This window comes from Mytilus californianus, unplaced genomic scaffold, assembly GCF_021869535.1.
Source record: "Mytilus californianus isolate M0D057914Y unplaced genomic scaffold, xbMytCali1.0.p SCAF_10, whole genome shotgun sequence".
Taxonomy (NCBI): Eukaryota; Metazoa; Mollusca; class Bivalvia; order Mytilida; family Mytilidae; genus Mytilus; species Mytilus californianus.
The window spans coordinates 65,351,040-65,489,609 of NW_026262582.1; the positions used below are offsets into that span (position 1 = coordinate 65,351,040).

The 138,570-nt window shown below is 32.7% G+C and overlaps 2 protein-coding genes across 4 annotated transcripts; both read right to left on the reverse strand.

Annotated features, from left to right (window-relative positions):
- Positions 1-79,823: 79,823 nt before the first annotated feature.
- On the reverse strand, positions 79,824-92,924 carry LOC127718962 (ankyrin repeat and KH domain-containing protein 1-like). Of its 2 annotated transcripts, XR_007990067.1 has the most exons (4): positions 91,036-92,924; positions 90,226-90,273; positions 83,532-87,538; positions 79,824-81,786 (listed from the first exon to the last, which is right to left on the reverse strand). XR_007990067.1 is itself a non-coding variant. In XM_052225031.1 (3 exons), the coding sequence occupies exon 3, from the start codon at positions 87,000-87,002 to the stop codon at positions 83,910-83,912; it is 3,093 nt and encodes a 1,030-aa protein (XP_052080991.1). In that variant the 5' UTR covers positions 87,003-87,538; positions 90,226-90,273; positions 91,036-92,924; the 3' UTR covers positions 79,824-83,909. The 2 variants fall into 2 exon arrangements, 1 of the variants encoding a protein (XP_052080991.1); XM_052225031.1 differs by having other exon boundaries at positions 79,824-87,538.
- Positions 92,925-92,949: 25 nt separating this feature from the next.
- On the reverse strand, positions 92,950-96,951 carry LOC127718996 (uncharacterized). 2 transcript variants are annotated; one of them, XM_052225090.1, is made up of 3 exons: positions 96,852-96,951; positions 96,035-96,203; positions 92,950-93,297 (listed from the first exon to the last, which is right to left on the reverse strand). In XM_052225090.1, the coding sequence occupies exons 1-3, from the start codon at positions 96,876-96,878 to the stop codon at positions 93,089-93,091; spliced, it is 405 nt and encodes a 134-aa protein (XP_052081050.1). In that variant the 5' UTR covers positions 96,879-96,951; the 3' UTR covers positions 92,950-93,088. The 2 variants fall into 2 exon arrangements, with proteins under 2 accessions (XP_052081050.1, XP_052081049.1); XM_052225089.1 differs by having other exon boundaries at positions 96,507-96,951.
- Between the last annotated feature and the right edge of the window lie 41,619 nt (positions 96,952-138,570).

Here is a 138,570-nt window from a genome sequence, read left to right on the forward strand (position 1 = left end):
GGTTTACATATACTGTGACTTGTGAGTTGTAATATAATAATAAATCTGTTTGCTGTATAAAAACAAATCCTTATCTGTTTGTTGTAATATACGTGTATTTGTTTGTTGTAATTAGCTTTTTCTAAAATCAACGCTAAATCTGTCGCTGAAATGGACTCACTAAATTACATTCAAATGTTTCATTTGTGTGCCTAATTTTATTACGTTTGAATTCAAATTAACTGATTTCTGTTCTCTTCACTAATGAATTAATTTAAAAACTTACCTTTAACTTTTGTAATTTGTATATACCTTCAATTGGAATCAAACCCGTCCTTGAATTCTGTTATATGTGGATGACATCAAACATCGACGAAACCTCAACTGTTACCTGCCATTTAGATGTCTAACGGACACTCATAGTTTGTACCTTTATATGTTCATGATAGACAATCGTATATAACATAAGTTGGTAGCCGCGAGGTTAAGGTCAATGAGTTATAGGGTCAAGTTAGAAGTAGAGATTTATCGGTTTATGTTCAAATCCCTGTCTTCTCTTAGGTGTCCTTATTCTCTAGTTTTTCCATTCTTTTATTTTGTATGTTTTTGTGGATATTTTTGTAATAATAGTGAGTTTTCCAGCATATTTTTGGATCATATGCTATTTCACGATTTTGAAAAGAAAATAATTACAATCAATTTGTCCATTTTCGTTTTATACATATAGTATGTTTTCATCTGTTTTACTACATATTTTTATAAATGTTTATTCGCAAACCCCTATGTTAGTGAATCGTGATGTCCATAGAATAAGGTTTCTTGCTAGAAATTTCGGTAACATACTTATAATATGAACTTAGAAACAGTAGTATACCGGTGTTCAAAAGTCATTAATCGATTGAGAGAAAACAAATCCGGGTTACAAACTAAAACCGAGGGAAACATATCGACTATCAAAGGAAAACAAAGGAACAACAGGAACACTGAAATGCAACAAAAAACAAACGCCAACATACATAGAAACGAACTATTTGATAACGACTGCCATATTCCTGACTGGATGCAGGACATTTAAAGAAAAATTGGCGGGTTGTTGATCATCACCATACTTTTTTGCTTTTATTTTGGTATATTATTTTTTGTAACTATTGAATACTAAATGCGGCATTACTTTTTTTAGGAAATATATATATGCTATGGTTTACAGTATGATCTGGGCAATTTCTATTTTCCAATTTGGCCTCAAAGCTTTGCGCATCATCTAAATATCAAATGTGAACATATGTACAGCTGCATGCATGAATCTCGATGTGTACACCTGTTGTCAATTTTCTATTCATTTTTGGTATGCAGAAATTTCTGTGCATATCTGTGGACAGTATTGAAAAGTGATATATGTATTTATTTTGTGGTATACGAAGATACAAGTTGTGGACAGCGAGTAAACCTACAACTATATAGAGTGGCACTTTGTTCAACTACGCTGTGAATGAGTTTTGTTACAAGTATCATACAAAAAATAAATATCACTGTACCATGTGTACATGTATTACAGTATAGTATTAACTTCTTTTCTATCTTGATCTCTTTCTAAGAAGTTCCTGCATGGAGTCAGCCTCATATAAAAAGTAACAATTCGGCAAGTTGGTTCCCATTGGAGTGCCAATTGTTTGTTGACAAACATGTTCTCCAAACGTAACAAATGTGTTGTCAATCAAAATTATCAAAACATCAAACATCTTGATAATGTCAGTTTCAGACAATTTTGTGTTTGAATCAGAGTGACTGTATCCCTCCCCAAAAAAAAAACAATAAAAACTTGCAAAATTCAAACTACATCAAACATATAAAACACATTTTACAACATCAAAATATATATATGATGAATGCATTGATTTAATAAAAAGTGCCATTTATATAGTAATTACGTATCATTAATAGATTAATGTGAACAATAGAAAACAGCAGGTGACCAAGTAGAAAATATAGATTTATTATCAAAGTGTAAAAACGTCTTTTATTTTAAGATCTTATGAAATTATAACATTTAATGTCCATTTTGTTATTTCATTCGAAATAACTTAAATGTCCTCTAGAAAAGATAGTTTCACAATAACTTTGAAGACCGGCTGTGAAGGCTGATACAATTGATGTTGAAATTTGTAAATGTACATAACTCTCATCAAATTCGTTTTAACATCAACTGTATATTAATAATAAAGCGCCATTTATATACGTATCATTAATAGATTCAAGTCAAAAATAGAAAACAGAAGGTGACCAAGTATAAAATAAAGATGTATTATTAAAGTGTACAATCGTCTCGTATTTTAAGATCTTATAAACATATAACATTTAATGTCCATTTTGTTATTTCATCCGAAATAACTTAAACGTCAATAATTCCACATTCCACATTCTTTTAAATAATCTCTTTTTTGAACGAACAGGAACACATGGACTAAACAGTCCTTAGGTTTACATCTTATCTAAAAACATCATTAAAATTATTGACTCTACTCATTAAATTAACTCGCTGAAATATTAGAATAGGAACGAGTAACTGTAGGTACCACAACATGATCTGTAATTATAAGGTGTTGAAATCTTATCGTCGTTTAGGGTAAAATACATTTAAAGGAAAACACATACTAGTTTTATTATATATAGCTTACTATACGCTATGGATTTTGATATTTGACTTTATTTTACATAACTATGTCCATTTATCTTTAATAGATAGTTGTCCCATAGGCAATCAGGCCTACTTCAAATTTCGATTGTTTTTGTAATATACTGTTGGCGCGGAAACTGCGTATTATTTCCAAAAAAGTCCAAGAATTCGATGTTGTAACTAACTGTAAGAGATTCCGAATTTACACACCAACCTGATTGTAAATTTTAAACAATTTAGGAAAATAGAAAAGCGCCATTGTTTTACTCTGGTTTTAGATTATAAATCGTAAGATAGAAAACTTTTAACCATCATAACGTCGACAAATTGACCCAAAAAGCTTAATGTATGTTTGCTGCAAAAACTTAGTTATCAAAGTGCCAGTGTGTCATTCGAAAAAATTTGTTGATTGCACGTAATTATCGTCACAAAGGAAATTAAGACGTCTGTTGAATTTTGAACAACGTCGGAGATCAAAATGGACAGTTGTGTTCCATTTTTGCTCGCAAGAAAATGACATAAAATCAATCTTAAAGTATTTTCCGGATCAGTCCTGTATTTCATGTATTTAGTCTGAAATGTTTGACCCAATGCCAGTCAAATATTTGCCAAGTTGAAAAAAGGAACCATTCTAGCGACACATCTGTACATACCTTGACAAAGGAAGTGACTCACCCCCTTCCAGGTGTGGTAACCTGTACAGTAGACATACGTGTATATTCGAGGTCACATCTATATAAAACTGAGTCCCTGTATATATGCCATATAAAAACAAAAATTATATTTATCTATTTGTTTTCGTTTATATTTGTGTGCCTTACATAATTGATTTAAATTACTAAGAGTATATACTCCATATGGAGGTGCTCCTACTTACAGGAGGCTTATACACACAAGAAGAAAACCGAGCGCCATCTGTCGTCATAATGATCGTTAGAATAATACAACGATGACATTTAACGAATCGACATTTAACGAAACTACATGTTTCAAGTTGCAAAACATCAATATACGAATTTCAGCGTGCCTATGGCTTATATTTAAGTGACGTGGTTACAAATGAAGAATGGCAAAATAAGAAATAGCATACAAATGTTAGATTTGATGAATAATAAAGTCCTAAATAAAACATTTCAAAGTTACAAATGTTGAATTTCAAAGTTGCAAATACAGATTTTCAATATACGAATTTTGGAATTACACAGTTAAAAGTGACAAATTGACAATTTACGAATTAAGAATTTTGATACACACAGTTACAAGTGATAAATTGACCATTTACAATTTCAGAATTTTGACCCCGTTGGCTTTCCATAATTTTGAGCAGACCGTTACTACGTCTAAACCTACTATCGATGTCAATATGTTTACTTATGTTGCTTTTGCTCTCTGATGAAGATCAATCCTCAAAAGTAGATTCAGACTCAAAACAATAATAAAATGTTAGTCCACGAGAGTATCATGAACTCCGTAGTCAATTTCGGTACCGACATTCAACTGTTGATGGCCGTACGGTTGCCCATAATTACTTACATCCACTTCGTTTGAACTTTGGTGGATAAATGTAGTTGTCTCAGTGGCAATCACACCACATTTCCTTATTTTTATTATTTAATTTAACATAAATAATCCGTTGATGAATTAAACAAATTATTAAGAAACGTGGGTCCAAACACCCTCAGTCAAAGTTGATATTTGAGGAATTTTTATATTTGTAGGTCCCTTTTGTAGGCTGGTCATCTGTCAGAGCCAAACAGATAAAGGACAGAGAACCAGTCTAGTCCCTTTTTGTCAAATAATTGTTTTGGTTTGATCGTTCATACACTAGAAATTGATACAGTGTTATTTTCATTCACTCCAAAAACGGAAAATAAAACCGAATTGATATCAAGGCATACAAAATGTACAACACAAGTTTCGAGAATTATATTAATAAATTATGTAATTAAAGGTCGAAATTAAACATTTACAAAGGTTAAGAGCATAACTACTAAAATACCCTAATGTGAACAACCAAAATTGTAGGTAATTTCCTAAAACGCATTCTCAGTTGAAGCTGAATTTCATAATTATATGAACTTTACGAAAAATGAGAAGATTTAAGCTTCCCAATTGTGGATTACTATTTCTATGTTGCAACGTTCCAACAACACCTGCATATGGAGTATTATATATCTCCTTGTTGATATGATATTCCAGAGCTTGCATTTCCTATCATGATTTCATTGCTATGGGTTGCTGGTTACAAGGAAACCATTGAACCAAGAGTTCCAAGTGGTGAAGTTGAAATCATCCATTTGAAAATTTCACAGACGCTATCCCTATTTAGTTGACCGTTATGGAATACCTTTCTCACTTATGATGATGGATATGTTCCAATAGTCATGACCACAATACCGTGCGTTTTCCTCGAATGTAAATGTAGCTTATCAAATAAGACTTATCATCGGGGTTTTTTTTGTGCACTGTTGTTTTCTAGAAAATCAAATATAGCAGACAGCAACTGACGGAAACCACTAAATCAAAGAGCTCTAGAGTAGGTTCAATCACATTGAGGATGTTGTGGTGTTAAACATGTTTCTGAGCGCCAACTCCTTCTCTTTAATTTGAGACGCTGGTGTTTCATCATTACATAAATACAAACTATTCACATGAAGTTAAAATCTAATTTCAACCAACATGACCAATAAATTAATAATGTTTTCCCTGTTTGAAATAGGAACCAGTTCACATGAAACATAGTGGATTTAAATGTTGCATAGTAAGTCATGTTTGTACTGTATCTGTATTTCATGTCCTTTGTATATAACCATATTTCACCTAGTTATCACCTAAATTTCAATGTCAACGTTATACAAACGAATGAAATTTAGTTTTCGAAAGGATACAATAATTTCCAGAGATGACCACTTGATTGTCTTGTATCAATACAACAAAAAAGGACTACAATTCAGTCATCAAATCACCTATATCAATCTTTATTTTCGGTCCCTATTTGATCAACTTCATATGTCTTATTTTCATTGGATTATCTTAATTCATTATCAAATCGAGTCGACATTGTCGATATCGACGTTATCTACATTAGGTTTTGTAATTGGTGTCGTCATCGTATCGATATCAATATGCACATTTTACTATATTTGTCGCAGGAAACACAACTCAAACCGTCCAAATCGATTCGATGTTTTCAGCCAAATTTTATACATGACACGTTTCTTCTGGTTAAACTGTTTACGTTGTCTATATCTTAGAGGATTTTTTTTTGGAATTCGTTCTTTTAGATCTTCCCCTGTAAATGTGTAAATTATGTTTTGATGGGATAAAACAAATGTTCATCTTGACAACAAAAATGTATCTAATTCTACATTTGTAGGATGCTTTCAATTACTTTTGATGTTGCTGCATTTACGTATTTCTATTCTTGTGCATTTACGAAAACACTCTATTTTTGTTAATAGCTAAACCATTACGCTGAAATTTCTTATTTCCTATTGTAAGACAGCATGTTTGAAAAGATTTAGTTTGTAAGTTTGGTTGTACCTGTACAAACGGGATAGCACATGTAATGTTTACGGTAATGGATCGTTTAAATAAACCTATTCTAAAAGGTTACCAATTCAACACTGTTCGATCTTTGAATATTGTTTTTTCGGTAAAATGATTTTGTTTTCAATAAATTCAAATTTAACTAAATGTTATTGTTATACACAAATGTACATTCACGGTCCTACAATCTGTCAATGCCCCTTTTTTTTTTTGGCAATGTACAAAATGCTTTTCTCTGACTTTTTTACGACGTTTTTACACTAAATTAATTGGATGTTGGATATGTAATGACTGATAATTTAGTCTTTGATACATAATTTTTAAATAGTTGTTATTGGCTGTGAATCAATTTTTAGTAACTGCGAGTATTCTCAGATCTGTGCTTTGTGTTTTTTGTGTTTTTGTGCTTTGTATCGATCAAATGAGTTAAGCCCTTTTCAACTAGTTTTTATAGATTATTCTTATGGTGTACTGTTACACCACTGTCCCATGCTATAAAGGGAAGGGGTGGTTAGGAGGGGGGGGGGGGGGTGTCGTAAGCAAACATGTTTAATCCCGGGGCCCGCAATATTCTGTATGTGCCCGTTCCAAGTCAGGAGCCTGTTATTTAGTGGATGTCGTTTGTTGCTGAATATCATATTTTCGTTTATTGTTTTGTACACAAATCAGGCCGTTAGTTTTCTCGTTCGAAATGTATTACATGTTTCACTTCGGGGTCTTTTATAGCTTACTATGGGATGCGCATGGATTTTGCTCATTGTTGAAGACTGTACATTCCCTACAGATGTTAAATTCTACGTAATGTGGTATCTGGTGGAGAGTTGTCTCATTGGCAATCATTACACATCTTTTTATTATTTTTTTTCCTTTTCACGTTAATCCAAAAACAGACATTATAGAAAATATCAACTTTAATTTTTCTTTTTTGGTGTTTATCTGTTGAAAATCACGAAAACAAAGATGTCTGCACTCAAATACACAAAATTAAAAACAGGTTAAATGAAGAAATAAAAATAAAAAAATATCAATTTGTGTACATTTTGATAAACTTTCAGTTGATTCTTACTTCACCTAGTAGCTTTGCAAAACAGTCTAAGCATAACGGATGCATAGACCAAACAAAAACCCTATTATCAAACGCGGGGCATAAAATCATGCACCTTAAAGTTTCAACATAAGGTCTCGACTCCCTAAGGCAAAATTGACCTAAGATGGATTTGGCTATTTTTTTAAAGGTTCTTTTCGGTGCTTTTACATCATTGGCTTTGAGCGTTCCTGATGACGGTAAATCAAGAAAAGCGATTCGGACGCATGAAGTTTAGAACGTACTGTTTTCATTCTTTTTAATAGATAAGTAATGTTCAACTGTTTTATATCCCGACTGAGGAAACTTTTTCAGGAATCCAGTTAAAGTTGTCATAAAGAGAGGTATTCCAACTTAAGCATAACCCTAGACTATACTGACATTTTCTTATTACTTACCTCTTTTTTCGAAAAAAAAAAAAAAAAATCTATAAAAAGGTTATGTTTTGCACATATTGGCTTATTTTAAGATCTATTTGGGTCGTAAATGCTCGTCAACTGCGTATTTTATTTGGCCTTTTTACTTTTTTGATTCGAGCGTCATTGATGAGTCTTTTGTAGACGAAACGCGCGTCTGGCGTTTACAATTTCAATCCTGGTATCTATGATGAGTTTTTTTTTCCTAGTGCTAAGTTTTGCAATTTACAGTTTTTCCTTATCTACTATTATATAATAACGTTACAAAACAAGCCAAATAATGCGAGTAAAAATTCTCATTCAAAGACAAAACTAATCGATGTTTCTTTTATCTGCTATAAAAGTTGATGCAAAATAAAATAAAATGGGTAAAAATTTTCATGCAATGATATTAACTCATAAAAAGAGTCGACTGAAGATTTAAGCCATATAAAACTATATTTATAGTTGCATATTCTCGTTATCTGTTATTGTTTTCAAGTAAAAAACATCGTCATTTAAAGCAACAACTCCTATAAGAAAACATTGGACAGACGTTGGATAATTTATACATGTCAGATCTATAGCGTTTCAAAAGATAGTATACAACCTTGAAGTTTTGTGTTTAGTGTTAGGGACATATTGGTTGGCCGGTGGATCAATGGACACATTGTTTACTATACAGCTAAGGGCTGACTGTGGTCATGTTTGAGTACAAGAGTTTTGTTCGTGTTAATGAACGACAACTTACACCAATTGCCCTAATCAGATATGCTTGATCTATAATAGTAGTTTTTAAAATACTAGTTATAGACACAACTTGCGATTAACCCCTGTATTCTATTGACATATCAGGCAAATTTTATCAGTCCGACATTTAGTTTCATTTGTCCGACCAAATGTCAGGCAAATTTTTCTACTTGATCTTCATATCTGTCAATCAAACAATAATTTGGTCTGTCAAACTTTTTCCTTTGACCAGATGTTAGACACAAATTTCAAATTTCGAGAAAACTGCCTACTTATCTATCCAAATAGTTTTTTTTTTCTTCATCATGTTAGCATGTATTTTTTAGACCAAATGACTACACGACATATAGAGGAGAGGGGATGCACAGGTTGGTCTCTAATTCCCCTTTTCTCCCCAAACTATTACTCCCCCCTCCTTACTTCTCGACAAAAATTGGTAAAATAACATTTTCGAGCATATCACCTTCCGTACTCTCAATCCTCCTGACTTCCAGTTCCCTACTCCCTGACCCTCACAACTCTCCTCCCCAGTCATAGGTTCAATTATCCCTGTCCAACCCCTCAGAGGTCAACAAGCAGTCATCGCATAAGAACGATGTCTATGCAATATATCATCTAAGCTAATCCTGTAAGAGGTTTATGAATTGAAAAGAGATAATAACAGACTTGTGATAATATCAATTCTCCAAATAACAAAAAAAAAACCATGACGATATAATATAAATCAACCAAAAATAAGGTTCCTGCCTCGAGATAGCCACATGACCTCCAAACTTATCAAGATGCACAAGGTTGGCTGTTCTGCCATTTTAACCTATAGGTAAAGATGAACCTTAAGATGACACAGAAAATAAGTTTCAACAGAATGTATTATTTTCTTTATAATCAAAAGGTAGTTTTCATTACCGTAAATAAAGAAAAAGACATATAATGTTCAGTATTTTGACATATAATTGGACTTAATATTAAAGCATGTATACAATATTTCAAAAAAAATATACTGCAACTCTTAATTTTTGAAGCTTCAATTTTTCTGTCAGATGTGAATTGTTTTTTCCGAAATTACAGAAGCTTCTAATAAAAATAAAATTTCAATGGCTAAATTATGATTATGAACATTTGGCTTTCATGATTTCGACTTACAATTGAACCCGATTTGTGTTTTTTGTTATATAAAATGTTTATGTGGCTGAATTTTTAGATTATTCTGACCCCTCATGATTCTTTTAACCCTTTTAAATTGTATTCACTAATCTTGACAAAAGGGTCATGTGTGAAAAGACATTCAGCATTTAAGACCATCTATAAAAATTGCATTCATCAAAAAAGCTATATGTATCTAAGAGATTAAAACAACATGATATGTATTTATATAAGTATGATTTAGAATCACAAAGATATATAGCTTTCTCCTAATTCGTTATAGATAATGCATTTTTAAATCTTTTTTTTTCGTATAACATACTGATGGGTATAATAATTGATTTATTGAATGACCGACAGTAGGGACCGGGAAAAAATCCCGAATATATGCATTATCTGATTATTTCAGTTAAAAACATAACCCACATTTCAGTGAGTGCTTGCAGTTTATATATCCAAGAGATCTTGAGATTCTTGATACTAACAAAACTAGAAGGTCTGTCTCATATCATGAGCTCTTCCTTGATCTCTTTCTTGATATTGACTCATATCTATGGCTTCAAACTAATCTCCATGACAAACGTGATGATTTGAATACATGTCTTCGCTGTAACATACCCTCTGTCCTATCGAATAGCGTTTACATATCTTTATCGATATGTTACGCTCATGCATTTTCACGCTAAAAGAACTTCATTATCAGGAGTGTGCTCCTTACTACAAAAATACCCAAACAGAATTATGAAAAGATGGTCTCGTGGAAGCGTGTTCGCCAAGAGTGCGGGAGTTCGGTGGTTTGACACCTGCCTGGGTCACACCAAAGACCCCTTCTTCTTGTGGACTGTTATCATGTGAACTAGCACGTTAAAAGTCCGGCTATGCGTGTCGGTCTAGTATGATGCAGGATTATAATTCATTTTACATAAACACGTCGTCGTCGTGTGAATGCATGTAATTTGCCGCTGGACGTTAAACATCCATCCATCTTCATCATCAAAATTCGTGAGCTTCATGTTTTTTATAGGTCTTAGTTCTTTAGATACCTTTAAAGTCTAATTTTACTGATTTTGTCCTCTATCGAATTGTGACATTTTACTGAGTGTGAATGTACATGTATAACAGAAAATGGTTATCCTGTCGACAAATCCAGTCTCTCACCTGAAGGAGTTCATGCGACTCCCTCATGTTCTGTTTGTTACCTTAATTTGTCTCTTCCTAATCGATTGACGAGTTTTACACATCGTTAACTTCTGTTGACTTAAGTTAATTCATTTACCGTCAAAAAATATCATTTTATGCAGAAAATTGTATACTATTGTACAGACCACTGGGATATGCTTTTCTTATGTGTTTATGTATAATAACGCCATGTAGATTGGTAATAAGGTGAAATCAATTTAACTTTTTTTAAAATAAAAGTTTTAAATCACTGGCCAGTTAACATTAAAACATTACGATTACTGCATGAAGCAAGGAACAAATTAATTGTCATTTGGTCATAAAAAGGGGTGTTATGTTTTAATCTCTTGTTATTTCGGAATATTTTAACCGCAGAGAAACAAATTATTTTTTTAACGAAATTATCTTATTAGAAAATAACGAACTTGCACGAAGAGAGCACACAATCTTATTTACATAAATGATCGTCTCGCTGCGTTGAAGACCCATTGGTGGCCTTGTGCTGTTTTCTGCTCTTTGATCGGGTTGTTGTCTCTTTGACAAATTCCCCGTATCCATTCTCAACTATAATATATTCTCTTACTGATACGAAGTAAAATTACTTTTTATTGACAAATCGCTTCAGGTGGGACGGTAGTATTAACTCTCCGGTAAATAGGTTGCTCTCTTTGCCTTCCCTACTTAGGCCAATATATCTGAACAGCAGCATCTACTGAACATATTTTCCCAGACTAAGGCATGAATCAGGTCGAAAAAAGTATGAAATGATTTTACATACAGTCGAAAACTAATTTTTGACGATTTAAAAAAAGATTGTATTCAGGTATGCTAACAGGCCTAAAAGCACTGGTGGCCTTAGGTTTATAAAGGTAGCACGAAAAGTAAACGGTCATCATACATATTCAAATTTATTTCTGAATATTATAATATTAGTACCTCAGTTAACTGTCTATGTAGGTTCTGGGGCAGTGGTGAACATTTTAAAATGGCTATCATTATCCCTATGGCCCAGTAAATACTACCGTGCCACCTTTACTGGTATATATATATATGATGAACACTAAATTATTAAAGTTTTTTTTCCTTTGACATTTGTAAATATATTAATAAAAAATGTATTTAGAGCAACTAAAAAAAGAACAGCCATTAAATTCCACCCATGAAAGTGAAAATTGCTGTTTCATCAAATGTTGCCTGATCTGTTGGTAATAATGTCGAAATTTACCTAGAAAGTAGAACTTTATCATTTTAATGCAACTTGCAATAGATTTTTTATTATAAATGCTCGATTTAATTTTCGCAGTTTCTGACAAATATGCAATCACTGGAATTTGAGACGCGACATATTTTAGCTCTCAGTACATCCTATAATTTTTTTCCGAAATAAAATATAAAGTATTATTTTATTAGCTATACTATATTTCTTTTTAAAGTAAAAAAGGGGAACATTTTGCATTGAAAAAAGATCGTCTGGAATTGAACTGTCCATAAACGAATGGTTTTCATGAGTGTGTATATAGAGAACATGGAGAAATGCAGGTCTCGGACACAAGAATTCCTTATGCGATATATTAAATTGGCAGCAACAAGGTCAGCAAATTGGATCACATATGATGGGCTATTCAGGCTAAAAATTGAAGAGAACTCAAATTTGCCTTAAAGAAACAACAAAACATACATGGTGAATGTTGGCTATAGCACATCAAAACTCCCCAGTACCAAACTATATGTCTGATATGACTTCAAAGCAATCACCAGATTATAGAGGAAATACACAACACCATGGTCAATTTAATTCAAACTGCATCATCAAACACTTTTAAAGCAAGAACTAGTCAACAAGCACGGGACACTAGTTCAAACAAGACTTGTACATAATTCAATAATTTTACTGACTTTCCGTATTTTCGTCTTTGCAGGTTTAAATATTGTATGCGAAATATGCAGTGGTAGCACAGAAGGACCCAGTGTAATAACTGGGCCATAAAGAAGTGCCAACAAATATGAATCTTTATTCCTTAGAAAATATTCCAGTTAAAATGCAAGTCATGGAAAATTTTCCAGAACTTTATTCACATAAAATGTAGCTCATGAAATTTTATCTGGTTTCAAATAGGGTGTTTGTTTAAAATATATCAGGGATACCAAGGGAATGTTCCAATTTAAAAAGTGCAATACAATAACGAACATTTTAAAGAATCAATTTAATTGAGGAAGTCGGTCGCGTTGGCCCATTCAAATCCACTCTTTTGCAACCCTTCAAGTTTGGGGCTAGTGCCAAAAAAAGATAGTGATTTAAGACTCATTTAACATTTGTCTTATGCAGAGAATGAATTAATTACTGATTGTATTGGTTAAAACCATTGTTCATTTCAGTACAGTGTGCACATATTTGATTAATAGAGACAAAACATTGGCTCGTCTTAGCCAATGCAATGTCACGGCCATTTTTCGTATTTTGCCTATAGCACCGCAGAATTTTGACTTGTTCGGGATAACATTTCAGGATGATTTTTATTTTAATAAAATGTTTCTAATGAAGGCTTCCATAAGTTGTGTCCTTTGTGAAAAATGTTTTACATTGGATAATACAGCAAAAAACATTGGAAAAGATGATTTACCCCCCTATTTAAATGATTGTCTTTTTGTTGAGTCAAGCAAAACATCTGATGTTGGCAATAAGTTGAATGTATTTTAAAAGATATGCTAATCAATAGGAATTCCTTTTCCTAACGACAGCATTTCTATGGCTACTACAGTACTTATTTACTTGGGTATAGAATTTGATACGCAACATTTGATTATGCGGCTTCCTAATGAAAAACTTGTCAAACTCACACAAAAATTCAGGGATTCCTTACACAGTTTGAAAGTTATTCACTGATAGTGCTTAAGTGGATGGAAAAGGAGGGGGTGGGGGTTCCAAAGGTGGCCATGGGATTTATGTTGCTGGTCAGTGGGTGCAGGGTAAATGGGCAAAACATTTGGTTGACACAGGAGTTACCACGGACATGACAATAGTAACAGCACTAATGTGCTAGGAAACATACTTTTTTAACAAAAAAAGTTATTATTCATGTTGATAATCAGGTGGTTGGTTAAATCATAGATATGATAAATAGCAAATCAAATATAGTGATGAATTTAGTGATACAAATGGTTTATTTGATTCTAAAAATAATGCTTCAGTTAAAGCAATTTATATTTCTTCAAAACAAAACAAAATTGCTGATTGCTTTTCTCGTTCTAAGATGGGAACATTCAGCTCATGTACATGTAGCTCCAGAAGCTGACCAGTAGCCAACCAAATTTCCAGCACAAATCTGAAATATTTTAGTTGGGTGGAGGATTATAATCAAGTTTTTAAGAAATACACAAATTCATACAATTTAGCTATGTCTAACCTTTTGATTTCAGAGATTCTTACACATTGAAACAGATCTAGCCATTGCTGGTAAATGATTTGCTCAATTATATTGCATTCTTGTCATTACGGGGTCTCCCAGGTTGTACCAAATCATCTTATATATCCGGAGTTTCATATTATCATAAAATCTAGGGCATACAGGATACCACAAAATTCTTTATCATTGGCAAGGCATTACAGGGAATAAAAAGAATTCAAGGAGGAAAACGCATTAACATTTGAGCACCAATTTCACTGCAATTGTCATCAATTATGATAAGGTGTTGAGAAAAAGTGTGTATGAATCAATATAAAGCTAACTTGTTTTCAACACCATTTTCTGTTGCCTTCTTATGTCTACTTATAGTTGGAGAAATTACGACTGCTAAGAATGGGTCTTTTAATGGTTGTAACTTAAATCTTCTTTATTTAAGAAAAAAGCCCGGAGCTGAGATTAAGGTTGTCAAAAACTAATCAAGGGAAAACCGTTACACTTTTGATACAAGGAAACATAAAGTATTATTGTCCGCTTAAACTCACGAAAGACTACCTAAGTGTAAGGCCTAGCTATAACAATGAACACCTTTTCAAACATTATAAGGGTATGTCTTTTACTAATTCAGTAGTATACTGAAATAGGCCTTAATTTTTCTACATATGAGTAAAGGTCGTTTTAAGTACCATAGTTATATAATTGGGGTGCCACTGATCTGACACGACAGGAGGCCTTGGAGGGTGTAATTATGAAATTGGGTAGATGGAAATCGTTTGATTTTTCTCGCTATATTAGGTTGCAATTTTTCGAGTTATAAAAAGAATTTGTGGAATGTTGAAAGTTTCCTTGTTCATTGGGACCATGTGGAAGCAAAGCGATATGGTAGAACCAATCTTGGACTGGAGTCTAAATAAGTCATCACTTACTGGATTGGTCATTTGGGCTTACTATTTAAAGATTTGGACTCTCTCATCGATGCCAAAAGAAAACTTTAACCTTCTCCTAATTTCTTTTTTATTTACTGTAGAGCTAATGATTTAACTAAATTAAAACTGACAGTGACGGGTTTATTTGAAAATATTAAGGGGGTACCCAACACTTTGATTAAAATAGATTTGGCTCGTTTAATTTTCATAAAACTTTGACTTAATATTTACTTTGACCTATTGGCAAAAATATAAAAAAAAATTAAAAATTTGAACCACACAATTTACAGGAACAATTTCGTTGGATACATAGCAGTTTGACAAACACTAATTTGATCAATGAGAAGCCTGATTTTTCTTTACTAATAGTATGCGAATAAAACGTTAACTCCCTTAGGTGTTTTGTACCCTCTTAAGTGATCAATCCTACGTTACAAGGCTTTATTTAAATTATTTATTAAACTATTGTCTTAAATGCTACAGTGCAGATATTGGCATTTGGCACCTTAAAGCCTGGTTATATCAAAGAGCAGAAGAGTGAATTCAGTCATAAAAAAACTTTGTAATTGAAAAAGAGGGAAAATCCATTTTACATGAGAACATTAAGACCAAGGAAATTTCTGTATACAGAACAGATGGAACAAATGTGTCACAAACGGGCAATCAGGTTTTTCTAAATAGTCTATAGGGGGTATTTTAGATTTTCTGAGAACAACACAAGAACATTTCCATAATGCTTCAATGCCAAGTGAAAATTTTGTGTAGGTGAGAACCCAACTTTGAAAGTCAGATCACTGGTTAGCTGAATTGGTTTCTCATTTGGCGGTCCAGGGAGACTGGTACTGATCTGGGGATTATTTCACACAGCCCTTGCCCCGTGCTTGACAAGTTCTACAATTTGTTGGTTAAGAAAATGTGGTTCGCATTTTTTTTTCTTTTCACTCCCCATGATAGGTGGGGGTGTTAAGACACTGTGTCAACAAGGTAAGCTTTTAGCAATTGCGTAGATAATCAGTGGTTTCCCGGTCGCTTCTACAAAATATTATAAAATACTCTGTAGCAAAACAAACTTCACACAGGAAAACACGTATATATTCTAGTGATTCAAATGTAAATAAAAGTTTGTGCAATAAGATGTATGTATAGTAATACAGTAATATTGTAATGGTTGTAAATGGTATCCACATATTCTAACCAAACGGAAACGACCCAATTGAGTCAATACATACAACATGTAAATAAAAAAGCTTTGTATTTGTGAATCACAAGCAAAGAAAGACAACTCTCGATAATTTTAATCACACTCAGACAATAGTCCAGACAAAGAAGGTAGACTTTAACTAATCAGAGCCAACAAACATTTCTTATTATTTTGTCTGGAGCCTTGTACTGGTATTATTTATATAGGGAGAATAGTGTGTTTTCAGTGATATTAACATCCAGTAGAAAATTACATTTGCAACATTTTCAAGGGAAATTACTCTTATAAGTGTTGATAACAAAATAATTGTTTATGTTTATTAACATCGCCATCTGTTTAACAAAACTCCAAGAGAGTACTGTTTTCCATCCCTTTAGGGAATGGTAACATTATATGATAGTTCTGTTTTTATCTAAACCAAATCCTTATAACGATCCTTATAACGATCGATTCACCAGGAGGCTTTTTTATTTGGTCAACTTATAAAAAGTAGTGTTCCAGCGTTAAACGTGTCCTCACATTTCTAAGTGTATTAAAATTGTTAATAAATTGCTACTTGATTTCCCATTGGGCACATTATTATGCTTTAAGACATGCCATTGTGAATATAGAAATAGAAATAAACAAATACTTTTAAAATTGAGTAACATTCAATCGCCAATAATCATGGACTGACATTGGATATTTTTCACCTCGTATAACCCTAATACAAATGAATCCGGACGTTCACGCGATCGAATCGATAATCAGGACAACATTTGGGATGAACACATCTTCGAGCGCATATCTACAACTTATTTGAGTATATATCAATGTGACAATGTACATGGTAGTTTATCTAATCAATTATGCAGTGGTTGAAAGTTTCAGATTTTTTATAGAACGTTTGATAAAACTGCTAGATGCAAAACGCACAGACATGGTGCAATTTTCTACATTTTATGAGGTAATCAATGTTGAATATTTTTTCTTACATAATCTTTTGCGTAGCAATACTTTAAACAATAATGAATAACTACACGTTAAATTACTACGTGCCTTCACATGTTCCCTTGAACTCAATCACTGTACAATTCTTTGACAAAAATCGTCACAAATCCCTTTCTTTTTAAGGTATTCGAGATGGAATAAGCAACCCTTTGTCTGTGTTTTATTGTATAAGTTTTTATCTGTAAACTTTGTCGAAATAGTAGACCATGAAATTATCAGTCACCCAAAGCCGATATTAAAATGTTTTAACCAGCGGACATCTGACGGAAATTTTTCTATTGAAGACTAGAAATTTCAACGTTATTCCAGATGCAATAAACTGTTAAAAAATATATTTCAGATGAAATAAAGTTTTAAAAATATATAACAGCCAATAAAAATTCAATGACTCTTACTTTTCACAATGTTAGGCTCTTTCAAATACAGATGTTGATCCAAGTTCCCCTAAACGAAAGCGGCCAGGGGAGCTCCTTGAACATTGTTTGCTGAATGCATTAGATGTCAGTCCAACTGGGTTTTTTTATATATAAAAATATGTAAATGTGGTATGATGGCCAATGAGACAACTATCAACCGGAGTTTAAATGTAGTGGTAGTAAAAAAATAAAGTCCATCGTACGGTATCAGCAATCGAGAAAAATCAATACCGTATAGTCAGTTATAAAAGGACACGATAAAAAAATGTGAAACAATTGAAACGAGAAAACTAACGGCCTAATTAATAACTTAACAATGAACGAAAAACAAATATGACATATATATACATTGTACTACAGGCTCCATACTTTGAAAATGCACATAAGGATATACATGTGAGCCCTCAAACCTCTATCTTACATGGGACACTTGTGTAACAGCACGACATAAGAACAAACTATACAAATTAGTTGCAATTGTCCTAACTCAAAATATCGGTGCGAGGCACAACAACATCTAACATAAAACAATACACATAAAATACCGAAATAAGAGTACTTGTAGTTACTGATAGGTATTTCAAATCCAATTACAACTCAAAGATTAATCATGTTCTTCAAGACTAAAGTATCAATAAGTTACTGTATATATCCAACGGATTTAGAGTAAAGTTAAACTTTACTTTCCGCTACATAGAGGATGTTCTCTCACTAAATATTTCAAAACTTGGTGACTATGTTGAACGCATCTATCCCATCGAACTGGAGATAAAGGATACAGTTAAGTCTGCCTCGTATCTTGACTTACATCTAGGAATTGACAATGAGGGTCGGTTGAGAACAGAACTTTACGACAAAAGAGAAGATTTCAGCTTCCCAATTGAGAACTTTCCATTTTATAAGTAGCAACATCCGCGCAGCACCTGCATACGGAATATATATCTCCCACTTGATACGATACTCCAGGGCTTGTATTTCAAATCATGATTTCCTTGATAGAGGGTTGCTGCTCACAAGGAAGTTTTTAAACGAAGAGTTCCAAGTGGTGAAGTTGAAATCATCTTTTCGTAAATTTTACGGACGCCGTCACGAGTTGGTTGACCGTTACGGAGTATCCGTTTCACAGATGATAGCGGATATGTTCCGAATGTCGTGACAACAATCCCGTCCCCTTTTCTCGAATCTGACCTACCGAATTAGACTTATTAACGGGTTTGTACTAACATGTGCAACACGATGGATTCCACATGTGGAGCAGGATCTGCTTACCCTTCCAGAGCACCTGCGATCACCCCCAGTTTCTGGAGGGGTTCGTGTTGCTCAGTCTTTAGTTTTCTATGTTGTGTTTTGTGTACTTATGTTTGTCTGTTTGTCTTTTCCTTTGTAGCCATGGCGTTGTTTATTTTCGACTTATGAGTGTCTCTTTGGTATCTTTCGCTTCTCTTTTACATGGATCATGTCTCAATTTATGGGCTTTTTAAACAACATCACCGTACAAATTAGGATATGATATCTCGTTTTTAATAAGAATTTGACAGCCAATCTTTCTAACCAAATCTTTTTTCATCTATGCAAGAATTTGGGAAAGTCTATTCTCATCTTGTGTTTTTACACCAGTCTTAGTTTAAGCAGATGATTGACATGCAAACATGTTTAACCTAACTGCATAATGTACAGGTGCCCCCAAAGGGTGACTGGGGAATATAAATATGGCCACTTTGGTTTCCCACCGAATGGCAGTAAAACCCTTGCCGAAGTTGGGCGCCCGTTTAGCAGAATGTACGAAGCCACGTCCAGTAAGAATAGGGATGTTAGATCCGATGCCTCGTGTAGAGAGTGCCACGCTCATAGCAAGTTAAAAACCCTTGTAACGACTCTATGAGGAACCGTAGGTAGTCTGTTGCATGGCAAAATGTTTATCCCTATCCAATACACCTTCATTTTATTCAGTGGCAGTCCAAATTTTCCCGACGTAATGCCGGACGGCCTTTTTTACAGGACCTACCTATTGTATGAATTGTTAATTTGTGCTCATCCTGAAGTCATGCATGGAATATTTGCAAGTGGATCTTAAGCAACCAACAACCATTTATTACGTACCGGTGTCATTGACAAAGGAGGGCCAAGAAATTTTTTAGGGCAGTGTCACCAATACGAATTTCAAAACGTTTAACTTTTTATTGATAATTATTACGACATAAAGGTAGCAACAAAGCAAAAATTTGTCTTAGGTTAGGTAGATGATTGATGTTTTACCCAACCGTATTATATACCGGTGACCCATATGGTGACTGGGGAATATAAATATGGTCACTTTGGTCGTTTTCCGATCGGCAGTAGAACCCTCGCCGAAGTTGGGCGTCCGTTTGGCTGTGTTGAGTGTTTAAATTAGCAGCCACGTCCGGTCAGATTTGGGACGTTCACTCCGATGCCTCTTGTAAAGATTGCCATGCTCTCTGCAAGTTAAGAACCATTGCAACAATTCTTTGAGGGGCCCATAGGTGACATTTTGCAAGGCTTAGTTTTCTTTTCCAATGCTAGTCTTCATCCCCTCTTCCCCCTACCACCACCACCATCTCATTTCGAACAGCCCTTATCATAAGACCTACATATTGTATTTATTGTTCACTAATAACGTATATGAATGAAATATTTGACATTGGACGCTAGGAAAACAACAATCAACCATAGTGCACGTGCATCAGTCAATCCATTTAGCTATTCTTTCTTATTTTTTAAGTAAAAAATATATGCAGGAACCTGAGCTTCCTATTTTAATGCTAACATTCTCAATTTGTTGACAATTTTTTAAAAATGGCAAATTTTTGGAGAGTCAAACTTTTTTTTGTTTCTAAATGCTTGTAGTTGCTGACTTTGGTAACATTGAATTTGTATTTCGCCACAAATACAACCACGCTTTATTTTCAAATGATAATTTACTCGAACTAAACAAGTCCGGAAAAATCAAGAAACATTGAGTTTGTCGGGGTTCTTGATATCCATCTCCTAGAGAACAAGGTCCATAACAATGCTAGGTTTTTTAATATTCGTTGGTTCTTCAGATTGATGCTTATTTGTGTTTTTTCATGAAAATAAGAGGGTAAAATACATAAGAAGTCAAAATTTGAATGTAATTCTTAATGGTGGGTATAGATTTTAAAATGTTTATAATAATCAGAACGAATGACAAATCAATTGGATTTTGGCATCAAAGTAACAAAACTGTAATGTTCGGGGAAATTAAGCATAACGTTTATACGGGGAAATTAAGCATAACGTTTATACTTTAAAGATAAAAAAAACTTAATTGAAGGAAGCAAACCAGTTAGTACTGAGAACTATCTCCTAATTTTTGCATCTCCGCATCAAAGAAACATAATTACTAATTAACAATGACAATTATTTGCATGTTCATTGTAAAGCCTTAATGTAAATCTATTGTATTTGTATTGCATGATCCCCTTGAATCCGCCTCTGAGATTCAGGCCAAGAGCCTATACTTCATTTGTTGTTTTTGATAGCTGTCTGAATAAATATGAGAAGATGTGGTATGAGTGCCAATGAGACAAATATGCCATCTAAGTCACAATATGTAAAAGTAAACCATTAAAGGTCAAAATAAGGCCTTCAACACGGAGCCTTCGCTCACACCGAACAGCAAGCTATAAAGGGCCCCAAACTGACTAGTGTAAAACCATTCAAACAAGAAAACCTGTTTTGTTTGTTTTCATTTATTGCGTAGATCACTTGCTTTTATTTGTTTGCTTAGCTCACGTGTGTTTATCCTTTACGGTGTGGGATTTGCTCATTGTTAAAAGTCGTATGGTAAACGTTTAAACAAATGCTATCAAATTGGGAGTCAGACGCGTCTATCCGTATGCCCAGCCAGTGATATTTGTATTTGTCGAGTAATTGTATTTTCCAACCAATTTACACTATCATATAGATAATACTTCTTACATGTACAAAATACCTCTAAGAGTATTTCAACAATACAACGGATATTGTATGTTGCTGTATGCATGTTATGGTTGTAAATTACTTTTTTAAATATGTATATTGGTTAAAATCATATGAAAGCATACTTTAATACATGCAAAATTCATTTGACAAATACACAATTGTCGCAACGAATCGTAGAGTATAACAAAGTGTAATGATAACGAACCGTACCAAATATGAAAACAAACGTTAAAACATGCATTTCTTTGTACCTAGATAACACATAAACCTACGATCTTAATTAGTTTGATAATTTTAAACAACGATATTTTTAAAAATGTATGTTTTAAAAAATACGGGGCACAAAAAACGTAATTTTTTTTATTAATTAAATATAGCAAGCATGCTTTTATCAGTGGCATACTGGTACGTTTTTTTTAATGTTTGTCTATAAAGATATCACATATTAAAAAAAAACTTGCAGTAAGTAATGAGTAGTGCGTCAAAGAATATCTTTGAACAAAATATCCGAAGAATAGATAGTGGACTTTCTTTAAAAGTGTAAATTCTCCTCTATCTGAACTCAGTGGTACACGGTGTGATCGATTCGAATGCGCCAAAGTCCGGATTCATTTGTATCGGGGTTATACGGGGTGTTTTTGTGTATGATAAAGAATTTATGTTTGAGAGTGCATGTACTAAAGAACTAAATTCCTTCTTTATTCTTGACATACTGACCTTTTACTCTTCGGTTGATACGTCAGTGTGGTTTATGTTATTGTATTCGTTAAACATTTTAAGTAGACAAGGTTAAATGTTAACAAATATGAGCAGGACTTAAGCCATGCTAATCTGTGAATTAGTACTATTACTTTCGTATTTATTTGTTTAATGTCATTTAACAATTATCAAGCGATTAATTGATTGATTGGTGTTAAACGCAACTTTCACCACTATAGTGCTATTTCTTGGCGGTTAGTTTTTATTGAGGGAGGGAGTCTGAGTGCCTGCCAAAACAAAAAAACACCAATACAGTTACTCAATACTTACTCCATGATCAAGAAAAATAAGGTTTATTTTTGTTTGCCAATTTCCTTTATTCTATATAATGACTGATCATTGCATACTTTGATGCCATCATTATTTTAATTCTAGTGCAGAGTTCTTCGTAAGCCTTTGTCATTTTCTAAAAATGTAGTATCTATTTTTATAAATCTATCATTATACATAACCATGTATTATCTCAATTTTGAGCGCCGCTAATGGGTATGTAGACGAAACGCACTGTTGACTTACCACATGATAAGCCTGGTATCTTTGAAGCTTTTGTAAAACAACTGGATTGGTGCTACGACTGATGGACATTTCTTCCCCGAGGGTATCATGAAACAAGTAATCTGCTGACATGAAATATCATTCATTTATTCATTTTCTGTAAATTAACAGTTTATAAAATATTGAATTATAACAAACGCTCAGGGTTTTCCACCTCCCCACCCCCTACTCAGGTATGGATTGTGTAAGCGTTTTTTGACAATTTTCGGTTATACGTCTTCAACTTCGTAATACTTGGTATGATTTAATATGCAACTGTTTTGAATTGATCGCTAGTAATGATTGTCGTTACCACAATCCTGTCCTCTTTTCATCGAATGTGACCTACGAACGTAGACTTATCACATAATTTGTACTCACATGAGCAAGTTGACAAGTGCCATATGTGGAACAAGATCTTCGTATCCTTCCAGAGCATCTCCGCACCGTTTGTTTATGGTGGTGTTCGTGTTGTTCCGACGCTTTTTTTTCTAGGTAGTGTTTTTTGTTGTATTTAATATTTTTCCTTTTCATTGGCGGTTTTATTTGGACTTATGAGGTTTGGTGTCTTCCATCTCTCTTCTACAAGTACTTGCAATGATCTTTTTACTGATTGATTAACTCAATTCCAGAAAAGTACATTTAAACTTATTGATAATTCCGTGTTTGTTCTGTACAACATTGATATGCACAGTACATGTTAACTCTTTAATTACATTAATGTGGGAACTAGATAAAAACTAAGGTAATGTTTTCTCTGTTTATGACGCCTTTTCACTAAATCCTTTGGATGTTGGATGTGTACTGATTTATATTTTAGTCTTAGATGCATGATTTTTTTTATTAATTGTTATTGGCTTTGAAATACCTGTCAGTAACTGCGAGTACTCTCAGATCTGTACTTAGTGTATTTTAGTTTTGGGGGTGTATAAGTTCCTGTCCACGTCCACTCTGTGTTTTTGTTAGATATATTTCTAATTGTATCCATCTGATGAGTTAAACCTTTTTCAGCTGATTTTGTCTCACCTACGACGAAAGTCGGGGAAAGCGAGACATAGGTATTGCTTTTCCCGCGAAGGCGACGACAATTGTTCAAATTTCTGCTGTAGTTAGTTTCATAGGAACTACTTGTGATAGATCATAGGTATTTACTATAAAGTTGTATTACTATCAGTACATAGTTATCAAAGGTACCAGGATTATAATTAAATACGCCAGACGCGCGTTTCGTCCACATAAGACTCATCAGTGACGCTCAGATCAAAATAGTTATAAAGCCAAACAAGTACAAAGTTGAAGAGCATTGAATACCCAAAATATCAAAAAGTTGTGCCAAATACGGCTAAGGTAATCTATTCCTGGGATAAGAAAATCCTTTGTTTTTATATCACATTTCAGTTTGACGACTATTTCGAGGCCCAACCCCTTAAGTCATGGTCCAGTGACTTTGAATTAATAAGCAATTTTCAATGTTAAGTTTTCTTCTTAAGATAGTGTGATAGGATCTACTTGTGATAGATCCATGATGCATTGTATCAAGTTGCATTACTATCAGTACATATCAGTTTGACGACTATTTTGAGGCCCTGCGCTCTGGGACATAGTCCAGTGACTTTGAATTAATTTCCAATTTTCAATATTCAGTTTTTCTGCTTAAGTCAGCTTGGTAGGAACTACTTGTGATAGATTATTGATATTTTGTATAAATTTGCATTATTATCAATACATATCAGTTTGACGACTATTTTGAGGCCCTGTCTCCTAGGACATGGACGAGTGACTTTGAATTAATTTTCAACTTTCAATGTTAAGTTTTTCTGCTTAAGTAAGTTTGATAGGAACTACTTACGATTAACAACGATATTTTTCTACAAAGTTACATTATTGGCTATACATTTCAGTTTGTCGATCATTTGCAGGCCCTGCCAGCTAGATCATATATCATTATGTATGTGTCTGTTCCAAGTCAGGAGCCTGTTATTCACTGCTTGTCACTTGTTGCTGTGTAATACTTTTCATTTTCGTTCAATATTTTGTACATGAATTAGGCCGTTAGTTTTCTCATTTGAATTGTTTTACATTTGTCATTTCGGGGTCTCTTATAACTGACTATGCGGTACGTAGCTACATTAATGCCGTTTTTTCCCACTACTTTCGACAAGGGCAGATAACTCCGTTCAATCTCATTAAATATTCATGCGTCGTTGTACCCACGACGCCATGATCGAGAAGAAAAATGTCCAGTACACCATCTTTTGATGAAACAACGTTGCAGCAATCGTTGCCTTAGGATGCGGAATGATCAAAATCAGGGTAATTATCGAAAAATTGTATAAAATAATGGATAAATTATATGATTTAGGCGATTTTCTGTCGAGTATTAAGCCCCGCCTTCTACGAATATTAAGCCAATAAAAAAATACCTGCTTCATTCAGAAGCTTGCATCAACATTTTTCTCGAGCACATGTAATGTGTCGAAAAATGAGGGAATATGGACAGAAATGTAGAATTTTTGTTATTTTAGCTAGAAATTTAGTAAGAATTAACCTCACAACATCACAAGAAATCCACACGGTACGTTTATATGGAGTTAACTGCCAAACTCAGGACTCCACCTGGTGAGATTGTGCCACCACCAGTGTCGAGCATCTATTATTCTCATTTATGCATTATTTCGGTTAAGAAAAAGTTATTTGCATATAGGTATATATGCTATTATTTTCTCATTTGAGTCCTTTGAATGTTGTAGTTGTGTCGCATTTCCTTTACAAGTCGTCAAGTGAAGGAAAAGCTCAAAAGGGTGGAGGGACACATATATTGCAAGATGAGGAAATTATCCCCCTTCAATGGCTTCATGCAGAGAAAGTGGTATATTCAAATCAGATTTGGTGCAGGTATGCAGACCAACATGATACATGTGTGGCCAAGCCTATTCTGCCGTTCATATTATGATAGTTATGCAAAAGAACAAAGGCTTCTCACAAAATCAGATAATACAAGCACCTGTACCAAAGGCAAATCCAGGTCTGGTCGCCCTAATTCCTGTTCGTCCAGGGCCCATTCGCCCTTATCTCTATTTATTTTAGTGTTGTCTTGTTGCATAATGTTTATTATTTGAACAGAGTATGTTAAAGTTTGTTGAAAAATCTACGAAAATTTTTGTATTGCTGCAACCAAATAATAATTTTCCTTTCATTTGTATAGTAGAATGCCGCAATACAATGCATTTTAGCTTTATTGATATTTGTTAACAACTTTAATAATTATAGTCTCTTAATTTATGCAGTCTCGTTAATCGTAATAAGTAAATGAACTTATAAATACTTTTCATGTTTTACAATTGGTACATTATTGTTTTTACTTATTAATTCCAAGCTGACTACTTTATCAAAACAAAATGTTATTTTTATCATTAATCCATTAAAGACCATTATTACAACAATCAGTGAGAATTGTTATTATGAAAAATTAATGATATAAAAAAGCCATCAACTTTTTATTAATATTTCCATGTGTTTTCATGAATTTCGAGATTTTGTACCAAATAAATATCTGAATAAGTGTATAAAACTTTAATACCCTTGATATTAAGATTTGTTGATAAAAGTAGTGAGAACGAACCCAGGGCGAACGGACCCATGCCCAAGGCGAACATGTAATCATGGCGAACGGACCAGTGATACCTTTCTATGTAACTACAGGCATAGTCTAGTTATTAAATTCACAATATTTGAGATACATGTATTTTTACCATGGCTCTGTCCTACAACAAATTTGTAATACTTCATGATTAGTTTAGTTAACATGTTTAACCTGTACGTTGTCCTGAATATTAATGATCTATTTCAGATACATGTATTTTTAACTTTACTACTTTTCTTCAACATATTTATTAACACTACGTGATCAGCTTAGTTAACACCCTGTACCATAGTCCAAGTAATAATAATATTTGAGATACATGTATTTTTTACTTAGATGCTTTCCTTGATAGATTTGTAAACATGTTAAACCTGTACCGTAGCCGTGAATGATAATGATATTTGAGTTGCATTTAATTTTTACGTGGACTTTTTACTACAACAGATTTGTAAACACTACATGGTCAGCTTAGTCAACATGTTGCACCTGTACCGTAGTCCAAGTAATAAGAATAATATTTGAGATACATGATATTTTTATTTGCCCGTTTACGGGACGTATTATGGTATACCGTTGACCGTCTGTCCGTCCGTTCGTCGTCAACATGTCGGACATTAACTCAAAAAAGCTTTAACCAATATGCATGAAACTTTGGTGAATTGTTTATATCTATTGATGTAAGCTCCCTTTACATTTTCATAAATTTCTAATATGACATTGAGAATTAATTGAACTTGTTTATAGTCTGACAACAGATTTACTAAGTATTGCACAACAGCACAGTGTATTGCACAACAGCAAGAAATCTTTAATTGAATATATATTCAATTCATATAACCAATTTCAAGTTCTTTGACTACATTTATTTAGAAACCTATAATATGTCAAATATTTAATACAATCCAAATTCAGACCTGTATAAAGCTTGAATAGTGTGTCCATTTTTGCCCCAACTGTTCAGGATTGGACCTCTGCGGGCGTATCCAGCTGCGCTCAGCGAAGCAGTTTATTACTACGTCCACTGACCAGAAGTTGCATACCAGAAAGGAAGGCACGTGAGAAATATATGTTAAAAATCATATATAAGCTTAATTAACATACATACATGCATGATGTTGACACATCAGCTTTGAGTTTTATACATACATGTATGTAACATGTGTATGCATGTACATTTTGTACATGATATATTTTAAGACGGATCTGGATGACTATAAACATATCAAAATGTCCTAATTATTTAAGCAAGATATTATAGTTTGTCCACCTTTGCTTAGTATATATATATGCATTATGTATAAATTTAGTTTTGTAACATAATGGCTTTTATTGATGTAAACTTGCATTTTAATTCAACATGAATATGATATTTATATTTTTATATAGCTTCATAGAAAATCAGGCGACGGTAACGCATGGCATTACCTGGCCAGTAACTGTTTATGTGCTATGTACATTTAAATTGTAGCACTTCACAGTTACTGGGTAGGTCAAAATATCTCAGCATTTATAAGAAAATGGCAGAAAGTATATGAGGTTTTCATGAAAAGAAAAAAAAATGAAACTGCAATAATGAGCTCCAGGAGTTTACTGAGAATAAGAAGTCCATACTGTCCATTTTCTTGTAAGTATAATCTGGAATTGACTGTTTTACTTATATTATCAACGCTTATTTAAGGCTGTATGAAGTCCTATTATTGCTTATTACCACTTCATTTTAAGCCTGGTGGTTAGTTCTCTCATTGGCAATATGCCAGTCCCGAGATACAGTAGTTAGTTAACATTGAATCTGCCATGTGACTTCAATCACCATGTGACAGAAATATAGGCATCGTCACTTCCAACACATGTTGAGCGAATGGGTAAAAAATGTTTATGCTATACTGCACAAAATATTCGGGAAATTAAAATCTAATTAAATGGTCAGCTCCCTATAGTCGTAAGGGAATTAGATACATACTTACGGAACATAGATTATTTATAAACTGCCCTGCAGTATGATGATCCTGAAATTGCTTCCGACTTTAATAGTGCAGGGATACATGCTCACCTTCTTTCTGATAAATGACGTCATAAGGGCGTGTGTAATTGATGATCTTTTCCGGTTAAAGACATGAATTAAGAAATAGACTATCATACCACATCTCCTCATCTTAAACTCGTACAGAAACTCAGCAACAAAATTGACTGGTACTGTTGAGTCTTGAATTGTAGTTTAATGAGACAATTAAACTGATAATATTTAGAAAATCATTCCTTAATAGACCAGTGTAGATAGAATGTGCAATTTTTGGGACTACAATTAAAGAAGTTGTGTGAGGGAAATGAAACTTTTTCAAGATACCCTTTGATGTCAATGATACAGCATGAACAGTGAATACAAAATTACATGATATTACTAAAATATAAGGGTTCATGATGTATCCTAAGTCTCTTTATGAATTAAAATAAACTGTAATTTAAAAGGACAGAAAAAGCATCAGCTAGACATTAATTTTGAAAAGTTTATATTCTAAGATACCCGGTAATGATCATTTTTGACTTCATGTTATTATTTAAATGCTGTTTGAATAGTGGAAAATGCTTAAAATATAATATGCAGAATAAAATAAGAAATAGCATGTTAACTCTGTCAGTTTTTCTTTTACAAAAGCCAATAGTATATTGCATTTGTATTTCTCAAATGGTAGAAAGCAGGTCACATTGTACATGTACAACTGATCGTTAATGTTCAAGACTAAAAGAAGTTATGTTAGGGGAATGAAATTATTACATGTACCCATTGTTGACAATAATAAATTATGGGCTGTTCTTTAATAGGACAAAACACAATGTATCCTAGGTCGCTCGCGCTGTATGCATTTTAAGTGTAAGGGTAGGAGTCAATAGGACCGTGTTTGCTTAAATTCATTGAAAAAATGCAACATTTTTTGGCAAAAGAACAGGTAATCTTTTATTTCAAAACTAAGAAAAAATATAACATTGATCACCTTTACCAAACATTTATGTTTCAATTAAAATGTAAAAACAGAACTCAATTAAGAAAATTAAACAAAAAACATCATGTACATAGAGACTTCTTGAAACACTTTTCAAAGTATACATGTACAGTTGTGCATTATCCTATTCACTAGGTTTTACTCACAATGATACTATAACGCTGAGTATACATCAGTATCAAGCATCATGCTTATTTGATTTAAAGATAAACAATGATTTAGAAGAGGATTTAATTCATGCTTTGGCATAAATTTGTAACAATATTATTTTATAAATAAATTGTTGAAATTCTTTGAATGCGATCAGACCTTCAGATGAGATTAATTTTATGTAAACATACACATTTAATGTAAGCAAAATTCATTCTGTAAAATTAAGATATTGATTTTGCTGTAACAATTTGACAAATAGAATTACTGTAAATTCAGAAATTAATGCGTTCATTTAAGAGGGTAGTAATGCCCTTTACCGTCAGGCGTCAAACCATCATTTTCGGCTACCGTTAGCATCAAATTGGTTTAAAATGTTACCGTGATTCATCAAAATATCCTTATCGTGATTCGTCAGAGGTCTCAAATAATTATCGTTATCGTTATTTTTGGAAATATTTAATGTAAAATTACCGTTAACGCCATTTGGCTAGATTTTTTATCGTTATTTGTCATGAAGGTACCCCCATTTATACGACCCTCATTTAATATTCTTGCATATCACTGATTACTGGTAAAAATGTGATTGCAAAAATTTTGCGAAGGAAAATCACTGCTGAAATTTTGGAGATTTTTTTATTGCTAACCTGGCACTGTTGCTTTTTAACGCATTGAAAAACATTGCGATATTTTTTTAATTTTTATTGTTTGGAGATGCATTATCACAAGCTGACAACTGGCATGACTGGTATATATATTATACATGTATATCCTGGGTTCAATTTAGTGATTATTTACATGTTCTCTTAAGACTTGAAACTGTTAGCCATTTATAGGACATATCAATTAAAACTTACACAATTTTTGAGTTAAGTTTAAAGATTATAGGTCCTTTTGCAATGAACATGATGAAAAGTCACATATTGACACACTTGATCATACTTGCATTTAACATCATGGCATATAGACTGAAAGATTCTGTAAAAATTGATATATTTTATAGTTTTACTTTCCTTTATTCAAGTGTCCTGCACATAAAAGATAGTTGAAACAAATCGATTTATAACTTAGTCCAACTACAAAAAAGGTTGCTCTACTGGACTTTTCATAACACTAACACTCTTTATTATAGTAAAGGTCCCCTCATATACAAAATGACACATCATGTATATCTGGAAGTACTTATATTCACTCACACAAAGTTTAAAAATTCTTATAAATGTTAAAACATCGGCTTTTATGTTAAAAAGAAAGATTATTGTATCTCTCGTTACGAGCGGAGACAATCCGCGCTTTTCCCGGTACCGATTCTAAATCGCGATCTTCGTTGCGATTTAAAACATCGCCGACAATAGGATTTTCGTTATTTTTTTCTATATTTTGACCTAGCACAACCTTTTAATCTAGAACAAAAGCCACCAACTGAAGAAAATTATTTTTTGCATTTTAATACGACCATGAAACTTGCTGGGGGTTTCTCCAATTTTATCTCTGAGAGTCGTACGAGGTAAACAAAGTTGACAAAATCACGGAATTTGACCATCAGAGATGTAAAATTCATTCCAAATAAACAATTTAAAAAACTATTCTAACCCCCAGCACTTTTTAGCAACCTTGGTAGTTGGTTAACTTACTGTTAAAATTTGACAGAGAATGCTGAGGCGTAAAAGGTTGTGCTCGAGCCAAATACAAACGACAGTTTTAACTCATGAAAACGGCATGTCACGTGACAGAGTTAGGGTCACGGGGTCATATTTTTATGTTAAATTTTGAGATATGGGACGACCTTTCATTATTCCCCATGTACGACCATGAAATATTACCAGTAAAGCCAGGGCTGACAATTCTCTTTCCACCCCCCTTTTTTCGTCATTTTTACCAAATTGCGTCCTTAATGTAGCTGCGTATGGGCTTTGCTCATTGTTGAAGGCCGTACGGTGACCTATAGCTGTTAATTTCTATGTAATGTCTCTTGTGGAGAGTTGTCTTATTGGCAATCTTAACACATCTTCTTATTCTAATAACGAAGTAAATATAATGAATTATATCTGTTTTTTGCATCAGTAATTTAGTTAAGAAAAGATGAGTTTTAACAATGAAATGAAATTTTTATCCTGTCCAAAAATCAGTCCGCATATTTGTAAAATTAATATTTGTTGCCTTTGTTTTAAATACATGTGAGAGCTGAACCACGTAGGATGACATATCAGGCATATGTTTTATTGATTTAATATTCAAATTTGAATTTATTTAAAAAATATATAAGATTACATTTTATGCATGAAAGAAAACCAAGTTTGAAAATAGAGAAATAAGAGCTTACCAAATGAATGCAATGATAACTTTGAGACATTTATCTGTTTTTGTTTATTTTTTATAAATGTAAATTACATGCACACCACTTCGACGGAATATTAGCATCTTGGCATGATCTATTCCTTTGAATTTCATTGAAAAGGGAAATACCTTTTTGACGATAGGTATTCATTCCATGCTGATTGTTGTCAAGATCAAGTAAATGCAAAAGAGTAGAATGTGTGTCAAAATGTGTCGTAAGTCTTCTTGCATTTGTTCTTAAATTTTTAAAATAGCTACAATATTTATTTTTGAACCACGGAGGAACATACATAAACATCATTGGGAGTCTTTCCTCCAATTGGCCAATAAAGGTTGGTCTCACTTTTCCAAATCTTATACCATGATCCCCGAACAGAGCGAGGAATGTGTTGTTTAGTAAGCTGTTTTTGTGTAGTCTTTGTAGTGTCCTTGAAAATAGTTTGTCAATAGTTACAGCACGAGTAAGACTATCATGAGTCATTCTTATATGCATCGACAGTGAGAAAAACGGATTGTCTTTTAAGTTTGAAACCAAATTAAACATTCTTTCGTTGGCGTATTCAGATGACGATTTTCCATTGAAGCAAAAATCAAAAATATGTTTTGTACCCTGCTGATTAGCGTCATGGAAAGGCTGATCATAATAATCTGTTGGTTGGTATTTAAAGCCAGACATGTCCTTTGAGTAAAATGTGCATTTCGCATCCTGTCCATAATGAGTTGTATAGCCAAATTTTGAAAACTGTTTCCAAATAAATGGACATTTATCAACTCCTTCTTTATCGTTAAAGCACGATAAGTGTTCCAAAAAATCCCCAGTCAACAAAGCTGCCATATTTGGTCTAGTATTTAACGCTACTTTGTTATATCCAAGTAGTTCAGTTGCGTCTAATTTTTCCAACAAATACTTTCTAGTCTTGCGTAAGTATCGAACAGAATTAATTCTTGAAGTCGACTCTATCATTATGAGTAACACATTTAGGCGGCTTTCTCGATGATTATCCGTATTCGGTTTATTTTTCCCATATACCACATGTTTTCGTACTTCAGCTGCTTTCTGGTTTGATTTTTTTTTAAAGAATATGGTGTGGAAATTCTTAGCTATAACTTTATTAAAGGAATCAAAACATTGAACTTTTATAAATTCATCTGTGACCCGTACAGATTTATTGAAATTTCCACTGATCTTACCGAGTTTGAACGAATTACTAATGTAATACATGGGTTCATATGAACAATATCCGATTTGGTTTCGGCATTTCGTAAAATTAATATACAGAATGTTGTTGTCAACATATGTTAACAAATTACTATCATTGCATAATGATATTTGTGGATGATAAGGTAAAAAATCTTTTATAGATTGGTCAAACGGATTTACTCTCGGTATTTTACATACCTCTGATTCCACAAGAAAATCGGTTCTTTTGGTGAATTCAGATAGCACTCCAAGATTACAACGTGACACGTATTCTTTTTTCCGAAAAGTGTATTCCTTTTTTGTATTTATTCTTGACGTTGTACCAATTAGGAATGCAATGCACATACATACACTTACACACAAATAAAGAAAATATTTTTTTCGAACTATACGGAACAAACGTTTCATTGTAATGTCCATGGTAGGTTTTGAGAAATATTTATATATATATGTTATTGGTAAAGGCACTAACGAATGGATTTTGTTCAATTTTGCTCTATCGATAATGCTATATATAATCCTGGTCGTCATAAATTCATAAAATCAGTTCGGATCAAAATTATAAGATCAACGTAAAACATAGGTAAATAGCCGGTAGCAATACAAGTGTAATGTATTTATTCTTAACGTTGTACTAATTAGGAATGCAATGCACACACATACACTTACATACAAATTAAGAAAATATTTCTTTCGAACTATACGGAACAAACGAATCATTGTAATGTCCCTGGTAGGGTTTGAGACATATTTATACATATGTGTAAATGGTAAAGGCAATAACGAATGGATTTTGTTCAATTTTGCTATATCAGTAATGCTACATATAATCCTGGTCGTCATAAAATCATGAAATCAGTTCGGATCAAAATTATAAGATCAACGTAAAACATAAGCAGGAAGCAATACAAGTGTAATGTAGCAGGTGGCCTTTTAATAAGGATTAATTATTACGCATTAAATCAATTTAATGTAATTATTACGCATTAAATCAATTTAAAAAATTGAGAATATCATCTGCTAAACAAGAGTTAACTTACAACAATAAAATATATTATGAAAAAAATGATTTAATAAAAACATGAAAAAGCGCCATTTATATACGGTATTCCAGAGCTTGCATTTCCTATCATGATTTCCTTGATATAGGTTGCTTGTTACAAGGAAGTCATTGAACCAAGAGTTCCAAGTGGTGAAGTTGAAATGATTCATTCAGTTGACCGTTGTGTAATACCTTTCTCACTTATGATGATGGATATGCTCCAACAGTGTCGACCACAATACCGTGCGTTTTTCCTCGAATGTGACCTACCGAATTAGAAATATCATCGGGTTTGTTTTGTGCAATGTCGTTTTTCTAGAAAATCAAATAAGGCAGACAGCAACCGACGACAACCACTGAATCAAAGAGCTCTAGAGGAGGTTCAATCACGTTGAGTATTTGGCGGGGTTAAACATGCTTATGAGCGCTAACTCTTTCCCTATAATTTGGGACGCTGGCATCATTACATGAATACAAACTATTCAAATGAAGTTAAAATCTAATTACAACCAATAAATAAATGATGTTGTTCCTGTTTAGAATATAAACCTGTTCAAACTCCATGATGGATTTAATTGTTGCATAGTTAGTCATGTCTGTACTGTGTCTGTAGTGTCTGCTCTTTTATGTTACCATATTTCATCTAGTTATCACTTACATTCCAATGTCAACGTTATACAAACGAATGAAATTTAGTTTTCTAAAGTATACAGTATTTTGGAGAGATGACCACTTGATTGTCTTGTGTAAATACATCTACAAAAAAGGACTATAATTCAGTTATCAAATCACCCTATATCAATCTTTATATTCAGCCCTTTTTTATCAACTTCATATGTCTTAATCTTATTGGATCATCTTAATTCATTATCGAATCGAGTCAACATTTTCGATATTGACGATATCGACATTAGTCATTGTAATTGTAATTAGTGTTGTCATCGTATCGATATCAAGATGCACATTTTACTACATGTGTCGCAGCAAACACACAATCAACCGTCGAAATCGATTCGATGTTGTCAGCCAAATTTTATACCTGACACGCTTCTTCTGGATAAACTGTTTAAGTTGTCCATATCTTAGAGGATTAATTTTTGGAATTCGTTCTTTTAGATCTTCCTCTGTACATTATTATTGGATGGGATAAATCAAGTGTTCACAGTTTATTTACTTTTGACTTTAATTATTTATCCCTTGTAATTTTTTATTTACTGTGTATTTGCATTCAGGTGTCACATGTCAAATTTATTCGTTCATTGTGTGTTAATTTACGTTTTTTGATTGAGATAAGCCTTCTAATTGATATTTTATAGTGTGTTGTTCTATGTTGTGATGTTATACTATTGTTTCAGAAAAGGGAGAAGGTTTGGTACCATTAAAACGTTTAATTCCGCTGCAAATGTTTGCACCTGTCCTAAGTCAGGAATCTGAATACAGTAGTTGTCGTCAGTTCATACGTGTTTCTCGTTTCTCGTTTTTATATAGATTAGACCGTTGGTTTTTCCGTTTGAATGGTTTTACACTAGTATTTTTTTGGGGCCCTTTATAGCTTGCAGTTCGGTGTGAGATAAAGCTCCGTGTTGAAGGCCGTACCTTGACCTATAATGGTTTACTTTTATAAATTGTAACTTGGATGGAGAGTTGTCTCATTGGCCGAATACCACATCTTCCTATATCTATTCATCTTGACAACAAAAAAACGTATCTAATTCTACATTTGTTGACAGCTTTCAATTACTATTTATGTTGTTGCATTCACACATTTCTGTTCATGTGCATCTACGAAATCACTCATTTTTTGTTAATAGATAAACCATTACGCTGAAATTTCATATTTATTATTTCAAGAAAGCATACGTTGGAAAATATTTGGTCAGTATGTTTTGCTGTACCTTTACAAACGGGATAGCATATTTAATGTTTACGGTGATGTTGTTCACCGAACCCGCCCGTAAATTTAGATACGATCCTGGTAAACATATCGATCCTTTAAATAAATCTATTCTAAAAGGTTACCAATTCAACTTTGCTATTAGATCTTTGAATATTGTTTTTATCAGTCTGTCGATACCTTTATTATAGTTTTGTACAAAATGTTTTTCTCTGACTTTTAATGACGTCTTTACACTAAATCAATTGAATGTTGGATGTGTACTGATTGATTATTTATACTTGGATACATCCTTTTTTGTTAGTTGTTATTGGCTTTGAACTTACTTTTAGTTACTACGAGTACTCTCAGATCTGTGTCTATTGTGTGTTTTTTTTTGTTGCTTTGTATCGATCTAATGAGTTACGCCCTTTTCAACTAAATGTTATAGTTTATTCTTATGTTGTACTGTTACACCACTGTCCAAGGAAAGGGGGGTTGCACCAGGAAACATGTTTAACTCGGAGGACCGCAATATTCTGTATATGCCCGTTCCAAGTCAGGAGCCTGTCATTTAGTGGATGTTGTTTGTTGCTGTATATCATATTTTTTTTCGTTTATTGTTTTGTACACAAACCAGGCCGTTAGTTTTCTCGTTTGAATTGTTTAACATGTTTCATTTCGGGGCCTTTTATATCTTACTATGGTATGTGTATGGGTTTTGTTCATTATTGAAGGCCGTAAAGTGACATATAGCTGTTAAATTCTACGTAATGCGTTATCTGATGGATATTTGTCTCATTGTTAATCATACCACATCTTTCTTTTTTTTTGTCTTTTCCAGTTCACGTTAATCCAAAAACCCACATTATAGAAATATATCAACTTTAAGTTTCTTTTTTTTTACAATCATGAAAACAGAGATGTCTGCCCTTAAATAGGATTGAATGAGATTGGGTGGATTTTGTATTAGAATAGTTTAATTTAAGGGAAAAATTTAGACAATGGATCAAAATGTTACTTTAGGATTCCATAATTTGCATAAAAACGAATGGACATGTTTCAAAATATTTTTCGATAACTCGTTCGGCTAGACAAGGCTGTCCAATATCACCTCTTATATACATTCTGCAAGCAGAACCAATGGCACGTACAATACGAGGTAACAAGGAAATTGAAGGGATTCAGATACCTCGTGAGAGGGGGGGGGGGGGGGGGGGGTAAAGTATATAAACTATTATATGCATGTTTGTTAATGGCACTCAACTTTTTAATGAAAATGAGAAATCAGTAGAAAAATCTTTTGATGTCCTAACACTATACGAAAAACCTTAGGCATCTAAAATTAATTTACATTAAACAAAAGGTTTACTTATAGGATCTCTTTAAAGGAAAAAGCTATAATTTAACAAAATTAAATGGATTACAGATAATGTAAAAACCCTTTGAGTATATCACGGTTAAGAAATTGATAATGATGCTATATGGCAAAGCATATAGAAAATATTAAAAACTTTATCCACGTGTGGAAAAGCAGGAAACTTGTATTTAGTGGTAAAACTTTAATAGTAAAATAAATCATACTTCATATGTGCTCTTATGAAATTGAAATGCGGGGAATTCTTAAAAAATATTCAAAAGAAATTAACAAAATTATTTGGAATTTTATATGGGATGCGAAAGTTAACCAAATAGAAAGACAGGTTTGTTGTCTTGATATAACAAAGGGTGGAATGGGAATGATAAGTATCGATTTATTCATTAGAAGTAAAAAAAATAAAGTCTCGTTATCGCATTATTCATGAGCCGTTAGAATGCAGGAAGGCGATTGGCTTCGAAAATTTGATAACAAGTATAATTATTAATTTTTTTTTTATGTATGTGCTCAAACTTTACCGGACTAAATCTTAAAAATATTCCTCTATTTTATCAGAAAATGATCTATACATGGTCCTATTTTCTAAAGATTGGCAATAATTCAAAAACAAAGACAGAGGTACTTTATATGTGAATATTTGGTAATTCAAAACTTTCATTCCAAAATAAGCCATTGTTTTTTCTTGCTTTCTTAAAAGTAACATGACATATATCAAAGATATATGGAATTAAGAAACCAACAAATCTACAGTTGTAGTTCGATATTTGAAAAACTATTGGAGATGGAATAAGCGACCCCTTTTTTGTGTTTTATTGTGTAAATTTTTATTTGTAAACTTTGTCGAAATAGTAGACCATGAAATTATCAGTCATCCAAAGCCAAAATTAAAATGTTTTATTAGCGCACATCTGATGGCAATTTTTCTATTAAAGAGTAGGAATTTCAACGTTATTCCAGATGAAATAAACTGTTAAAAAATATATTCCAGATGAAATAAAGTTTTAAAAAATATATTACAGCCAATAAACCTTCAATAACACTTACTTTTCACAACTTGTGGCTCTTTCAAATGCAGATGTTGGTCAAAGTTCGCCTAAACGAAATCGGCCAGAGGATCTCGTTGAACATTGTTTGCCGAATGCATTAAATGACAGTCCAACTGGTTTTTTTATATATAAAATATGTAAATGTGGTATGAAGGCCAATGAGACAACTATCCACCGGAGTTACAATGAAGTAGTAGTAAGCAATTATAGTAAATCGTACAGCATAAACAATGAGAAAAATCCATACCATATAGTCAGTTATAAAAGGCCCCGATATAAAAAAGTTAAACAATGAAAACGTGAAAACTAACAGCCTAATTTATAACTGAATAATTAACGAAAAACAAATATGACAGACATAACCATTGTACTACAGGCTCCATACCTTTGACACGCACATAAAGAATGCGGCAGGTTTATACATGTGAGTCCTTAACCCTCTATCTAACCTGGACACTTATTATATACTTATATATCCAACGGATTTAGAGTAAAGACGTCATAGAAACGCATATACTTGTGCAATACCAAAGTATAAGTAAACAGTATCGTGAGGATTTACGATCTCATGAGTTCTCATAAGTGTCCAAATATAGTAATATATATTTAGTTATGTTTTGATTTTTCAAAAACAACTTCAATGTTAGTACCGATAAAACAATATTTTAAAGATGTTACTACTGTTAAATTGATAACCTTTCCTTTAAGATTAAGTTTATTCTAAGGATCAAATAGTTTACATGGATCGTGTCTCAATTTACGGGCTATTTAAACATCATCGACGTAAAAATTAAAGAATTCGACAAGAACAGCCAAACTTTCTAACCAAATCTTTTTTCATCTATGCAAGAATACGAGAAAGTCCATTCTCATCTTGCGTTTTTACACCAGACTTAGTTTAAGCAGATGATTGACTTGCAAACATGTTTGACCTAACCACATTATGTACCGATGACCCCAAAGGGTGACTGGGGAATATAAATATAGTCACTTTGGTTTTCCACCGACTGGCAGTAAAACCCTTGCCGAAGCGGGGCGCCTGTTTAGCTGTGCAGACTGTACAAGTACGCAGCCACGTCTAGTCAGAATGGGGATGTTAGATCCGATGCCTCGTGTTGAGAGAGTGCCACGCTCACTGCAAGTTAAGAACACTTGTTACAACTCTATGAGGGGTCCGTGGGTGGCCTGTTGCAAGGCAACATGTTTGTTCCTTTCCAATACACCTTCATTTTATCAAGTGGCAGTCCAAACTTCCCCGACGTAATTCCGGACGGCCTTTTTTACAGGACCTACCTATTGTATGTATTATTAATTTGTGCTCATCCTGAACATGCATGGAATATTTGCAAGTGGACGTTGAGCAACCAACAATCAACTAATACGTACCGGTGTCATTAAAAAAGGGGGGCCATACATTTTTCAGGGCAGTGTCACCAATACGAACTTTTAAAAAGTTTCATATTTTATTGATAGTTATTCAAACATGAAGTTAAGGTAGCAACAAACCAAATGTCTTAGGTTAGGTAGATGATTGATGTTTTACCCAACCGTATTATAAACCGATGACCACAATGGTATGCTCGTATGCCTGTATTGAGTGTCTAAATTAATTAGCAGCCACGTCCGGTCAGATTTGGGACTTTCACGCCCATGCTTCGTAAAGAGAGTGCCATGCCCTCTGCACATTAAGAACCATTGCAACAATTCTTTGAGGGTCCCAAAGGTGGCATTTTGCAAGGCTAAATTTAATTTTCCAATGCCAGTCTTGATCCCCCTCCACCAAGGTGAATAAAAATGATGTTTAGCAGGCGCCAATCTTCATCCTAACCTGAGACAGTAGTGTAACATTACAACATACAAAGACGCACTTAAAAATAGCAATTGAAATGGCTTAACTCGATCAAAAAGACATTTAAACAAAAACAAGTTAACATACACTGAACAAATAATTTTGATCAATGACACAATATAGATATAATATTAAAACGTGGGTGCCTATATAAAATAGACGTTACAGGTAGTGTTAAATAAAACAACGTACACATGTAAATTTAAATATAATAATTTTGTTGTTTGGAGTACGGAAGTAAACATATTTTTACAAAATTAATAAATTTGTTGCTCAGAGTACGAGTTCTTTTTTACATCTCTACATCAAAGGAATCGAATTACTGATTAAAGATGGCAATTAGTTACATGTTCATTGTATAAACATGTCCTTTAACCTTAAGGTAAATTTATTGTATTTGTATTGCATGATCCCCTTGAATCCAGCTCTGAGATTCAGGACAAGAGCCTATAACCCATTGGTTGTCTTTGATTGCTGTCTACCATGTTTTGCTTGTTTTCATTTCTTGCTGTAGTATAGATTAGATCTCTTGTTTTTTTTTTTTTTTTTAATCAGCTGACGTTTTTTTTTTCATCCTATACGGTCTTGGATTTGCTCATAGTTGAATGTCGTACGGTAAACATTTAAAAAATGCTAACAATTTGGCTGTTGGACTCGTCTGTGCGTATGCTCAGCCATTGATATTTGCATTTGTCGAGCAAGTGTATTTTCCTACCAATTTACACTATCATATAGATATTGAAACTTCTTACATGTACAAAATACCTCAAAGAGTACTTCAACAATACAAGGGATATTACATGTTGCTTTATACATGTTATAGTGGTAATTGTTTTTTTTTCTAAACATGTATATTGGTTAAAAATCATAGGAAAGCATACATTAATATCTTCAAAATTCATTTGACAAATACAATATTGTCGCAACGAATCGTACAGTATAAAAAAGTGTAATGATAACGAACCGTACACAATATGAAAATATAGAAACGTTAAGACATGCATTTCTTTGTTTCTGGATTACACATAAACCTACGATCTTAATTAATTTGGTGAAACAATGATATTTTAAAAAATGTATATGTTATAAAATACGAGGCAGGAGAAACTTTTGATTAATTAAAAATAGCAAGCATGCTTTTATCAGTGGCAGGGTCGTACGTTTTTTAATGTTTGCCTATAAAGATATCACATATTTAAAAAAAACCTTGCAGTAAGTAATAAGTAGTACGACAAAGAATATATAAGTCAAAATATCCCAAGAATAAATAATGGACTTTCTTTAAAAGTGTAAATTCTCCAATGTCTGAACTCAGTGGTACACGGTGTGTTCGATTCGAAAGCGTCAACGTCCGGATTCATTTGTATCGGGGTTATACGTGGTGTTTTTGTGTATGATAAAGAACATATGTTTGATAGTACATGTACTAAAGTACATGTACTAAAGTACTAAATTTCTTCTTTATTCTTGACATACTGACCTTTTACTCTTTGGTTGATTCTTCAGTGTGGTTTATTTTATTGTATTCGTTTAACATTTTAAGTAGACAAGGTTAAAATGTTAACAAATATGAGCAGGACTTAAGCCATGTTAATCTGTGAATTAGTACTATCACTTTCGTATTTATTTGTTTAGTGGAATTTTACAATTATCAAGCGATTGATTGATTGATTGGTGTTAAACGCAACTTTCCACACTATTGTGCTATTTCGTGGCGGTTAACTTTTATTGGTGGAGGGAGTCGGAGTGCCCGGATATCAAACGAATAACACTATTACAGCTACTGAATACTTATTGTATGATCAGCAAAAGTGAGGTTTATTTTTTTTTTCACCAATTCCCTTTATTTTATATAATGCCTGATCATTGTAAACATTGATTTCATCATTATTTTAATTCTTGTGCAGAGTTCTTCGTGAGCAGACAGACACGCCGTATTTGTCATTTTCTAAAAATGTAGTATCTATTTGTTTAAATCTATCATTGTACATAACCATGTATTATCTGAATTCGAGCTCCGCTGATGGGTATGTAGACGAAAGGCGCTTCTGACGTACCACATGATAAGCCTGGTATCTTTGATGCACTTTTAAAACCACTGGATCGATGCTACTGCTGGTGGACATTTCTCCCCCGAGGGTATCATCAACCAATTAAGCTGCTGTCATGAAATATCATTCATATACTCATTTTCTGTAAATTAACAGCTTATAAAATGTCGAAATATTCAAAACGCGCAGGTTTGTCTACCTCCCCATTCCCAACTCAGGTATAGATTGTGTAATGGTTTTTGGCAATTTTTGGTTATACGTCTTTAACTTCGTAAAACTTGATCTGACTTGAAATGCAACTGTTTTGAATCGATCTCCACTTATGAGTCTTCTATAGATTGAGCGCGGGTCTTGCGTACAAAATTATAAGCCTTGCATCTTTGATGAGTTTTTACAAACACTGGGGGTTGTCAATGCTAGTGGACGTTTCATTACCAAGAGTATCGCCATCCAAGTATTCAAAGCTTTTTCTCGAATGTGACCTACGAAATTAGACTTATCACCAAATTTGTACTGACATGATCAAGACGACGAGTGCCATATGTGGAGCAAGATCTTCGTATGTATCTTTCAAGAACATCTGAATAAGCAAAACGCCGAGTGCCAAATGTGGAGCAGGATCTTCGTATCTTTCCAGAACATCAAAATGAGCAAGACGACGAGTGTCATATGTGGAGCAGGATCTTCGTATCCTCCCAGAGTATCTGAATGAGCAAGACGACGAGTGCCATATGTGGAGCAGGATCGTCGTGTCCTTCCAGAGCATCGAAAAGAGCAAGACGACGAGTGCCATATTGGGAGCAGGATCTTTGTATCCTTCCAGAACAACTGAATAAGCAAGACAACGAGTGCCATATGTGGAGCAGAATCTTCGTATCCTTCCAGAGCATCTGAATAGGCAAAACGACGAGTGCAATATGTAGAGCAGAATCTTCGTATCCTTCCAGAGCATCTGCATGAGCAAGACGACGAGTGCCATATGTGGAGCAGGATCTTTGTAGCCTTCCCGAGCATCTGAATGCAAGATGACGTGTGCCATATGTGGAGCAGGATCTTTGTAGCCTTCCTGAGCATCTGAATGAGCAAGACGACGAGTGCCATATGTGGAGCAGGATCATTGTAGCCTTCCTGAGCATCTGAATGAGCAAGACGACGAGTGCCATATGTGGAGCAGGATCTTTGTAGCCTTTCTGAGCATCTGAAGGAGCAAGACGACGAGTGCCATATGTGGAGAAGGATCTCCGTATCCTTCCAGAGCATCTGAGCTTGTTTACTGTGGTGTTCGTGTTGCTCCGACTTTTTTTTTCTATGTTGTGTTTTTTTGTTTTTTTGTTTTTTGTTGTATTTAATGTTTTCCTTTTCATTGGCGGTTTGATTTCGACTTATGAGGTTTGGTTTTCTTCCATCTCTCTTTTTCAAGTACTTGCAATCACCCTTTTTTCATATTAATCAAATCAATACCAGAAACAGTACATTTATTAAGAATCCCGTGTTTGTTCTGCACAACATAGATATGCACAGTACATGTAAACTCTTTAAATACATTTATGTGGCAACTGGATATAAACTAAGGTCATGTTTTTCTCTGATTGTTTATGGCGTTTTACACTATATCTATTGGATGTTGGATGCGTACTGATCTATATTTTAGTCTTAGATGCATGATTTTTTTTTAATTCGTTTTTATTGGCTTTGAACTCGCTGTCAGTAACTACGAGTACTCTCAGATATGAACTTAGTGTCTTTTAGTTGTGGGGATGTATAAGTACCCGTCCACGTCCACGTCCACTCTGTGTTTTTGTTAGATGATTTCAATTTGTATCCATCTGAGTTAAGCCTTTTTTAACTGATTTTTATAGTACGGTCTTATGTTGAACTGTTACACTAGGTTAGTAGGAGGGTTGGCGCCTTCAAACTAGTTTAACCCGCCACATTTTGTATGTGCCTGTCCCAAGTCAGGAGCCTGTAATTCAGTGCTTGTCGTTTATTGCTGTGTAACATACTGTAGACCAACTTATTTTTCGTGGATACTTTATTTTGCGTTTAGCCTTTTCTATCCCTTTTCGCGGCGATTTAATTCGCGTTTTTCAAATTTACTCTGAGTAGTTGAATTAGGAACGATCTAATTTTTACATGTTCGCGACGATTTATTTTCGCGTTATTTTTCTGCTCGCGAAAGTCGCGAAAATAAGTTGGTTTACAGTATTTGTTTTTCGTTCATTATTTTGTACATACGTTGGGCCTTAGTTTTCTTGTTTGAATTGTTTTACATTTGTAATTTCGGGGTCATTTATAGCTGACTATACGGTATGGGTTTTGCTCATTGTTGAAAGCCGTACGGTGACCTATAGTTGTTAATTTCTATGTCATTGGTCTCTTGTGAAGAGTTGTCTCATTGGCAATCATACCACATCTCCTTATTTTTATAACGAAGTAAAAAGAATGAATTATATCTGTTTTTTTTTGCTAAAATAATTTTGTAAAGAAAATATGAGTTATAACAATGAAATGAAATTTTTATACTGTCTAGAAATCAATCCAACCATTTGTAAAATTAAGTCTATATGTACTTTTTTTTTTGTATTTATCAAATGAATCCATAACGTTTATTCGGCAAACAAATATTTCATTTATTGATTGTTGATCGAAAATCTTAGCTGCTAATAAACTTTTTGGTTTTGTGCCGGAGTTTATTGATCGTGACCTTGATACACAATTTAAAGATGCTTATTATTGTTCATTGTTTCTTAGTTAAACATACAAAATAAAACCAACTTCTATTTCCTATATTCCTGCATTTCCGTCTGACGAATAATCGTCAACGGCTACGCCCGAGACCAAAAATTTGGAAAGCCAAAAATGTTCATTATTAATGAGTATAAACATTTTATATTAAAAATTGTCTTCAACAAATAACAGAAGAATACATCAATAAAGGTTAACAAGAATCGTAAAAAGACATCGCAAAATACAACAGACCATATCAACCATCAACGCCCGATTCCATTGAAAGGAAAACAAAACATGAATACAAACAAAGAATATCCTTGCTTGATACAGGCGCCACATGTATGTAGGTGATAACGTTATAAGATAGTAAATGGGCTGTTTTACAGATTTTGTTAAAACTTTGTAATTTCATGGTTCTTACATTAAAAATCGTCAACATTACTAATTAACTGCTTTATTTGGTAAATAATAATTTAATGAAAATCTTTAAAATATTTCAATATTTGTATGAAATGTACGTAAAGTCTATCAGAAAGATTGTCGAATTTATCTTTAAAAACTCCGATCCATTAGACTTTTCTTAAAAATCGTTATGCTGTTGTCAAAAAAATTTCAATTTTAATGTTTTAAAATAATGATGGACACCGACTTATTTCTTAGAAAAATAATATTTTATTTTATTTTGCGTTTTGTGGGGAGAGGAATGGTAAGGATGTTTAAGGTGAATAAATATCACAAAACATCGAAATAATCGTATATAACGTCGTCGCTGTGAAAAGTTATAAAACATCGTTTTTCGACTTTTTTCACTTCCAATACAATTACAGATTTGTTAATATACTCCTCCTACTAAAGGTATAGCAACACAACTTCTGACAGAAAATAAAGTAATTTAAAAGTAAATTCTAGATTTTAATCCAAGCTTGTGGTTTATTAATCTTCAATCATGTGTGTATGCAAAAATATTACAGTTATGTTGGTCAAATTTTACACAACCACACTGTTCACAAACTTTTGGCGAATGGGTCAACATTGAAAGTTACAGTTTTAACAATATTTGACAAATATCTAGTTCAAAAATGCATACAACTCACAACATTGACGAAGTATTAACCTGATTATATATCGATTACAATTGATCAGAAACTAATATTTCCCTCGTAAAAATAGAAAACAAAAATAAGAAGAGACACTTTTTTATCTCCAATTTTTTTAGTTTTCTTGTTTAATTAATTCCATATCTTTTCAAACAAGAATGCTGCTAATTTCCGATTTTTTTCTACAAAGATATGAGTCCTCAAAGGTTGACCCCATTAACCTCAATGAAAGTGTTTCAAAACTTTCTATAAGCAGTATATATATATAAAGAAATAGCGTCGGCGGCCATGTGATTATCAAATAAAATTTCAATAGTAACAACATATTTTTTTTTGGGCAAAAATGTATTGATTGGCTTTGGAGACTTGATGATTTTTATGTTCAGTGGTAGTCGTTTGTTGATGTGGTTCATAGGTGTTTCTCGTTTCTCGTTTTATATATAGATTAGACCGTTGGTTTTCCTGTTTGAACGGTTTTACACTAGTCATTTGTGGGGCCCTTTATAGCTTGCTGTTCTGTGTGAGCCAAGGCTCCGTGTTGAAGGCCGTTCTTTGACCTATAATGGTTCACTTTTATAAATTGTGACTTGGATGAGAGATGTCTCATTGGCACTCATACCACATCTTCTTATATCTATTGATGATTTTTAGATTATCTCAAGAGCATTTACTTCAATTTTACCTGCTTTCTCTACAAATTTCAATATATTTATGAAAACAGATTAAAACAATATCAAAAATAGAAGAGATAAATGGAGAATTTCTTTTCTATTCTTAATTTAAGTGTGTATAAGACGTGGTAAGTAAATTTCTTTAAAAATCTAAGACATGGCCCATTTACTATAACTTGACCTTTAACCAGATTTACGTCCACACAAGCTACAAATTATTCGGGAAAGAATATAGTAGAATGGCATAATGTTTTAATATACGGTATGTACTATCAACTACAATCATCTTTATGTTGGCGTCTTTGTCAGACATATGTGTATGTTTGTTAAAATCTTTTAGTCGGAACATACAAGTGGGAGGTTTGGCTAGCTATAAAACCAGGCAAACGCAACATTTCTTGGAGAGGGGGAAATGCCTGTATTAAGTAAGCAATATGAGAGTTGATCACCATTCGTACTGTTGGTTGACATGGTTCGACGTTTTATTTTGTCAGGTTTTATGGACTTCCCCTTTTTGAATTAACCTCGGAGCTAATTTTGCTGATATTTTTTCACTTTGTAGATCATATTTGGCAAATGTCAACACACACAATAAAAATCGTATATCAACATAATGACAACTAGCTATGGTAGCTACAGTTGTTGGTTTACTATTGCCGCATAAGAAGAAGAAGAAACATTCGAAAAACAGCAAAACAGTTCAACAAAGACAATGCTTTGAACAGATTTCAATTGGCATTTTTTATACTCACTGAAACCAATACATATTTCGTGTAATCTACAATTAGTATATTGCAGACTAGCAGAGTTTTCTACGAGTTGAATAATTCGTTCCTGATTTAGGACTTAAATCATAAACAACTACAAGAAAACAGACATAAACGGCACATTATCCAGACATGTTTTAAAATCATTTGGAAATATTAAACGTGATAGCAATAGTAATACCTGTAAGACTAAGTTTGAATATTTAACCGATAGATGCTTACAGTTTTTAGTGTCTTATGGGAGTATTTTCTGCCTCTTTTGTTAATAAAAAGTACGTAATTTGAAGAAATAAGGTTATTAAATCAAAATCATTGACTATTGAACGGATTAGAATTACCGCCGGGTTATTACTTAAATGAGGAACACGACGAGTGCCACTAGTTCATGGTGATTTGCTTACTGTTCCAGAGCACATGGTCGAGTTCGTGTTGCTCAGTCTTTGTTTTTTTTTTTTTTTTTTTGTGTTTATATAATGCTTTGTCTTTTCGTCGTATTCCGTTTTTTTACCATTCCATTGCCAGTTTGTTCTCTACTCAGGATTTTAAATATCCGTTTGTTACCTTTTGCCTTTGTTATAGAGACATGTGAGAGTTGGACCTCGTATAATGACAAATCAGGCGTATGTTTTATGATTTTGAATATATTAAAAAAAAAAAAAAATAATTGATTACATTTCATGCATTAAAGAATCCCACGCTTGTATTTAGAGGAATAGGAGCTAACTAGATAAATGCAATGATTACAATTTTGAGATATTTATCTTTTGTTTTTTTTTTTATAAATGTAAATTACATGCACACCACTTCGACGGAATATTAGCATCTTGGCATGATCTATTCCTTGGAATTTCATTGAAAAGGGAGATCCCTTTTTGACGATAGGTTTTCATTACATGCTGATTATTGTCAAGATCAAGTTGATGCAAAAGAGTAGAATGTGTGTCAAAATGTGTCGTAAGTCTTCGTGCATTTGTTCTTAAATTTTTGAAATAGCTACAATATTTAGTTTTCAACCACGGAGGAACATACATAAACATCATCGGGAGCCTCTCCTCCAATTGGCCAATAAAGGTCGGTCTCACTTTTCCGGATCGTATACCATGATCCCCGAACAGAGCGAGAAATGTGTTGTTAAGAACGCTTATTTTGTGTAGACTTTGTAGTGTCCTTGAAATTAGTTTGTCTATAGTTACAGCACGAGTTAGACTGTCATGAGTCATTCTTATATGCATCGACAATGAGAAAAACGGATTGTCTTTTAAGTTTGACACCAAATTAAACATTCTGTCGTTGACGTATTCAGATGACGATTTTCCATTGAAGCAAAAATCAAAAATATTTTGTGTACCCTGCTGATAAGCGTCATGGAAAGGCTGATCATAATAATCTGTTGGTTTAAATTTGAAGCCAGGCATGCCCTTGGAGTAAAATGTATCCTGTCCATAATGAAATGTATAGCCTAATTTTGAAAACTCTTTCCAAATAAATGGACATTTATCAACTCCTTCTGAATCTTTAAAGCACGATAAGTTTTCTAAAAAATCTCCAGTCAACAAAGTAGCCATATTTGGTCTAGTATTTAAAGCTACTTTGTTATATCCAAGTAGTTCTGTTGCGTCTAATGTTTCCAACAAAAACCTCCGAGTCTTGCGTTAGTATCGAACAGAATTAATTCTTGAAGTCGACTCTATCATCATGAGTAACACATTTAGGCGGCTTTCTCGATGATTATCCGTATTCGGTTTATTTTCCCCATATACCACATGTTTTCGTACGTCAGCTACTTTCTGGTTTGATTTTTTTTTTTAAAGAATACGGTGTGGAAATTCTTAGCTATAACTTTATTAAAGGAATCAAAACATTGAACTTTTATAAATTCATCTGTGACTTTTACATATTTATTGAAATTTCCACTGATCTTACCGAGTTTGAACGAATTACTAATGTAATATATGGGTTTATATGAACAATGTCCGACTTGGTTTCGGCTTTTCGTAAAATTAATATACATAATGTTGTTGTCAATATATGTTAACAAATTACTGTCATTGCATAATGATATTTGTGGATCATATGGTAAAAAATCTTTTATAGATTGGTCAAACGGATTTACTCTCGGTATTTTACATACCTCTGATTCCACAAGAAAATCGGTTCCTTTAGTGAATGCAGATAGCACTTCAAGATTACAACGTGACACGTATTCTTTTTTCCGAAAAGTGTATTCCTTTTTTGTATTTATTCTGAACGTTGTACCAATTAGGAATGCAATGCACATACATACACTTACACACAAATAAAGAAAATATTTCTTTCGAACTATACGAAACAAACGAATCATTGTAATGTCCATGGTAGGTTTTGAGAAATATCTATATATAAATGTTATTGGTAAAGGCACTAACGAATGGATTTTGTTCAATTTTGCTATATCGATAATGCTACATATAATCCTGGTCGTCATAAATTCATGAAATCAGTTCGGATCAAAATTATAAGATCAACGTAAAACATAGGTAAATAGCTGGTAGCAATACAAGTGTAAGGTATTTATTCTTAACGTTGTACTAATTAGGAATGCAATGCACACACATACACTTACATACAAATTAAGAAAATATTACTTTTGAACTATACGGAACAAACGAATCATTGTAATGTCCCTGGTAGGTTTTGAGAAATATCTATATATAAATGTTATTGGTAAAGGCACTAACGAATGGATTTTGTTCAATTTTGCTATATCGATAATGCTACATATAATCCTGGTCGTCATAAAATCATGAAATCAGTTCTGATCAAAATTATAGGATCAACGTAAAACATAAGCAGGTAGCAATACAAGTGTAATGTAGCAGGTGGCCTTTTAATAAGGATTAATTATTACGCATTAAATCAATTTAATGTAATTATTACGCATTAAATCAATTTAAAAAATTGAGAATATCATCTGCTAAACAAGAGTTAACTTACAACAATAAAATATATTATGAAAAAAATGATTTAATTAAAACATGAAAAAGCGCCATTTATATACGGTATTCCAGAGCTTGCATTTCCTATCATGTTTTCCTTGATATAGGTTGCTTGTTACAAGGAAGTCATTGAACCAAGAGTTCCAAGTGGTGAAGTTGAAATGATTCATTCAGTTGACCGTTGTGTAATACCTTTCTCACTTATGATGATGGATATGCTCCAACAGTGTCGACCACAATACCGTGCGTTTTTCCTCAAATGTGACCTATCGAATTAGAATTATCATCGGGTTTGTTTTGTGCAATGTTGTTTTTCTAGAAAATCAAATAAGGCAGACAGCAACCGACGACAACCACTGAATCAAAGAGCTCTAGAGGAGGTTCAATCACGTTGAGGATTTGGCGGGGTTAAACATGCTTATGAGCGCTAACTTTTTCCCTATAATTTGGGACGCTGGCATCATTACATGAATACAAACTATTCAAATGAAGTTAAAATCTAATTACAACCAATAAATAAATGATGTTGTTCCTGTTTAGAATATAAACCTGTTCAAACTCCATGATGGATTTAAATGTTGCATAGTTAGTCATGTTTATACTGTATCTGTAGTGTCTGGTCTTTGTATGTAACCATATTTCATCTAGTTATCACTTACATTCCAATGTCAACGTTATACAAACGAATGAAATTTAGTTTTCGAAAGTATACAGTATTTTGGAGAGATGACCACTTGATTGTCTTGTGTAAATACATCTACAAAAAAAAGGACTACAATTCAGTTATCAAATCACCCTATATCAATCTTCATATTCAGCCCTTTTTTATCAACTTCATATGTCTTAATCTTATTGGATCATCTTAATTCATTATCGAATCGAGTCAACATTTTCGATATTGACGATATCGACATTAGTAATTGTAATTGTAATTAGTGTTGTCATCGTATCGATATCAATCTGCACATTTTACTACATGTGTCGCAGCAAACACACAATCAACCGTCGAAATCGATTCGATGTTGTCAGCCAAATTTTATACCTGACACGCTTCTTCTGGATAAACTGTTTAAGTTGTCCATATCTTAGAGGATTAATTTTTGGAATTCGTTCTTTTAGATCTTCCTCTGTACATTATTATTGGAAGGGATAAATCAAGTGTTCACTGTTTATTTACTTTTGACTTTAATTATTTATCCCTTGTAATTTTTTATTTACTGTGTATTTGCATTCAGGTGTCACAGGTCAAATTTATTCGTTCATTGTGTGTTAATTTACGTTTTTTGATTGAGATAAGCCTTCTAATTGATATTTTATAGTGTGTTGTTCTATGTTGTGATGTTATACTATTGTTTCAGAAAAGGGAGAAGGTTTGGTACCATTAAAACGTTTAATTCCGCTGCAAATGTTTGCACCTGTCCTAAGTCAGGAATCTGAATACAGTAGTTGTCGTCTGTTTATGTAGTTCATACGTGTTTCTCGTTTCTCGTTTTTATATAGATTAGACCGTTGGTTTTTCCGTTTGAATGGTTTTACACTAGTATTTTTTTGGGGCCCTTTATAGCTTGCAGTTCGGTGTGAGATAAAGCTCCGTGTTGAAGGTTGTACCTTGACCTATAATGGTTTACTTTTATAAATTGTAACTTGGATGGAGAGTTGTCTCATTGGCCGAATACCACATCTTCCTATATCTATTCATCTTGACAACAAAAAAACGTATCTAATTCTACATTTGTTGACAGCTTTCAATTACTATTTATGTTGTTGCATTCACACATTTCTGTTCATGTGCATCTACAAAATCACTCAATTTTTGTTAATAGATAAACCATTACGCTGAAATTTCATATTTATTATTTCAATAAAGCATACGTTGGAAAATATTTGGTCAGTATGTTTTGCTGTACCTGTACAAATGGGATAGCATATTTAATGTTTACGGTGATGTTGTTCACCGAACCCGCCCGTAAATTTAGATACGATCCTGGTAAACAAATCGATCCTTTAAATAAACCTATTCTAAAAGGTTACCAATTCAACTTTGCTATTAGATCTTTGAATATTGTTTTTATCAGTCTGTCGATACCTTTATTATAGTTTTGTACAAAATGTTTTTCTCTGACTTCTAATGACGTCTTTACACTAAATCAATTGAATGTTGGATGTGTACTGATTGATTATTTAGTCTTGGATACATCCTTTTTTATTAGTTGTTATTGGCTTTGAACTTACTTTCAGTTACTACGAGTACTCTCAGATCTGTGTCTATTGTGTTTTTTTTTTTGCTTTGTATCGATCTAATGAGTTAAGCCCTTTTCAACTAAATGTTATAGTTTATTCTTATGTTGTACTGTTACACCACTGTCCAAGGAAAGGGGGGTTGCACCAGGAAACATGTTTAACTCGGAGGACCGCAATATTCTGTATATACCCGTTCCAAGTCAGGAGCCTGTCAATTAGTGGATGTTGTTTGTTGCTGTATATCATATTTTTTTTTCGTTTAATGTTTTGTACACAAACCAGGCCGTTAGTTTTCTCGTTTGAAATGATTAACATGTTTCATTTCGGGGCCTTTTATATCTTACTATGGTATGTGTATGGGTTTTGTTCATTATTGAAGGCCGTAAAGTGACATATAGCTGTTAAATTCTACGTAATGCGTTATCTGATGGATATTTGTCTCATTGTTAATCATACCACATCTTTCTTTTTTTTTCTTTTCCAGTTCACGTTAATCCAAAAACACACATTATAGAAATATATCAACTTTAAGTTTCTTTTTTTTTTTACAATCATGAAAAGAGAGATGTCTGCCCTTAAATAGGGTTGAATGAGATTGGGTGGATTTTGTATTAGAATAGTTTAATTTTAGGGAAAAATTTAGACAATGGATCAAAATGTTACTTTATGATTCTATAATTTGCATAGAAACGAATGGACATGTTTCAAAATATTTTTCGATAACTCGTTCGGCTAGACAAGGCTGTCCAATATCACCTCTTATATACATTCTGCAAGCAGAACCAATGGCACGTGCAATACGAGGTAACAAGGAAACTGAAGGGATTCAGATACCTCGTGAAGGGGGGGGGGGGGGGGGGTACAGTATAGAAACTATTTTATGCATGTTTGTTAATGGCACTCAACTTTTTAATGAAAATGAAGAATCAGTAGAAAAATCTTTTGATGTCCTAACACTATACGAAAAAGCTTAGGCATCTAAAATTAATTTACATTAAACAAAAGGTTTACTTATAGGATCTCTTTAAAGGAAAAAGCTATAATTTAACAAAATTAAATGGATTACAGATAATGTAAAAACCCTTGGAGTATATCACGGTTCAGAAATTGATAATGATGCTATATGGCAAAGCAATATAGAAAATATTAAAAACTTTGTCCACGTGTGGAAAAGCAGGAAACTTGTATTTAGTGGTATAACTTTAATAGTAAAATAAATCATATTGCATATGTGCTCTTATGAAATTGAAATGCGGGGAATTCTTAAAAAATATTCAAAAGAAATTAACAAAATTATTTGGAATTTTATATGGGATGGGAAAGTTAACCAAATAGAAAGACAGGTTTGTTGTCTTGATATAACAAAGGGTGGAATGGGAATGATAAGTATCGGTTTATTCATTAGAAGTAAAAAAATAAAGTCTCGTTATCGCATTATTCATGAGCCGTTAGAATGCAGGAATCCGATTGGCTTCGAAAATTTGATAACAAGTATAATTATCAATATTTTTTATGTATGTGCTTTTTTTACCGGACTAAATCTTAAAAATATTCCTCTATTTTATCAGAAAATGATCTATACATGGTCCTATTTTCTAAAGATTGGCAATAATTCAAAAACAAAGACAGAGGTACTTTATATGTGAATATTTGGTAATTCAAAACTTTCATTCCAAAATAAGCCATTGTTTTTTCTTGCTTTCTTATAAGTAACATGACATATATCAAAGATATATGGGATTAAGAAACCAACAAATCTTACAGTTGTAGTTCGATATTTGAAAAACTATTTGAGATGGAATAAGCGACCCCTTTTTTGTGTTTTATTGTGTAAATTTTTATTTGTAAACTTTGTCGAAATAGTAGACCATGAAATTATCAGTCATCCAAAGCCAAAATTAAAATGTTTTAACTAGCGCACATCTGATTTTTCTATTAAAGAGTAGGAATTTCAACGTTATTATCTCGTTGAACATTGTTTGCCGAATGCATTAAATGACAGTCCAACTGGTTTTTTTATATATATATAAAAATATGTAAATGTGGTATGAAGGCCAATGAGACAACTATCCACCGGAGTTACAATGAAGTAGTAGTAAGCTATTATAGTAGATCGTACAGCATAAACAATGAGAAAAATCCATACCATATAGTCAGTTATAAAAGGCCCCGATATAAAAAAGTTAAACAATTAAAACGTGAAAACTAACAGCCTAATTTATAACTAAATAATTAACGAAAAACAAATATGACAGACATAAGCATTGTACTACAGGCTCAATACCTTTGACAGGCACATAAAGAATGCGGCAGGGTTATACATGTGAGTCCTTAACCCTCTATCTAACCTGGACACTTATTATATACTTATATATCCAACGGATTTAGAGTAAAGACGTCATAGAAACGCATATACTTGTGCAATACCAAAGTATAAGTAAACAGTATCGTGAGGATTTACGATCTCATGAGTTCTCATAAGTGTCCATATATAGTAATATATATTTAGTTATGTTTTGATTTTTCAAAAAACAACTTCAATGTTAGTACCGATTAAACCATATTTAAAGATGTTACTACTGTTAAATTGATAACCTTTCCTTTAAGATTAAGTTTATTCTAAGGATCAAATAGTTTACATGGATCGTGTCTCAATTTACGGGCTATTTAAACATCATTGACGTAAAAATTAAAGAATTCGACAAGAACAGCCAAACTTTCTAACCAAATCTTTTTTCATCTATGCAAGAATATGAGAAAGTCTATTCTCATCTTGCGTTTTTACACCAGACTTAGTTTAAGCAGATGATTGACTTGCAAACATGTTTGACCTAACCACATTATGTACCGATGACCCCAAAGGGTGACTGGGGAATATAAATATAGTCACTTTGGTTTTCCACCGACTGGCAGTAAAACCCTTGCCGAAGCGGGGCGCCTGTTTAGCTGTGCAGACTGTACAAGTACGCAGCCACGTCTAGTCAGAATGGAGATGTTAGATCCGATGCCTCGTGTTGAGAGAGTGCCACGCTCACTGCAAGTTAAGAACACTTGTTACAACTCTATGAGGGGTCCGTGGGTGGCATGTAGCAAGGCAACATGTTTGTTCCTTTCCAATACACCTTCATTTTATCAAGTGGCAGTCCAAACTTCCCCGACGTAATTCCGGACGGCCTTTTTTACAGTACCTACCTATTGTATGTATTATTAATTTGTGCTCATCCTGAACATGCATGGAATATTTGCAAGTGGACGTTGAGCAACCAACAATCAACTAATACGTACCGGTGTCATTAAAAAAGGGGGGCCATACATTTTTCAGGGCAGTGTCACCAATACGAACTTTTAAAAAGTTTCATATTTTATTGATAGTTATTCAAACATGAAGTTAAGGTAGCAACAAACCAAATGTCTTAGGTTAGGTAGATGATTGATGTTTTACCCAATCGTATTATAAACCGATGACCACAATGGTATGCCCGTATGCCTGTATTGAGTGTCTAAATTAGCAGACACGTCCGGTCAGATTTGGGACTTTCACTCCCATGCTTCGTAAAGAGAGTGCGATGCCCTCTGCACGTTAAGAACCATTGCAACAATTCTTTGAGGGTCCCAAAGGTGGCATTTTGCAAGGCTAAATTTAATTTTCCAATGCCAGTCTTGATCCCCCACCACCACCATCTCATCCCGATCAACCCGTATCATAAGACTTACATATTGTATTCATTGTTCATATTCTTGCTGTACTGACGATTTAAAAAATGACAAATGTTTGGAAATTCAAATTTTTGTTTTGTTTCTAAATGCTTGTAGTTGCTGACTTTGGTAACATTGAATTTGTATTTCGCCACAAATACAACCGCACTTTATTTTCGAATGATAGTTCACTCGGACTAAACAAGTCCAGCTTACAAAAATCAAGAAACACTGAGTTTGTCGGGGTTCTTGATATCAACCTCCTAGAGAACAAGGTTCATAGCAATGCTAGGTTTATTTAGAGTCATTGGTTCTTCAGATTGATGCTTATTTGTGTTTTTCCATGAAGATAAGAGGGAAAAATACATAAGAAGTCAAAATTTGAATGCAATTCATAATGGTGGGTATAGATTTTAAGATGCTTATGATAATCAGAACGAATGACAAATCAATTGAATTTTGGCATCACAGTAGCAAAACTGTAATATTCAGGGAAATTAAGCATAACGTTTATACCTGAAAGATAAAAAAAAATAATTGAAGACGCAAACCAGTTAGTATTTAGAATTATCTATAAATAAGATGTGGTATGAGTGCCAATGAGACAACTCTCCATCCAAGTCACAATGTATAAAAAGTTAACAAGTATAAGTCAAAGTACGGCCTTCAACACGGAGCCTTGACTCACACCGAACAGCAAGCTATAAAATGCAAAAAAATGACTAGTGTAAAACAATTCAAACAGGAAAACTAACGGTTTAATCTTAAAAAAAAACGAGAAACGAGAAACACCTATGAACCAGACCAACAAACGACAACCACTAAACAACAGGCTCCTGACTTAAGACAGATGAATAAAAATGCTGTTTAGCAGGCGCCAATCTTCACCCTAACCTGAGACAGTAGTGTAACATTACAACATACAAAGACGCACTTAAAAATTGCAATTGAAATGGCTTAACTCGATCAAAAAGACATTTAAACAAAAACAAGTTAACATACACTGAACAAATAATTTTGATCAATGACACAATATAGATATAATATTAAAACGTAGGTGCCTATATAAAATAGACGTTACAGGTAGTGTTAAATAAAACAACGTACACATGTAAATTTAAATATAATAATTTTGTTGTTAGGAGTACGGAAGTAAACATATTTTTACAAAATTAAAAAATTTGTTGCTCAGAGTACGAGTTCTTTTTTACATCTCTACATCAAAGGAATCGAATTACTGATTAAAGATGGCAATTAGTTACATGTTCATTGTATAAACATGTCCTTTAACCTTAAGGTAAATCTATTGTATTTGTATTGCATGATCCCCTTGAATCCGGCTCTGAGATTCAGGACAAGAGCCTATAACCCATTGGTTGTCTTTGATTGCTGTCTACCATGTTTTGCTTGTTTTCATTTCTTGCTGTAGTATAGATTAGATCTCTTGTTTTTATTTTTTTTTAATTGGCTGACGTTTTTTTTTTCATCCTATACGGTGTTGGATTTGCTCATAGTTGAATGTCGTACGGTAAACATTTAAAAAATGCTAACAATTTGGCTGTTGGACTCGTCTGTGCGTATGCTCAGCCATTGATATTTGCATTTGTCGAGCAATTGTATTTTCCTACCAATTTACACTATCATATAGATATTGAAACTTCTTACATGTACAAAATACCTCAAAGAGTACTTCAACAATACAAGGGATATTATATGTTGCTTTATACATGTTATAGTGGTAATTGTTTTTTTTTTTTCTAAACATGTATATTGGTTAAAAATCATATGAAAGCGTACATTAATATCTTCAAAATTCATTTGACAAATACAATATTGTCGCAACGAATCGTACAGTATAAAAAAGTGTAATGATAACGAACCGTACACAATATGAAAATATAGAAACGTTAAGACATGCATTTCTTTGTTTCTGGATTACACATAAACCTACGATCTTAATTAATTTGGTAAAACAATGATATTTTAAAATGTATATGTTATAAAATACGAGGCACGAGAAACTTTTGATTAATTAAAAATAGCAAGCATGCTTTTATCAGTGGCATGGTCGTACGTTTTTTAATGTTTGCCTATAAAGATATCACATATTTAAAAAAAACCTTACAGTAAGTAATAAGTAGTACGACAAAGAATATATAAGTCAAAATATCCCAAGAATAAATAATGGACTTTCTTTAAAAGTGTAAATTCTCCAATGTCTGAACTCAGTGGTACACGGTGTGTTCGATTCGAAAGCGTCAACGTCCGGATTCATTTGTATCGGGGTTATACGTGGTGTTTTTGTGTATGATAAAGAACATATGTTTGATAGTACATGTACTAAAGTACTAAATTTCCTCTTTATTCTTGACATACTGACCTTTTACTCTTTGGTTGATTCTTCAGTGTGGTTTATTTTATTGTATTCGTTTAACATTTTAAGTAGACAAGGTTAAAATGTTAACAAATATGAGCAGGACTTAAGCCATGTTAATCTGTGAATTAGTACTATCACTTTCGTATTTATTTGTTTAGTGGAATTTTATAATTATCAAGCGATTGATTGATTGATTTGTGTTAAACGCAACTTTCCACACTATTGTACGTTTTCGTGGCGGTTACCTTTTATTGGTGGAGGGAGTCGGAGTGCCCGGATATCAAACGAATAACATTCTTACAGCTACTGAATACTTATTGTATGATCAGCAAAAGTGAGGTTTATTTTTTTTTCCCGCCAATTCCTTTTATTTGATATAATGCCTGATCATTGTAAACATTGATTTCATCATTATTTTAATTCTTGTGCAGAGTTCTTCGTGAGCAGACAGACACGCCGTATTTGTCATTTTCTAAAAATGTAGTATCTATTTGTTTAAATCTATCATTGTACATAACCATGTATTATCTGAATTCGAGCTCCGCTGATGGTTATGTAGACGAAACGCGCTTCTGACGTACCACATGATAAGCCTGGTATCTTTGATGCACTTTTAAAACCACTGGATGGATGCTACTGCTGGTGGACATTTCTCCCCCGAGGGTATCATCAACCAAGTAAGCTGCTGTCATGAAATATCATTCATATACTCATTTTCCGTAAATTAACAGCTTATAAAATGTCGAAATATGCAAAACGCTCAGGTTTGTCTACCTCCCCATCCCCAACTCAGGTATAGATTGTGTAATGGTTTTTGGCAATTTTTGGTTATACGTCTTCAACTTCGTAATACTTGATCTGACTTGAAATGCAAATGTTTTGAATCGATCTCCACTTATGAGTCTTCTATAGATGAAGCGCGGGTCTTGCGTACAAAATTATAAGCCTTGCATCTTTGATGAGTTTTTACACACACTGGGGGTTGTCAATGCTACTGGACGTTTCATTACCAAGAGTATCGCCATCCAAGTATTCAAAGCTTTTTCTCGAATGTGACCTACGAAATTAGACTTATCACCAAATTTGTACTGACATGAGCAAGACGACGAGTGCCATATGTGGAGCAAGATCTTCGTATGTATCTTTCAAGAACATCTGAATAAGCAAAACGCCGAGTGCCAAATGTGGAGCAGGATCTTCGTATCCTTCCAGAACATCAAAATGAGCAAGACGACGAGTGTCATATGTGGAGCAGGATCTTCGTATCCTTCCAGAGTATCTGAATGAGCAAGACGACGAGTGCCATATGTCGAGCAGGATCTTCGTGTCCTTCCAGAGCATCGAAAAGAGCAAGACGACGAGTGCCATATTGGGAGCAGGATCTTTGTATCCTTCCAGAACAACTGAATAAGCAAGACAACGAGTGCCATATGTGGAGCAGGATCTTCGTATCCTTCCAGAGCATCTGAATAGGCAAAACGACGAGTGCAATATGTAGAGCAGAATCTTCGTATCCTTCCAGAGCATCTGCATGAGCAAGACGACGAGTGCCATATGTGGAGCAGGATCTTTGTAGCCTTCCCGAGCATCTGAATGAGCAAGATGACGTGTGCCATATGTGGAGCAGGATCTTTGTAGCCTTCCTGAGCATCTGAATGAGCAAGACGACGAGTGCCATATGTGGAGCAGGATCATTGTAGCCTTCCTGGGCATCTGAATGAGCAAGACGACGAGTGCCATATGTGGAGCAGGATCTTTGTAGCCTTTCTGAGCATCTGAAGGAGCAAGACGACGAGTGCCATATGTGGAGAAGGATCTCCGTATCCTTCCAGAGCATCTGAGCTTGTTTACTGTGGTGTTCGTGTTGCTCCGACTTTTTTTTTCTATGTTGTGTTTTTTTGTTGTTTGGTTTTTTGTTGTATTTAATGTTTTCCTTTTCATTGGCGGTTTGATTTCGACTTATGAGGTTTGGTTTTCTTCCATCTCTCTTTTTCAAGTACTTGCAATCACCCTTTTTTCATATTAATCAAATCAATACCAGAAACAGTACATTTATTAAGAATCCCGTGTTTGTTCTGCACAACATAGATATGCACAGTACATGTAAACTCTTTAATTACATTTATGTGGCAACTGGATATAAACTAAGGTCATGTTTTTCTCTGATTGTTTATGGCGTTTTACACTATATCTATTGGATGTTGGATGCGTACTGATCTATATTTTAGTCTTAGATGCATGATTTTTTTTTAATTCGTTTTTATTGGTTTGAACTAGCTGTCAGTAACTACGAGTACTCTCAGATATGAACTTAGTGTCTTTTAGTTGTGGGGATGTATAAGTACCCGTCCACGTCCACGTCCACTCTGTGTTTTTGTTAGATGATTTCAATTTGTATCCATCTAAGTTAAGCCTTTTTTAACTGATTTTTATAATACGGTCTTATGTTGAACTGTTACACTAGGTTAGTAGGAGGGTTGGCGCCTTCAAACTAGTTTAACCCGCCACATTTTGTATGTGCCTGTCCCAAGTCAGGAGCCTGTAATTCAGTGCTTGTCGTTTATTGCTGTGTAATATACTGTAGACCAACTTATTTTTCGTGGATACTTTATTTTGCGTTTAGCCTTTTCTATCCCTTTTCGCGGCGATTTAATTCGCGTTTTTCAAATTTACTCTGAGTAGTTGAATAAGGAACGATCTCATTTTTTCATGTTCGCGACGATTTATTTTCGCGTTATTTTTCTGCTCGCGAAAGTCGCGAAAATAAGTTGGTTTACAGTATTTGTTTTTCGTTCATTATTTTGTACATACGTTGGGCCTTAGTTTTCTTGTTTGAATTGTTTTACATTTGTCATTTCGGGGTCATTTATAGCTGACTATACGGTATGGGTTTTGCTCATTGTTGAAGGCCGTACGGTGACCTATAGTTGTTAATTTCTATGTCATTGGTCTCTTGTGAAGAGTTGTCTCATTGGCAATCATACCACATCTCCTTATTTTTATAACGAAGTAAAAAGAATGAATTATATCTGGTTTTTTTTGCTAAAATAATTTTGTAAAGACAATATGAGTTATAAAAATGAAATGAAATTTTTATACTGTCTAGAAATCAATCCAACCATTTGTAAAATTAAGTCTATATGTACTTTTTTTTTTGTATTTATCAAATGAATCCATAACGTTTATTCGGCAAACAAATATTTCATTTATTGATTGTTGATCGAAAATTTTAGCTGCTAATAAACTTTTCGGTTTTGTGCCGGAGTTTATTGATCGTGACCTTGATACACAATTTGAAGATGCTTATTGTTGTTCATTGTTTCTTAGTTAAACATACAAAATAAAACCAACTTCTATTTCCTATATTCCTGCATTTCCGTCTGACGAATAATCGTCAACGGCTACGCCCGAGACCAAAAATTTGGAAAGCCAAAAATGTTCATTATTAATGAGTATAAACATTTTATATTAAAAATTGTCTTCACCAAATAACAGAAGAATACATCAATAAAGGTTAACAAGAATCGTAAAAAGACATCGCAAAATACAACAGACCATATCAACCATCAACGCCCGATTCCATTGAAAGGAAAACAAAACATGAATACAAACAAAGAATATCCTTGCTTGATACAGGCGCCACATGTATGTAGGTGATAACGTTATAAGATAGTAAATGGGCTGTTTTACAGATTTTGTTAAAACTTTGTAATTTCATGGTTCTTACATTAAAAATCGTCAACATTACTAATTAACTGCTTTATTTGGTAAATAATAATTTAATGAAAATCTTTAAAATATTTCAATATTTGTATGAAATGTACGTAAAGTCTATCAGAAAGATTGTCGAATTTATCTTTAAAAACTCCGATCCATTAGACTTTTCTTAAAAATCGTTATGCTGTTGTCAAAAAAATTTCAATTTTAATGTTTTAAAATAATGATGGACACCGACTTATTTCTTAGAAAAATAATATTTTATTTTATTTTGCGTTTTGTGGGGAGAGGAATGGTAAGGATGTTTAAGGTGAATAAATATCACAAAACATCGAAATAATCGTATATAACGTCGTCGCTGTGAAAAGTTATAAAACATCGTTTTTCGACTTTTTTCACTTCCAATACAATTACAGATTTGTTAATATACTCCTCCTACTAAAGGTATAGCAACACAACTTCTGACAGAAAATAAAGTAATTTAAAAGTAAATTCTAGATTTTAATCCAAGCTTGTGGTTTATTAATCTTCAATCATGTGTGTATGCAAAAATATTACAGTTATGTTGGTCAAATTTTACACAACCACACTGTTCACAAACTTTTGGCGAATGGGTCAACATTGAAAGTTACAGTTTTAACAATATTTGACAAATATCTAGTTCAAAAATGCATACAACTCACAACATTGACGAAGTATTAACCTGATTATATATCGATTACAATTGATCAGAAACTAATATTTCCCTCGTAAAAATAGAAAACAAAGATAAGAAGAGACACTTTTTTATTTCCAATTTTTTTAGTTTTCTTGTTTAATTAATTCCATATCTTTTCAAACAAGAATGCTGCTAATTTCCGATTATTTTCTACAAAGATATGAGTCCTCAAAGGTTGACCCCATTAACCTCAATGAAAGTGTTTCAAAACTTTCTATAAGCAGTATATATATATAAAGAAATAGCGTCGGCGGCCATGTGATTATCAAATAAAATTTCAATAGTAACAACATATTTTTTTTTGGGCAAAAATGTATTGATTGGCTTTGGAGACTTGATGATTTTTATGTTCAGTGGTTGTCGTTTGTTGATGTGGTTCATAGGTGTTTCTCGTTTCTCGTTTTATATATAGATTAGACCGTTGGTTTTCCTGTTTGAACGGTTTTACACTAGTCATTTGTGGGGCCCTTTATAGCTTGCTGTTCTGTGTGAGCCAAGGCTCTGTGTTGAAGGCCGTTCTTTGACCTATAATGGTTCACTTTTATAAATTGTGACTTGGATGAGAGATGTCTCATTGGCACTCATACCACATCTTCTTATATCTATTGATGATTTTTAGATTATCTCAAGAGCATTTACTTCAATTTTACCTGCTTTCTCTACAAATTTCAATATATTTATGAAAACAGATTAAAACAATATCAAAAATAGAAGAGATAAATGGAGAATTTCTTTTCTATTCTTAATTTAAGTGTTTATAAGACGTGGTAAGTAAATTTCTTTAAAAATCTAAGACATGGCCCATTTACTTTAACTTGACCTTTAACCAGATTTACGTCCACACAAGCTACAAATTATTTGGGAAAGAGTATAGTAGAATGGCATAATGTTTTAATATACGGTATGTACTATCAACTACAATCATCTTTATGTTGGCGTCTTTGTCAGACATATGTGTATGTTTGTTAAAATCTTTTAGTCGGAACATACAAGTGGGAGGTTTGGCTAGCTATAAAACCAGGCAAACGCAACATTTCTTGGAGAGGGGGAAATGCCTGTATTAAGTAAGCAATATGAGAGTCGATCACCATTCGTACTGTTGGTTGACATGGTTCGACGTTTTATTTTGTCAGGTTTTATGGACTTCCCCTTTTTGAATTAACCTCGGAGCTAATTTTGCTGATATTTTTTCACTTTGTAGATCATATTTGGCAAATGTCAATACACACAAAAAAAATCGTATATCAACATAATGACAACTAGCTATGGTAGCTACAGTTGTTGGTTTACTATTGCCGCATAAGAAGAAGAAGAAACATTCGAAAAACAGCAAAACAGTTCAACAAAGACAATGCTTTGAACAGATTTCAATTGGCATTTTTTATACTCACTGAAACCAATACATATTTCGTGTAATCTACAATTAGTATATTGCAGACTAGCAGAGTTTTCTACGAGTTGAATAATTCGTTCCTGATTTAGGACTTAAATCATAAACAACTACAAGAAAACAGACATAAACGGCACATTATCCAGACATGTTTTAAAATCATTTGGAAATATTAAACGTGATAGCAATAGTAATACCTGTAAGACTAAGTTTGAATATTTAACCGATAGATGCTTACAGTTTTTAGTGTCTTATGGGAGTATTTTCTGCCTCTTTTGTTAATAAAAAGTACGTAATTTGAAGAAATAAGGTTATTAAATCAAAATCATTGACTATTGAACGGATTAGAATTACCGCCGGGTTATTACTTAAATGAGGAACACGACGAGTGCCACTAGTTCATGGTGATTTGCTTACTGTTCCAGGGCACATGGTCGAGTTCGTGTTGCTCAGTCTTTGTTTTTTTTTTTTTTTTTTTGTTGTGTTTATATAATGCTTTGTCTTTTCGTCGTATTCCGTTTTTTACCATTCCATTGCCAGTTTGTTCTCTACTCAGGATTTTGAATATCCGTTTGTTACCTTTTGCCTTTGTTATAAAGACATGTGAGAGTTGGACCTCGTATAATGACAAATCAGGCGTATGTTTTATGATTTTGAATATATTAAAAAAAAAAAAAATAATTGATTACATTTCATGCATTAAAGAATCCCAAGCTTGTATTTAGAGGAATAGGAGCTAACTAGATAAATGCAATGATTACAATTTTGAGATATTTATCTTTTGTTTTTTTTTTTATAAATGTAAATTACATGCACACCACTTCGACGGAATATTAGCATCTTGGCATGATCTATTCCTTGGAATTTCATTGAAAAGGGAGATCCCTTTTTGACGATAGGTTTTCATTACATGCTGATTATTGTCAAGATCAAGTTGATGCAAAAGAGTAGAATGTGTGTCAAAATGTGTCGTAAGTCTTCGTGCATTTGTTCTTAAATTTTTGAAATAGCTACAATATTTAGTTTTGAACCACGGAGGAACATACATAAACATCATCGGGAGCCTCTCCTCCAATTGGCCAATAAAGGTCGGTCTCACTTTTCCGGATCGTATACCATGATCCCCGAACAGAGCGAGAAATGTGTTGTTAAGAACGCTTATTTTGTGTAGACTTTGTAGTGTCCTTGAAATTAGTTTGTCTATAGTTACAGCACGAGTTAGACTGTCATGAGTCATTCTTATATGCATCGACAATGAGAAAAACGGATTGTCTTTTAAGTTTGACACCAAATTAAACATTCTGTCGTTGACGTATTCAGATGACGATTTTCCATTGAAGCAAAAATCAAAAATATTTTGTGTACCCTGCTGATAAGCGTCATGGAAAGGCTGATCATAATAATCTGTTGGTTTAAATTTGAAGCCAGGCATGCCCTTGGAGTAAAATGTATCCTGTCCATAATGAAATGTATAGCCTAATTTTGAAAACTCTTTCCAAATAAATGGACATTTATCAACTCCTTCTGAATCTTTAAAGCACGATAAGTTTTCTAAAAAATCTCCAGTCAACAAAGTAGCCATATTTGGTCTAGTATTTAAAGCTACTTTGTTATATCCAAGTAGTTCTGTTGCGTCTAATGTTTCCAACAAAAACCTCCGAGTCTTGCGTTAGTATCGAACAGAATTAATTCTTGAAGTCGACTCTATCATCATGAGTAACACATTTAGGCGGCTTTCTCGATGATTATCCGTATTCGGTTTATTTTCCCCATATACCACATGTTTTCGTACGTCAGCTACTTTCTGGTTTGATTTTTTTTTTTAAAGAATACGGTGTGGAAATTCTTAGCTATAACTTTATTAAAGGAATCAAAACATTGAACTTTTATAAATTCATCTGTGACTTTTACATATTTATTGAAATTTCCACTGATCTTACCGAGTTTGAACGAATTACTAATGTAATATATGGGTTTATATGAACAATGTCCTACTTGGTTTCGGCTTTTCGTAAAATTAATATACAGAATGTTGTTGTCAATATATGTTAACAAATTACTGTCATTGCATAATGATATTTGTGGATCATATGGTAAAAAATCTTTTATAGATTGGTCAAACGGATTTACTCTCGGTATTTTACATACCTCTGATTCCACAAGAAAATCGGTTCCTTTAGTGAATGCAGATAGCACTTCAAGATTACAACGTGACACGTATTCTTTTTCCCGAAAAGTGTATTCCTTTCTGGTATTTATTCTTAACGTTGTACCAATTAGGAATGCAATGCACACACATACACTTACACACAAATAAAGAAAATATTTCTTTCGAACTATACGAAACAAACGAATCATTGTAATGTCCATGGTAGGTTTTGAGAAATATCTATATATAAATGTTATTGGTAAAGGCAATAACGAATGAATTTTGTTCAATTTTGCTATATCGATAATGCTACATATAATCCTGGTCGTCATAAAATCATGAAATCAGTTTGGATCAAAATTAAAAGAACAACGTAAAACATAGGTAAACTGTAGGTTACAATAGAAGTGTAAAATAGCAAGTGACCTTTTAATAAGAGTTAATCATTACGCATTAAATCAATTTAATAAATTGAGAATATCGTCTGCTAAGCATGAATTATCTTACAACAATAAAATATATTTAATAAAATAATAAAAATTAAATAAAAACAGTCGAGGCAAATAAGAAATTGCATAATATTATGAAATATCTTTATTAAACGTATTATTATGAAATTCAACAATATTAGTCATTCGAATAATTTCATTGCTATATTATGGGATTCGTAATTCATAAAATTATGGAAATACATAATATAAGAAGAATTTTTGAATTTCAATTAATTTTTTCGGTCGTTTTTTGGACCCCTACACTAATTTTGGAAAATTCCTCGGAAAAATTATTTCTGAGTGGCGTTTATACCAGGGTATAAGGAACAACTGTTAGATTATCCGATCAATCCTCCGGACACGCCAATGTATGATTTTTTATTATTATTTGACAACGGGAGGCAATTCATGTCGACTGAATGGGCAAATTGCGGTTATTGCTCTTTGATAATTCGATTTTTTATCTGTTGATGATGTGTATTTTTAAATGGCTTTTTTGCTTTTTTTGCTTTGCATGTGATTTATAGCTGTAATTCCTTTTATTTATCTTAAATCATCTACGTAAAGCCGTTTTAAATTAATCTTAGTTGTTTAGACGGTTGCCATGTTGAAACAATAAAATATCAAAACATTGATAAATTAATAAATAAAAATTTATATATACATAACGATGTACTTTTTGACTAAAATAATGACAATTAACAAATGAATTTTACAGCTAAAAGCATATGTTGTTATCAATTTTGTATATGCAGATATTTTCTTTATTTATCGCGAGTAGAACATCTATTGTTGTATTTTCCAGCGTTTCATTTAGGAATAGCGGGAAAATATTGTATTGACGGGTACGGCTCGTATGAATATATAATAGGGTCACTTATAGTGACCAATGGGTGTATCTTCTGGTAATAAATCACAGGGTCACTTTCTAGCTGTCGTGCAACGAGAGAACACTCAACTTACATTTTTGATGTATATACGTTGACATTTGTTTATGATTGCATTTTGATTTGCCAATGCACACATGTTTAAGTTGTAGGTCAGAGCACCTGACCCTTGAGACGGGATTGCGTACTTGGTATCCACTAATATATGTTTCTAGAGATTTTTGATCGATTTTATCGTTTTTTATCTCTAGTTGTTTCTAGCTGGCCCTGATTGTCTATGAAGGGGTGCATTTAGTCAAAGTTGGTTTTTTTGTGTTTAGGATAATATATACAAATAAATTCATCATAGATACCAGGACTAAAATTTTGTATTTTTGCCAGACGCGCGCTTCGTCTACAAAAGACTCATCAGTGACACTCGAATCAAAAAGGTTCAAAAAGCCAAATAAAGTACGAAGTTGAAGAGCATTGAGTACCAAACATTCTTAAAAGTTTTGCCAAATACAGTTAAGGTTTTCTATTCCTGAGGTAGAAAAGCCTTAGTTTTTCAAAGGAATTGTATGATTTTGAATTATGTATGCATTGCAATAATAATAATGATATTTGTGAATATTTATAATACAATCTTGCGTCCATCGAGCATGACGGGCTGTCGGCAAACTAAGATTATGTCTGTAATTTGTTTATATTCTTTACGGTATGGTTTAATACTGTAGAACGGATAATGACTTCCATAATCGGATTATAATTAGATTCGAAAATTCAATAAATTTGTAGATACTGCATTTAAGTGCAGAATGATTTATCATGGTTTATTTACATTTCCACTATCAAGATATATGCAGCGTAAAAGCAAGACTTATTTTAATGTGATAAATTTAAACACAAAAGTCAACTTTCACAATTGAAACAATACAAAAGAATATATTGTAAGAAATATATGTTGTAAAGAAGAGTCTGTTTTAATTATATACAGTAGATAGGATTAAATAACACTCTGATAACAACAAAATAACGATAAAAACGATTTCAAGTTATATTATAAATGACATTGCCTTTTCTCTATTTTTTGGGGTAATACATACCCTTTTGTTAACAAACTCATCGTTAAATGAGGATTCTCACATTTTGAGAAGGATTTACCGTCATCAGGAACGCTCAAAGCCGAATATTTTAAAGCCAAGGATGTATAAGGGCCGAAAACGTTGAAGAGCTATAAACCAAAAGGTCCTGAATAAAATAGCCAAATCCATCTAAGGCCAACTTTGCCTGAGGGAGTTACCTTAGTTTCGGTATATTTTTTCAATTATAAACGAGCAATTTAGATAGTCTGTTATAAATCATGCCAGTACAGTTTTCAATCAAGTGAGTCAGATACACAAATAAAGTTGTAGAAATTTTCCTGGTACATGTAAGAATCTTAAAATATAGCTTTGATTTATCCTTAAATTCCAGATTTAGCATCGTGGTTTTTTTTTCAAACTGAGCCCTGATTTTCCAAAAAGTATGCAGTTGCCAAATTAATGATCTTAATGTAACGTTACGAATTAAGACACATAAAAAAGCAGCGTATTTGTTAAAGAATGATTATCTTCTGAACGTACACAATCTACATAATAATCTAATCAGATTAAGGAGACACACTTCTGTATAATATCATTCCGATTGATAAGTTTATCCGAACAGCCTACAGTTATAACATCACAGTTGTTTGAATTATTACAAACAGATGTCTCACTATGCCTGTGATGTTGGTTTAAAAGGGAATAAGTTAATATTTTTTTTCGTTATAAAAGTATTCATTATACAAAATCCAAATGTTTGACTTAATAAATGAAAAGAAGTGATACTGTACAATGATTAAAAAAAAATTAACACAGTATAAAATCGATATAAAATATGTGATATATATTGAAAAAATTTATTCAGAAGAAAAATAATTTTAAGCTCTTTACATGAATTTAATTTTCAAATTGTTACTGATAATCTTATTTTCACAAGGTCTTCCGATTGTTAACCACTGTGTGTTCAAGCACACCGGTCTATTCATTTTCATCGATACTTTTAAAAAGTTTAAATGTCCTTATGAATGTTATAAATTGAATCTAAGTCTGATCAGGTCTCCAACATTTTATTTACGAACTAACTATCAAGATTAAAACAATTAAAACTGCTTTTAACAATAATTAGGGATGTTCGCTACTCTGTATTAAAATAACAAGCTTTTTAAAAGACTGTTATTAATTAGTAGTATATAAATAAAGGAATTAAAAAAGCAGAAAAAAATGAAGGGTCCGTGTGCTTGTTTTCGAGATATAAGCCATTAAAAATTTGGCGGGATATAAATATCTCTAGACTTTTCATACATCTAACATTGGCACCCTTTTTCCTGTTAAAAAAATATGAAAAAATAACAAGGATTTTATAGGATTTTCAAATATGGCTTTTTAAACTATGTGTAATAAAATTATGAACAGAAAAGAAGGGATTGGCGGGCAAAATTGTTTTAGGCGTTCAAATGGATAAAATCAGAGGATTCCGAAAATCTGACAAAAATAATTCCAAAACATGACAAGCGAACATCCTTAAAACACTAGAGGTTTTCTGGATTTTCACGATTTATTTCATATCAATTATTGATTACTGATATCCGACAAACAGACATGATGAAGCAATATTTTTCTTTATCATAAAAAAATATATAAATATATAAAATATGAGCTGCGTCGGATAGAAATCGACCTTATGCAAGTGCATGTATACATGTACATGTATAAGATTTTTGTAGATTTTGGAACATTCAAATACGAAATAAAAGATGAATTTTGGTCTGTTTTTGTAGGGTTCTTATAACAACTCAATTTTTAAACAGTTACAGACTTTCGGTAGAGATTTGTTCAACCCTTAATAGGTTAGCAGATGTATTGATATTAATTTGCATAAGGTCGATTTCTATCCGACGCAGCTCATATGATAACAAATATTTGCCATTTTGACGTTTTAATCTAATTACAATCACTTCTATAGATAGAATAATGTTTCTGGTAGTTATGAACTCTCCAGAGGAGATCAAATGACCAAGAAATAAAAAAAAGCTATAAATCACCGTTCGGCCTTCGATAATGAGCAAAATACATACCGTATAGTCAGCTATAAAAGGCTCCGAAATACAAATTCACACGAGAAAGAAAACGACTTGATTCATGTACAAACAATGAACGAAAATCAAATATGATATACAGCAATAAAGACAATCACTCAATTACGGGATCCTGACTGTGGGACAGGCACATGTAGAACTGGTTAAACTAGTTTGCTGGCACCAAACCAAATGGATTTAGTGTAAAGACGTCATTTACAGTCAGAGAAAATAATTATTTCGTTCAATGCTGAAATACAGTAAATGTGCATATGTATATTACGCTTATATTTAGTTTGGTTTTAATTTACTAATAACAAAATTAACAATATTCAAAGGTCATGCCTTTGTTTCGATACACCTATGCCAGAGCCAAAGATCTCTTTTTAACGCTATTGGCATTATTATTCACATGGTCTCTGTGAGATTGTCACAAATAGACCTTTTTAGAAGATTAATAATACAATGGTCGGTGTAACGCAATATGAATAATAGCTAACCCTTAAAAGTTTAACACTGGACATTATATTACGCTTACATTGTTATGAGACGACGAAATTTGTTGAAAAAAGTAAACTCACAAATCTAACCAGAATGATTAACTAATAGACGAATTAGAATAATCACCGGGTTTTTACTTTCATGAGCAACACGACGGGTGCCACTACTTGAGCCGGATCTGCTTACTCTTACAGAGCACCTGATAAAAGCCCAGGTTTTCGGTGGGATTCATGTCGTCAGTCTTTATTCTTATATATTGTGTTTTGTTTACTGTTTTGTCTTTTCGTTATTTTAGTTTTTTTGCCATCTCATTATCAGTTTGTTCTCGACTTATGAGTTTGAGTATCCTTTTGATATTTGTTGCCTTTGTTTTGAAATACATGTGAGAGTTGGACCTCGTTTAATGACAGATCAGACATATTTTTTTATTGATTTAATATTTGAATTTGAATATATTCTTAAAAAATATATGATTACATTTCATGCACGAAAGAATCCTTGTAATTAAAAGACTAAGAGCTAACCAAATAAATGCAATGATTACTATTTTGAGATATTTATCTGTCGTTTTTTTTTATAAATGGAAATTACATGCACACCACTTAGACGGAATATGAGCATCTTGGCATGATCTATTCCTTGGAATTTTATTGAAAAGGGAGATACCTTTTTGACGATAGGTTTTCATTACATGCTGATTGTAATCAAGATCAAGTAAATGTAAAAGAGTAGAATGTGTGTCAAAATGTGTCGTAAGTCTTCTTGCATTTATTCTTAAATTTTTGAAATAGCTGCAATATTTAGTTTTGAACCACGGAGGAACATATATAAACATCATTGGGAGTCTCTCCTCTAATTGGCCAATAAAGGTTGGTCTAACTTTTCCATATCGTATACCATGATCCCCGAACAGAGCGAGAAATGTGTTGTTTAGTATGATATTTTTGTGTAGTCTTTGTAGTGTCTTTGAAATTAGTTTGTCAATAGTTACAGCACGAGTTAGACTATTATGAGTCGTTCTTATATGCATCGACAATGAGAAAAACGGATTGTCTTTTAAGTTTGACACTAAATTAAACATTCTTTCGTTGACGTATTCAGATGACGATTTTCCATTTAAGCACAAATGCGAAAAATGTGGTTTACCCTGCTCATTAGCGTCATGGAAAGGTTGATCATAGTAATCTGTTGGTTGGTATTTAAAGCCAGACATGTCCTTTGAGTAAAATGTGCAAAATGCATCCTGTCCATAATGAGTTGTATAGCCTAGTTTTGAAAATTCTTTCCAAATAAATGGACATTGATCAACTCCTTCTTTATTTTTAAAGCACGATAAGTTTTCTAAAACCTCTCCAGTCAAAAAAGCAGCCATATTTGGTCTAGTATTTAACGCTACTTTGTTATATCCAAGTAGTTCTGTTGCGTCTAATGTTTCCAACAAATACTTCCTAGTCTTGCGTAAGTATCGATAAGAGTTAATTCTTGAAGTTGACTCTAACATTATGAGTAACACATTTAGACGGCTTTCTCGAGGATTACTAGTATTCGGTATATTTTTCCTTTGTACCACATGTTTTTGTAAGTCAGCTGCTTTCTGGTTTGAATTTTTTATTACAAATACGGTGTGGAAATTCTTAGCTATGACTTTATTAGAGGAATCAAAACATTGAACTTTGATAAATTCATCATTGACCCGTACAGATTTTTTGAAATTTCCACTGATTTTACCGAATTTGAACGAATTACTAATGTAATATATGGGTTCATATGAACAATATTCGACTTGGTTTCGGCTTTTCGTAAAATTGATATAGAGAATGTTATTGTCAACATATGTTAACAAGTTACTGTCATTGCATAAAGATATTTTTGGATTATAAGGTAAAAAATCTTTTATAAATGGGTCAAACGGATCAACACTACGTATTTTACAAACCTCTGACTCCACAAGAAAATTGGTTCTTTTAGTGAATTTAGAAACCATTTCAAGATTACAACGTGACACGTATTCCTTTTCTCGAAAAGTGTATAACTTTTTTATTTGTATCCTTAACGTTGTACCAATTAGAAACGCAATGCACACAGATACACTTACACACAAATAAAAAAAAGATATCTTTCCATCTATACGGAACAAACGAATCAGCGTAACGTCCATGTTAGGTTTGAGAAAAATCCAATAAAATATCTTTTGGTTAAGTCATTAACGAATGGATTTTGCTCAATTTTGCTAACTCGATAATATTATGAATAATATTGATCATAATAAAATCATGAAATCAATTCGCGTCAAACAAAGTTCAAATTAAAAGTTCAAAATAAAAATACTTGGTAAACAGCAGGTAGCAATACAAGTGATATGTAGCAGGTTGCCTTCAAATGCGGTGTTGTAAAGTTTTTTGTTTTTTTTTATTTACAATACAAGTTAAACAGAAATACGAAAACTATTTTAAGTTATTACCTCTAGATCATTTAAGTGTAAGGACAAATATTTCATATGTTTCTAGTAAAACTTTGTTTTAGCATCAATATGAAAATGGAACTTTTGATAACCATTTTCCATTTTTTTTTTTTTTTTTTTTATTAAATGCAAATTTCTTAGAAGTCAATAACTGAACATTATATTGCATATGTATCATTTTGGACTTCAACACAATGGAACGAACAGCCCTTACACTTACACCTATCATAAAGATGCCATAACAACATCAATGAAAAAATAGGAAGTTATAACTAGTTTATAGTCAGATTTCTACATGTACATACAACCACCTAAATGACCTTTATTTCTAAGAAGCTTTTCATACCAATTATATAATTATTTTTCACACCCCATGGCCCTGTTTTATATTGTGATTTTTTTAAATTTGATAACAATACATAAATTTGTATTCACTAAAAGATACAAAATTATATATTATAAGTGAAATGCTATTTTTAGGTTTTTTACAGTATGTTGGCATTTCACTTTATCATGTTTATTCTATGTTTTGCAATATTTAGTTATTTGATATACATGATTGGGGATTGTGTTTTAAGTTGACAAATACTTAGTAGCTGGCACACCCAAAATACATCCTGATACTCTTGGCATTGACAATAACTGTTATTGCATATATATGTACACATGTTCTATAAAGTAACTTGACATTTCTGTTGGAGCCTGAAAGTGCATTTTTTATATTTGTATACTCAGAAAAACACGGTATTTCATTTCCTTTATCATATTATTAGATTTCAGCAATTGAATGACTGGTGGTTTCATTCAATAATAAGATTTGGAAGTTTTTAATTTTCTGTTGAAAAATAGGTAATCTAGTTATCTTGTTAAATACAGACAAGACAACTCATGGAGAGTGTACATGGTGGATGGGTATACTTGTCATATGCCAATCTCTATATCTCTTTAAGGCCTGATAAGTTCTGAATGATTAAAAACAGAAACAACTACATTTTATACATTTTTTTTTCTAATTCCCTTTTTCTGAAATGAAACAACACATAATAAAAAAAAAACAGGATGACAGGTTTGTAATCACTGTAAGGCCAAAGGTCGAAATAGATTTATAAAATGAAAAACCTACAAAGAAAAAATACAATTCTGACATTAATTTGTTCACGAAAAGATTTTTACTTTTTCACTCAGTCTCTAAATAAAGCCCTGATTATATTTTTCTTAATTTTTATTACCTTGTTATATTGCTACCTACATACAGAGAAAAATAACATGTTTGGCGAATATATGGGAAGCCTTTTTTATAGAGTACCTCGATATTTCCATTTGTAATAAACATTGTCAGAGGTATCATATGCCAGTGAACAAGCGTTGTTAGATTTCAGTGTTCATCATTAGACTTCAGAAACATAATATTTTTTTTAGTTATTGCATATATAAACATATGTAACACCCATTTAGAATGGAAAAAAATCTTTAGTTCACAGATATAACTGACAATGGCTCTTAACAAAAATTCTCTAAAAATGTTACTCTTGAATAGAATATATAAAACATGTACATTTTATACCCATAATCTTTATAAAATATTTGTTCATATAGATCTACAAAGAAAAAAAAAATCTGTTTCTGAATCATTGAATGATGAATCAAAATGAAGTTTTTATGAGTATTCAAGAATAACACTTGATTCTTTTAAGGAGATGTATGCCTTGAAACAGTAATTTCTATCAAAGTATGAAAATATGGAGGTAAACATGCAATCAGTGAAAATGCTGCAACATTTTTCCCCTTCATTGCTGGAAATTTTTCACCTATTTTTGGGATCAGTATTTTTTCTAATAATTGACTAGTTCAAAACCCCTCACTTTATGTAATTATTTTTTACCACATACTTTTTTTCTTTCTTCTGAAGCTAATTGTGTGTAGTATTATAGTTCAAAAGCAATGTATCTTTTTTTTAAACTGAATGTAATAATTGGCAATTTCCCTTACAACCTCCATGATTTCTAGATGATTATAAGAAAAAAATTTGGAATTTTTCGATTAAATAGTGATTTACTTTGACAGACATAAAGTCTGTAATACTTTCTCTCGCTGTTTTGGTCATGAAACTTGACAGGTGCCCTCATTCCAATGATTAATTATAATTTCCAAAATTACTAAAATTGAAAGAAATGCTTAGTTTCACTCGTTTCTGATCAGCCAACCCTTGAACGAGTTTTCATTCGAGTTATCTACCTTTGGCCGGTCGCTAATTTTGAACCTGTTGAATTGACACACGGCCGGTTTACCTTGCGTTGCCATTCCTTGTGTCATTTCAATTTACATTTATTTACTGAGAAGTGTCACGGCCGCGGCACGTTTTTTTAATCTTTGCCAATCAAATAATCAAGGAAATTCTGCATTTTCGTGTTTTAAAGAATAACGTAGTGAAAGTTTGAAACCTGCCGTAACAAATGATATATTTGTATGAGCATGGTAAATACTTAAAATATCTTTACGCCGTCGATTTCGTGGCGTCATTGCCGTTGCTAAAAAATGTCATTTGTTAACCGAAAATCACGTGACCAGAATAATTAAATCGATGCCATTATGAGATTTGCTGTCCGGCTGTTCGTCTGCGCACGGATCTGGTAAGGCAACTCATTCCAGAGTGTAGCTCCAGCATACCTTAATGAACGAAGACCAAAATGTGTGTGGTTCTCTCCTGTGGCAAAGCAACAGTTTGCTGCTTTATAAAAGAGTTAGTAGATATAAGAAGATGTGGTATGAGTGCCAATGAGACAACTCTCCATACAAGTCAAAATTTATAAAAGTAAACCATTATAGGTCAAAGTACGGTCTTCAACACGGAGCCTTGGCTCACTCCAAACAACAAGCTATAAAGGTACATTTTAAAAACTTAATAATATCATGAAGATACACTGATGACTCTTCGTGTAATATGTTCAAGTGTCTATGGCCATCGTTCGTATACGTCTTATTTCTAAGGAAGGTAAACCAGACTTTAGCAAAAAAAGTTTCATAGTCACTTCTAACATCTTCATAGATGAACTTCAAGGCACGTTCTTGTATTTTTTCCATTGTATTTAGTATTACCATCCCTACAACCACAGGACCAAAGATTTAGCAATGCGATACACCTTTATAGATATTTGCCCTGTACTTAAAATCTTCTAATGACCTTTTAAAAACCAAGCATAACATAAGTCAAAACGCATATAAACGTTGTATGCTCGTATCTCGTTTATTTTCTCTATCCTCCAAATATTTAAAAAAAACGCACGTTTACTTTACATTGTAAAAAGGTTCAACTAAAAAAAAGTCAAATTCAAAAAATGGGAAGTCCATCAAAACAGACAAAATCAAACGCTGTCAATCAACAGAACAATTGAATAAGAACTGCCATATTCCTGACTTGGTACAGGCATTTTCCGAAGAACATAGATGGTTAAACCTGGTTTGACAGCTAGCAAAACCTCCCACTTGTATGTCAGTTGTTTATACTTCTGTTATGTTGAACACAGTTGTGGTGAACTACATTAAGCGGGCCAAATAGAAATTTTTAATATCTGACCAAGCAAACGGATGATTATGATATGTCCTTTCAATCTGCAGTTAACGGGCTTTTACAACAAATATGCTTACGTTTACTTATTAAATGCATTTGAATGTAGCCGCGCAGTTAATTTTTGCTTTAACATTTTTAAAAAAATACATTTTTATATCTAATACAAATTACTTTTCATGTTATAATTTGCATATAAAATTTTATTCGATTATCGTGAAATGTTAGTCCAGATTACAACAATTCAATTTTCTTCACTTAAACTGATTTTCTTCATGTTTATAAACTTCTTCTTACCTTCAAAATGAAAAAAAAGTGATGTAAAAAATACCAAACTCCAAGGTACATTCAAAACGTGAAAAGTTCATAAAACCTTACAAAATCAAACGCTCGACTATGTCGACAAATAAAACGAATGCAATTCAACTGTCATATATAAAGACAACAGAAGTATACCTGTGTTCAAAAGTCATAAATCAATTGAGAAAAAACAATTCCAGGTCACAAACTAAAACAGAGAGAAACACATCAACAATAAAAGGAAAACAAAGGAACAATAGGAACACTGAGGTGCAACAAAAACAAACGCCAACATACATAGAAACGACCTATATGATAACAACTGCCATATTCCTGACTTGGTACGTGACATTTTAAGAAAAAATGGTGGATTTAACCTGGTTTTATGGGTAGCCAAGCCTCCCGCTTATATGACAATGTTAAAAAAATATCGCTAAAATGACAACACTACGTGACAGATTCCTGACATGGATAAAAATTTCTTCAAAGATATTCATACCTGCAGACCATCAGCTCTCTTTTTTTAAATCTGCTGTGGAAATAATTTTACAAGTGGACATTGATGATACTTTAGACAGGGAGATTTGCTTTTATTTATTAGTAGAAATTGGCTTTTAACTAGCTATATAGCTTTTACTACCTGAGACTACTCTTACATTGGTGCTTTTGTCTATTGTTTAACTCAGTTGTTTTCGTGCTCGTACCGATCTATAGTTAAGTGATTTGCTAATGATGTTTACAGTTCTTCTTTTGTGCTGTTACAAAACTGCCAAAGGTTCGGTGGGGGTTGAGTGCTCTCGAACATGTTATGTGCCTGTCCCAAAAAATGACCCTGTAGTTCATTTGTTGTCGTTGGTTAATGTCTCTCATATTTGTTTTCCTTAAATTGTTTTGTTATAATTAGCCGTTAGTTTTCTCATTTGAATCGTTTCACATTTTTCATGTCCGGGTATTTTATAGCCGGCTGTACGACATGGGTGTTTCTGTTTGTTGATGACCGTACGGTGGCCTATAATTGCTTACATCAGTTTTATTTGAACTCTGGTGGTTAGTTGTCTAACTAGCAATCATACCATATCTCCTTATTTATAAATCAAGGTATGTGGATTTTTCAGCACAGAAAAATAATGTATAATTTTGACATGACATGATTTTTACTTTTTTTGAATTTAAGACAAAATATATAAATGCTTGGAATTGCAGATTTTAACATAGATACAAATGAGACTATGAACTAGTGTTTTTTTTCCTAAAGGAGCAGTTTCTGCAAAAGTGAACGACCGTCTATTTCTTTTTCATACAGTTACATATCATATTTTTTTATAGATTGATTAGGATTGCCAGTTGGTATGATGACGAGATTGTTGGTTCTCATCGAATATTTTCTCAGTTCTTTCAACATAAATTAGTACCATGGCATAACAAGACTGCTTAAAGTAGATTAAAATAGTGAATTAAATCATATATAGCATATACGTTAATAGAAAGTCATTACAACATCATTTCATTTATATTTTTGAAAAATTAAGAATTGCCAATGGTGTTTTTTCATTTGAAAATATGACATATTACTTTCAATTTTAAGAAGCAGATATGTTATTTGTAACTATGTGACTTTTCTGGGAAAAACAATTGTTTATTCGTTTTGACACATCATGATCAACAACATACAAGATAATGAAAATATTCTACTGGTATATCTACGCCTGGTTCAAATTTCTATTGTAACAAATGAATAGAGTTATGATATTACTAATCAACCGCGAAATAGATTATCAACAAAATAAGCAAGTATTGTCACAGTGCAGTATATCAAATCCTTTTATTTCCAAAGAAATTTTTAAAAAATTACTATACAAACAATAAGAAATTACAGTTATAGATTGAAAACACAGGATGTAGTATAAGTAATTGGAATTTCAATTGTTAATCCATCAATTAAAGACTACATTAATTCAATCTATGCTCATCGATATACAAAAGTCAGTATCACTAAATATCTTTTCAATCTTTTCACGTAAATGAACTTTTGATTAATATTTCAAAAATAAATAAATATAAAAACAAAACGAAACGAAACGAAACGAATAAAAACAAAGAAAACTATCAAAAGAAATAGATAATAAAAAAAATGAAAGACGACATATATTATATGTATTATTGTATTATAGCAAATTAAAACGACACCATTCGTATTCAGAAAATAAACAGAAAAGTCACACAAGTGCGACACAATAAACATGATATAGTGGATGAAAGTATATTACAACTAAAAAATATTACCACACACATATGAAAGTATATGACATTAAACATAAACAAGTATATCACAAAAAACAGATAGAAGAGTATTACCACAAACAGATAAAAGTATACTACAACATACAGATTAAAGTATACTATTATGAATATAATTTCAACATATGAGTATTGACCAATGTCTTTCTTATATATTAAATTACAACAACAAAAGAATTATCAAAATACATTAAATATACAATACAAAGTAGATGCTTGATTTTCATCAATTTGAAGTCAACGATAAGCAATTTTTTCAAGATGATATATCATAATTTGAAAATTTAAGGATGTTCGCTTCTCTTGTTTTAGAATTTTTGCCAGAACCCTCTGGTTTTATCCATGTAGTGCCATTAAAAACATTTTGCCCTATAACCCCTACTTTTCTTTTCATAATATCATTACAAAAAATTTAAAAAGCCATATTTCAAAATGTTATAAAATCATTGTTATTTTTTCATAGTTTTTAAAAGAAAAAAGGTGCCAATGTTAAATCTATAAAAAATCTAGGGAGAATCATTTCCCGCCAAATTTCCAATTGCTTATGTCTCAAAAACAAGCACATGGACCCTTAATTTTTATCTGCTTTTTAAGTTCCTTTATGTATATACTATCAATTTATTATAGTCTTTCAAAAAGCTTGTTATTTTGAAACAGAGTAGCGAACATCCTAAAACTAACTCTTGTAGATAAATAAAGGTATACAATCACTAGGCTGACTTGCGTATAGAAATGTGGTCACCGGGACCTCTCCAATTGTGACAGAAAAACCATGGCTAAAGTAAGGTGTCCAATTAACTGCACGGGATGTATAAATACAGAGCTACATCCAGTCTTTATGGGATCCGTTGCCTCGTATAAAGAATATAGAGGTCTTTACAGTGTATGTGTTCTGCCCCTATGTAATCTTCTTATATCTATACACTTATTTTTCAGTGGCTGGTCAAAATTGATACAGAACCTGTCTATTGAATGTTTGATAATTTGTTCTCGTCATGAAATAATTCTCCTCGGACGTAAAGTAACCAGTAATCAACAATCCAGTCATATACAAGTAATTTTAGTTCTTTCATAAATTAATATTTCCGTAATCAGCCAATATCCCTGTTTTCACAAAAAGCAGTTATTATATATCAAAGGCACACAATAAGAAATCTATTTTAAATAAATTACTGTAGATGTACAGAGGAAAGTTATTTACAATAGTGTATGAGAAAAAACCATACAGAGATATATAGTCTGTTTATATCTGTTACAAAAACTTTTAATATACAAACTAGAACTGTGGATTCATTATTATTCATTGAATACCAATTTTCGTGGTTTTTGTGGGTACAGGTGAACCACGAATTTAAATGTTCAACGAATTACAAAATTTCTATTATGTTGTATGCAGACTTTGGCAAAATCACGAAATCACATATCCACGAAAAGGCAAGTTTTCAGCAATCCACGAAAATTGATACCCACGAAAATAAATAAATCCTCAGTACTTCGTGCATACCTCAACAATTGATATAAATAACGAAATGCGCCTCTGGCGTACACAAAGCTAGGCCTGATATCTGTGATGAGTTTATTATACAAACGTCATTTCTAAAATAGACCATCTTCATAGTTGTTAACTTGTTTCTCATTTGGTCTCTGGTGGAGAGTTGTCTCATTTGAAATCATACCACATATTTTTTTTTTACATCTTTACAACTCTTAGATGCTATCAACATGCCATGCATTATAAAATGATTCACACTTCGAATATTAAAACAATTACAAATGGCAATCGTCATTGTAGGAAGTTTACTCTCGACATAAAAAAAACAAATGACGTTTAACGGGTTATTTTTTGTGGGTGAAAAATGTCAGTGTTTTGTATTTTTGCAGATTCCAAATTTCTGCGAACTATTTTGACAAAACTGATCTGTGCTATATCTAAAGGTTCTAAAACGGATCGAAAAACACTGAAATATATTTATAAATCAATTATAAAGTTTTTATATGAATAAAGAAATACGAAAGTTCTTTTATTTGATAAAAAAGTGGTCTTTGAATAAGCATGCATTATGATAGTAAGTAAACTTTTTTATTTTGGAAAGATAACATTCATAAGGTAATAAAAGGGGACATATCATACATATTCAATTATACTTCTAAAAATTGTTAATTCTGGTTCATCCGCTAAAATAAGCGAAAATTAACAACAAAAAACGCTATAATGTTTACTTGTTATACATAACATTGATTCTGAAAACACTGAAATATTGCTTGTAGTTTTTAATTTCGCTTTTTTTCTCGGTGAAAGACGTTGATACACAAAAATAAAACTACCACAAATAATTAACTTTGAAGGTGGTCGTTTACTTGACTCGAGGTTAAGTGAATAAAGCAAACACAAAAATGTATACAAACAAACGATTTAAAAAAAAAACAACAAAATACATTTACTTTAAAAGTACAAATGCAAAATCAGGTAGAAATGACACAATTTCTCATTGCCAAATAGATAACTAAAATTCACAAATTCAAAAGAGAGGATAGTGATTGCATTGTTATTTCAAAACTATGTTTTACCGTAAGGTGAAATGCATCAATTATTATTTCTAAGTAACGATTATTATCGTGTAAATGTCACATAGATCAAACAATGTATTGATAAACAGTACTTCCCACGGATTCCATAGCGCCCAGAAAAAAAATGTTCTTCCTCTCTACAAAGTGTTCATGTATTTACAATTGTACTCCAATTGTTTTCGGAATGATATGAATATGATATTAATCTTCGCCGTATTATGTTAAAACGTAAATGTATACAGACGAAGACAGTAGTTAATATATAATATATATATACCCACCTTAGACAATCATCTAGTATCAAAATATACTTTAAATTAGGTGTAGATAATTTCATTACTGTCACTCCATTCGTATACTAACCAGTTACTCACATTACATGTAAGTACGGATCAATTAGGCACAATTAATGCAATTCCAGACAGGAAATATTTTTAAACATGTCATACTCTCTTTGCACATACTGACAAATAAATAAATGAACAGAAACGGCGTATGCTAACAAACTACCAGCTTGACATGCATATTCAAACCTACATTATCAACACAGGTCCTTTAATGCACATAATTAGAATAACGGAAACCTATCTTAACATGTTTACAACATTTATGTTGGTACTTCTTTTTTCCAGTTGTCAAAATATCTAAGAAAGTAGGGTTTATTGTAATGTTTTCAAACGGAGATTTTTCTCAAGAAGATTTACAATGTCCTTGCACTTTGATTCACGGACAATATCAAGTGGTGTCTGGCCTTTCTTATTACGCATTTCAACTGTTGCATTCCATTCGATTAATAGTTTTACAATTGTGAATGATTCATTACGTTTCTCAGGATTATTCAAATGAAACATGTAAAATGTACAAGCCGCATGTAGAGGTGTTTGTCCATTTAATTCACACTGACTGACATCAGCCTTGTTCTGAAGTAGCAGTTCCACTATAGCTCGATGACCTTCTTTACAGGCCGCATACAATGGGGACGCCCCACTACTGGCACAATGTGAAACATAAGCATTATTTTGAAGTAACATCTCTACCGTATTGAGGTGTCCTCTTTCACAGGCAACATACAAAGGAGACTTTCCGGCATTGTTGCAATGAGTAATATCAGCATTGTTCTGAAGTAAAAATTTCACCATATTTGTATATCCTGATAAACAGGCGACATACAATGGAGAATCTCCATTACTGTTACATTGATTAATGTCAGCATTATTCTGTAGTAACACTTCCACTATCTCTGTATATCCTCCTTTACATGCCGTAAACGATGGAGACTCACCATTAATCTCACACTGAGAGACATCAGCATTGTGCTGAAGTAACAGATTCACTGTTACTGTATGTCCCCCTTCACAGGCCACATACAATGGAGACTTACCGTTTCTTGAACAATGAGAGACATCAGCATTGTGTTGAAGTAAAAGTTCAACTGTTTCTGTATATCCTTTTTCACAAGCCGCATTCAATGGTGGTTCTCCTAACTTACACTTAGATAAATCCGCATGGTTCTGAAGTAAAAGTTTTACTGTATCTCTTTGTCCTCTTTTACATGCTACATACAATGGAGACTCTCCATCGTTGTTGCAATGAAATACATCACTCTTGTTCTGGATTAACAGTTTCGCGGTATCTATTTTTCCTCTTTCACAGGCCACAAATAATGGAGAGTCTCCATGACTATTACACAGAAAGACATCAGCATGATTTTTAAGTAAAAGTTCTGCAGTATCTGTGTATCCTCCTTTACATGCCACATACAATGGAGACCCACCACTTGCCTCACACTGAGATACATTGGCATTGTTCTGAAGTAATAGTTTCACTGTTTCTGTTTTTCCCCGTTTACACGCCAAAAACAATGGAGTCTCTCCTTCACTGTTACACAGAAAGACATCGGCATTGTTCTGCAGTAAAAGATGCACTGTATCTGTGTGTCCTTCCTCACAGGCCACATGCAATGGAGAATCCCCCTTTTTATTAGAAAGAGATATCTCAGCATCGTTCTGCAATAAAATGTTCACTGTATCTGTATGTCCTCCTTTAGATGCCACATACAAAGGAGTATTTCCCAAATTGTTACGTGTAGATATAGCAGCATTGTTCTGCAATAACATTGCCACTATATCTGTATGTCCTCCTTCGCATGCCACATACAATGGAGACCAACCACAGTTATTACACAGAGAGACATCGGCATTGTTCTGCAGCAAAAGTTTCACTGTATCTGTTTGTCCTCCTTTACATGCCACAAACAATGGAGACCAACCACTTTTATTACGCTGAGATATATTGGCATTGTTCTGCAGCAAAAGTTTTACTATATCTGTATATCCTCCTTCACTAGCAACATACAATGTAGACCAGCCACTTTTATTACAAAGAGAGACATCGGCATTGTTCTGCAATAAAATTTTCACAGTAGCTATATGTCCTCCTTTACATGCAACAAATAATGGAGACCATTTCCACCTGTTAGTCATAGACACATCAGCATGGTACTTAAGTAACAATTGCACTGTATCTTGATGTCCTCCTTCACATGCCACATATAAGGGAGACTTTTTATGCATGGTACATTGAGAGACATCAGCTTTGCTCTGCAGTAATAGATTCACTATATCTATATGTCCTTCTCTGCAGGCAACGTACAATGGAGACTTCCCAAGCTTGTTACACTGCGAAACATCAGCTTTGAAGTACAGTAACAGCTTCGCTATATCTATATGGCCTCTTTGACATGCCACATACAATGGTGACTCTCTATCAATATTACAATGAAAGACATCAGCATTGTTTTCCAATAACAGTTTAACTACATCCGATTTTCCCCTTTCAGCAGCTTTATATAGAGGTGACCTTCCTCTGTAGTCTTCCTTGTTGACGTTACATTGAGTGGTAACAATCAGAAAATTAACTATATCAAAGTACCCACAAGATGCTGATTCGATTAAAGGTGTCGTGTGAAATAATTGTTCATGATCTGCTCCTTTTACTTCGCACAATTTTGTATCTAGCGTCTTAAATATATCTTTTGCTTCGTGACTTTTTCTCAAAAAATTGATTAATTTATCTCTAAACGACTGATAAATCAATTGTTTGTTATGGAATGTACTAGTAATAACAAACTCTTTTAAATCACGTAACAATCTTTCAAAATATTCTTCCTCAATGTCTTCCGATAATGTAATTAGATCATCAGTTTTCTTGTCTTCTGTTATAGATTTAATTATAAAATGATCCCGTATAAATATAGATGGAGCATGTTTTAAAAAACACTCTGTAAGGCGCTGACCACAGATTACAGCTGCCATTTTATATATTTTGTCGTGTATGATTCTATACTCTGTATTTCTTTGTTTTAAGTATGTTCCATCTAATGTAGTAAAACCACATTTTAAAGCGTTTCTTGACAGTTCTTTAAATATGTCAATCTCAAACTCCTTAACAATGTCTTCAAGTTTGCATTTTATTTTCTCTGGAATTGTTTTTAATTTTAGCCAATTTGTATCGAATCCATCATAGAATATGATACAGAGGATAAAAGCACAAAATTGGCTACTGTTTGAAGAAATGATGTGCTTTATGTTTTTTGTAATACTATCCACAGGAGCTGTAAATTGTTGTATAACTTCGTCAGATGATTTGTTGTTTGACAATTTACAGAGCAATGGAAAGAAATCCACATCTCCCATGACTTCTATTGCATTGTTAATTATGTCATCTGGAATGTACTTTTGCGCTATAAACATTCTTTCTTCTTGAAGTAGACACAACTCTGATGACAATAAATTGCATTCCTGTCCTGTTAGCGACGTTAAAAGTTGAAATTGTGAGTCTTTATATATATGCAATCTACAAGAAATCAGTAATTTTGGACTTGATAACTTTGAATCAGTGTCATCATTTTTATTTGCAACATCTCTTTCTGCAATTTTAAAATTTTTCTCCACTTTTTCTGAATAATGGATCCACAAATTTAATACCTGTTCGTTGATTGTTTCTTTTCCACAAATATCATCAACAACGAACGCTTGATTTTTGTTTTCATTATAATAATTAAGAATGTCTGTTGGTCCTATTGAAACAGGTATTATCTCATATCCAAAACTGTCACGTAAGTGTAAGGCTGTATGGTGTATGTTTGCAGATTTACCACAACCCGAGCTCCCTGTCACAACAATACAGTTATTTAATGGTAAACAACCCAGTATGTGACGTGTTGCTCTGGTTTCAACAAAAGTAGTTTGGTCTTGTTCCCATTCGCTTATTTCTTGTCGATGTTGAGCTACGAAGAAAAGAAATGATAATAAATGATGCTTTGTTTTGGAAATTAGATTTTGAAAATAAAGCATATTCGTTTCCTGTAAGACAGATAGTAACACTTTTACACGAGTAACTAGATTTATCTCGTTTGATTTACAAATAATGGCTAAATAATGCGTTCAAAAACCTTAAGATCGATGCTATTGTATTGGAATAGCGTAACTTGTTTTATCTTATGTAGAAATGTTCTGTGATAATAAATTGCCTGATAGGCAGTAACGAGAGGGAAAAAAAGTAACATAATCGTCTGCCTGGAATAAAAATTTCGTATTAGGCCTATTCATTTACGTACATATGGGTGCAGTCATAACGTGTACACAAGTTAACTTTGAGTAGAATTGGTGACCGCTTTCCAAGTTAACTTACGAAATTTAAAGCAGACAAGCAAATTGACTTCATCGACAGTAGACCAGCCTTAGGTCTGCTTTTGAATGACTGTTGTACACCCTTTGACCAGTCTGTTTCAGACCAGACCTGTGGACAGGTCTGCTTTTGACCAGTCCAGTATCATCAACATGATAAAATTTAGTGATCTGATAATTAAATAGATTCATTGCATTGAAAATACATTTATTTGTTTCTTGTGTTTCAAATGTACAGTCAGTCCATTATGTACAGTTTGCCATTTAAATCTTCACATAACAATATATTTAAACATACGAAAGAATATGCTTTGAAGCGCCTCGTGAACAATACAACCCACCCTCCATCCCTTTAATAAACAGAACTGCTGCTGTTTTAGTTTATTTTTCAGAGTGCATGGTGAACAGATCGATATGTATTGAATATTCCAATTAGATTGTCTTGTATCCTCAAAAATTTTAGACGTTTCATCATTCAGCGGCAGATACAATGAAAACCGAAAATTCAAGACATTTGCAGTAATAGATGAAGAAAAATATGTTTATCGTCATGGCATTCAGTTCAATATGGAAAGTGCATTGGATGTCATCATCAACATGATTCAATTGGCAGTGATTTATTCAGATATTGTTTATTGAACTGTTATGGATCTGCCCAGCAGCTAGAAATTATTTTGCCTTTACTGTTTTCCCTTCAGTGATCAATTGTCATCAAGGTTTAACTAAGGTTGTCCAGTTTGTTGATGTTTGTTGTTTTTTGGTTTATATTGTTGAATAACTGCCATGACAAATAATCAGCAAAATTTTAAATTTTCAATTTGTTTTTGTTCATCGTATTTTTACGATGGAAGAAAATAAAACAAATCTTTAGTAGTATATTCATTACGCAGATTGAATATGCAATATATATATATATATATATATATATATGTATATATATATATATATAACGTGCGTTGCATGGATTTTTCATCGCTTTGTTTTCCTAGGCTTTACGATGTCCAATCGTAAGTTTTATTATGCCCGGATGTATAAGTTGTTGTATAATTCTCCGAAGGACTTTTAAACTTTTAAAACGTCTCGTCAATTTCGGCAGAATCATTGCTACCGATTTATGTTTTTTTTTATCATAATAAAGTACAAATATGGTAAGTTTTGGATGATGTGGTCAAATATTTAGTCAAACAATTCATCCTGAGATATGAAAACTACTGATCTTAGTGACGGCTTGGTATTTTGAATAAACAATAGAACTCCTGGCACTCTTAATTGGTGTGGACATAATTACTGTTTACCATTTGTGTCATACAATCCATCCTAAGTAAGGATGTTCGCTACGCTGTTTAAAAATAACATGCCTTTTAAAGACTTTGATACATTGATAGTATATATATATATGACAAAAACTAACAAAGCAGAAAACAATGCAAGTTCCGTGTCCATGTCCTTGTTTTTGAGATATACGTCATTAAAAATTTTGCAGTAAATCATTCTCTTTAGATTATTTATACATTTAACCTTGGCACCTTTATTTATTTAAAAAACTATGAAAAATAACAAGGATTTTTTTAAGATTTTCAAAAAGGCTTTTTTAAACTATATCTTATAAGATTATGAAATAAAAAGAAGGGGTCAGCGGGCAAAAGGGAACAAAATTTAATATGCGAAATTCATAAAGTATGGAAAAATCAAAACAAATATATTTTTTTTAAATGTGGCACTTATTACTGTCTTTAACACCTGAGATCACCCCCAGTTTTTATGTGGTTCGTGTTGCTCAGTTTTTACTTCTATGTTGGGTTTTGCTTACTGTTCTTTGTCTGTTTGTCTTTCTCTTTTTTAGCCATTGTGTTGTCAGTTTATTTTCGACTTATGAGTTTGAATATCCCTTTAGGATCTTTTGCCTCTCTTTTATGTGAAGGTTTGACAAAGTATTTGTGTTTGAAAACGTTTAAACTAAGATATAATTTAATACTTACTATTAAACAGAATTACTCCAATTAATAGTAAATTAAGGAAACATTTTACTCTAAATTATTTCTTCTATCCAAGTTTCATGAAACGCCACGACAAATTGATAAAGTGATTGTTATCTCAAAAATAATTGCAATCACAGACTGATTCTGAAAACTAAAATGTTGAGACCGCCGACAGCAGAATATAGGATCGTTATGTCTCGCTTCCGGGACAAAATGTCAAAAGATCCACAAAACCAGTAATATATTTTACAACATGACCTTGCGTGATTATGAAGAATAGAGACTAAGGAAACTTAGATTAAGCATACCTCGAATATGTTTTGGAATATGATCTTCAATTTCTTCCTTCAGAATATCTGAAAATAAAAATGGATAAAGGAATACTTAGTGAATTAGTTTTAAATAATTAATTTCAGGGTAAATTTCACTCATTTTAGAACCTTTTAAATATATATCTTCAACAATATTTGTGTTCGATAATTTATTGTCCAATACAAAACGGGAAATTATTCTGATACATATCTCTTATAAATAAGAAGACAAGGTGGTAAATGTAATTGATAAACCAACATTACAACAAAGGTTACTTGCACATGAACACATATTCTTGAACAGTAAAGACATAAATATACCATATATTATATATAGCCCAAAAAATCTTCAAAGATACCAACCAGTCTGAAATTTTGAACTTCGTGAATTTATCCCTTCTAAAAATCGTGACATCTGTTTATCTGTTTAAGCTCTTACGGGAATAATTTAGAACGCAATTGAAATTTATGAATAAATGATGATTGTTTGTTGAGATTAGATGATATCATTAATATGTTGATTGATAGTTTGCATGTGAAACACGAGAACATACTGCTGGTCATTCATTTAACACTGATGTAATAAGATTATATGAACAGTCCTGGTTCTTGTGATTTCTTTGAGACAAGATGGGTACCACTATTTGTTTTATTAAATGTTTTTTTTTATTTTGATGACTTGTGGCATTTATACCACAAGGAATCTCTATATAACAATCTGAAATCAGTGAAATCATTTTCTGATCTAAGAAATAACATAAATATTCTCTTAAAATGTATATTACTGAAAAGATTTGAAATACTCACCAAGTATTCCCTTGTTTTCCTTAGTTTCATGAAAGAAAAAAAATTGAGAAGGACAGTTTACCTGAAGCTATATTTCAACTTCAATTAATGTTAACAAGGACACAAGTCAAAATGTTTAACAAAAACTCAGAAACGGGCAAAAACCATTATTGAAGGGAAATAACTTATATAAGAAATTGATTTTGCGATGTTTATTAATAAAAGATCTTGTTTTGCTGATCAATATTGTTGTTTACAGTTTCTCTGTATTTATAATAAATGTTTTAGTTTTCCAAAAAAATGTCATAAAAAAACAAAAACATGTCATATAATTACAGTCAAACTACCATAAAAATTACTCAAAGATACTAAGCTGATAATTTGGTTCGCCAGATTCTACAGTCAACTCGAATAAAAAAAGTTGGAATGCCAAATTAAAAACGAAGTTAGAGCATTAAATACAGTACCCAAAAATTCCACAAAATTGTGCCAAATAATTGCTAAAGAAGTAAATTCATTTAGGTAAAAAATACTTAAGGTTTACGAATACAACATTTTATTAACAGTTAATTCATAACTCCTATAATGAGTTGATTGCCAATTCCCTTCTTATAAGTATATCTTGATTATTATAATTATTATGCAATACATTGTATTTACAATTAAAACACTTGTTTTGATTATATGTTTTTAAATCAATGCTAGAAATGTCAAAAATGTCAAAAAGTTTAACTACTTTGGAATAGTGTATTGTCAGTTTCCGTCAATTTGTATCTAAATATAAATAGATATGATATGATTTCCTATGACATAACTATCCACGATATACAAAATTACCTAGATTTAAGCAATTATAGGTTACCGGTTCATGATTCAAAGGTGATCAATATCGATACCGTATATAAAGTAAGGATTTATGGTAGGATTACAAATGAAAAAACGATTCAACAGAGTACATATGATGTGGATTTAATTATTATAAGCAATTTTAATTTTACACAAAAATGCTCCAACAGAGTTATAAGGAAGAACCACTGAACCACATTTCACAGTCACCTTTTCGAATTAGTTGACCGATATGATATGTCTGTGTTTCAACTAACCAGCGACGTGTTTTCGCAGTCATCGATATTAAGATATGATAAAAGTTGTCTGAGCTATAATTGTACCGATTGTTTCCTATTCCCGATTTAGACATTTTTTTACTGAGTGTTGAATCGCACGTCACGCTTACTTTGTCAACACACCTGGTCTCGATCCTTATGGAGTTCATAAGAGTTATTGCTGTTTATATTAGGTTGATCTAAAGTAGGTTCTATTGGATACATATCCGCAGTCTTATTAGAGAATTCTTGATTTTTTTAAGCAAATATGTCATCAAGATTACGACCAGTGGTTTAAAATTTATCAATGAAATGTACTTCACTAAACTGTGATTCTTAACAATACAGGAACAAGACTACTTTACTTCACCTTAAAATGTTTTTTACAGTGTTGTTTCTATGTTCTGTACCTTTGTATTTATATTTACTTCATTTTTACTTCATCGAGAAAATGTACATACTATATACGGTATGTACTATCAACGACAAACACTTTTGTTTTTGACGTTATTGTACTATCTATTTAACCTTTTTTGTTAGTGTCTTTGTTGGAATAATTTGTATGTTTGCTTGAATTCTTAAGTCAGTTTTTTTGTTATATTTTTTTTTATTAGGCGCAATTGGTGCCCATAAGAATATCTACAACATGTCGATAAACTCATCACAGTTCTGGTAATTATTTCTAGGATATTTACCTGTTTCATGACAGAAGTTTAGTTATCTATAAAAGGCATACAATTGCCAAAATGTAAAAAAAAAAATACGATAAAACAAGGTTTACAATAGACTTAAATGTCTTCTCCCCCCCCCCCCCCACCCCCCACTCAAAAAAAAAATCCTAACGACAAGCAATGACTGGTGTCAAGTGATAGGAATATCTCTTTTTGGTCAAACTGTACCCCCAAAAAAATGAAGCTATAGTCTAGCTAGACAGCTTTCTGTAGTGTAAGGGAAGTTTTATTGTAACATATTCATTTGTAAATTTCACATACCCTTTCTAAATTACTTATCTTTTTCTGTAAACCGTTTTCTAAATCTTTTAATTCTGTTTGCACTCTGATAAACTGGCTGTCTGTTTCTGAACACAACGTCTGAACATATTCACTGAGAACATGCGTATGTTGACTGATTTCCTCTACTATCTCTAAACCAAGAGTTGTTCCACTCAGAAAATTATGACCTGTGAAAAAGAGATATTGAATTTATAGTATGAGGTATGGTGTTATGATACCTGTTGTAAAACATACCGATAACTTAATGATTTGTGCTTTGTCGAAGCACGGTATCATAGTTTGAGTGTTCTGTAATTTAGTCACATTTGTGTATTTTTCGTATTCTGTAATCTGTGTCTTTTAAAATATTCTTTCCTTTATGATAATGTTATGTCATATGTTATATTTGTCACGTTTGTATATTTTAAGCTGTTTTGGATGCATTTTTTATTATCGGTAAAAGAGAGGCGAAAGACACCAAAGCGACATTCAAACTTATAAGTTAAAAAATAAACTGACACTGACAACGCAATGGCTAAAAATGAAAAAGACCAACAGATAACAATAGTACACTAAACACAACATAGAAAACTAAAGACTGAGCAACACAAACCCAACCAAAAACTGGGTATTAAGTCTTATTCGATAGGTCACATGCAGGCGCTACTGGAATGTTGCTACATAGAAATGGAAAGTTCATAATTTGGATGCTGAAATCATCTCTTTTTTGTCGTAAAGCTTTGTTATCAACCGAACCTCATTGTCAATTTCTAGATGTATTTTAGGTAAAACAATATAGTTTGCCTGATTTGTAGATCTTTGTTATTCTTGTTATTTTTGCAATTCACAATCGTGCGTCTTTTAAACTATTTAAATCATTTTCAAAAATGCAAAAATGTCGAACACTGTTAATTTCTTTGAAGTGGCTTATTATTTCCAAGTTGTTTTTGAAGATAAGGAAATGTGGATTGATTCTTAATATGATAACTATCCATCACAGACCGAAGAACGTGGATTTGAGCAACTATATATCACCGTACATGGTTCACCAAAGCGCAAAATCAGTACAAAATATACCGTTTTTGTAAATAAAGACGTGGATATAAGCAATAATAGGTCACCGTACGGCCTTCAACAATGAACAGAACTAATACCGTATAACCTTATATTAACAGTCCCGAAATGCCAAAATGATCTACTATTCAAACGAAGGCTTATTTGTATCTATGAAAACATGTAATTACAGTTTTAAGATTGTATGAAAATCCCTTACTTAATAATTTACTAGTTATACCTAGATAGAGTTCATTGAATCTCAAACGTCACTACCGACACGGGCATATCGAACGAACTGGAAAATCTATACAAACTGTAAGAATGAACCTAAGGAACATCGTCGTCCAATAAGGAAAATTAACAATAGGGACGAAAACACATTTCTTTTGTCGTAAATTTTTAATTTGATATTACCGTGGGAAACGCAAATATCAAAATCTAGAAGGGGTATTGTTGTCAAAATACAATATGTTAACAAGGTTCTCTTGGGTAAGTTCCGCAGTATAATCAGATAATTCTTGATTATTTAAAGCAAAAGTGTCATCAAGGTTATAGTAGGTGTTATTACAAATTAGACGGATCTTTACTGAATGTGATTCATAATGATACAGAAACAAGTATCCTATGTTCAAACCAACATTATACTAAATTGTCTACAAAGCTACTCAACAGTACCGGATTGTCTGCAAAACAAAATGTCTGAACAGTACGTAATTGACGCATGAAATCTATATCGTGATGTTTTCATTTCTTTACAGCACTGGGTCGATACCTCTGCTAATGGACTATTAGTCCTCAAATGTATCATCAGCTCAGTTGTCAGTACTTTAGTACGGACATGATTTATAACAAACCTTTCTAAAATTGTCTGTTTACAAATTTTGAAATTATAAGAAAACTTAGGTAGCAACATCCTCAGGCAAAATTGACTTTAAATGGATTTGGCTAATATTTTTGGTCCTTTTTGATTATATAGGTCTTCACCTGTTTCGGTTCTTTTACATCACTGGCTGCGAAATATTCGGCTTTGAGCGTTCCTGATGAAGGTAAATTCATAAAAGCGCTTCGGACGCAAGAAATGTAACGTGTTGTTTTAGTTTTTGAATAACAAGAAATTATCTGAATAAAAGAAAAAAAATCACGAGAATTGAAGTTGTTAATTCATATTTTTCAAATGTTGTTTAGACCAAAACAACATTTAAAAACTAAAAAAGGACCTGAAAAAAAAATAAAACAATTTAACTAGAAAACTAACTATGTTGCTTTGAGTTTAAAGACGGATTTCAGCAGGCTCGAAATCTTTCTTGTCCTCAAGAACAAATCTTAACAACAAGGACAGACAATGACTTATGTCGAGCAACGGTACTTGATCACATTGATCTTTGATACAGATTTGCCCAAAAAAATCCATAATTTTACAAATTTCACGAACAGTGTAGGTTAGAGTTTATTTTGAGTTTCCTGCGTACAGGTACTGTTATATGTAATTTATTTTGGTTCAACTGCAAATAATATCAAAGATCAAGATGTTGTGTCAACTGTGATGTTGGTCACATCAATACATGTACATGAATATTGGTAGTGTCATCAATATATCTTGTGTCATTTGTGAGTTAGGTAACAGAAGTATAGTGCGTGTAGTCTGTGATAAGGGTCACGACAATATATTTTGTATTGTCTTTATCTTTATAAAGTCTCAACTTTTGTGTTTTATATTATTTAGCATAACACTTTTTGTTGTGTACAAGTACGTACAAGCTCAACTACTGACAGGGTAATATAAAGTTCATGATAACTCGTAACAGTTATTCAGTTTCTGAATGAAATAAGATACATTTAGCATACAATACATATTTTATCATTCGGTACCATTTGTTGCCCACGTGTTGAGTTCTCCCAATATACTGTTTTCCTCGTTGTTACTAAGTCGAAGGTCCTTAACAAGTTGTCCCAATAAATAGAATGAATCTGTATATTTCGTAGCAGTCCATTCTCTGAAGTCACAATGTGCCCAGGGATTACGTATGTCTGCTCTTATCTAAATAATTGAAAATGAGAAACATTTGGTCAATCCAATAAATAATGACAAGGAAATTGTATCCCAAAAATCAAAGGAGAAAGTATAATTTAAGAGCAGATTTTACCCCGAAATCAAATACATTTAAAACTTTTATCAATTGCCAAACTGAATGGTTTTTTGCGTGCTTATTTCTATAACACATCGCTTTCTTTTGGATACAAGTATTTCTATTGCATGGGTTATATAGATATGCCCTCTGAGAAGTTTTCAAGAAGCATTAGAGTACACACGCAATTACTCTACTATCTTAAAAATTGATACCTTTTCAGCATTGGCTTGTACAGCTGTCGGGAATGAACTGATGTTGACGACCATACTAAGAAGTGCAGATAAGTCACATGACTCGTCAATTGCTGAATATTGAGCCATACTATGCTTTAGGAACAACTTTGACAAATCCACATGGCTTGTTACTTTGTAATCATATTTCTGGTAATTATTTTTCCATGTTTTGCGGATATTAATCTTTGGAACATTTCTGTTTGTGTTGATTGAATCATAACTAAGTGAATGTGTATTTGTTGATGGGTATTTCTCCAGAAATCCAGGATAAACCTGTGTATTGATTGAGTGGCTAGATACCAATAAATTATACAGGTTTCTTACAATAGAATCAACATATTTTCTCAGCATGGGAGAAATAATTGATTGAAGGCATATCCCAATGATCAGCCATCTTTTCGTTTTCTCATCTAAATCTCCTGATGGACCTTGGAACAAATGAAGGTAGTAGAATAAAATACACAAAATATAATGCATTCCATCGCTTTCCATTCTAAAGAGTTTTGTTTATCCAGGTACAAATGAAGCTAGCATGTTTAGATGCGCCACATTCTGTGTATGTCAATCCAAAGTCAGGATCTTGTTTTTCAGTGGCTGTCGTTTGTACTGATTATCATATTTGTTTTACGTTGATTATTTTGTACATAAATCATACCTTGTATAGTTTAATGAGCGGTGTTGGTCTTGCTCAATGTTGAAGGCCGTACAGGGACCTTAAGTTGATAACTTCCATATTTATTTGGTCTCTGATGGAGAGTTGTCTCATTGGCAATCTTACCACATCTTCTTATTTTTATATTACATCCTTTCAAGGGAAAGCTGTTTTGAGATCATTAATAATGTTACTTTCTTTCTGCTATTGCTACACATTTAACACATATCAAAAGGTTCCGATTTTTATGAAATCAAGTTTTTTTTTTTACATGTGGAAAACCTGTAATGTACAGTGAAAAGTAAGATACAATACATATATTAATATATAGATCCCTGCGGTTTTTTTTGGTTTTTTTTATCAGGGATAATGTCTATACAAATATATAAGTACAAGTACAGTAATAATCACTGCAAAAGGTGCCTAATTTTTGCGTTAGAGTTATCCCCTTTAGTCATTAATATATGCCTAAATTGTACTCATGACTGTTTGAAAATAAGAATAGCGCATGCTAATGTATTTCTAAATGACCCAAAATTAACATTAAAACCATTATACCATTTTTAACGTAAATCGCGGACCACGGTGCTTGCCTAGACTGTTTGAGGTCGTTGGTTAGATCCTAAGTTAGTTCTAACCAATGTATTGAAATTTACATGTGATACTTATCTATTAAACAAGCGGAACGTTTGGCTAATATCAAAGACTTGTTGGTTTCGAATTAGAACGTGCCTTGTTAGGGAGACATGTCTGCGGATTGTTGCCTTTGTGGAATAACACGTTCAAATCCAGCTCAGGGTGATGGTCTGGTACAAAGCAGATTACATATTTATATCTCATTATCGTGTTCTCGTCTAGTATTTGCCACTGGACATAAAAAAAAACACACCTGTCATTTGTTCTGACTTAGCATAAAGAAATAGTTGCAAGTTTTACCATTCGAGTAGTACTTAATATAATTCATAAATATAATTCAAAACCTAGTGTATACCTGTAGTTTTTGATACTTTGATGTGTATATCTTCTACTTTTCTCTGTAAATCTTGTGGTATTGTCCGTTCTAATGTCCTGGGTTTCGTTAGGTCAGCCATGCTGTTATTTCTAATCTAGCCAACACTTCATTTTATTTAAACGGTTATCCATTATAGAGTTATTCCCTTCCTTTAAAATAAAAAAAAATAACAAAATGATCATACACTTATCATAGATATTAGACTGAAAATCATGTCACATGCACTCATCAGTATACATTGGCATCAAAAAATGAAAATGATTCCTAATTTTCTAATTTAAAGGAACACGTTTTTGCACATTTTAATCATGTTAAAGATGTCAACAGATTCATGTATCTCTATTGTATTCATTGTTTATTTCCTTAACATATGTACCTTTGTATTTTTGTAATACTATGATGTCTATGTTCTGCCGTGTGCCATTGTATCTATAGCAGTTCATCAGAATATAATACAGTATCACGATACATGTATTAACCTTACGATTATATAATTGGTCGGTATTTCAGATTGTTATAAACTTTGTATAGATTTAGAACTAATTAAAATGCACCTGAATATCGACCGATTTATACATGTAACATGTTTGCTCCCAAAGATACATGTACCATTAAAGAATAGGTGACCATGTATTCATGTTCCCCAATTATTTATTTCATTTACTTAAAGAAATATATGAGACTTCATAAAATGAAAGTATATATTTTTTATATGAATGAAATAACAAATTGGCAAATGTACATGATGTAAACCTTTTTTTGATTATTGTACACCTGATTTCTTAAAGGGTCATTAGCTGTCAAATTAATGTTCACCGATTTGACTCAAATTTTTCATATTTGATTTATAATATACTCAAACGTATATCCAAATTATAAAGAATCTAAAATAAACAATTTACAATGCATGGGCTCGATAACATGTATCAACATTTCGTGTGTATTTTAGTCTAGACACCATCTAATTAACCATCGAGGTGAACTCCGAAGACTGCCGACGGTCATTTAACCCGATATAAACATAAATATAGATATACATAGATAGCGAACTCGTAAAATTTGATTTTTCTAGGTTTTTACCCGCATAAGAATGAGTTTTGATGGATCGAACCAGTCAATTAAATGGTTTACCCTTGTTTCACTTTCATTGTTGACATTCTTTTCCTTTTAATTACTAAACACGCTTAATTCATGCGTAACCAATCTCTAGCTAAGGGGTTAAATTGAAGGTCGAATGAATACGGATTATATGATGTCGAATTATTCCCTTGCAAGTGAATAATTCATCAGCGATGTTTCTTGCTTATTTTGACAAAAGTGAAACAAACTGGCTTCTAAAAGTAAATTATTTTTTCACTATTTCACTTTCATTTATGATTGAACAAGAAAAAATCATATTTTACTTTTTTTTTTATCTCGTAGCTAATGCCCCTTTAAGCTTTTATAAGTCCAAGAGAGTGGTTTTGGAATTTAAGGAGTCGTTTTCAATTATCTTTTCTGATTATCTGGTTCAATCAATTAATCATCGGACCGATGAAAAGTAAAATAACAAAAATACCGAACTCCAAGGAAAATTCAAATCGGAAAGTCCCCTATCAAATGGCAAAATCAAAAGCTTAAACACATCAAACGAATTGAAAACAACTGCCATATTCCTAACTTGCTACAGGCATTTCCTTATGCACAAAATGGTGGATTAAACCTGCTTTTATAGCTAGCTAAACCTCTCACTTGTATGACAGTCACTTTCAATTATCGTTTCTGATTATCTGGTTCAATAAATTAATCTTCGGACCGATGAAAAGTAAAATAGCAAAAATACCGATCAAAGAAAATTCAAATCGGAAAGCCCCGTATCAAATGGCAAAATCAAAAGTTCAAACACATCAAACGAATGGAAAACAACTGGTACAGGCATTTCCTTATGCACAAAATGGTGGATTCAACCTGGTTTTATAGCTATAAACCTCTCACTTGTATGACAGTCGCATAAAATTCCATTACATTGACAACAATGTGTGAACAAAACAAACAGATATATAATAAGTGAAAATGTTAAAAATAAAGGGTACAGCAGTCAACATTGTGTTATAATTTTGATCACTAAAAAAACAAACAAATATGTCAACAAAGAAAAGCAAAATGGCATATAAACAAAACACATAAGCAAAAATGAAAGACAGGAATAAAAAAAAAGTTACCACTACCCAACAACACATTGGCGGGATGCATAAGTACCGAGCCACTCCAAAAGGATATTACCAAAAATTGACTAAACAGTAAAGGTTTATATTTTACAAAGACAAATAAAAGAACACTATAACACGTAATTAAGATGATAAACAACGTCAGTACCTAGAATCTATACTTCAAGACGACAAGACAATATAAAGTGACACAGCCGGTCCTTACAAACGACTATGAATTTAGAAATTGTCTGAGCACTTTTTAAATGGTTTAAACTAGCCATTAACTGCATTTCACTATGAACCATTCCCGTGCCCCTTACCAATTTGAATAACACACTGAAGCCTTTTTCAATTTACCTAAAATGGAAAATGATAAGCGAAATTGCAAAAATATCAGTTTAAATAGTAAAATGTCTCTGATACAATGCCAAATTAATTAGATTCATCTTATAATGAGTTGATAATAGTCTGATTTAAATTAACAGTTCACACGTACTCTTCACATTTTTCTATTTAAAAATATTGGCTGCAATGACCGTCCCGTCTTCTTTTGTACAAAAGATATGTTAATACATAAAAAATTTAATTAATATTTTTGTGTGCACGGATTAAAATAATAAATCGTCGAAGGTACATATTGACATGACGTATTTAATCACGGTTTAAATTGATCAAACACTTGAATAACTGATTTGTAAAGATCATTCAATTTGAATTTACAAATTATGTTTATTACGTCAATTCATTAATTATGAATTATCTAAACAATCTTTGTTTTATTCCATACAATAAAATTGTATGCCAACATTGTAGATTATGTTATTGTGTTGAGACGGTATTTTAGATTAGAATTGTAACAGTACCAAGTGGAAATACTGAAGGATACGTGATGAACATAACTAAAAGTTAAATCACAAGCCAAGTAACTACTTTAACTCCTTATCTATCATTTTTAATAAGCTAACATCCAACATCAACAAAGAGAAGAAATGTGAAGATTTGTTCACCCATGAAAATCATATTTGCCGAGAGTATCGCCCGAGGGAAATATGACTTTTCGATGGTGAACAAATCTTTGTATCTCATTAAGTCAAAGGAAAAGTAAATTATTAATTCTATGATAAGTTCAATATTTTTGTCTATGTTTTTATGTCTGAAGTAATTTTGAACACAATGATGACTATACTATCGCTATATGAAATAAAATAAAAACATTCAAATCGTCATGCACATTAACTGAGCGTAACGTCATACGGAGTAATCCTGGTATTCAGAGGGGTTATGACACTCAGAGGGGAATATGAAGTTTTGTTCAACGTCACGTGGGATAGTCCAAACCAAAAGTTGGTCTTGCTATCAATATTTACATACAGTGGAATAAAACAAGATGTAGACTGCTTATTGATGAGACAACTATCCACTAGAGACTAAACTACCTAGAAATAAGAAACAATAATGTCACAGTAAATTAAGCAAACCTATAAAGTAAGCAACAACACGCCCGACAAAAAAAATGAAAAACATTTCAAACGGGAAAACTTACAGCCTGAAAACAAAAATCACTAAACGAAAACAAAACAGACAGCACCTATGACAATCTCAGGGTCCTACCTAAAGGCATGAACATATATAATATGGTGGTATCAAACATTTTTCCTAGCGTTGAACCCTACCCGTAACCTCGACAGTCATATAACACTGCACTTAAGAACAAACAGAAACACTTGTATCAATAGGCATATGATCGGCAGATAGCACACAAAAACATCTATGAGATGACAAACAAAATAGGACAAAAAACTGATCTAAGAGTTCTTGCAGTTTAAAACCAATTCAAACAAATGAATAAGTTAGAATAATATTTCAAGGAGTATACATTAAACGGAGGTGGCAGTCTGAGAAAACATGACTTTGTGCTACGTCACAATGTAAATATCGACAGGATGTAGGATAATGATTGTTCATAACTATATAACAATATACATTTAGTTTGTTTCACTATATTTATACAAAAATCGAAGTAAGTATCAGTAAAAAACAGTATTCAAAGATATTGTTACTGTTTTAAATTAATAATCTTAAAAAAAAAAATCAAAAGATTCATAATTTACACTGATCGTGCATTTAATTAATATTACACTTAAGGTAGACGGGGAGTCTTCCGCCGTATCGGATTGTGAAATATCAGAATGTGATTGGCCTAAATATCTAATGAAATGAGCAAATTTTGAGAGAGGAATATAATACATTTGTAATAATGTTCATCTAAATGAAGAAAAACATGTGTTTTATCTTATTTGGATAACTGTTTTACAATTACAGAATCTTTTTTTTTTTATTTGATTTCTTTTCAACTTTGCTAGATAAGGGGAGATAACTCAGATAATGTAACTTTTATAATGAAATATGTAAGGAATTTACCTGTTTTGTTTTGTAGCAAGAAAACGAAGCCGGTCATCCCAATTTTTATTTTTATTTTCAGAACATTATACGAGCTATCATTTGATATTTTATCTTAAAATACTATGTTTTTTTTTTCCTTTCTATCACTCAAAATTGGGTTTTTCATGCATAATCCTAACAAAATCTGACAATATTGAACAACCTGTAACTTGAAAAAAAAAGCCCCTTGACCCTTACTTTTTTTTACCTGATTATAAAATCCTATAAATCCAATAAGATGATACAAATCATGGTAACAACTCAGTGAAATCGCGTGAACATCAAAAGACTGTTTTTTCACAAGGTACGCGTTTACCCTATGCATGTATCGCCCGCCGTGCAAATCTTTATGACGTCAAAATTTCATAATCGGGAATAGAACACAATAAGAAACTTACAATAGAACTATTATGGCATTTATAATGTGGTGTTTCATAATTTATTAACTCGTTGTTTTAAAGAATTATGGATTGCATTTATTTTATATATAATGTTGATTTTTAATTGAATTTTCAAATTACTAATCATCCCAAGCAAAACTATCAAAAAGGAGTAGATGATTCCAAAGAGACATCACAAATGAAAAGGGGACGAGATGGTAGTTACAAAATTTGCATTTATCTGTCGAAAATTGTATAACAGAACGGTCAACCAACTCGCCAATAAGTCCGTGTAACTCGATGAGTGATGACTTCGATTTAACATCTTTGATCCCATTGTTTAATAGTTTTCCTGTCAGCAACTACTCTTTACAAGGAAATCAAGACTGGAAACGCAAACGCTGGAATGTCGTATGAACTTAACGAAATATTCCCAATATGCAGACTCTCTAGGGAATGATGCTGTATAGAATTGGAAAATTAACCATTTGGAAATTAATCTGAAACTTAAGGAAATTCCCACTTTTTTGTTCATGTGTAGCCATAGATTAATAGTGTTTTAAGAATTAACGTCTAGATCTTTTTTTCTTTTCTTGTTACCCTGATAGTTGTTTGTTTGGTTTATTTTGTTTTCTACTTCGCCAGTTACATGGTTGCCTACTTTAGTTGTAACTTATTTCCTAGCTTTGAATCTTCTGCATTTCCTATCAAGCTGTTGTGTTGATAAACCGTGTGCTTTTATTTTGTCTTTGAGATTTTGATGTAGCTCCCTTCTTATCTTTATATATAACTACCTATACAAGCCTCTACGATTCATGACGATCCGAAAGCATTTATACTTTCGGACGACTAAGAACTGTGTTTTTTACACAATCCATTCAGATCTTTAACCATAAGCCTCGCAGTTCATAAGTTTAACTACTAAATAACGGCGATAGCAAACATCCAACGATCATCGCTGAAAAAAAGTTATATAACATCAAATATTTTATAGAATAAACAAACAACTTCACCCCAAAAATGCAAAACAAACTGAATAACACCCAAAAAGTATTTGCATTCATTAGACATCAACATAATGTTAATTATAGCAATACCCAACCAATACATACACACACACATGCATTTGCTTTCTACGAATCAGGACGTAGGGATATAATTCGGTTGACATCGGGTTCTCTGGCAAATCAATCAATAGATATGTATTTTAGATGGAAATAAGTTATTCCGTATTCATGCAGCTGTTGATCATTTTATGGTTAGCAGTGATCGAAAGAATAAACACAAAAAACAAGAAAAGAACACATAATTAAGTTCTTTTGATACTTGAGTGCGCAATCTAGCCTATACTCATACATAGATCGTGAAATTGATACAAGATGTACTTGATCTCGTCCGGTTTCGTCTACTTAAATTATTTTAGGTTACCGTTATCTCAACCAATTAGGCCAGGCTTAAAATGTATTTGATATGATAACCAAACCCGAATGTGTGTAATGTTGATATTTGTCCTTATATACCATTGAAGGTTTGGGTTTGCATGTATCAATTTTTCACACGAAGCGCTATCATTCAACATATATAAGGAATGAAAAGTATTGAGCGGTTGTCTCATACAGATAATTGTTACAACGATGTACGTTGAATTGTAATGAATGGATCAACACTGACCATTTAAGTTGGATAAAACGACGAGGAACGGGAAGTCAAATAAATCATAGCAAAATTTGAGTTGTGCAACATTTCATAAAATATATCAGATGTTATGTCGATAAATATATTCAATTGAACTTTTAAATGATTATCGAATTTTAAAAAAAATATCCTGAAAATAATATGATTTTAAGCGGGGATTTAACATGAAAAAGTGGCCAAATAAACTGTTGATAAAATAAAGGATCAATTATTCTGTGGGAATGTGTTCTATTGTTTTAGCCATATTTAGCCAAACTTTTTAAATATTTTGATTTTCAATGCTCTTTAAGGTGGTACCAAACACCTTGACTAAAATCAATTTGGCTCGTTTAATTTGCATAAAATTTTGACAAAATATTTACTTTGACTCTTTGATAAAAATATAAAAATTTCAAAAAACTTGAACCACAAACTTCATCGGAAAAATTTCATTGGATATATAGCAGTTTGACAAACACTAATTTTGATCATTGAGAAGCTTAATATTTCCTTAACAGTAGAACGTGATTAAAACGTTCAGGTGATGTTTACAGAGTTATCTCCCTTTAGTGTTATGTATCACCTTAACTTTGTATTTGATTTGGTTTTCCAACTGTTTTGATTCTAATGTCACTGATTACTCTTATGTAAACAAAGCGCGGGTCTGGCGTACAAAATTATATGTCTGGTATCGATCTTTGATGAGTCTTTGTAGTATGAAATCAAAACAGTACGGTGCGTGAGAAGCGCTGTTCTGAAAATAACAGCATCAGAAAATATTTGGAAGCCTTAAATTTTGGCGTACAAAATTATAAGCCTGTCCTTACATATATCAATTAATTTTCAATGATTTGCTGTATGGTGTTTGTAAAACGTTTGAAGGGATGAATTAATCTTTACCAATATGAACTCTTAGTTTTACAACAAACCTCTATCAGTACATAATGATAGGAAAAACGAGCTATGTGATATCGTATGAGAAGTTATGCGAGCTGTTTCACAAAATGCCGATTTTTAAAACAGAGTTACTCATAAACTACATTTGACTGCCACTATATTGATTGTATCTCATCAATTTCAGAAACACAGACTGCAACTAGACAATGAACGATTCTAAGATAATGTTTCATTTTTCTATGTAAAACAATCCTATTATTTTGGATTAAATCTGTCCATGAGGTTTGGTTACATCAGTTCTTCATCGTTTTGGGGATTTTTATATCACTGCATGCATATTAATTCACAAAATCCGCATATTGAACAGTAAAATTGGTACAGATGATATAATATCAGGAATATGGCAGTTGTTTTTCACTTGTTCCATTGATTGATAGCGTTTGATTTTCATGAATTTCCCTTTTTTGAATATGCATTTGAGTTCGGTTTTTTTTTGTTTGTTTGTTACACTTTATTTTTACTACCACTGGGGCTATAACTTTATTATTTAATAGTTGAGTGCAGGTTCTAAAGAGTATCACCTGTCAAGTAGCACAGTACTTTTGTACTGGTGGTTCAATACGATTGTTGGTTTATTGAAATGTTGAAGTGTTGACTTTGTTAGTCCTTGTAAGCAGATCATGCTTTACTACTGACATCCGTAGCAAGTACAAATTCGATGAAAAGTTATACAAAGTGAAAACATAATCGAAGGATAGAAAGGTGGATTTTGTTTATCCCCATGCTGAACGCCTTCACATTGATAATGTCATGTTACTAAACAACCCACATTTAAAAAAATGCGCACATCTCAACTATCTAAGTGAACTTGAGATTAAGGATACTATCGAAATTTTCATCATTTCCTTGACATGGACACATATGGAATTCACACTAGAGTTAATGACACACGTGATAATTTCAACTTCACATTTCTCTTCTGTAATGTACTTTTCTCCGTCGTATAGCATTTACATATAATATTAACGGTAGCATTTTTTCTGCTTCAGATGTGCATTTCGACCATAAATGTCTCTTGAGTGATACGCGAAGCCAAAATATTTGAAAGTCCAGTACATATCTTAGTTATTACGTTACGTTCGTGTGTGTTCACACTAAACGGAATTCATTGACAAGGGCGTGCTCCTTACACAAAAAACTGTTCCAAAAGAGTTATGAGGAAGAACGGCTGGAGTCAACACTACAACATTACCAATTAGATATGTCGGTGTCTCAACACACTATCGAAATGTTTTCGCGGTCGTAGATCTTAATATAAAAGTATAGCCGACCGGCTTTGCTTCTTCCAGATTTCTAGCGATTCCCCACTTTTTGTTTGCTACCCTGATTTCTCTCTATTTAATCGATTTACGCGATCTGAACATTTGTTAACTACTGTCGCCTTAAATAAGAATAAAATTATAGAAAATCATTTTCTACCTTTCATAGTGATAGGTCTGAATATTGTTTAAAAATCACGTAAATTGTCAAAAATATTAATTGTTATGTAGCTGGGTAGTTAAACAAAGAAAAATAATATTGATAAGTAATTGATTAATTAAACGTTACATGTAATACACGGAATCTTTGTATTTCTCTACTATCATTTCAATCAATCAATCAGGAAATCGCAAAGGAGATGGGACAATAAGGTCCTTATTTGGCCCAAATATTAGTGCAAATTAAAAAGTTATCATACATATTCCTAAAGTTGTCCTAACTAGAGTAGGGAACAAGGTATTTTGAAAAAAAAAACAAAAATCACATTTAACGAGTTACCGTGGTACCATTGTGATATTGTCTGTTATTTGTCTTTTTTGGTTTTTTTCCCTTGCACTGTCAGTTTGTTTTCGACCTATGAGTTTGAGTGTACCTTTGGTATCTTTTGGCTCTCTTTTACACGACAAGTGTCACAGGATCAGGATCTGCTAAACCTTCAGAAGCACGTGTATCTTCCCGGGTTTTTATGAGGTTCGTTTTGCTTACTATTTAGTGTTTAATGTTATGTTTTTAGGCTGTTTTTCGTTTTCTTACTTTGGCGTGTCCATTTTGTCTTCCATTGAAGAGTTTGAATACTCCTCTTGTATCCTCCACATATCTTTTACCCAACTTGCACACTTATATGCAGAGCGAAAATCGCCCAAAATCGGAATAAAAAATTGAGTATACCTATGTTCTTCCGATTGCTTGTCTTCATCTGCATTTTTCTAAATAAAACTCTTAAAATAGCTATTTGATCTCTCATCAATATATCGTACATATTGCAATAATCAACAACACACACGTGCTGCAGAATCGAACTGCTGGACGATATTGAACTGACTGATGCATTTTCTTTCAAACTATTTTATGGAACTTCGCCAATCAATAAAGATGTGTTTTGTTTAATACATTATTTTCTTTGGATATCCTCAATTGATAAACGTTCTCTCCGTCTTTTTCACATGAAAATTGTTGTATTCAAAGTTTGAGTTTTTGCTCGAAAATCATCGGTAAAATACTTCATCAACAAAATAATAGTAATATTATAGTATACAATTAAAAGATTGTTCCTTCTCCCCATGAAAAATCTCTAACGATTTTGAGATCACAAAATTATTACTACCTTTGAAAATCAGGTAGAATTGGAAACTTGACATTTGGCATAAAGTGCCACAATACTTCCAACTTTGAACAATGAAGGACCTCGAAATGGAAAAGTTATGTTTAAGGTGTTCAAGCTATCACAAAAGCGTGTTGGTTAACTATATGATGTTCGCTTCGCGGATTCAAAATAACAAGCTTTGAAAAAACTGTTTTAAATTGGAAGTAATTAAAAAATGAAACTTAAAAAGTAGACAAAATGACAGGTCCATGTGTTTGTTATAGAGATAAGATCAATTATAAATTTGGCGGGAAATATTTCTTTCTAGATTTTGATACATTTGACATTGACACCTTTTTTCTTCCGAAAACTATAACAAAATAACAAGGATTTTCAAATATGACTTTTTAAACTATATGTAAAAAATTATGAAAAGTAGGGATTATCGGGAAAAATTGTTATTTGCACCACATGGATAAAACTAGATGATTCAGAATATCGGACAAATAGTAAAATAAAAGAGTAGCAAACATCATTAAAAAGGCTTGAAAGTTTAAAATATTTTCATTATAGATGGTGTCTTTCCTTTTAACCCTTATGTGTTTTAGCTGAGGATCGGGATAATTTTTCATTATTTCCCTAAAGGCAGTAAGAGGTAATGTAAGTTAATTTATATGATTTTTTTTATTATAAAGAGTGTTATCAAATCGAAGCAAACAAGACAAATATTGAATGAACGAATGAAGGAATGGTTTATTATAGTGCAACCTGTATATATACAACAAATACATATTATTACAATATTACAATACAGCCATCAAAACAGGCTTACGATACACTGCAAAATCAAAATTGTACAATATTGTTTACAAATAATCTGTCAAATCAAGTTTGGTCTACATTAGCTTAGTAGATTCAGATATAATTACATATCTATAGAGGGCACGATAACTAATAGAATATTAAGTAAGATATTTTCTTTAAAACTTTGCAGGACCTGGTTTTCTCGAGTTAGGTTCGAAGTTCGGTTTAAAGCCTCCCTATAGTTTGCCGTGCAAAGTTTTATTATAGATAAAGAAACGCAACAGTAGTATACCGCTGTTCAATAGTCATAAATCGATTAAGCGAAAACAAATCCGGGTCATAAACCAAAACCGAGGGAAACACATCAACTATAGGCTTTTTCATAACAATTTTATGGAATACGCTTCTGAAACAAAAACGTTATCCAATATATTATTGTACTGTATTTAATGTCTGATTTGATAAAAAGTCGGGGCATGGGAAAATGAAGATATCAGAAAGTGATTTTGTTTTGTTTGGCTGATCACACACACACATGGTAAATGAGAATTCCAAAAGTAATACAAACTAGAGGCTCTAAAGAGCCTGTGTCGCTCACCTTGGTATATGTACATATTCAACAAAGGACACTCTCCAACATTAATATTGTAGACGAGAATAGAATTCATAACAAAAATTTCTGTTATGTTGATCTTGTAACGTCTACCATTTAGTCTGTTTAGTTTCTCTCTATCTTCTTTGGTTTTTGCTCAAAACACAAAAGAAAGTAAAAGAATCTTCATTTAAGGGCAATCACACCTATTAAGAGTGACAATCTACTAACTATATCGGCAAAAATTGACTTGTTAGTAGATCTTGCCTTGCTGATTTTTTTGTGATTTAAAGTGTCTATTCATCTATTATAATTTTTATCATATGAGGAAAAACGCCCCAAAAATGGTTAAAATCGCCATTAAAAGGCAATAACTCCAATAAGGAGACGTCGTATGATTTGACAATGTTGACTTCTTAGTAGAACTTGTCTTGCTGATCCTTTTTTCAATCTAAAGTTTACCTCTTCCTATTACAGTTTTCAAGATAATAGGCAAAAATGAAAACCAAATGGTAATATTTGTCATTTAAGGGCAATAACTCCTATAAGAAGTCGTCTGACAGTTTTGACGTTGATAAAAAATTGATAGAGCTCAACATTCTGAACATTTTTGCCCTGTCAGATTTTCTCTATTTATAACAGTTTTCAAAATAATAGACAAAACTTGCATTTTACCCCCAAATTTTAATTTTAGCCATGTCGGCCATCTTGGTGAGCCAGGTGAGATAAAAAGAAAACATACATGTTTTGAATTTATATAAAGAGGTGATGGTCATAAAATGGCTACTTCCGCTTTTGGTACAAAGGTTTGTATAAAATCGTAACAATTTTGTAATCGTGTTCTAAAAAGGTTTCTGAAGAGTAGCAATAACGAGCCAAGTTCATAAATAAGAAAATGACATATCACCGTGACGTCAATTTCCTGCTTATAAAACATAGACCTTTCATCAACAGACATTAGGTCTATATGACTTCCACTTTATGATTTAAATATCATTCATTTCAAATACAAAAAATAACATCAATAGATAAAAATGTCAGTGTCTACTTCACAAATAATACAAGATGGTCTTGAGATAGATTCTGTGTACTGAAGTTGTGCATCTTTTTATTTACTCTACAATTTCCCTTTATTTGTCTTCGTGCTATTATGTTTCTTTTGGTCGAATGATTTTTGGCGTGACTCGGTTTTTATGCCTCCCGCTATAGGGCTGTTGTTTTTCGGGGCTCCTAATGAAGGTTGGTCCTGGGGTACGTTTAAATACAATATAAAAATTAAATAAAATTAAAATTAAAGTCTCTCAACTTAACATTTTTCGAGTTTTTTTCACAATTAAACTAAACGTAGTTCATATAACAAAATCGCATAACAGTCCATATTCATCGGGTAACACAGTTTTAAACAAATATGCTTTATCACTAAACTTCGAAAGTCCAAAAACAAGTTTAATTTTCTCTTTAATCATTGTTGTATTTCCAAGGTAACTTTGAATAATATTTTTGTCGCGAAACTCGATTGAAGATTCTTGGAAACTTCTTATACAGTCATTCTCTTTTTCGTGTTCTTCTGGAGACTCGATTCATATAGGCTCAAGCTTCCAAAACGCTTCTAATTCGTGTTTCTCTGTTCTATGTTAAATAATAACATTAAAAATACATGACGCTGTTCATAACTATGACTTTCCTGAATGTAACGGTCCAGACAGCAAGTACCCGAGTTTCGATTTGACTGCGGTGGGTCCGTTTCCGCGTACAACTTTATCTTCAACTTTTTACCAATAAAATTTGGCTCAAATTAATAGTGAAATTTCAAAGGTATCCTGTTGTGTAACTGGATGTGCAAGTTTTAGTCCTTCCAAATAGTTAATGTTCCTGTTAATGTAATGAATGTGGTGCTATAACAGCGTAGCTATCATAGTAACGGTTAGAATCTCTATTGGGATTTTATGTCCAGTTTCAGTTTCAATATATACTGTGGCTTTATCAAGTCGCCTAGCACTCTTGATTTTTGTCCAAATGATGAAAGTATTGTCGGCTCCTTCTCTCTGAAGGTTTAATTTACGCGCATGACTCTCCGTTATAATAGACCTTTGATTGCCTTCATCAAACAAAATGTTCGTATCTGTTCAATGACGGTCTGACCAAACAGGGGCCACAGGGGCCACAGCGGTTTCCAGCAGTATATTTGAGCGAAATTGTGCTGATGAGTGTAAAATTGTTATGTCTTCTTGCATCTCAGTATCCTTCAGAAGATTTACAGCAGTTGATGTAGATGACGTACTGTCATTGTTACAACTGTTAACAGTATCATTCGAGTCAGTAAAACGGTTGTTACTTCTCTTGTCAGGGTTAACGGTGTGTTCAACTTCACTATAGCTACATAAATGAGTGTGGTATCGTTTATTCGTTTAATCCACCATGTTCTACATAAGAAAATGCCTGTACTAAGTCTGGAATATGACAGTTGTTATCCATTCGTTTGATGTGTATGAGCTTTTATTTTATCCATTTGCTTATGGACTTTCCGTTTAGAATTTTCCTCGGAGTTCGTTATTTTTGTTATTTTACTTTTTACTACAGTTACGACATGAGCTTTTCGATTTGAATTCCTTTATGTGATGTGTACCGAGGCAGTTGAAACATAAATCGTAACGTTAAACGATAGCAAGGCGTTTATCTAAATCGCGTATTTTCGGGCAATTGGTAGGCGAATGAATATCTTTGCAAAAAATGCACTGTCTTAACTGATAAATGTAGATGTACATTTCTAGTAGTGGTATTGTGTTTTTTCTTTGTGAGTTAGCACCAGCGAAAAAGGTTGAGGTCGAAATATCACTTTCTTTCTGTGTAACTTATCCGGCTTCCATAATTTGTATCTCTTTATGTATACTTCTTCGAAGATCTCTTAATAGCCAATTTGTCTTACCATGTTCCCGAGCTAGATGTTTTCTGATTTCTCCGGGCAGTTTGTTTATTATAATAGGGACTATAAAATTACCTTACGAGTCCTATGTCTGTCCAAGCTATTCAAGTCCCCTAACTAAACTCTCCATTTTGTCATAAAAGTTTCTCGGGCTTCTAAGGTTATTTCGAGGTGGCATGATATCAAGCAGTGCTTGTAGGTGTGCTTGCTTAATGTTGTGTGTCTGTCCAAATCTCTCCATAAGAACATTTACGTCTTCTGAATAATTAGCGTTTGTGATAGAAAATCCGGCAATTGTCTGTGCGGCTTCGTTTTCTTATTGTGTCTTCAAGAAATTAAACTTTTGACCATCTGTCAATGTTGGGTTGTAATGAACTGCTGATTCATAAGAATCCCAAATGTTTGGCCATTCTAATATATTGCCATTAAATGTCGGTATCTTAATTTTGGTAAACCGAGATTGCTGGATATAACAGATGGGACAGCATAGCTTTACGTACGAATTGATGTGGCAATGTGGCTTGTATCTGTTAAAATTACTTGACTGTGGCAATGAATGGGTGGCAAAATTTATCTGTTTAATTTCAGGCGAACTAGTAGGGATAAACGGTGGACTGTCTAATTTAAAACTTCCTAAGATGAATGTGATGTTTGATTTGAAATAGGTTGTGTAGTTTTAACTATAAATCGTCTAAAATGTCTCAGTTTAGTAATGAATCACAGTTTAGTAATGAATGTAACCTACCGAATTAGACTATTTACCGGATTTGTAATAATATAAGCAACACGACGGGTGCCACATGTAGAGCAGGATCTGCTTACCCTTCCGGAGTACCTGAGATCACCCCCAGTTTTTGGTGGGTTTCGTGTTGCTTAGACTTTAGTTTTCTATGTTGTGTCATCTGTACTATTATTTGTCTGTTTATCTTTTTATTTTTGGCCATGGCGTTGTCATTTTTTTTTTCGATCCATGAATTGACTTATTTCACACATTACATATATATACTGACCAGACTAATACTATCCACTCCAAACATAAACTAACCAGACGTATTACACACATTACATACATATACTGACCAGACAAATACTATCCACTCTATACATAAACTGGCCAGACTTATTACACACACTCCATACATATACTGACTAACTAATTCTATTCACTCTATGCCTATACTAGCCAGACTAACTACACACTCTCCATACATACTCTTATTACACACACTCCATGCATATACTGAATAGACCAATTACAAAGCCTTCATACATACATGTATACTGAATAGACCAATTGCATGCATTTTATACCAATTGAATAAACTCTATGAATTTACTGATGTATTACTTACATAACTAACTATGCCTGGGAACAGTACATCTAATATATCAATATATATGTCAATATATATGTTCCTGACTATGCTGACCAATTACAACACTCCATACGTATCATTACTAATTACATATATATTCTGACCAATAGCATGCACGCCATACACATACTTTCCAATTACGTACACACTGTACATATATTGACCTATAGCATTCTTGCATACACTTACCATTTAATTCATTCCACACATTTACTGACCAAAATAAATTCACTCTTTAGATATAATGACCAATCACATTCAATATCTACATATCCTGAAAAATCTTATGCACTCCATATAATATCCTTACCAGTTACATTCACTCCATTCATATCCAACCTGACAAATTCAATTTAGAAAAACATATCCTGACCAAATGCATGTACTAATGTACATATTTAACGCAATGAAAACATCTGTAGTACTGAATAAACAAACGCGCATTTACTTGAGTAGACCTCGTTAACCTAATTATTGTAATTATGCGTTTACTAACAAAAAATATAGAGAAGGAACAGACATAAAAACATGTGCATGTGACGCTTATTTGGCGTTTACACTGTGTAATTTTTTGATATCCTATCCAATCAAATGCACACGTAACATATATAAGAGGGGCGAAAGATACCAGAGGGACATTCAAACTCATAAATCAAAAATAAACTGACATCGCCATGGCTAAAAAAGAAAAAGACAAACAGACAAACAATAGTACACAAAACACAACATAGAAAACTAGACTAAGCAGCAACTTCACCATTTGGAACTCTTGATTTAGTAGCTTCCTTATGAGCAGCAATCCGCTATCAAGGAAATCATGATAGGAAATACAAGCCCGGAAATATCGTATTTATTTGGGAGATATATACTCCGTTTGCAGGCGCTGCTGGAATGTTGCTACATAGAAATGGAAAGTTCACAATTGGGAAGCTGAAATCATCTCTTTTGTCGTCCGACCGACCCTCATTGTCAATTTCTAGATGTTAGTCAAGATATGAGGCAGACTTAACTTTATCTGTTGTATTCTTTATAAGTTCGATGGGATAGATGCGTTCAACAAAGTCACCAAATTTTGCATTATTTAGTGAGAGAACAACATCTATATAGCGGAAAGTAAAGTTAAAGGATACTGCTTACTTCTTTTCTTTCTTCTTAAGAAGTTCCTGTATGAAGTCAGCCTCAGAAGAATAAAGGAAAAAGTCGGCAAGAAGAGGGGCACAGTTGGTTCCCATGGGAATGCCGATTGTTTGTTGAAAAACACGTCTTCCAAACGTAACATATATGTTGTCAATCAAGAAATCAAACATCTTGATAATGTCAGTTTCAGAGAATTTTTTGTTTGAATCAGATTGATTTTTTACACAGTAGGATTTATCCCTCCCTAAGACAAGATACTTGTAACTACGTTGGCCATTCTTTTTTATGAAACAAAGCAGTATCAACTCTTTCAATTTGTCTTTTAGTTTGGAACGGGGAATACTTGTGTAAAGTGTAGAAAAGTAAAATGTTGTAATACTATTGCAAGATAAAAGAGTCTTAGATTGTATGTACTCTAAAAGATCTTTTGAATTTTTTAGTCTCCACATCTGATTCACGCCACCTCTAGAATATGCAGTTTCACAATAACTTTGAAGCCCGGCTTTGATTGCTGATAAAATTGATGTTAACAATTTAAAAAGAGGTTTCGTGGAGCACTAGAAAGACCCAGCAATATACTGTTGTTTGTAGGGACATTTATGTAGTTTAGGTATCCAATGCAGTGATGGAAGATCCAGTTCTTCATCTGTAGTTGAAATTCCAAAGGAACATAGAGCAGACCTATGATTATCCAGGATTTCCTCATTACTCATTTATCAAGCCGTTTATGTAATGTAATTTAAACACAAAAAATATTTTGTTGGGGCTTTATCTGCGGGGACAACATCCTATTTGTCATGGAGATAGGAAAAGTGTTTTTCAACATTTGGGTCTTTAAAGATTGAGGTAGCATGGTATTGATAGACCCATTCAGTTTCTTGATTCTGATTTGTATCAACGACCACACAGCCTTAATCCATTCGGAAAGAGTATCTACGTCTTCTTTCTTGCGTTTAACCCATTACCTGGCATAATCCTGGACTGAATTCATCAGTATATCCTGCATAATTTCATTAACTATCCCCAAATCCCAACCAATAACTTGTATGCCTAATACAAAGCATGACTTTTCACAAACCTCAACATGAAAACTATTAAATACAATGTTTTCAAGTTCAATATTTCATGACTGGTGGGATAGGACTGGATAATCTCAATGGAAATGAGATATTCAGATGCTTGTCCTCTTTTAGCTTTACTATTAACCTTCGGTCATATCGACTCTTCATAGTTTGTATTTAGTCTAGGATTTTCGAAAATTTTGGCATCGAGCATCACCGAAAAGACACAAATTGTCGTAACGTCCTGGCATCTGTTGCCGGAAAAAAGAAACGACAGCCTTCTCAAATTTCGATGTAACAGTTTTTTGCATTATTTTTTGCTTACGGAAAAGCAGTTTTCAAAATCCCTCTTTTTGCCTTTTTGGTATATCTTCCACCGCAATTATTTTATGCAAATGGTTCACGAAACTGTTTTGATATGATTGTTTATTCTAATGCAACATCGTTTGTAACGTTCATTTTTATTGGATAACGTCACCAATTTACATGGCATCAATTCACAATTGGAATATGATCCCAGTTACAGGATACCAGTCCAGTATCCCACGAATGAAGTCCCTAAATAAATATGCCATCTTTTAAATGGGATATTGTACCGAGATTAAAATTATGTAAAGATGCTTAAAATTGTAGTATATCTATTCAATAAACTTCCAACTTCTGTTACATTTTAAGTGATTCTGGAATGTATAGGGTGGATGATTGTCTGAGTAAATGGTCCAAATTTTATTTTCGATGTTAAGCAGGTAGTAGATAAAATGACTCTATTAATACTCAGAACAGTATTTCTCTCTTAAATGCCGGTCATGATCCTCCAAGAATTCTCCAAGAAACCACGAAGGGTGCTACTAGTATGAGAAAGTAACTGTAATTTTGCATATAGAGAATAAAAAACTGCCCCTCAATTTGGATAAAATTGCATTGTAATGGGGGAAATAAATGGGTCCCCGTTCCTGTTGATGTTCTAAAAAACGTACGCGCAAGCGCAGACGACGTATGACAGATTTTAAATGGATGATTTGGCGTTGTTTTCTGTTAGTTTCATTAGAATAGAGATAACAATATTGTATTTCAAGCTCCGACGGCAGTAATCTCCTAATTTACGAACCATGTACATGTAAAATTCACCATTTTAGAATCTAAAGGCGTATGGGTATTTTCATTGTTCGTATCCCAAATTGAAAAGAATGTCACGACACCGGTTGAATTTCTCGATTAAGGACATTTTGACAAATATTCACAGAATGCATTAGATTCTGAAACGTCGGGTTAACATTTTATATTACATAGAAATTAGAAAATTGAAAATATGCTTTATATCAAATGATTAGGAACATAATGTAAAGTGAACTGCGGAATAACACATTTAATTTCTTACTAGTGTCAGTATTGATGTAGATTTGTATTCATCAATCTCCTGAGGTCAATCGGAGTACACGCGGGAAAGTGCACGAATTCGAAAGTCGTCTATTTTACGTTTGTTTTGTTCGAATTTTTTGTGAGTGTAATTTATTTTGTTTGTTTGTTTGTTCGGCCGGTTTGTTATCTCATTTTAACACCATTTATCAAACAATATTATAACGTGTTTTTTCAGCAGTTAGTATAAAAAAAAACCTTGACATTCAAAGAACTTATTCTTGTTCGTCCTATTCTTAAATGTAATTGTTCAAAGAGAGATAACCAAAGCTTTTTATCACAACTTGAGAGTGTTTTCTCACCCTCTCTCTCGATCTTCATATCAGAGACAGTATGTATACTGTAATGTTCAATAATTGAACCACTGTCATGTGTGAAATGATGCACAAAATGAGGATCGGGATGAGGGGTTATTCGTTTATGTATTCTTTAATTTTTTGGGGCATTTCTCTTTATTAAAACAAAACGTGTATTACTGTAAAATTCTCATGAAAATGAATTTACTGTTGAAGGTATCTATAACAATTATTAACAAGTCTAAATTGAAAACAACGTTCAAACCTATGATTGCGTTGGATAAAAACCGCACTTTTTATACGTGTGCATGTTAAACAAATTTCCTGGTAGAGGGATCTAAATACAGCACAAACAACATTTTCCAAAAGACCAAAAAAGTGAAAAATTATATTTTAACAAAACGCATTTGACTAACAGGTCGAACAACGGATGTACTTAAACGCTGATGACTGCCATTGGCGATTGCCAAATAAATTGATCACCAGATGTAACAAAGGATCTTAATATTAATCTAATACCAAACAGAAAACAATAAACTTGCGGAAAAGATGGTATACCACAAACATGATGTGCAACATTATATATATGATTTCTTTTCTTTATTCTGTACATCTTTCTTTCAATTTCCACAGTTATTCTTTACACTTTTGCACATTATTGTCTTCTATTCTTTATTTTTGTTTCTCCTGATTTTCTCTAGTCATTATTTTTTGGCCATTATTCTCTATCTGTAAATCCCATCCAGGCCCTCTTTGATGAACCTTTATATGCTTTTATCAAAAAAATTATTGCGTGTATTGTATAATTGTGATGTTTGGTGTATGTATCAATGTATCCATTGTACTTCAATGCAACTGTTCGAGGTAAACAAATCCCGTTAAGAGCTTGGAATTCAGTGGTTGTTGTTTGTTGCTGTATATCATATTTGTTTTTCATTTATTTTGTTTGTGCATAAATCAGGCCGTAAGTTTTTTTGTTTGATAATTTTTCCTGTTTTTTTTTTTCATTTCGGGGTCTTTTATAGTTTGCAATGCAGTTTGGCTCATCGTCATTGTTGAAGGCCGTACAGTGACCTATATTATAGTTGTTAACTTCTTCGTCACTAAGTCCTAAGTGGAGAGTTGTCTCACTGGCAATCATAGCACCACATTTTCTTACGGTAATGAAAGATTTTCCTAATGATAAATGTATCTTTATGTCAAAAAGCATTTCTGAAAAATGCTTCACTGTTAAAATATACAGAACTTTTACATTTGTTCTAGATCTGTATTTGAATGGTTTCCCTTTCACTCGGTTTTATTCATATTGAATATTTACACCCTCTTTTAAGTGAACCTACTTTATTTAAAGAGTGATATTCTTTTTTGAAATCCCCTTCCTGATCATTGTCAGTTAATCAAATATTTAAAGATCGATACAGGAATGCTAATTACAAATTATAATTATCATACAAAAAGAACGAATTTCAAAATAAAAAAAAAGATCGTCTGTAAGAATTTAAGTGAAAATACTGTAAAAACTGGCACTATGGTCCGTTTATAAATTTTATATAAATTATAAAGAAAGGCAAATTTGACCTTAGATGGATATGGCTATTTTTGTTGGTCCTTTATAGTCATATTAGTACTTCAACTGTTTCGATTCTTATACATCCTTGGCTTTCAAATATTCGGCTTTGAGCGTTCCTGCTGAAGGTAAATCCAGAAAAGCTAGCACTTCGGACGCATGAAATTTATAACGTGTTGTTTTCATTTTTTATATCGTCAATTAATTGTCAAAGAGCAAAGATTTAAGATATACATGTCATTTTTCTTTCTTTTTCTTTTTGTCAATTATTCAATAGTCTATTCTTTATATTTTTGACCACTTTTCTCTGTTATATATATTTTTGGTCTATTATCCCTTATTCTGTATGCACCATGCTTCCAGACATTCACGTCATATTTTTTTTTGCATGATATAGTTTGGATGTCGTGTACTGTTACACGATTTACCTGTTTATATAAGGTTTATGGTTTATTTTGTTCGCAGTTATATTTTTGCTCAGAACAATTAACAACTTGTTTTACATGTTTTAATAAACCTAGTCCAACACAAGTGGTTATGTTGCTGTCTCGTGAAGTTTACCTCAAACATCCTTTTTTTCCAAATGATGTCTACAAGCCGTTCTTACGTCGTTTCTTTAACACCATTGTTCCAAGTCAAAAGGGGAAAGAGGTTGGGCTTTAAGAAACAAATTGAACAACATTATATTCTTTAAGAATGTGTCTGTAACAATTCGGTTGACTGTTGTTTGATGCTGTTACGCCGGATTCCTTTATAACTTAATATACGGGTTTTTGGTCATTACCAAAGGATGTACGGTGACATGTAGTTGCTTACATCATCGCCCTTTTGTCTTTTGTGGGTATCCCCCCCCCCCCATGTATTTGTATCGTGGCAATCATACCACATCTATTATGAGACTTTAAAAGTAGTGAGATTTTGTAGTATTCAGGTTAAAAACTGAAAAGTATTTGAAAATGAGGGTTTGATGGACAGGGGCAAAAATTCACCCCAGGAATGAATTACCTTAGCTGTATTTGGCAAAGCCTTTTTGAATTTTGAATCCTCAATGCTCTTCAATTTCGTACTTTATATTTTGGCCTTTTAAATTTGTTGATTCTAGCGTTGCTGCGTAGTTTGTAGATGAAACGCGCGTCTGGCGTACAAATTAGTACAAAACTTAGTCTAGCAACAGGATACCTAAGGATCACCAAAGTGTTGTTAAAAGGCTCTCCTTCCTACCCTCAATAGGTGTTTCAAAAATTCTTTAACGCGCAGATATCTCTACACGAGGCATCGGATTTAAAAAAGAGGGACGAAAGATACCAGAGGGACAGTCAAACTCATAGATTGAAAATAAACTGACAACGTCATGGCCAAAAATAAAAAGACAAACAGACAAATAATAGTACAGAAGACACAACATAGAAAAATAAAGACTAAGCAACACGAACCCCACCAAAAACTGGGGGTGATCTCAGGTGCTCTGGAAGGGTAAGCAGATCCTGCTTAACGTTCCCCTTACGACCGGAAGTGTTTGCGAATTTATACATCCCGCACACTTGCACATTCTAAACGGACAAAGATTTTACTGCCGGTCGGAACAGGACCTAAACGACCATATTTCTATTCCTGATTCCCCTTTGCAGGTAAATAATTTTAGAAAGGTTTGTTATAAATCATGTCAGTACTCATATCAGTACTCATAAATGATAAAGGTCGTAGAGTAAAATTGCCTTAAAATTAAGGAATATCTATATACAGAAGACATCCTCATTCAGACCCTCTTATACATGTGTATCTCTCTGGTATATATCAACAAATAATTTATATAACAAACAAACACACAAACAAATACTTTATCTGTCAATCACGGCGCCCAAAGTGAGTAGAATATAACAATATAATTTCTAAACCTAATAAAAAAGTTAAATAAAGATATGTTCAACAAAGTATAACATTATTTGTCTTGATTAAATGGATTAATTAATATCTAATATCAAAGTAAATGAAATAAGTAATTTGTAATAATAAAAATATATAATATAATCCATTGTTTGTTACTCTGGGTCCTTTACTGGACAGCACACCTAGCTCTATTTATTAGATGTAAATAATGTAAATGCATATAAAATTATGATCACATATGTCTATAACTCTATACAAAGATAATCTAACTTAATATTTTTTTTTGTTTTCAATTAAAACCTCTCTTAATTGACAAATTATTGTCAAAATTTCTATATCTTCATTTCCCTTTATGTATATGTTGTTTTATGTTTCATGGTTTCAATAATGACTCCTATATTCTTATCATCAGTCAGAAACTCCTTAAATGGAGTGAAAAATATAATATGTAGGATCGATACAATAATTGCACTGAAGTCTCAACTTTGATTAAAAAAAAAAAAAAAAAAAAAAAAAACTGTGACATCGCCGCCTGAGGCAACTATTATAACACAGGTATAGCAGTAGGATCAAAACATTGTTTAAATCAATACCTTTGTACTTATCTTTTGACTATTATGGGATTTACAAAATAGAGCATAACGGGGTAAAATTGTAAAATTAAAGAATAGAGAATGATGGAGTGCACAAATTATAATTAATCTATAGAGTCTATGGAAATGCAACCGGAGTATAAATCTCAATAACCGAAAAAAAGTTATAGATATTTCATATCTCTTGGATAATTTTTCAGTGTTTCGTTAATTATACCATAGTTTTGTTGAAACCCCCAGCCTTAACCTCACGTGGCGAAGTTCTGGGAGCAGACATTTGTTCATTTTTGTATATAGGAGAACGGAGTTGGCATACGTGTGTTCCATTCCTACCCTAGGCATTCATTTACATCAGCTGGTGCAAAGCGGGCAGATTAGCTTGGAAGCCCCGCATAACCTTTGTTGTTGCTATGCCTAAAAATTAAGTCGATCGCGGAAAACTCAAACAGGATTGCTTCCTCTTTCTCTGTTTTAACTCGAAGTCCAGATATAACAAAACTAGCATGTACAATATTGTGAAAATTATACCATACATACATATGGTATACACATGCAGGCGCTTGGGTATATACAGGATTTGGATATTTTTTTCAATGTTTAATTGCACTGAATATTCAATTTTCTATCTTTATACCACATACAAAATAAAAATAAGGTGATGAGGTATGCTTGCCCATGAGACAACTATCCACCAAAGTTGAAATAAAGTATATGTTAGAAATGATAGGCAACCGTACGGCCTTCAACAATGAGAAAACCCCATACCGTATAGTCGGCTATAAAAGGACCCGACATGAAAAATATGAAACAATTCAACTGAGAAAACTAACGGCCTAATTTATAACAATACAATTAACGAAAAACAAATATGACAGACATGAACCAACGACAACCACTGAACTACAGGCTCCTGACTTGGGACAGATTGAAAAATTTAATAACACTTTTAGATATTTAGATGATATATTGGCTATCAATAATGACGACTTCAGTATGTACACTAAAGAGATTTATCCTGCCGAACTGACTTTACATAAAGCTAATACTAACAATGAACACTGCCCTTTCCTGGATCTTGATATCTATATCTTTAACGGGAAGCTTAATACCAAATGCATGATAAAAGAGATGATTTTTCATTTCCTATTGTTAATTATCCATTTTTAGATGGTGACGTTCCCTAGTCATCGTCTTTTGTTGTTTATATATTTCAACTTGTTCGATATGATCGTGTATGTAACAACGTATTTGATTTCAACGAAAGAAATCTCTGTATTACTGAAAAATTATTACACCAGGGATTTCGATATCACAAACTAGTCAAAACATCTACTAAAATTTATCATCGGTACAAGGACATCATTCGTAAATATAAATCAACATGCAGACATCTTATACGTTCAGGTATTTCACATCCAATATTTTATTGTAATAATCTTTACAAAGCACAAAAATGTCGGAATTCACCTCAAAAGCTAATCAAACCTTCAAACAGATATATATCAAAAAGGGATAAAAAAAAATTAGAAATAATTAAAATTGTTCTTCTGATCAGGGGTAAACTACAAAGTAATACCTTCTGCTTGGGGCAAACTTATTAAAAATAGTGCACCTGTTCAGTGTGTAATGAATTTTAAACAACATCCTGTAAAACTTAAATCACAAACACTTTTGAATTCACTAGAAAAACAATACATGAGTGTAAAGAAAAATAGAATATTATGTGTACCGGTAAAACACACCTGTACTGAGGTAAATTAAAACTTATTAAGGTGCTTCTTGTATACCATGTCTTTAGTTTTGACAAAATTTAATTAATCAACCTAAATTTTTATTGAAGCTTTGGAAGACAATTTCCTTTATAAAAGGTTTTCAAGGATTGTTATGGAAGTTCTATAATATTAGATTCTTGGTGTTACAAAACAAGTGTGTCAGTTTGTAAATTTATTAAGTTGCTGTATATACAAAAAAGTGTAAACTGTGTTATTCACTAAACTGGACTGACACCATAAATTCAGAATGTAGGACAGAAAGTCAAAGGACAAATTGCCTTCAAAACGGAATAAAACCTCTCGCATTAAAATTGAAAACAATCCCTAGCACAGCATTAAACATTGCAAAACAAAGCTGGGTAAAATTAACAAATTATCAATTAAATTGTGCAAAGAAATCTGGCAAATACTGTAATCAAATGCTCGACTATCTCATAATACAATGAATGTGGAATGGCGCATACTAGATTACCCAGATCAAGGACATAACCATATAGATATGTACCACTAGTAAATGCATATGAGTCGTAAACTTTCATTTTGGTCTTAACATCACCTAACAATAAATTGATCAGTCATGTGTAGTCTTTTAGTCAATTTGCAGACCTATCCATTTCGGTAAGTTCAGTACTATTCAGACAATTCACTTGCTGTGAATTCAGTACTGTTCATTAGCTTTTCAGACAATTCAGTATGATTTTGATGCGTACAGGTAAATAACAACTACTGAACAGTCTGAACAAAGTCTAAACAGATCTTTATTGATAGTAAGTTTGAAAATTGACTAAAGGAATGATATTTACATAATTATTGATTGTTCAGTCTTTTGAGAACTGTTCAGATCAAAATTGCCTTTTCAAATCAAATCTGCTTTACCAGTGTACACAGGCCAGTCCCCAAAGTGAAAGTGCTATATATACATATAGATGACAATAATCAACTGAAATTACACCAAGAATATTCAACAAATGAACCCACATTAAGTACACTCTATCGCTTACAAAAAGATCATTTCTGGATTCGAGAATTGAGCACAGCTATTCCTTACGGAAACAACTACAAAATTGATTGTGTAAGTATTTTGTCTAGACCTAGGTATAGCGAAAAAAACAAATCAAAATAAATCTATACCTGTGTGCCGCAATAGGAGTCACGGGCATGGAACATACACACCATTTGTAGTTCATAACGTTATTATATGTGGTTTGTTATCCTCTGTTCATAAAACCTTTGGAAATTCACCATATTTTGTTCATACCTATATGAAAGTTCGAATAACTTTTTTCTAATGACCCATAGCACTTTTATTATTAATACATATTTTGATAAGTGCATATTGATCGGAATAATTACGGACTATTCAAACCAATGACAACTAATTCCAATTCAAAGATAATAAAAAACGTAGTTGTTCTCATTCAAAATTTTAAATAATGGTTTCGAAGCCATCGATAATTCTATCAAAAATCTTTCCAAAAAAAAAAACCTTATTACTCTAGAGATAAAACTACACCTCTCATTTCTTATCCTTAAGGTAGATTCATTGTATACCGCCATCTTGGATTGTACAATATCAGTACACAATCGGTCTAGTTCTTTGCCTAAACCTTCATATTTAGAGCCAGATTTGCAATTTATGTGTAAGACTGTTTATTTGTATAAAGAAAAATAGGTGATTCATTGCATTCTCAATAATATTTTCAACAAAACCAGATATTTATGTATCTAGAATCAATTTTTCAATTTGGACATTTAAGGGGAGACAACTCATAAAGTAAAAATGTTATACTAGAATGATAGGGAAATTTTCATTTTTAACTTGTAGCAAGAAAACAAGTTCGGTGACACCATTTTTTCTTTTTCTTTTCTTAAAGCTTATAACAAAATTTATCTTCTCATATTTTATGTCAAAATTCTATCTCATAGATTTCTTTTAATTCACATACATGTCTTTCTTCATGAACAATCTATTCAAATTTGGGCAACTTTGCACGACTTGTAGCTTGAAAAAAAGCACGGTGACGCATACTTTTTATTATATTTTTGAAAAAAGCATAGTAAATTTTTCATTTTGGCAAAGTATAAGAAAATTCTATCTGAGGAAATATATCCCGATTATCCACCTTAATACAAACCTATTGCTGCCAATATTTTTAACAATATCAGGATATCAGAGACTTTTACCCTTAGGGATGTAAAATCTAAACTCCCAGATTGCTTTTGTACATCGTTTCCACAATCCTGCTGGTCATGTTATAACTGGACATAATTAACAATGATAAGCTTAGAGATTTGTTAGACAAAAGTCCAACCCATCGCATTCCCAATGACATCAACTGGAACAAGAAAGTCATGTTACTAATGAATGTATCTTAGGATTATGCCAGAAAAAAAGGTAAAGCGCAAGCCAGATGAACCAAAACTAGACAATTTCTTCTAATGCAATCGCAATCTTGCAGTAATATAAAAGTCTTGATATGTCTACGCTTCACACTACTATTCTTCATGCTCAATTAAATAAACTCATCATAGATAACAGGATTGAAATTTTATATTTGCGCCAGACGCGCGTTTCGTCTACAAAAGACTCATCAGTGACGCTCGAATAAAAAAATGTTAAAAAGGCCAAAATAAGTACGAAGTTGAATAGCATTGAGGACCAAAAATTCCTAAAAGTTTTGCCAAATACAGCTAAGGCAATATATTCCTGAGGTAGAAAAGCCTTAGTATTTCAAAATTCAAAGTTTTGTAAACAGTTAGTTTATAATTATGACCATATCGATGATAAAGATCAAAAGATCGACTCCCATTAAAGAGAGCATTTGTACAAATTCCTTGTTAATTTAAGGACCAATGTTTCTTTGTGAAGAACCACACTTATTCTTAAAACAAATACACCAAAGATGATATCATCAAAATGCTGGAAAACGTATTTGTTGAGGTTGGTGGATTTTTATTCGAGGAGACAATCGGTATTTCAATTGGTTCTAATTATGCACCACTACTGGTCGATTTGTTTTGGTACTCATCTGAAGCAGAAATCATACGAAAGCTTATCAAAAAAAAATGCGTTCTTACATCTCATATATCCCAGTAAACTAAAACTTAAGGATACTACCAAAAGTAGAAGGTCTGTTTCGTATCTTGTTCTTTACTTATATATTGACACAGATGGTCGACTTCAATCCTGAATTAGAATCTTTGACAAAAGTGATGATTTTAATTTTCTAATTGTCAACTTCCCATTGATCAGCAGTAACATACCATCTGTTTCATCATATGACTTATACATATCGCAGTTAAAACGTTACGCTCGTGCATTTGTACACTAAACGGACATCATCAACAGGGGTGTGCAACATACATAAAAACCGCTTCAACAGCGTTAAGAAAAGCGACAGAAATCCACACTATCTAAGTTTTACGTTCACCATCATGAACTTGTTGACCGATAGGATGCGTCAGTGTCTCAAAGTTAAATCTCCAGCAACCTGTTTTCGCGGTCTTAGTTCTTAGGAAACCAGTATTGCAGTTTGATCTGTAATTTAACCAATAATGTTCTATTTCTATTGGGACATTTTCACTGGTTGTGAATTCGAATGGCATGCATAGCAGGAGAGGCTTACCCTGTTGACGCAAACGGTCTCTCTCCTTTTCGAATTCATGCAGTTTCCTTGGGTTTTATCAGTTCCCTTGACTTGTCTCTTCCTAATCGATTTACGACAAACTACTGTTGCCTTAACTTATAAGTTTATTGACATTTGATGATCGCTATATTTTGTGAAATTCCAATCACACAAACAGTGGGAAAGCGTTGAGCAGTTGCAAGAAGCAACATTTCTTCCGAAATTAGACATTCTCCACATGTCATATGTAATTCTCACTTCTCAGAAGACAACAACATAATGGACACAGTCAAATCTAAAGAATTATTCGGATATCGACCAAAAATAACATAAAGCCAAATTCAGTGGCAGGCATTAATGCCAAAAGATCTGCAAACAAACAAAATGAATGACCTGAAAAAGATACACAAAAAAAAACACCTACAGCAGTACAAACAAGAGAAATGGCCAGGTAAGATTACATACTTCTTGTTCGTATGAATTTAACAGTTTTTTGGGGGAATATTGTTGTCTCATATGAAATTTTTGTGAAAAGTCTTTTGCTTTGATTTCTATGTAAAGATTAACTAACCCTGTCCAAAATATATAATATGTCTGATTCCAGTTTCTTATGGTTTCCTGTCCTTGTTAAGGTCAGGTTTAGGTAAGCACTGTATAAAGCGCAATTTTTCCTTTGTACATTGTTTTTGGTGAATTGCTTTGTATACTATTAAATTGTTCCTGTCCGCTTTGAGATCAATATATGGTGGAGTGACATTAACCATTAAATTTATTTTGTAATGCACCCAACTTACACACGGCTAAAAATGAATCATTCGAAAACTTATCATCTGTACTTTCTATTTTAACCGGTCGTAAACCAAATCGTACGGTGCAATTTCCGTGAAATCAAGATCAAAATTCCAGGACGGACACGTTCAGTTATCAAGATGTCAATATTATTGCAGATTATGTCTTTTCTATAATAAAATTATGGATGCAAATAAGGACAACTTTAAGAAGTGAGATTAACGTGTTTTTCATAGACAGCATCTTTTCCCAGAAATCCCTGTAAAACTATAAAAGTGGATGAAAATCAAAATATTTCGTTGTGATTTAGCTGCAAAAACCAAATAACATCCAATTCCTTGTGCCTAAAAAGTTTTTGACATAAATAATTTACTAATTACTATTTATTAACAGACAATCATTACAAATTATACAGTTGTCCAAAATATCGCCATCTGCAAAAACAGAACTTTTATCACTGCTTAAGTTAAACATTGTATGTTATTAGTGTAAGGTTGTTTATAAACACAATTCTTAAGAATGGAAAAATATTTAAAGGAAATAATACACCCGGTTATCATGCTTTTTGTGGTATTTATGGGGAGGCGAAACTTGAATAAAGATATCTAAACTGCTAGTCAGGAAGACGAACTCTTTTAACTTTTCTTACTATCTGATTTCTAATTTCATAATTTTAAGACACTAAAGTCACAGCTTCCTAAAGCAAAGCAAAGCTATTTAATTAGTTGTACATCCTTTGGTATTGCTCTTGTTTCGAGTGCTTGTGATAGCGGGCTTGCATCGGTCGTGGGAGGCCGTGGGTTCAATCACCGGCCAAGCCATATCAAAGGCTCAAAACATTGGAAATTGCTGCTTCTTCACAAAACACAGGGCGTTCAGAAGTAAGAGAAAAGACTGCTCGGCTTGGAGTCAGAATTATGTGTTTGGTAAGGTGACATGTCTTCCTGCGTACTCTTACCATGTGAAATATGAGAACTAGCCCGTTTAGAAAATAAGACTCAGTATAAAGCAGGTTCTATAATTATATTACATTATCATGATTTAGTCCAGAAAATGCATTTAATTTATAATCGAACAGTCATCCAGCCAGCCATCGAGCGTCCCTATTTCTTTATTTTTCTTATTAAAGAAAATTGGAGTTGATTGTTTCTGCTTTATGTTACTGCGCATAAAAGTTGCAGAGATCAATCCCTTGCTTAAACTAGTTGTTACGAAGTGTTATCTTTTCCAAAAAATAAGATTCAAAAGAAATACCGTTAATCTTAATCCAAAGCATGAATAAGATTGCTATTTTCTTATTACTGCAATAAGTGTCTTTAAAATAAAAAGGATACAATTGGAACAATTTCAAACTGTAACATGTGTAAATGAATCAAAGAAACAAAGATAAAAGCATGGCCAAAACAAACAAATCAAACAGCAAAACAACAGTCCACAAAACTCTACACCGAAATATAAAAAAGGAAAGTTTCAACATCCTAATGAATACCGTTTTCAGTAAAAGCTATTTAAGAATAAATGCATATAAATGACATGTAAGGACATTATAAGTAATTCAAATCAATATAGTGAAAGATTTGATAACGTTCAAGCAGCTCTTATATTAATATTTATATTAGGTTAAGGACTTTTATATATGTTTGTCTCCCACATCACTAGAAGGACGTTAATTGTCCAAATGCGCATCTGGCGCAATAACACTGATTCAGTAAATGTTATCCTGAACAAATGAAATATTTCCCATTTTTAGAACCAATAAATTGCTTCCCTATATTACCAGTTATTTGAATTCATATTTAACAAGACTCACCTTCTTAAAACGTTAAACATATCTAACATTTTTTAATAGAGTTTGTTGAAATCATGCAAAAGATAACCAAATGCTTCAAAACATGGATAGCTAATTTCAATTTTGCCTACGATTTAGGAGCAATGTCGTGTTGGGATTTCGTAAATTTCTTTTCGAAATTCATAAACCCTTTCTATATTTATGGAAAATAATTGTTTTTTCCTGATATTGACAATTTTCGAGGAGCTATTTTAACACAGTTAAGCCAAATGATCGATTTTCGCTGATTTTTTATTTTGGACAACTGCAAAACTTTTTAATTGAAGGCTGTTTCATGAACGATATATACATTAGTTGTATTCAAAAATTTCCTTGACCTAGAAACCATACATTTATTTTTTTTGTCATTTAGATATCGATCGCCTAAGATATAATATCAAAGCATTTTTTTTTTTTTTTTTTTTTGGGGGGGGGGGGGGGGGGGGGGCGGATATTTCAAGAGCTGAAATGTTCTATTATTATTGCGCAACTTATGCGTTTCTAATGATTATTTTTAGACTTGGTGATTTAGTGTTTGACATATGGTTAATGCATCTCTTTTTTGTTTGCTGTTTTGTTATATTATCGAATACAAACAGGTTATTTCTGGTAAATCCAAGAACTATTGATGCATGATTCGTGAACTGTGTTAAAGTTTATGTATATATTCATAAAAGCAACCCTGTTATGATTTTTTTTGATGAGGAAGCCTAATTGGAATGTACATGTAGCGCCTGAAATAGCGATATCAAATGTAGTCGTCTTAGTATTGGTATTAAACAAACCCGATGGAGGTTAATAAATTTAAGTCTGTATAGGTTCAATTAAAAGGAGTTCTGAATCTCATTTACGGCAGTGTGAATTATTAGTTACTCTTTATTTTAATGAAGACCATATAACATTCTGTGTAAGAAATAAAATAATCAATAAATCCTATTTCAAAATACACCACATTAAAACCAAATCATCTTAGCTTTAATTAAGCGATAGGCATTACATGTAAAAATAAGCATCTGATTCTTTGTATGATAATTATTTCTTTTTATAATGTTCCTGATGAAGAGAAATCAAGAAAATAGCTTCGGACCTACGAAAATTGTTATGAAATGTTATTAAATTTTGCCTGGTAAAAACAAACAATGCTGATTCACTTTATTTTTTTTTACATAACATAATTTTTTTAAATTCATTTCCAGGTACAACCTTTAATCGTGTTGATTATAGAGATGGGACTATATTGTTTATGTTTAAAGTAGATTCTTAGAATGGAAAAAAATAAATTGAATATTAATGTCGCTTTTCTCTTTTGTTTGTTGAAATCAAAATGGAAGAGACAACTGATTCATTTTGTCATGAAGTTATTGATATTTAGTTCAGATCTGTTATTTACAATATTGAAACTTACCTCATTTATGTTATAGATAATGCATATTTTAAGGTTTTTCTTGTCGCATAACACACCGAGGGGTGTCAGGATTGGTCAAATGAAAGACTGACCGTAGGAAAGTCTTTCTTTGGACAATCCTGACACCCCGAGGTGTGATAAACAACAAGAAAATCCTTAAAATATGCATTATCTGACTTATATACCGCCAAAAATATCATTTTTTGCAAAGATTTGCAGGATTGCATGCTATTTTACCTACCACACTAAAGAAAGATATTCTTTTTTGATGCGTTCAGGTTTTAATACGCCCTACGGATCATTTATAATGTGAAAAACAACTCACTAATTATAATCTAGATATAAACTTAAGAAATCATTATCGAGTTATACTAAAAATATAACTGTAACTGCATGAAGCAAAACGCAAATGAATTGTTACGGTGTATGAAAAATGCAAGTCACTTTGTAAGTACTTTATTGTATCAACTTAATTTATGAAAGGGGGGTTGTTAATGTGGGGTACGTCAATAATACAGCAATGGCTGACTAACAATGCTTAAATATCTGAAGGGGCGTAACTCTAATACATGATGCAAACATAACTATGGAACACAATACATGACATCTCCCTTTTTAAAGTCTTTAAAGTTCGATCTCTAAAATGTCTATTTCTTATTTACTAAACTAAACTATTTGAAATCATTTATATTATTAAGTAAAATTAATGTCTTTCTTCGACAAAAAGTTAAAAAAAAATGTAACTAACTGCTATTAACTACTAAATTGAACAAAATTTACAGTTTATGAATTTTACACAAAGTGTTCTGTGAGGTACGCAGGTTTCTTTAAGATGCGTCCAGATCTGGTTATAGTTGTCGAATCGATCGGCGCGGAAGCTTGGTTAAGGTTTTATTGTTGATCGTGAGTTGTAACTGTTGGCGAATCGATTGAATTGTCCAACATTGGAAAATCAACGTCATTTTGCAATTTCACTAACATTTCTCCTTGAAGTGATTTTGGTATGAAAATACGTTGGCTTTTGCAAAGTAGTAGTAATTTAACTATGGAACACAATACATGACAGCTAATACTTATTTTCATTACTTATTTTCGCGGAAAGCAGATTATTTTTTTCAATAATTTTCTAACAAACTATTGTGAATTGTTTTCTCTCTTTTATTTGGCAATACATTTTTTTTTAAACTGAGAGTCACGATTAAATTGTATTCCTCCCACACACCCAAGTATAAAGTACGTGGTTGTATTGCTATAGAAAATTAGAATATTAGGTCATTTGATCATTTGATGGAGTAACAGGTATTATAGATAGATGTAAAAGTTAAGAATTGGCTAGAAGAGATCACGAAACCGGGATACATGTATGTATAACACCACACATTAATATCCATAGGTTAAAGTATGATTTCCACTCTCAAAGTTTCCATTACATCGTGAATTAATAAGATTTTAAAAATCCTACACACGAATGTGTTAAATCTAGCTTGTTTTAAAAGTGCTATGAAAAGTTTGGCATTGTTCATTTCATCTCGCATAATATCCCTTTATTGTAGCTATAAATTAACAAAACTTCACATTATTTATAAAATTGAAAATGGAAATGGGGAATATGTCAAAGAGACAACAACCCGACCAAAGAGCAGACAACAGCCGAAGGCCACCAATGGATCTTCAATGCTGCGAGAAAATCTCGCACCCGGAGGTGGTCCTCAGCTGACCCCTAAATAAAATTGTGTGCTAGTTCAGTGAAAATGGACGTCAACCCTCCCCCTATACCTCTAGCCAATGTAGAATAAAGAAACAATACGCACAGTAAAACTCAGTTTAAAAGAAGTCCGAGTCCGATGTCAGAATAGGTAACAAAAGAAACTAAGCAAAATAACAATGATACATAAATGAACAAAGGACTACTAGCAGTTACTGACATGGCAGCTCCAGACCTCAATTAAACTGATTGAAAAGAAAAAATGTGCGTCAACGACGATTTTTGGTATTTAAGTCTAATAAACACAGGAAAGTATTGTTTCTGCCTTAAACCTATCAAAGTTGGAAAATTAAAAATTTAAACCCCAATTGGCACGATAACTATCAAACGAATAACAGGATTAGGTAAATTATAGTTTACATTTTAATCAGGGAAAATAATAACCTAACACAGGTAATTACTTTATGCCTTGAAGCAAATTAAATTGAAACTTGGAATCGTCCGGGTTGATTTTTCAAAAGAAAGACCTATCGTTCTGAAAGAAAATAACTCCATATAGGTATATAAATAGATTTATAACACACACACACACGAATACTCCTTAATAATAATACAACAGTAAGGGCTCATCAGTGTTAGTTATTTTTAAATATTTTATTGTGATTAACTTTTTAAAGAAAGCCATGATTTTATTCTAAAAAATGTAAATGTTGAATTAAAAAGCAATGCTTTATAAAGATAAGGAGATGGGGTATGATTGCCTATGAAACTATTCACAAGAGACCAAATGATGTAGATTTTAGCAATGATAGATAACAGAACAATCTTCAACAAGGTGCAACATATTCAATGACAATTTTATCAAAATAAGATATGCCAATGCTAATACAACTGTCTTCGGAATTTTATGTGCATGTTATAGTGGTTCCCCTTCAATTGACCTCAACTAACACTTTAACGTATAAACTATACAAACTTTTCGGGGGTCGATAGACAATGACTATGGTAATAGGACTAACTAATCTTCGTGGAAATTAGAAATTCCTATGGTTATACGATAGCTTACCAAATATCAATTACTTAGCATAAATGAGTCCCCTTTAACTGATATCATTACAAATTTTAACGTCATGTAAATTATGTAAAAGTTTCAAAGTCAATAGACCAAGAATGAGGAGACAGGGTCAAATAATCCCCATGGAAATAAGATGTACTAAACTGACCTAATCACAAAATTAAACATTTAAACTATGCATTTATGTTATAGTAAACAGACCATGAGTGGAGTGTGGGGTCAAATAATCTCCATGGAAATGAGAAGTGACATAATCACTAATTTTAACAAATAGATACCAGAAACAGTTCACTTTAGTATCGCCTTTTGACTTCGTGGAAACGATATAAAAACATTGATGTGCATGCGTGACGTTACAGTTAAAATTGCAACGACAGTTATATTATCAACCACGCACAAAATAAAAATGTCTTGCGTTGCTGGCAACGAATCATCAAAACAATTTTAAAAGAGAGAGTCAGCATGTATGTGTACACTGTTTAAACGTGAAACAGTTGGTTTCTGAGAACGGTTAGCTTCATCCAATCAAAATGGCTGTCTTTCTGACGTGTCTTTAAAAGTCGTTTGAATGTAAGAAGTGATTTTCCAGTTAATTTGTCACTAGTTAACACCTAACTAGTGATCAAAATAAAGATATTAAGAAATATGATGCCTTCTAATATAAGTATATATTTATGATTTAAATTGAAACAATTGTGCTATATTGGAGGAGTTCCCGGGGATGGTACTTACATTTTTTTGTCGTTGAACGTGTCAAAAACCGACCACATAGCTATCTATGTAAATGGATAGAACGTCAATATAAATTATTACTTGATAAACCCTACGTTATCTCCGACAAGTTATCAAGGTATAATATGTCATTTTAAAAATAAATACTATATTTATAGACAACGTTATCTGAAAAACTATAACATTAGTTTGTGTACTCTTTAAAGCATTCAAATTTAGTTATGTGTTTTGTAGACATCTTCTCTTAATTAGTTAACTCTATGTATTTTTAGAACATAGGAAAATTATTTGAGTAAATTTGAAAATGGTTAACAGCTGGATAATAAATTTATGAACCAATCACACATTTTGTTTGTATTTATGCAGTTGATGGAGGACTATTGTCTATTGACTCGGTATATTTCAGGAGTCCATAGTCTTAACCCCATTGCATCCTTCTGATTATTTCATAAATTTAACTATCTAATGTAGATAATAATTGCCGTACATGAAGTTGGAAGTCAGAGTTCACTTTCCCACCCAAAAATGTTGTTATCTTTACCATGTTTATGTTCAATTAGATTACTTGATAAAGCCATTTCAACAAAAAAGAGGTCACTTTGAGCCAAAATCTAGGGCAGTAGTAGTTAAATAGAAAAAATGAAAGTGTAGTATGAGTTTAAAGGAATTGGATAAAAGCAATTATACGTCACTGTACGGTCTTCAACAAAGAGAAAACCCCATACTGCATAGTCGGCTATGTGTCAACATGAAAAATGTAAAACAATTCAAATGAGCAAAATTAGCAGCCTAATTCATACTTCGTATCTCTAGAGCTGTCACACTGAATTATAGACCTCAACATAAATTGTTCATATTTTGAGTTCGAGCTGGTAGACTTTTCTGCAATTTTTAAATAATTTGTCCCAAAAGAGAACACTACACTGTAAAAATCTAATTCAGATAGAGCATGCAGGTGCGATGTTTTTAATTTGTGTTTATTGTCTAAATGAGAGGCGAAAGATGCCAAGCGGAAATTAAAAAAATGCACTACGAAATAACTGTTATCCGGTCTAAGAGATGAATTCAGTAAATGTAGATTCTGTACTTTGACAACTTCCCTGAATGGTTTGATGGTACCAATTTTTCTAATTGAGTAAAGTACGTACATCTTTTTGTTGATAAAAATTCTGTAAAAATGGCATATTTTTGCCATTATGTGGCCAAGTAAGCATTGTTGGGCTGTTTACAGTGTACGCCTAATTAGCATGCTGACTTTCCATCTAACAGGTCTTTATGTTTTGATATATGTGTTTCTAGGCTTAATTCAAGTTTCATTAATCACCTATGAACTCTGAACCTAGAAAAAAAAGGATTATCACAGGGAAAATGTGCAAAACGTGTTTTTATGGTCCTTGCCAAACGGTCTTTTTATTGCAAGTGAAAAGAGAGGTGCTTTGCACTTAAACATATAGTCCAACATATGTATTTATATGTAAATATGAACTGCAGTCTAAATTGATACAAAATGATATAAAGATGTATATTTGTTTATAGCAATTTGATTATTATCATGTATAAAATAAAATTGAGAATAGAAATGGGGAATATGTCAAAGAGACAACAACCCGACCAAAGAGCAGACAACAGCCGAAGGCCACCAATGGGTCTTCAATGCAGCGAGAAAATCCCGCACCCGGAGGTGGTCCTCAGCTGGCCCCTAAATAAAATTGTGTGCTAGTTCAGTGAAAATGGATGTCACACGAAACTTCAAAACATATAAATGAACTAAAATTAAAAAACATACTAGACTAAAAAAGGCCAGAGGCTCCTGACTTGGGACAGGCACAAAAATGCGGCGGGGTTAAACATGTTTTGTGAGATCTCAACCCTCCCCCTATACCTCTAGCCAATGTATAATAAAGAAACACATAGCAATACGCACAGTAAAACTCAGTTTAAAAGAAGTCCGAGTCCGATGTCAGAATAGGTAACAAAAGTAACTAAGCAAAATGACAATGATACATAAACTAACAAAGGATACTAGCAGTTACTGACATGCCAGCTCCAGACCTCAATTAAATTATTGAAAGATTATGTCTTCATCATATGAAAATCAAGTACAATCCCTCCCGTTAGGGGATTAGTATCATGCCATCATAAAATATATGAGAAGAACATAACCCGTATCATGCCAACAACTGGTTTTAGAATAAAGAGTATAGTTTACTATAATTGTATTTTTCAGAAATTGTAATGTCGACAGAATCCTGACAGTTCGGAACCTCAGAATTCATGAATTTTCTACACCTCGTTGCCTTGGTGTTGTTGCACGGTTGCAGTGACAAACAGTAGATATAATGTAGGTATTGTTATTTAGATTAAATTTATACTATGGTTTTAGTTTATTTTGGTTTTGTGATTAGCACTTGCGAACCGAGCTACGGTTAACTGTGATACATAAGCATTGTGTTACGTGATATAGATATTTGATATATTTGAGTATTGTCCTTATTTCGAATGATTGTTAGAATAACAATTCACATTAGCAGAAGTCAAACATGACTTAGGAGAGTCTTAAGGAGTTACGAGAGTATGGTTAGTCGTTGAGGGCTTAATCAGGACCATTAAGACACAGCAGGCAAGACAACGCGATGATAGAACATGTTGAAAGAGAATGAGAGAAGAAAGAATAGGAATATGAAAAGATAAGACAAAAGCATGGTTATGAACTCAAAAGGCTAGCTATCCCTCGTATATTGGAAACAAAAAAAATAAAAGGAATAAAAAGAACGAGGTAATTTTTACCCCTCAAAGGTACTTAAATAACATCCTTTTGAGGAAGGTGTTGACGATATGGGTGCATATTTGCGTTCTTATGAAAGATATGCGTTATCACAAATATGGAACAAATCAATATGGGCCACTCATTTGAGTGCACTTCTGAAAGATAATGCATTCAATATGTATGCTTTGCTCCGATCAGATCATGCTTTGTTTCATGATGCTCTTTAGGCATGTTTAATGAAAAGATTTTACATGACTGTAAATGGTTTTAAGCAGAAGTTTAGATATTGTCGTCAAGAGTCTTGTGAAACATTTAAGCTTCTTTCGCTTGTTTAGTAATCTGGTCAAATGTTGATGAATGTAAAACAGTTTGTAGCTGAAGGCAGATTTTTTTAAAAAGACTAATTGAAGAAAGGTAAATTACATAGTGAAGAAGAAACTTCTACATAAAGAATTTATGTCACCAAAATTAGAAACTGGTAAGATATTCCGTCTGTTGATTGTTCCCAAAGCTTATAGGACGGATGTCATGAATTTAGCTCATGAATCAGTGATGGCTGGACATTATACAACATGACGTACAATACAACGTGTATTGTCAGAGTTTTACTGGCTAGAAGTTGAATCCGATGCCAAGCGGTATTGCCGGTCATGTGATATTTGCACACCAACTGTACAAAAAGGTAAGCAGATTCGAGTCCTTTGGGTAAAACCCCTATTATAGATGTACCTTTGCGCATAGTAGCTGTAGATATAGTTAGACTGTCAGTACAAGTAATTGATAAAAGGAAATCGTTTTATTCTTAAACTCGTTGATTACGCCA

Coding starts and splice junctions, on each gene's coding strand:
- LOC127718962 (XM_052225031.1), bottom strand. CDS start 87,002: ATGTTTATAGCGCAAAAGTACATTCCAGATGACATAATTAACAATGCA.
- LOC127718996 (XM_052225089.1), bottom strand. CDS start 96,878: ATGCTGAGAAAATATGTTGATTCTATTGTAAGAAACCTGTATAATTTA. Junction 96,204..96,506: donor TACAAGCCAATGCTGAAAAG/GTATCAATTTTT, acceptor TCAATTATTTAG/ATAAGAGCAGACATACGTAA. Junction 93,298..96,034: donor CAACACGTGGGCAACAAATG/GTACCGAATGAT, acceptor TCTTTTTCACAG/GTCATAATTTTCTGAGTGGA.